Source organism: Syngnathus scovelli, chromosome 9, assembly GCF_024217435.2.
Source record: "Syngnathus scovelli strain Florida chromosome 9, RoL_Ssco_1.2, whole genome shotgun sequence".
Lineage (NCBI taxonomy): Eukaryota > Metazoa > Chordata > Actinopteri > Syngnathiformes > Syngnathidae > Syngnathus > Syngnathus scovelli.
The window spans coordinates 10,137,139-10,260,141 of NC_090855.1; the positions used below are offsets into that span (position 1 = coordinate 10,137,139).

A 123,003-nucleotide genomic window follows, 5' to 3' on the forward strand; every position below is an offset into this window, starting at 1 on the left:
TTGAGTCTCATTATACTGGTGTGGCCTTTGAGTCTTTAATAAACTGGGTATTGCTCTTTTCCAGGTCTCCCTCTAATATTGATAATCCTTTCCTCGTAATATGAACAGCCACAACTATGCTTCTTTTGTTGTTCTGTAGTTGAGTGAGTGGGGCGGGGGCACATTTTGTGCAACAAATGATTTGGTGGAGGCAAATATCATAAAAGACATTCATCAAGGGAAAGATAATTTAAAAGCATTTATGAGTTAGACTGCTGATGGGTAACTAATTGATTGATTAATTGATAATTCTGATTAAATTAAAATTCTATGTGATTAATGTGCACTAAATGTCTGCATATTTTCCAGTTGCTGAAATTGATTTGGAATCATTTGTTGTACCGTGTTTTGTACATTTCGCATAATGAGGGGAGTTGAAGGTGCAATGATTAAAAGTGGTGGTTTAAATGTATTGACATTTTAAGCATCATTTAAAAGCTACATTACTTTATATATGTCAAGGAATTTTAAATGCACTTTTGTATTAGTGTCCCATTTACCATTATTATTTAAGCCACATTGGCCTTGTCCTCATGGGCCACTTCTGCCTAAGCTCTCAGAGAGATCTGAGTTCGATCTTCCCTTTTGATTGTAGTTGCCCATCAGTGTTTTACAACTTGAGAAACTTTCTTAGTGTATTAGAGAAAATAAAGGTCAATTTTAGATCTACAATGACTGATAGTAAATACTTATACGTAGCGCTAAAAAAAAAAAATCAAGAGATCGCTTCTCGAGAGCAGAATGGTCGTGTGAAAATGGAATTAAATCGGAGAAATGGCTCATATCTTGAACTGTCGTGTTGAATCAGATCACAACAGCTCCATATTGATTCAAAATACAACAATCATGATTTAAAAAAAGAAAAACACACAATAATATACAACCAAGAAGCGAAAATAGTACACTCACTGTCTGCAACGTGATCGGGACGATGATCCAATATTGTATCAAAAAGTTGGATTGTCTGACGTTCCCATTTAACAAAATATTTGTTGATGAATTCCAATTGTCACAGTAGATTAGGGGCTCATCAAACAGACTCAATTAATCAAGAGATGGGTATAATTGGCAAACTTTCTCCTAAATACATCCAGAAATGTTTCTAGTACTGTACTGGATGCCCTCACTTGGGTAAAAAGAGTTCCACTTTCGAATACATCTCAAGGTAAAGATTCAATTGACGGGCGGAGTGAAACAAAGGCACTAAATGACCCACTCCAGATGAGGTACATGCAACCTGGCAATAGAAAAGAGAGCAAGGAAAAAGGTCAAGGTAAAAGTGACCAGAGATTTAAAATGTTCATCACAATCACAGCTTGCCATCAGCTATTAAGCGTCGGGCAGCAGACAGCCACACAAATCCTGCTCTGACTGCCTCTCACAAAACCTCCTTATCTCACCTGTCCACCTGTCCCGCTCACTCGTCCATCTTCTCCAGCGGCAACTATGATTGCATCTTTAGTGTTACTACCCAAGTGACAGCTCTGCTGCAAAAGCAACATAAAGCCAACCATTAAAAAAGTGTATTTATTATTTCTGAGACACAAGGAGACAGCAAAGAGGATTGCCTCTTGCTTTGGCCACGCAAGGATACAATGATGGAGATGATGGTGAAATCAGCACTTCTGGGAAGAAATATTGAAAGAGAGGGGGGCCAATGCAATGGGAGTTTTTTCACCGTTTTTTAAGTTAGCCTATGGGTTTTATACAATGTTTTACTGTATATAGCAATTTAGGTCATCAAAGTTCGGGAGGTGGGGGGGAAAGTAACCCAAAAGTAAAAAAATAAAATAATAATAATAATAATTGAAAAATTATCGTTCATGTTCGGAACAATTTTTTAATTAATTCATTTATTTGAAATTGCAGTAACTTTTCATCACCAACAGGAGGTTTATAGTGGCGGACCACTACACTGTACATTTTCATTCTACTCTCTGATGATCTTGCAATACTCTTTTCCCTTCTTAGGGGATGCATAGATAATAAATACGTTCCCAAAAATAGAATGATGATATGAATAAATGCTCGCTTGCAAATAGATTTTTCATATTAAGAGTATAAATGTATGAATACAAAGACTTATTTTTAATTCACCACTAATTATCCTTGCGTGCAGTGATGTCCACATATTGCATTATGTACGTAAATATTTGTGTCATTCCCGCAAAATATTTGGGAGAAATCCGGTACGAATTAAAAATGTGATCCAAGAATTTAAAAAAAAAAAAAAAAAAAACATTAAATGAATGCTTTGAGGTTGCTCAAGCACAGTGCAGGCACGAGTGCAAACCAGTTTAAGAAATTATATAAAATGCTCTCCACGTTAATGTCTATTGTTATTGGTCATCACATGATTTTCTGTGAAAAGGCTGCCTCCTCCTCAGAACAATAGTTCAGAGCGGCTGCAAAGCCCTAAAGCGTGTTTCTCCTCTGCTACTAGTGATGCTATTTGTGTTGTCTTGTTTGGTGCCAGCGGCGTAAAGGACTCTCAAGTCAACGGGTGTCGCGTTATTTCCACCAGGCAGCCACCCGTTTCGGAGGCCAACATGCGTCACGCTTATTGACGGACAAAGTTCCACGTGTTCCTGCCGACAAGCCTGTCTACTTGCACCTCCCCTTTGCCATGCTAAGATGCATGCCTACAGAATCAGGTCAAGCCTGCATAATGACCCAAACGAGTCAAGATTCTCTGGATTAGATTATTTCAAACAGTTTTCCCTGCTACCGTTTTGACAACAAATATCCCCGAGCCAGGCAGTGATGGTCATTCTCTGGCTGCTTCTGACACTGTAAAAACAATGTGTTGATTTGGATTTCACGTTAAAGCGCTCGTCGCGTCCACACGGCTTACGCGGAAAGATATGTCATTCCGGGGGTTAGGCTAATTCCAGCCGGGCCATTTTAGTTGATGTCAGCGGGCGCAGGAGAAAACGGAGCTGACCTCCGATGTCCTGTGCTGCTAGGCTGAGTTAGACTTGAATGCTCACCAAATTTGCTAAATTTGACTTATTTATTCCCTCCAACGTCGACTTCCTTATGGCGTGTCTCGGAGACGGGGTGCACCGTCCCGTGACAGATGAGCCGGCCTCCTTTCCTCCCTCACTAGCAAAGCGTTGCTTTGGTGCTGTTTTGATGCAAAACGATGGGAGGCAATGCGAGCGTTTGGCTCAACAATAAAACACATTGCCTCCCCTGTCAGTCTCCTCTTCAGGAAGCATTTGGTGTAAATGTTGTCCTAATCTGCCTTGTCTGTGGCCGCAATTATCAACCCTACACTATAGCCAGGCCTCCGCTTCCCTCTTCTTACATTGTTTTCTCCTTTGTCCTCCGTCTTTTTGTTCTCCTTTCTGTCTCGCGATTCTAGCGGATTGAAGAAGAACAGGCCCGATTGTCTTGCCTGAGGTGAGATTTCATAGGTTTACATATCAAAGTCTATAAACAGATAAGAGCTTTTGAAAGAGAAAGTGAGCGCGGCAAAGGAAGCGCTTGCGCGTGTGGATGCGAGCGCACGCGCGTCTTGATTTGTGCCCGGGAGTTTATTTGCACGGCCCGATGTGAATGCACGCGCATGCATGTGTGCTAAGACAGAGCGGCTTCCCCCACTTGCATACACAGCGAAAAGAACCTCGACCAAAACAAAAGGGATTATGGCGTTTCAAGGGTGTTGTGTTTGCTGTGTTTATTCACATAGCTCATGGGGCTCTGCAGGACCCGCAATGAATGTCAATGTCAGAGAGTGAAAAGGCTGCAACACAAGATAAATATGATGAACAATAAACACAGATTAAGGCTGAATATGTCACGCTACATCACGGGCCCGTTCTCATGAGTCTCATGACATTAAGTAACCCTCGCAAGTGTTGACATGATCACGTTAAAAAACGATGATGGTTGCTTGCCTGCAGTGCGCTGCCAGAGACAAGACGTTATTTATATGGATAGTTTGGCCAATTCCGGTGTCACACCTGTTTAATCCAGTAGCGGTGGTAGTATGACCACACGAGGCGGAGGAGGAGAGCAGAGATGAATCTCTGATGTTGTTGAATAAACTAATTAGTATTCCGTAGCAGGTGCAACCTCAATTGCAGGTGCAGCAATACTCACTATTTATGTGGTGAAAGTACAATAACTATGTAATGATGCCTCAGCAAACTTTCCTTCTCTGCATTTTGCCACGAAGAAGGGAAAAAAAAAGTCCAAGCCTAACGTGCACCGATATTACAAAGCGTTAGTTAACAATTGTGGCCTTAACTTTAACTTAACCGATTGCTTTTCCTTCCCCCCTTTTTTGTATTTCCACATCTAATTACACTTTCATTCATCAATGTTGATTAATAGGTCCTGTGGCATGCCTGCCTCATTTTACTCTCAATTAAGCTGCTTGATGCATGTTCTCATCAAGCAAGATGCATTGGCCTGGTTTACTTGAGGCGCTATTAGTGGACACTGTAATTAGTATCCCAGCGCATAGAACTTCCCCCACCTCCTGAGCCCCTCTCCCAAAGCTGCCATCCTTGGCCTCTTTTAATGCCTTCCAAATAACGAAGATAACAGAATAGATGAGGGACGAGTAGTCCGGCCCACGTTAATCATCTTCTTCTCGTGTTTTTTCCACTTCTCCCCTTTTAGCTGTGGCATTATGTCTTGTACAATCACCAAACTTCCGATGTCTTGACAGACTTCTTTTGTGCGCCAAACATTCCAACTCCTCCTTGCTTATCCCTTATCAGTGGGGAGCTATATGTCTTTATCACATTTCACACTCAAAGGGGAATTGGCAGCCAGATAGATTTGCCAGTTACTAAATGTGGAGCTTTATCAAAAATATCAGTCTAAGTTGCGCACATTAGCCCTCACGCTCCTCGAGAAGCCACTGTAAAAAGAGGACCGATTACACGCTTGTTGCTGTTGTAATACTGTTTTCAGCCCTCCCTTTTTTCTCACTCAGCCAGCGTTCCCTGAGCGCTCTTCTGCCTCTGATTCCCCACACTTCAAGAGATCTCTCAAGGAGGGCTCTGGGGATGTCAGTAAAGAGCCCGACTGGGCAGAAGGACAAAAGATGGGTAAAAGAAGGAATGCAATGGAAGGATAGACAACGGGGGTTTAAAAAAAAAAAAAAAAAAAAAAAAAAAAGCCAAAAGGGCAACACGGCTATGCGTGGCTGCTGCTGCCGCGTGGCTGCTGCTGCCGCGTGGCTGCTTTGTGCTTCAGACGCTGCAGCTGTGGCCGCGACTCATCCCCACATCTGCGTAGACAGCTCCCATGGGCCCCTGCGCCGAGCTTGTAAGTGCTAATTGGGACTGTTAGGGTCAGCAATTAGCCGGCTGCTATTGAAGGCCCGCGACAGGCCGGCTTTCACAAAGCCGTCATTGTTTTAAGACAGAAAGGGAAGGAGCAGAACATAGCATGGACAAGTCGGACGCTCAAACAAGCAGCAGGGGGAGGCACACCAACACATCACACAATGCTCTGAGGATAAGGGTGCAGGATGAGGAAAGATCTCGGGTCAGAACTTAATTGACTGATGCAACACTGTCCGAAAATAAATAACACTTGTTTTCCTTTGCAAAATAAAAGTTTAGAACTGAAAATTGTTTGTTGTGAGATAAAAGTGCTGCCCCACTGTTTGCTTCACAGCTGCTCACTTCAATCCATTGCATGCTTATTTTCTAAATAATGCAAGTTTTATGAGGGAACAAAAATGTTTGTAATGTACACTAAAGTGGAGTTTCTGAAACCAAACATAAGAATGTTCAAACTTTGCTGGCATCAGCTTATCAAGACATTTGGGAAAATTCATCATTGGACTTTTAACTTTGTGGGATCAGTCTGGAGAAGACACTGCACAAACAAAGGTCCATGTTGGTCGAATAAATTTGCCGTGGAGCAACTTAGGAACCACAGCTTTAATTCTGCCAAACATCTTTGGCATGGCTGAACTACAATAGAGGTTGTGAGCTAGGTCCTTTCATCTATGCAGTGACCTCCCTGACCTATCAATTGCTCTTTTGGGAGAATGCAAATATTCCTACAGATTCCCTGAACAGGATATAGTGGTAGAAAATAAATGAGTGCACAACTCAACATCAAAGGAGTGGCTAGCAGTTAAATACTTGTAGCTGCAAAGGGAGACTAAAGTCACTCACCCAACATATCGTTCTCTATTTCCTTGTACATTGAGTCCTTTAGGATCTTTAAAGGGATGTTTATGTTTGAGAGGGTGGCTATTCAATTTCCCACCACAACTTGATGCATGTATTGCAAGGTCTAGTTTACTGTGTTGGGAATTTTGTCTGTCTTTGTGTTGAAAGTACACAGACTTGCCATTTCTTAAATCCCTTTATTCTAAAACCAACAGTCTCATCTCGAGGAATCGAAATATATAACTGGTTCATGTAGCAATTTTGAGGCTTCATTTTTCTATCACCATCCGCTAGACATACGCTGGACGTGAAAATAGGGCCCAACGTGTCAACTCTCTCAGTTTTTAATTGTAATACATCCTCAACATGTTCTGTAAGTTTCTTATGCACGGACCACTGCAACTTATTGCTATTTTAAAGTTAGCATTGTTAAATAGCATCAAAGCTTCTGTACCACTGAAGAAGAGCATAAAGTGACAGCATTAGTTAAAGCTTTAAGCCAAGTGACTGCAGTGATTTGCCGTGATTTTCAGCTTGGATGGTTTAATTCTGCTTGCCATCATATCTTAAGAGTGTATCTCTGCTGTTCTAAAGCACTTATAGATCACATCACTCATAGCTAACATCGGAGTGAACCTTTTTAATTCACTCCTTCAGTCAAATGAGAAGCAATATGGAGTGCTCAATGCATAAAAGGTAGTAAAACTATCATATATCCCTCAAGAGGCTCTTAACTTGTGTCTGCTGCATGTATTTTATGTTATACTGCATTACGCATTTGTGTTAAAGAGCAGGGGGAGATTATGAAGGTTAGTCTAAAGTTGTCACAGCAACAGTCATTTTCCTCACGCCTTTCTAGTTTTTCCAATAGGTGTGTGCTTGTATGTGTGCGTGTGTGTGTGTGTGTGTGCACGTAGTATGCCATGAAAGAGGGAGGGCAAGATGACAGACTGGCACAAGGGGCAGGCAGCAAAGAGACCGAACATATTTGGATGTGGGGAGCAGTGTCAGTCCAGCAGCCAGTGAAGCAGAAACACACAGGGACATTTAGGAATGATACAGAGAGGAGGAAACCAACACATTTTGCCCATCACATATGGCTAGCAATTTTTGGATTCTATCAAGTGTTAATTAATGAAAATTACTACACACAATATTGTTTTTAGTATATATGCATCCACTGTTTTGTAAATCTAGCTGTCTCTCACTTCGTTTCTATTTTTTTTCACTTTTTTAGAGTGTGTATTTTTTTAGTCAGTACAAAAACACTTCAAGATTTTGAGCTCTCCTGAGAACAATGGTGACCTTGTTTTCACAGATTTTCACTTTTGTGCGTGTGTAATTTTTTTTTTTGTCAGTACAAAAGCACTTTTTTTATGGAAAACAACACGAGGTTTTAAAGAGAGATGCTCCAATTGTAGTCTCTCTCAGTCATGGCTAACGAGCAATTTCGCTTAGGCTTCATCGTTTACGTAAAGCAAGGGGGGAAATTAATCAAAGACGAGAGGTATTTTTTTTTTCCCACACGGCTCCCTCTGAGAATAAACATCAATAAGCATTACTTAATACTCTACAACACAACCCCACAGGGTCCCATTTAATTTGCCTGGTAGAGAATGCCTAAAGTGCGACTGTTTTACACAAAATTACATACTCTGAAAGTTTGAAGGGGCAGAGAGTTTTCACACCCTTGAGAATGAAATTAAATTAGCTCAAATAAAATGGTAACAGGGAATAATGGCATGCACTAAATGCAGCTATTTGTCCTTAAAAGTTAAAATCAACACCACATGTTGGTTTAGGTTCCCTTTGCTATTGTGTTCTCAAAAAAAAAGTGTAAATAAATCTGGGTTATAATTGCATATTTAGCAATCAAGTTATGACATTTACAACCCAGAGATCCTTTTAAGCAATTGCTCACATCAGTCAAATTCCACAACATCATGTGTATTGATAATTGTATAATCAGCTAGCTCCTGCTGGGGGCAGTGTTCCTAAAAAATGTAATAACCAATGGCTCATTTGAAAGCCTATCAAACTTCATTACCATCTTGTCGGTATGCCATATAATGTGTCAATTTGGAAAACATATTCACTCATGTTGTTGATGGCTCTCATTTGAAACTGATTAATTTGATGTCAAACATGAGGTCATCATGTTTCATTGTCTTCATCCAAGACAAAGAAATTTGCAGACTAGTTGGCATATTGACTTATCAAAAGAAATCATCAAACATTTCTTCTTCATGCTAGCACATCCCTGTTGAAAACTGTCAATCACAGCTGTCAGAATCTATTAAATAAGCTGTTATGAAGAGGTTTATTGTGCAAGGATGATTTCTTGACAGTTTATTGATAGAATTTATTAATAATAGTGACAGAAAACAGGTGCTATATCGAAGGAGCCTGTTCTCATCATTGGGTTAGCATCTGAAGAAATAAGCAAAAGAACAATTTGTAGAGATCTTAGATTGTGAAAAAAAAAAACTATTTTGTTTTTTATTGATGGAACCTGTTATTGAATGCTTTTGAAACTGGAACACTCGCTGACGATCAACCCAACATGATTTCTCCAACATGCTTCTCCCAAATATACACACACAGAAAGTGGGAATTATAATATCATTGACGAAATGTCTACTGATACATTGATGACTTAAAACACAGCCAATATGTACGCTCTGTAAAACTTACAATTCGCGTGCAGTATTTTCAGGCCACTTGGCCCTCTTCCCTCCTCCGTGAAGGAAATAAAAATGTTGCTAACATTAGGACCATTGTTGTCATAGTCTCTTTTGGGGAGGAAAATAGTTGCTTTCTCCAAAAAGTCACTGTATATAACAAAAACATCACTAAATTGGTCACAGCGCAGACAAAAGTCACAAAGAAGCCAAAACTCACTACCCTGCTTGTACCAAAGCCCACATATGCACATAAATTAAAAGGACAACTTCCAAATAAAACAAAAGCACTACATATTTTAGATTTTATTTTGACTTCAACATCATTATGAAGGCTAGTGAGAGACTGTGGTCAGACTGGATGTGGGCCCCTAAGTCGTATTTTGCTCAAATCTGCCTTAAACCGAATCCTCAGATTGCTAACTTTATAGGTGGGGAAAAAAAATGCATGAACATCGAGACTGTGTGAGTTTCCCTGGAGGGTATTGTAAAGTTGTGTTCTCAATAAGGTCCATTAGAACAGAAGACAAGATTGCAATGGTGTAATGAGTAGCATTTCCTAACACGGTGAACATATACAATTGAGTAACTGCCCATGCTGTGAGAATGTTTTTTCCCATCATAAGAGAGATGGTAGCAAAAAATTTAGATCCAGATTTGCCAGAAAACTGCTGGAATGTGGTTCTGAGAGAAAATAACAAGGCTGTCAAAAAGATTCACACTACAGGTCAATCCTGACATGTATCCGTTTTTTTTTGTTTTGTTTTATGAAAAGTGAATAGCACAATTATTATTATTTTTTTCTTCAAATATAACAGATGCTTTTCACGAGCGTACACAAATTGGATGTATCTAATGTGACTGCAGGATGGACACTCAAATTTCTTGTTGATTTTTACAGATCAATGTAGACATGCAGTATTTGTATGAATATATCAATTTGTAACATACAACGGAACCTCTGCATTTGAAAGCTTTTCAGGTGTATACAAACTTAACCTTTTTTTAATTGCTTTTGTTTGCTTTATTCTTTAGATTTTACAAGTGGAAAATCTTTTTGCCTTTGCACGAGTTTGCCCTTTCTCAGCTTGTATATATATATATATATATATATATACAAGCTAGTCACTGAGCTAGTCACTTACTGACTAGCTCAATCAGTAAGTGACATGACTTACAAACGGAAGACCCGGGTTCGATTCCCGGCAGGGGCACAATATGAGCAATGAGCGATTACCTTACCATCAGTCAGTGTGGGTCCTTAGGCAAGACCCTTAACGATACCGCCTACCTCAGAGATAATGAGAGTACAAGAAACGAAAGACATGCCGGCTCAGACGTCGCCCGGACAAACAAGGTCTGCGTCAGGTGCTGGGGAACCAGAGCACCCTGATGAAAAATGGGCTACTGGAACAAGACACAAATGGGCGAGATGCGAGAATAAGGATCTGTTGGAATGCTACTACTCCAGCAACCCGAGCGAGAGGGGTTACATGCGGAGAATGCGGGAACAATGGCAACTTCAATACCCACAGTCAACACTATCGGCCAAGCAACTAGTAGCTCAATGTTCCAATATCCATAAACGGCACCTGCTATCACACCTCGAGATTGATGAGATACAACACAAATGCCATAGCGAAGGCCAACCAGAGCACCAGGTCAGAGACGAGTTAAATCCATGTAAAAGCCCAGAGGTTGGGTACCAAACCCCAATAAGCACAATCAAGCTGAACGAGGCAGCAACTGACCTGAAGAACAAGATCACGGTGAGAATGAATGCTCGGGAACCTAGATACACACTGCAGAGGCTAAGTGAAGTACCCTCAGAAAGTCTCCTAGAAGATGTGAATGCAGCATTGACAACAATTCCTACGGCTACCATCACTGAAACCAATGAGCTGATATACACCTCAGCAGCAGTGATCCTAGAAATCCTTGGCTACAAGAAGAATGACCATGTGCGACCACAACAGTGCCCACCATGGAAGAGAAGGCTGGAGGCCAAAATCAAGATAGCACGGAGAGAAGTGAGCCAAATGACAGAGGCCCAGAAAGGTGCAATGAAAAAGCAAGTTCCCAAGAAATACAGCCATATGCCCATACCTGAAGCACTCGAAACTGCCAAACAAAGACTCCAAGCCTTGGCCAGCCGCCTAAAGAGGTACACAAGAGAGAATGAAGCCAGACGAATAAACAGGTTGTTCACAACACAACCAGCGAAAGTGTACGCTCAGTGGCAGGGGAATAATAGCAGAGCAGACCCACCAAGGCTGGAAACTGAACAGTACTGGAAGGATATATGGGAGCGGGAGGCATCACATAAGAAGGATGCACAGTGGCTGGTGGCTCTGAGAAAGGACCACAGCAAGCTCCCTGAACAGAACCCAGTAACCATCACAGTGGCAGACATCCAGGGAAGAGTCTCAGGAATGAAAAACTGGACAGCACCAGGCCCTGACATGATCCACAGCTACTGGCTCAAGAAACTTACAACTCTCCATGAGCGCCTGGCAGCACAAATGAACCAGCTGCTAAGGGATGGGACTCACCCTGAATGGCTAACCCAAGGGCGTACGATCCTGATCCAGAAGGATCCATCAAAGGGTACAGTCCCATCCAACTACCGGCCAATCACCTGCCTCTCCACAACATGGAAGCTGATGTCGGGCATAATATCAGATAAGATCAGCGGGCACATGGATCAATACATGAGCACTGCTCAGAAAGGGATTGGTAAAAATACCAGAGGAGCAAAACATCAACTCCTGGTGGATAGAACAGTCACCCAAGACTGCAGAACTAGACGTACCAACCTGAGCACTGCCTGGATTGATTACAAGAAAGCATATGACTCAATGCCACATACTTGGATCACTGAATGCTTGAGGCTGTACAACATCAATGGGACTCTGAGAACCTTCATCGCCAACTCGATGAAACAGTGGAAAACCACACTTGAAGCCAATGGCAAGCCACTTGCACACGTGACCATCAAATGTGGTATATACCAAGGAGACGCTCTGTCCCCAATGCTGTTCTGTATAGGACTGAACCCCCTCAGCCAAATAATCAACAAGACGGGCTATGGATACCAACTCAGGAATGGGGCCACCATCAGCCACCTCCTCTACATGGATGACATAAAGCTGTACGCTAAGAACGAGCGGGACATTGACTCCCTGATCCACACTACCAGGATCTACAGCTCTGACATCGGAATGTCATTCGGACTTGAGAAATGTGGCCGCATGGTGACTAAAAGAGGAAAGGTAATCCACACAGAGGGGGTCTCACTCCCAGAAGGAACAATAGCAGACATTGAGGACAGCTACAAATACCTTGGAATTCCACAGGCAAATGGCAACCTTGACGAGGAAACAAGGAAAGCAGCCACAGCCAAATACCTCCATCGAGTAAGGCAAGTCCTAAGAAGTCAGCTCAATGGCAAGAACAAGTCCCTAGCCATTAACAGCTACGCCCTACCAGTAATCAGGTACCCTGCAGGAATCATACGGTGGCCAAAGGAAGATATACAGACCACAGATATCAAGACACGGAAGCTCCTAACCATGCATGGAGGGTTCCATCCCAAGTCCAGCACCCTGAGACTGTACACTAGCCGTAAAGAAGGAGGCCGAGGACTAGCGAGCGTGAGAGCCACGATCCAAGATGAAACATCCAAGATCCATAAGTACATCAGGGATAAGGCCCCAACGGATGACGTGCTCAGTGAATGTCTCAGACAATGGGCATCAAAGGAAGATGAGGTGCTGGAGGGACCATCATGGGAGGACAAGCCCCTACATGGGATGTACCACCGAAACATAGCTGAAGTAGCTGATATCCAGAAATCCTACCAATGGCTAGAAAGAGCTGGTCTGAAGGACAGCACAGAGGCACTGATCCTGGCTGCACAAGAACAGGCCTTGAGCACCAGAGCAATAGAGGCCCAAATCTACCACACCAGACAAGACCCCAGGTGTAGATTGTGCAAAGAAGGTCCTGAGACAATCCAGCACATAACTGCAGGGTGTAAGATGCTGGCAGGTAAAGCATACATGGAGCGCCATAACCAAGTAGCTGGAATAGTGTACAGGAACATCTGTGCAGAGTATGGACTGGAAGTCCCAAGATCCAAGTGGGAAACACCTCCAAAGGTGGTAGAGAATGACCAAGCCAAGATCCTCTGGGACTTCCAGATCCAGACAGACAGAATGGTAATGGCGAACCAACCGGACATTGTGGTGGTGGACAAAGAGCAGAGGAAAGCCGTTGTGGTTGACATAGCCATCCCAAATGATGGTAACATTAGGAAAAAGGAACATGAGAAACTTGAGAAATATCAAGGGCTCAGAGAAGAGCTGGAGAAGACCTGGAGAGTTAAGACTTCAGTGGTACCTGTGGTCATTGGAGCACTAGGGGCAGTAACCCCCAAACTGGAGGAGTGGCTGAAACAGATCCCAGGAAAAACATCTGACATCTCAGTCCAGAAAAGTGCAGTACTAGGAACAGCAAAGATACTGCGTAGAACCCTCAAGCTCCCAGGCCTCTGGTAGAGGACCCGAGCTTGAAGGGAAAAAAAAGAGACCACCCACGGGGGGTGAGGAAAAGGTTTTTTATATATATATATATATATATATATATATATATATATATATATATATATATATATATATATATATATAATCTCACTGTATGTGTTGTTGCTTAGCCAATGTCAGAAATACAAGAAAAATAAGACATAAATAAATATTGGTTATGAAAGTGAAGTCAAGTGTTTCTCTATGCTAAATATGTTTACAGAGTGTGTCCTTCAGTCGCATCAAAGCAGCTATGTCAGCACACTTCCTGCCTGCAGAGGAGACTTTGATCATCACACAGCATGCAGTCTTCACAAGCTTCTCAGTCACTCACCCTGACCTATGACCTGTCTATGACTGAACCTACTTGTGCTCCTTTTTTGCTCGTATTTATTATGCTCAAACACAGTTAAGTTATCAAAAAAAACAATATTTCTGTTCATAGGAGATGCTTAGTGTACACTCAAATGAAACTACTCATAATTTAACTACCGGTGGGTGACCTTACTACTTACTCATTAAAGATGATGTGTGAACAATTTTGCCTCCCGGTCTTGCATGTTTGCTGAATGTTGTGCTGCAGCACAGGCACATGCACAGCTGCATGCAACAACAACACGCACACACAGACACACACACACACACACACACACACACACACACACACACGCACACACACGCACACACACAAACTAATTCCATGAAAAGCACATGTTTCTTTGTGGATGCTATTCTAGCATTTACAACAAATTTCAATTACGCAAGTTCCCGTCATTAGCAGAGAGTAACATTGTTCACAAGAAACACACACACAAACACACACACTTTCCCTCTCTCACACATAATCGCACAGAAGCCACACATCACAGTGACAGAGACACACCTCGTCTCTACCTCTCGGTATCGATCTCCTTTCCAATCTAAATGACCCTGTTAACCATCCCCTTAGCCCTCCCCACCTTTCCTTTTTACCGCTTTGAGCCCTACTTAGCAGCCACACGAACCCCCACACATACCCATCCACCTTACTCCTCTCAGTTTAAAATGGCCCGGTACGAAATAACTCACATCAGTACAAGAGGGATGAGGTCATTAGAACACGTGACGCCCTCTTGAAACAGCGAGCATGATTGAAAAATCAATTTTGATGTCTTTTTTTTCTCCCCTCTCTTCTCCTCTCATCTTGTCGCTGTTTGCATTTCTCTTTGTAATGCTACCAATAACACATTTCCTGCATGGAAACCTATATCAAAAGACAAAACTATGAGAATGACATTCACTGTACTTCACACAGATTTTCTACCAATTCTTCTTCCAGGTCTGAAGTCTTCTTAACAAACATTTACAAAGAATAAATTCCACCAAACTCTAAAGTCAAACGCTGGAGTACAAACTCGGGTGTTGCACTCAAGTGATATTGTGTGAACATGTTCTCATACGCAATACATAAAACGGTCTTTTCAGTCATATTTTAGTCAGGCTCATTACTTGGAGCTCATGGATAGGACTGCAGTCTTTTGGGAGAGCAGCAGGGGCTTTGACTGATTTTTGAGTGTTTTTGATCTTTTTAGCGGATCGCTCCAGGTTAGCTCCTCCACTCACCTCACATCTCCCATCCATTAAAGTAGAGTCATTTCCAAGCGTGTTCTTATTAAACGGCTCCTGTGTTTTTTAGGTTGAATATTTTCTCGTTCGAAACCCAAGGACAGGGCCTGCCTCCGGCAAGAAGGGAGAGAGTGGGAGAGAGAGAGCGAGAGAGAGATAGGGAAAGCGAGAGATAGAGAAAGCGAGAGAGAGAAAGCGAGAGAGAGAGAGAGAGAGAGAGAGAGAGAGAGAGAGAGAGAGAGAGAGAGAGAGAGAGAGAGAGAGAGAGAAAGAGAGAGAGAGAGAGAGAGAGAGAGAGCAGTTTTCTTCTCTTTACCAGCCGACAACCTTGTTGGATTCCGTGTAACTTTCATTAGAGAGGGAGATTTAGTGCACTTGAAAAGACAGATGAAAGAGTTAGAGGCTAATTATCAGGAAATTGAAAAAAGATAGATGTACTGCAGCGACTACAATTAGTGAAGCACGGAATATCAAAGACTTATCAAGAGCAAGTGAAAAAGCTGCCTTGAAGAGCAAGCACAATTAAGGCATCTGCACCCCGTGTGAAATAGAAGCGGAAGAAAATGAGGAATGAAAATATGCAGTTTTCAATGGAGGATCTTTTTCTCCCAACAATTCATCTTTTCAGATGACACAAAATTGATGAGCTTCAGGCCTTGTGTGATCCCTTTCCTCATCGTATTCTTTCTCAATCATAGTGTTTGCTCACTTCTTTACATCTGTTTTGTTTGCACGCATCTTAACCACACAAATACAAAGAAAACACACAGCAGCAGAAAAAGGGGATGGGGGTGATGCCTGGCCTCGACTCTGATGGGACTGTCTAGAATGCACCACACATTTGCACTGATAGACACTTGCAGGTCACACATTATCACAAAGAGGTCACTTTACAAGGTTGTGTGTATGTGTGTGTATGTTTCTCTAGTTTCTCAACGGCCATTAATGCTGACTTAATGCTCAAATAAAACAACATGCTCATCTTTTGTTGTATTTGTTTCAGAACTAAAAATGTTCCAATTTCTATCTATTGCTGCATCAATTTATAGTCTTCAGTCAGGTTACATGTTTTTTGCAATGTGGGAGGAATCCAAAATCCTAACCAATACTCCATCCTGCTGCCCACAAGTGGTAAGAAAAGATAAAGGAAGTAACCAATACAATAAAAGCTTGTAATGTCATGAGCGCAGTCTCAATGTGCAATGTTGCTGGGTTCTTGGTCCATCCAGACACACTTTACATTAAAGGGGAAGGAAGTGAAAACAATACAGTAACATGTTTCTATGCACCCCCACTCATTTAAACACAGTATTTTGTTTAGTGTTGCATTTGTGGAATTTAAATTAACTACAAAAATACGCTAAATTTTGACCATCTGAGGGGTTGGCAATTATGCCACTTGCTGTCGACCAACAATGACATTACAATTCCTGAGCGGTCAGGTAATGAGCGTCTCAGCACAATTGTTTTCTGGACATGGTCATGTGATGTTTGTAAACTGAGCCCTTCATCACTGTGATGTCATTTAAAATCGACAGCAAGTGGCAAAATGGCCGCCGTCCCTGAGGTTGATGAAAACTTTTTGCTGCTTAATTCATATTCCACAAACACGATATTAATCTGAATTCTGGGGCCGCATAGAAAAAAATAGACTTGACTTCCGCTTTAAGTGCATGGTGGAGGCCTTGCCAAATCTACCATCTGTTGGTTCTCTCCCTTACTAAAATATCTCTCGTCTATTCTGTTTTTACAATGTGACCATTGGCCTCTCACTTGAAACAATAGCGTTTAATTACTTAAACTGGGGTTTCAGTTAAGGCAAGTCATCTTTTTTGTTTTTTTTTCCACAGCATATTTGCTACCAGAGATCTTTAGGGATAGAGCAATCTTTTGTCGAGGGGGCTGCCTTTTTGCCATTAGTAGAATGATATAAAACATGACAAAACATTGTCTCTGTGAAGCCGGGTGTTAGACGGGGCTATTCTCTCCGGGACTGATATGTAGGGCAAGAGAAGAGCAGGAGGAGGAGGGGGAAACAAATGAATGAGCCTCAGCAGCGTGCTAGGGGGCGCACTAGTACGTACACGGCACACTGGCATGCGTTCCCTCAAACAAACCTGAGTTCCCCATTGACATGCCGATACACTTGCCAAAGATACGAGTCTTCTATTTGTAACATTTCATCATGAATAATATTCATGAGATCACAGTACAGTTTTTCCACAACAAATTATTCTGAACATATCTGTTGCTACATTGTGTGTTTTCTATGTATCAGCACAAGCACATTCTGTGTCCGTTCACACTTGCACATACTGGGAGATGACAAACTGGGAGGGACTGGTGTCTCTTTTGACTGCTTTGCCCAAGGCTCTCACACATGGGAAGAGGGAAAGGGTGGGTGCGGGGTAAAACAAATGCTGGAGTCTCTCAGCCAAGAAACACACATGTCGAACAGGGGGAGTGGGAGAGACTGAGAGATAGATTGGCATCTGTCTATTAACATTGAAATCTGCAGTGGAGTGCCCCCCCCCCTCCCCCCTACTCATTGTTTCATTTGCCTTGCAAGCTCTCACAACTGAGGTGCCAGGAAATTAATTACTCTCTTTGGGAAAATTCTCTTGTTGTCAGTCGCACATTGAACACTTTGAATCATATCAAATGCAGAAGTGTGCATGGAATATTGGCACTTATAACATACTGGGAACAATCTGTGTATGCTCACTGTTGAATGATGAGACAACTGGAAAATGTTTGATCTACATTTGCCTTTTTTTTTAAAGTTGAATGGTGGCAAGCTAAAATTCAACAATCAGTGAATATCTTTGAGCGCATCCTTTAGTAGAGAAATATGTTTTGAATAAAATTTATGTTAAGCACTCATGCATTCATGCGCACATTAATTCTTCTGTGTAGGTGCACATGTGCGAATGTGTAAACCCAGAGCTACTATTTGCTGTTTCCTCATTCATCCCTGCCACCTGATCTCCATCTGAATTGACAGCTGTAATTCCAGCTCTTTTCATCCATGCAAGCTGAAAAGCGAAGCCAGCAGCCACTCATAGTGTGTGTGTGTGTGTGTGTGTGTGTGTGTGTGTGTGTGTGTGTGTGTGTGTGTGCGTGTGCGTGTGTGTGTGTGTGTGTGGATATATAGAACATTTACTTGCTATGTAGTTTTAACTCTACCATCACAGCCACAATCTTGCAAATTAAAGCTACAAATTGTTATAATTTCTCCCCCAACGTGCAACTGTGTCAAAGAAACATGACCTATTGCTTTTTTTGATAAATGCATCCTTCCTCTTTCATGATGTTTTTGTATCTCTGCACCTCACTCTTTACAATTTTTTTGTTGGTTACTTCTCATCTGCTCGTTTATATTAAAGTGAAATGTACAACCAAAGTCAGATACTATATTGTTACATTGTGACAATCATTAAACGAAGAGACAATTTGACATATAAGTCGACTGTCTCGATTAGGCTGCTGGAGCCCCGAATGGCAATAAAAAAAAAATCGTGAACACTTTTCAGTCAAAATTTTTTACAATATTACATTATTACATAGCTGATGCTACAGATGAGGCAGTTTCATTAAACGCATCCCAAGAATTGGAAGATTTTAAGTGGGCCACAGACTATCTTATCTAACTTCAGCCATGGATTTGGTAAGGAAGATCATGTTTCATTTTGCTGCAGATCTGGTAAAAGGTGTCGAGTCAATATGCAATCAGTAGTAACCTTTCCAACACAATGTTACTAAAAATAATGGCTTATATTATTTAGCAAGGAAAAAAAAAAATACTTGAAATATCATCTTGTAGTTCATGTTATGATAACAAACAATCGTTTATCTTTGTTTTGTATGTTTTTTTAAAATCAATTGAAATTCCTGGGGAGTGGCAGAAGGTTCATCAGTTCAGGTTGGTTCAATGTCTAATTTTCTGCATTTTCATCGTGAAAAGCTACAAAAGACACCACAATAACTAATACTCACAGTACCAAACTGTGGCACTTTTCCCCAGGGATAACACCATGGTGGAAAGTACCATGGAAAGATCTTTTTCTTATTTTAACATGAGACATGGTGTTTTTAATCGGAATTATAAGACATGTTAGGACGTCTTCTTTTTTTCACAGAAAGCCCAAGCATATGCAGGAGCGCAGTACCATTTAGTCGGGTGTTCAATTTAATTTTGATCTAAACTAAAATTGTTCAAACTTTGATTTTTATTCCTGCTTCCTCCATTCTACCTCTTTCATTCCTTACCCCCTGTAGGCCTCATTATAGCTGGTCTTTCTCAGTGGTCCCTCTTTTTGCCCCCCTTAGGTCTTTCACTCTTTTCTCTGATTACAGGATTATGGGGTGTTGGGTTAGAGTCGGTGTGTGGTGGACGATGAGGCAGAGATTAGTCTCGAAAGTTCCTGCCCAGGACAGTTTAAAAAAGGAAGAGATGAAGGGGATATGTGCATCAGAAAGGGGATTAGAATGTGGTAGACTGAGTTTCCAAGCAAATCACAGCATCACTAAACACCCCCCTAAAAATGGGACAAACCTGCATTTTGGTAGGCATCAGCCACTCACAATTACCAAAAAATGACAACAACACCTTGATTTTTTTGGAGGCATAGAACAGCAATTTATGTTGGAAAATTTTAAAACTGTAAATTATTGATATTTATGGTAATGTTAGCTAGCGTAACAAAGCAAGCAACTGGTGTTTAACTTATACCTTTGAATTGGGGCTCAGTTATATTTATTTATTTATTTATTTATTTATTTATTTATTTATTTATTTATTTATTTATAGTATGGGAGAGCGTTGAAGTGGGGTAGCAATTGTCAAGCTCTCCAAATTTTTATGGTTCCCACACATGAAAAAAGGAAAAGTTTATCAAGCGAGGACATAGCATACAACACATGCACAGTATGTTATACCGACCAATAGTCTTTTGTATCTTTTGCTGTACCAACAACGGCATTGTGCCACAGGGCATACAGACTTCCGAAAGTACAAAGAAGACGACAAGTAGCTTATCTGGTCGGGTTTGTGGTTGTCATCTTCTCCTAATTGTTATTGTAGTGAATGACTTGTAAGACACGTTATACAAACACTGAACACAATCAGTGGCTCATCAACCAAGCAAATTGGGGAAGAATAATGTTACAGAGATATGCGATATTTAGTTCATTGGGCGGGGATGCTCAAATTCAGCTATCTTTACAGTATGTGCCTGGCACGGCTTCTCATCTCTCACTTGCCCCCCCCCCCCCCCCCTCCCCACACACACAGTCACGCATGCTTCCATTGTCATAGTTCCTCCACACCAGCCTAGTAATTAAACTCCTACTGATTTATTGAGTGACACCACCAAATCCCTACTCGGCTTGTTTTTATGACAACCATCCCTCCTTGGGAAACAGTATCTTCTCTCAGCACTGTCTGTTCACATTTTTATAGGTTCCTATAGATGGAGCTTGGACACACAAATATTGCTTGTGATGGAAAAAAAAAAACGTTCTCGTACACATAAATTGTTTTTTGTTTATTTTTGTTTTTTAAAGCTCAGTGTTTATATTTAAATCATTGTGTTATTTTTTCCCCCTCATTTCCACTTCAGGTAGAAGACACTACAAATATGTTGTGTGTGTATGAAGTCCATTATAAAAGCTTAGATGCCAAAGCACCCAGCCACTACTCTCCCAGTCCGCCACACGAGTGCATTGTGGGGACTATAATTAGCCATCTCCTGTGACAGGAAGTCTTGTGGGTGTCTGGCTGACCACTCATGAGGCCTCTGTGGGATAATTCACCTTTGTAATTACACTGGATTGGTGATTGACGTGGTCTCTCAGCTTTCATCGCCACCAACGGGAAAAGCTTACAGGTGTCAGTTGATGCCCTCTAACATTATTTGGTGCATTCATTCCCAAACCACAAACAAGACTCATGTTTGTCAACAGGCGCTATCAGTTACTTTGCCTCAGTCAGGCTACATTAGCAAGAGTGAAGGGAGATGAAGAGTGGGTTATGGGGGGGATCTGATTCCTCTGTAATGGCTCTCGGTTGATGCTTTGGTTGGTGTATTTGACTGGTAAGATGTTCGGCAGCTGCCAATCAATCAGCCAGGGTGGCTCTCTAATGCACAATCATCAAATCATCAAACTCCTTGTCAACACAATGCACCTGAGAAGAAAGCATGTCTTATTTATTTAGAAAAATGATTTGCACCAAGAAATACGTGAAACATCAAAATGTGTTCATGATTTATCCTGCAATGCAATCCTTTGATAGTTTCATATTGGTGTAATAAGAAATAATCACAATTTTAAATGTTTTCTTTGGGGGGCGGTTCTGATAGTCGGTGACTCGTCGTTTCTCGATGTATCAGTTGGAAAGTTGCTGATCCTTTATGCTTTTGTCATTTTATTATAAATTCACATGAGGCAATGTATCTTTATGCCAGAGATGTACAGCGACAGGTAAAACTATGAAATTACCTTCCACCACACTGCATTAATTAAACAGTGTATTCACTTTTAATGACATTTTTGTTCAGTGATAAGGCAAGAGAGTTTTAATAATGGCAGATATGTGCCTTGGGTCAATAAAGGTTGGGAAACACTATTCTTTTGTGGCATATACACGTTTTTATTGACTCATTGGAACTGTTTAAATTTTGCATAACAGATGGATATACAGATTTGCTCCAATTCTGTGGCATTGCATTGCAAGCTCATTCAAACATTTTCATTATTTTTTGTAGGCTCCTGTTTGTACACATGCTGTTCATGCACTCGGAGTAGAAGTGATGTCAAAGTCCCGGGAAAGAGAAAATGTCTTCAAAATATGGCAAAACGTAGAGGAGAGTGTTTTTAACAACCCTACCAAATGTTGAAAAAGTGCCAGGTATATGATACATGAGGCCCCAAAGTCACGAAGAAACAAAACATTCTCTCTGCTTTCAGATGCTATGCGTGTGTCCGCTGAATGTGCTGAAACCACACCCAGCCAGATTGTCAATAATCAAAAAGCACTGCTAAGACCTGGAAAATGGTGGGTGTTTTTCACATACCTAAATATATCCAGACACAAACATATCCACTTGAAGATCCATCCGCATGTAATGTATCCCACCCGGTCATTGCAGGGCTTTTCCACACCGTTACAACGGGGCGCTCTAAAATATATTTGTCAGTGCGAAGCACTGCACGCTGGCTATCAGATTGGAGTATACCTGCACATTTTTTACTGTCAGCCATGGCACAATATTGGGCCCTGATAAAAGCATACAATTTACACCAAAAAGAAAATGTTTCACTCCTTCCGGTTAATTTTAAAATAACAAGACATGTGTATAGTTTATTTACTTTGCCTTACCACAGAATTTCACCACTTGGTGGAAACATAGCTGTAAGGTGTGTCACTGGGGAAGGCAAGAGGGTGGAGAGGTGCTGGATGTGGTTGACAGCTCAACACATGGAGCGACCCCAGTTCCCTTATGACAACGGCAGCATACTTAATGCTAACCTGGAGCTGCTACAGATGGAGAAGTCAAAGATGGAGGATCCTTTACAAGGCATTTTGGAAGACAGCATCAATATTTCATCTAAACTTCATTTAAACACGCAAACAAACAAAAACGGAAAGGTGTCACCTTGTTCTGCCCTGCAGTAATTCACTCACATACACCTCCGCAAAAGAAAGCCTGTTCTTGAAGTATTTCAGAAACCAATACATAAACCATACCAGTATAAAAACACTAGCTTGCACGTCAAACAACAACAACGTATACTGAAAGGTGTTTGTCATATACTTAGATCCTCCATACTTCTCCATACATAATTTTTTTTGCCGCTCTTGTATTGAATCCGGTTAATTTGTGCAAGCTTCCTACTTGTGTTGTGCATATATGTAAATTGTATGTAATGAGTTTTCAGCCGAAGCAATACTGTCGATGGTGAAAATGTTTACACACACAATATTTGTATTATTATTTATTGAAGTCAGGACAAAAAGCCTTCACTAATGTGCAAAAAGCTACTACATTTAAATACAAGCAGGCTTTTGCTTTTACCATTTGAGTAAGTGGCATGGCAGGACGTTTTCAATAAATAATAAAACAAAAAGGAAAAGAAGGAGTGTGGAATTAGCCAGTGCGAATACTAAATTAGCAAAAGTCCCAAAAAACAAGGTTCAATGTTACAAACACAATAGAACAAAGAGAACACATGACTAAGGTAGTTGAGAACAGAGAGTGATTCAGAATACACGAGGAACCGACAAAGACTAAAAGAAATGCAAGCAAAGTGACGAAACAATGAAGAACAAGACCTGAGCTGATTGGAAGACACAAGGTCTCGGTTGACAAGGTAGAGGGAAAAAAAAAGACAAAGAAAAGAACGAGCAGGATCAAGACATGACCCACAAAGAAACAAGACACAACAAGAGAAAAAATCAGATACAAATCATGACAGTATTATGTACGTTTTTTTTTCTCGTTGTGTGTTACATGTGGACTGTCAGCCACGGCACTAGTTTTGTATTTTTGTTTGTTTTGGTGAATTTAACGCAGAAATCAACAGAGAGTCAGTTTGACACTTGCCCGTTAACTGAAGGCGTGGATGTTAAATGGTGAAATTAGGAGAAGCTTGATATCTGTATTGCTTTGAAATCTGACATTTATGCAGTGACGAGTCCAGTCCTGTTCACAGTCAAAAGAAGTGACTTGACCAGGCATTTGTCGTACAGAAGCGTCTCAGTTTGGAGTTAAATGTAACATCACAGACCACATAGTGAGTTAAAGGTACTTTTTGGGTTCAAGTAATGTCAACATACACTTTTGCAGACGTGGCACACATCAACACGTGACGGTGAGAGATAGCAGCAGCTTGCCGTCTTTGCCGCGAGCAGCTATTAAATAAACATGTCAAGTTGCGTGCCTTTTAATGATGATCAGCCGAGCCTGTGAACCGCCATCCAAAAAGGATCGACACGGTGCAACTCCCTAGACCTCCTCTCTCGCCGCCTTTCTTTCTCCGCTTCTGCCTAGCGTCGACACTTCCCTCACGTTGACAGAGACGGCAAAAAGGAAAGAACAAGAGGCAGGCCTTTTTGAATGGGGTTTTGCGGGGGGAAGGAGGGTTGTTTTTATGATGATTTTTCATTTGAAATGAAAGAAAAACATCAGTCAAGCGCATGCTTTTGTGAGGGTTTTAACACAGCTCAATCCCCGGTTGTGTGTGTGTTAGTTCTGAGTGCTATGTGTTTGACATGAGAGTGAATAACAGGCCGACTGGTAAATGCTCTGTTTGTGTGTTTACGACGTTGCGCACCCTTAGGTGAGGCGTCGCTCTCCCTCTCTCACTCGCTTTTCCAACTCGGTCTTTGAAGAGCAGGAGCTCGGCATCTGATTAAAGTTTGTTTGTTTTACGTTTAGCAAGCGAGAAGTGCCATTTCTCTTCACTATTCCCTGCTTGCCTCATGAACACCCGCACTATTGTGCGCACCTCCACTCGAAATCGCACAAACACTTTCTCGCTTACACTCACATACACCCACACGCACGCGCACACATACACACACACCTCAGATCAGAAGTAGTGTAGAGTGCTGAGGCTGCATATGTAAATGCTGAGAGATTGTCAAGTGTCTGGGTGTGCATACATCAGGGTAATCAAGCCAGCACTGATGGGGAGAGCTCGCTCCAGGAGCAGATCCGCAGTACTGGCAGTCACACAGCCGTCACTGAACTGCTGCCAATAATAGGTTTGAGAGGTGCTAGAGGAGGGAGTAGCGAGTGTGTGTGTGTGTACGTGTTTACTTGCACACAAACATGCCCATCTGCAAGATGCCATCTATTTTTAATGGCATGTGTGCATGCATGTATGTTAATGTGACATCCTGATGATAGAAAAGCTGATTGAAAGTGCGAAGGTGAAGCGCAGTTGCAGTTGGAGGTGCTGAGTACAGACAAACTAGCTTGGCTTTACCTTTGTTGACAAAGTGGCTATGTCTAATACAATAATATACTCTCAGTCGCTTTTATATTGTCCCATCACTCATATCACAACACTCTCAAAGTAATCAAGTTGCACAGAGTCCACTTTCACTGTCCACTTTCACAATGCCTCCTGTTATCCTTACAAGGCTGATTGCTAATTGAAACCTTAACGTGTTTAATCATTTAGAGAGTGCAAAAAAAATGGCCTAAAATAAAGTATTACAGAATACGTACATCTAGCAATGTTTCAAGCAACCCAACCACATCCTAATTTTTTGTCACCAATTTATCACCATCAGCTGAGTGCAACCAGCTCATGAAGCAATCGGAATTTTCTCATAAATATATATAATCAATTCAGCCATAAGAGTGTTTCTCTTGAAATAATAGTTTGTGTTGAGCTGAATGTGCATGCGATGCACTCAAGGCTTGTCAGTCATTTGGCCAGCCGTGTGTAGACAGTACACTGCACCCCCACGTCATGTGCACGACCTGAGCGCTTGTGGTGGCATCATCATTCAGGCTCCCATGGTATTTGTCATCCTATATTTGTTGAATCTTCCGTAGTAGGTTGACTCAGGACTGGCCTGTGGTCTAAACAGTTAATTCAGTGGAGCACAGATTGGAGTACAGGAATTAATGTCGACCCCTCCCTATTGGTTATGGCCCAAAACAACTGCATATGCCGCACGATATTTTTTCCTATGCTTTAAGATCAAGAGGTAAACTGCAATGTCTAATTCTCTGTCTGCCATTTTCCAATACTCCGCCTTACAATGCTATTCTACTCAGTATAATCCTTTATCTTATTCGGGTCTGTCACGCCCTGCTCTGCCTTTGTATCATGCACAAGTCTATCCCCATGCCTGGTGAGAGCACTGGCACGACTGATCAACTAAACAGATCCCCCAGCAGGCCTTGGTTCTCCCTGCGGAGAGCCCAGGATTGTACGGAATGTTAACATTGTATGTGAATGTTACAGTACGCCGCCACATACACAATGTCCTCGATGAACAACACAGCTTTATCTGCCTCCCGTGGGATCCGGGCGATGCCTTTTCCTTGCACTGCCTCTCTATTTCAATGATATTCTCACTGTCCTTTGCTCTCACCTCCTCCCTTCTATGCACACATTTGTGATAGACAGAATACCAGGATTACAGTATGAGCTGACATGGTGACACGGTGTTAATCGTCAGAGTCGTGTTTGTTTCCGCCCAGAAACTGTCAGCCTCTAATAACGAGCCCCCAAAACCCAACACAATTGGCATTGGAATGGCAGCAGAAGCACAAAAGGCACAAAACCCAGCAATCTTGTCAACATACTACGTACACAAATGGAAGGCCTGGAAGGAAGCTACACACATCTCCTTATCTCTTTTCATAGAAAACAAGTCTGAGTGTCAGCAAAGGCCTACAATTAATATTGTCATTTCTCTAACCACACACATTAATACATATCCACCCCTACCTCGCCTAATATTTAACTCATCACATCATCATCAACACAATTGAACTTATTCTCAATTCAATTCAGTGTAATTTTCTACAAAAAAAATGCACATTGAAAAAATGCATATTCAAATTAGGCTTATTTGAACAGATGTTTTTTTCCATTCATCAAACTGTAGTAGGCCTAAAATGCGGTTCTTAAATGATAGTGAAAGAAAGGCTTTTTAGTAATAGGAACAAAAACATGCTCAACACAGCCTTCCCGCCTCATGTGTGGAAGGTGTTGGCTGTGGCTTAACACTAGGGTGGGATAAAAATATGAATGAATAGATATTAGACAGTGGCGGTTGGTGGACTTTACACCGTGAGGGTGAGGTGGTGATATACACCCATACTCTGTACACACACAGGGGCTGCAAAAGTAGACCCACACTGGAAATGCTGTCAACCATGCTTGTAGGGTGGGAGCATTATTTGAAATGTATTAGCTGTAGAAGATGGAATATAGGGCCCACTATTCCGTGAGCACGATCAAACTTTTAATGAGAGTCTACGAACGATGTTCTCTGCACCCAAACTGAAAGTTACATCATCGTTTAAGACACCAGAGATTAATGTATCAATTTTCATTCATTCAGCTTCTGAACCTCTTATCCTCACAAGGGTCACGTGCCGTAGCCTATCCCGGCTGGATCATATCACTGAGGCATGATTTGGCATGGATCGTAGAGGCAAATCACAGAACTATATACTATATATTTAAAAAAAATTCAAACAATGACAGTGCAAAGGGACACTCGCCGAAGATTTGAAATAACGTCTGATACTAATGAAAGACTCAGATCAGCTTGATGTGAGTTGTTGTGCCTGCTCGTATTTGTGCTTGCAAAGCAGCATTCCCCCTCGCGCCGCCATAGGGAAAGCATGTGTAGAGCGGCAGCTGCAAAAAGGGCCTCCCAAACGCGCTCTGACGCAAAGTGACAGCTCTGTATATCTCTCACTGGCACTGACAGCTGACAGATGGGTAGCACTCATACACCGCAGGAAAAAAAAGATGGAGGGAATGGGGGTGGGCTGAGGAGGGGAGGCGTGGATGGAGAGAAAGAAAGGAGACAGAGAAAGCCCCCAGGATGATTCGCCGGCTTTGCTCAGTGTGTTCAGAGGGCCGGCGTTTGATTGAGTGCTACAGAGAATAATAAACCCTCTGCAACCTAGTGGTATGCCAAGCCTCTTCTGCTTTCTTATCTCTCGCTTTCTCCATCCTATTCTCACTACCCCCCACCCCCTCCTCGACCTATTATGGGCCCTCCTTTGGTTCTTTACTTTTGCTCCTTTATGCAACCAGCCATACTCCCCGGGCCCATCTTCAACACCTACCTTTATGTTTTCCCTTGTTTATGCTCTCACAACCCCTCTTTCGCCTGTCTGCTATTTGCCTCTATTGGCCATCCCGCTGTATTTGTCTCTATCTGAGCTCTGAGAGACGAGGGTAAGAGGTCCCTGTCAAACAAACCAACAGTACTCACTCACGGTTATCCCCTTGGGTATCTGACAATGTATCTGGAGCTTACAGCCTTCTCTTTTCCTGCTACTATTGATACACAGACCAAACACACAGGGTGAGTGACACACGGCAGCAAAGGATGTACAAATATCAGTGGAACAAATCTCATGATAAACGGAGTAGATCAATACAAAGTCAAGTAAACACTCATGCTTGGTGGTGAACAACAAAGTCATTTTACTAAACAATGCATTTGTGGTAAATGTGGTAAATTTACATTTGTATAATTCATCTTATAGGTACTGAAAATAGTACAGTATAAATTCACTGGCCGTCAAACATAGTACATTATATGGATTTCTTGTATCTTTTTAAATTTTATTAAAGTGCACAAGTTCGTAAATGTCTTAAGTTGTTCAAAATCTTTAAATTACCCGACTTGCACAATTATGTGTTAACTTAAAATGTAAACATGCAAATATTATTATCAGAAACTCTTCACTGGAAACAAACCACACATTTAAATTTAATTCAAACATGTTTTCATCTGGGTCCCAAGGGCTTGCTCTTCTATATTTAGAGTCAATATTAATTTGATTGTATGTGGCATCAGATTAAAAAAAAAAAAAATACTTTGACAGAAATATATATATATTTTTTTAGCCTTTCAGTCAAGACTAAGCAGCTTACCCAGAACAGAAATAATGTACTACGATTTGTTTTGTTTACAAGATGGACAAATATTGGATTTGATTTCTTTAGAATGAACTAATAGAGTAAATCTAATTATTTGGCTGGCAAATGTAACAGCGAGTCACCTCATTGTTTATTCACACATTAATGAAAAGAAAAGAATCAGACCATAATCATGTAACTATGTAACAAATGCATTGTTTCAGGCCTTCCCATAACTACTTTCCCTGTAAAGTAGTGGTAGTTTACTGGACTCTTGAGAGAATTCTCTAAGTTTAACAATACAATCTTGAACTCATTAGTATTAGCTAATTATCTTTTCTCTGAGGTATAGTAGGTGACTATACACTTGCTCTATTAATGCAAACATCAAACATGTAGCCTCTCCTTCAGTCCATGATTTTTTTTTTTTTTTTATGTCTGGTCTCCACATTGCATACACATAATTCACAAACCATCCTCCTTTTTCAAAGGAGGTGCTTAAGGAGATATGTGCCATGTTTGGAAATACAGTAATCCCTCGCCACTTCGCGCGTCACCTTTTGCGAATGCGCTACTTATGCGGGTTTATAAGTAACGGGGAAGCACCGTTTAAATACACACTGATAGCGGTTTGATCAATGTGCGTCACTGCGGACATGACTGAGCCAGTGCAGAATGAGTTGGGACGTGACAATATCACGTGTTTGTTCTTTTATTGACTGTAAAGCTATAATACATGCATAGAACAGTGTGGGAATGGTTATTAAGGGAATGGGAAATGTTTATGTAGTGTAAAAGTATTCGGGAGAGTTTAAAAAGCTTTAATATTGTGTACTGGACCACAATGCAATAGGAGATTCAGTGATTCACTTTGGTTTCGCTATGCCTGATGTCCCATGGGTTAGCATAATGTGGTGTTTCTTAAGGTGGACACTTTGCATTTCTTGGCAAGGAAAACCTCTCTTCTAATTGACCTACAATACACCAATGCCCTTTAGCAGCCAACAAGAAACACTATGTGTTCGAAATTTCAACACAATGGTGTTCAAATTTCTAATAATATATATACCGTTTCTACGTGGTGGATTTTCGTGTTTCACGTCTGGTTCTGGAACGCATCTCCAGCGATAAACAAGGGTTCACTGTAAACAGCTACAGAATGAGCAAATTATTAATGCAAAGGGGAACCATTTTGTTCAATGGGGCCAATATTATCTTGTTCTTTCAAACCATTGTTGAAGCTTTCATTTCAAAGTGCAAAAGAGAGGATTAGCGGTTGTTAGATGGCAAGAAAGAGGGAAGACAGATGGGCAGGGTGGGTAGTGGGCATCACCCAAGAATATAAGGTGTGCATGCATAGCTGAGCTTGCTGTCTTTTTCACCGGCCACACTTTAAAATGGACACTTCTTTTGTAGTGCCCAATCCAACAGAATGACACTTTTCATAATTTCTCTGAACCCCCACACATATTCACACGTTAACACCCACACGAACGTAAGTTCATCTTTTCTCTATTTTTCATCTCCTCTGGAGGGTTAATCTGTGGATGAGTTCCAATGCCCTCCTTCTCCCTTTCCTCCTCTTACTCCCCTTCCTCCTCCTCCATCGTCTCTCATCCCTCCATCCCTCGGGTCTGTAGATGGGTCTTTTTGCTGCATCGCAACATACATGGAGATGCTAAGAAGTTGCTGCTTAGTCAAGCTGGCCGGCATAGAAGATGGATGTTTACAAAATAGCCCTCACATCTGCGTGCCGAATATTTAATAGTCATGACTTATGCTTGTACGTAACAGCAGAATATGAAGGAAACTGCACTCAATGCTTGCTCTTAATTTGTGAAGAGAACCCTGGAGCATAATTTTCACTTCCTGCAACAACTTGATTCATGTTAATTGTAACACACACTCACATGGGAGGATATTCAGCAAAAAGAAGAAAAAAAAACGGCTTTAATATTGCTTACAAAAATAAATGTGCAGTGTATTGTAGCACCTGCAATGTGCTGCCTGAGTGCTTTTTACCCTGCATTCTCTTTAATGACCACCAGGAGTGATTTCAGTTAGCGCACTGTGTGTCCAGGAGTATGAGCCACTTGCTTCATTACCTCACTAAACATGCCCCTAATTAGGTCATAACCTAATTAACTACTTTAAAGTCTTCTTCTAAACACATTCAATTAGTGAATTATTGTGCTATTTGGAGAAAAATAGACACAGGGGTATATTTTGATTACCTTTCACAGACTCCAAATCATATCTTGTTCAGTCTGATTATCTGAGCCCATAATTATCTCAGCCCTGGTTTGAAGCTAGTAAAAATCCAAGAGTGTGGAATGATTTCTGATGTCAGCTTTTTGGTACTGCAATGACATCAAGAAAAATGCTGCAGAGGTAAAAATCAATTTAAAGTAAATATTAGTGAGATGCTTGTGAGCTACCTGAGTACATTCTGCAGAGGAAAAAAGGTGCAGTTACTTTACACTTTGCATGCCTACATTTGTATGGTCTTTGGTGTGCAGCAAAACTATATAGTCCAGCAGGCCCACGGGCCACAGGTTGATGATCAAGGTGCCAGACAGTCGTGATTTGGTACCCACACACCAATATAGTCCACGCTATTTTTTGGGGGCGTTAAGAGGACCAAGCAAGCTCAGATGATAAATCCTGATCATACATAAGTCAGCCAGGCTGATGTCAGGGGGGTATATGATGCTCTGAGATGACTGAGATGACAGGGACACCAATGACACCCATCACATTCTCGTTTTACACAACCAAGACACATGACAAACATGCACAGACACACAGGTCTCTGTCCACAGACACTGGCATTCCTGTTCTTCAAAACATCCTGCCAAGGTCAGAAAAATATGTATACACATTTGACTCAATATAGAATCATTCTTGGCACGAGGAAACATACTTAATAAAAATGTCTCTATTTAAGAAATCTATTCCTCTGTCCTCAGTTATTAGCTCTAACTGACCTTCATAGCAGATTACCAATTATTCTTTCCAATGAATGGTTTACCTAATTAAAAAACTGAAATTTCCATCAGTTAATCTAAATAAATATGTCTATTGATGCAATCTATTGCCTGCCCGTACATAGACAAAGGTGACTTGTGGTTTATTTCTCAGTGATTCGCTGCAAGGCTTTGCAGGCAAATCGCACTCAGAAAGGCAAGAATTGTACAGAGCAGGAGACCCTTTTGCAGCTTGCCACGCACATTTGATATTTTGATAGCTTCCAGTCTCTTTGCATTAGCCCTTGAGGCACACAAACCATTTTAGATGTTTATCGCCAAAGCACTGGGGGTTAATTTCATGTCTCGTCACGAGTGCCGACAAAGAACAGGATCACGCCGTCGCCAATTGCACTAGCAATCGGCTGGCTTATCACAGAGCGTTGTGTTACACTGACTGACACATGACAATGACCCTGGTGACTCTCTGGGCTGATAGCATCGGGTTTGTATTTCCACTACCTCTTCTGCCTCTCTTCTCCTTCTTCTTACCCCATCTCTCCCCCGCATCCGCCTCCCTCGACTTCCTCCGTGACTGGAGGCGATGGAGAAATTGTGACTTTGTCCCAAGGGAGGAGGAAAGAGTAGGAGAGAGACTGTATGTTGTTTTTGTAGTAGTGTATTACTCACACACATAGTGCACTGATAACCACACCACATAGCCTGTGAGCTCAGTGCACGGACACACACATACAGTAGAGCGAAGCCCAGACTAACAGTCGGTGTGAGTGTTTGTGTGCGGGTGTGCGTGATAATATGCATGTCTATCTTGACCCATACAGTTTTTATCAGCCTCAAAAAGGTATCAGTTTCACTCTTTGTTGTGGAACAGCATGAAGCCATAGGGCATGTATACACACACACATATATATATATATATATATATATATATAGTTGTACAGACAAAGGCACATTAAACCACAGCATCAATGTCCACACCACACGTGCCCACACACACAGACAGACACACATACACACACAAATTCAAATACACACCGCACAAATGGAAATACACACCACACAAATGCAAATACACACACACACACACACACACACATTTTTAGACTCAAACAGGATTATCCATGGATATTTTCTTGACCTCTTTGTATTGGCTTGATTTTCATCACAATTACACACGTCCTTTATAGAAATTCTTTTCAAGTAAATATCACAGCTACCAGCATATCAACTAAAAGCCCAATTTCATGCTTTTGTCGTGAAGGTTGTCTTTCAAGTCTCCTTTCATTGTTTAGATGAAAACGGACGTACAGTACACAAACTTGTGGTACCATCTCAGATGACTTCGGGCAGTAGGGGGGGAAACACCTTGAATTGGTTGCCAGCCAATCGCAGGGCACATATGGACGAACAACCATTGACACTCACAGTCACACCCAACGCCAATTTATAGTGGTCAATTAACCTTCCATGCATGTTTTTGTAATGTGGGAGGATATCTTCCATTTTCTATGCCGCTTGTTCCCACGGGGGTCACGGGCGTGCTGGAGCCTATCCCAGCAGTCATCAGGTACAGGGAAAAAAAACTAAGTATTTATACTATAGGTAGGCCATTGGAGTTGTAGGATTTCAGTCAAACTTCCCAACTCTTATACAATAAACCCTTTGAATCTAGAAATTGTGTACCATTTGAAATTTTGCAGCATCAACTCAATTTGTAGGCCCCTAACACTGCAAGATCCTCACTAAACATGAGAATTCAAAAAGTCTTAAGTCACTGCTTTAGTACCCATTCTCTAAACATTATTTGTGGTCAGGGGGTGATTGGGTCCAAAAAAATCTGTCTGATCATTTCTCAAAGAGCACCCCGCATTATTTACAGCTACCAGATTTGCACTGGCGAAGGAGAAATTGTGTGTTCGTGTGTATCAGTTTGTGTTCTTTGGGCAGCCGCCATGTCAATCAGCCCCCTGCAGTGCAACTGCCCTTCACACTTCTGTTTATCTGCTGGTGTTGAGGACTGCAAAGACTGATAAGAGAGCGTCACTCTCTTTCCATCTCTCATTTTCCTCACTCCTTTTCTCTCAAATCTCACACACACAGACACATACACACGCATGCACACGCACACACACACACACACACACACACAAACACACACAATTAGACAAAACAGATTATTAGCTGCCTGATCCCTATCAGCGATGTTCATCGTGGTTCACGGACCTCTATCTTCACAGTTTTTTTTTCTTGTAACATATGAGTACAAATACTTTGTACTGCATGTTGGTAAAATTTTCACTTGTACACCTCAATTCTAAAGCCAAAAGTATATTTTTTACTACAATAAATTTCCCCTAACTAGTTTTGTTACTCGTTACTGCAAAAAAAAAAAAAAAAAAAAAATGTTGGTTGACATACTTCCTTAACTGCGGAGCACCAAGAATAAACATTTTGACTGGCCAATTGAAAGTCTGAACATGAACCTGAGAAAACCAGATCTATTATACTTGTCATCTAAATTTGCATTTCGTATTTGCTTGGGTAATCATTATCCGATATTTACAAGTTTTATGATCTTAAAACTTGTGGGGAAGCTATGCAGAAAAAAACTGACAAGAGGGCAAATACTTTACAGCGCTGTGAACTGGAAAACAAATAAAAACTTTATAACAAGTTTTAAAGTCTTTAAAAGAGATCTCCAAAGGCTGGCTGAACTGTCCTTCATATGTTAAGTCCAGCCACTTTACTTTATACAGGTGACGTTTTCCCGCCTTTTGCGGACAGTATAAAACCTTCTGACCTGGAGAACGGGGCTTGTTGCCGTGTCTCGTGTACTGGCCACCATTAAACAACACAAGATCTTGCCAAGAAAGAACCAACTGTTACTCCACATCTTTGTTTTGCTTGCTCAACTACGGACATCATTCAGAACATGCAACACTCCCTAATTAATTTACTAATAAAGAAAACAAAATACTACACAGATCCACCATGAGCTCAAATCTGTGACCATTGTCCCCGCTGGTTGAGAGTTAAGTAGTAGCTATTTTTTAACCTTGAAGCTTGTGTTAACACTCTAGTGTCCACACAAGCTACATTTCCACAGGTACTTTGTAATCCTAAATGCATCTATTTTGCTTGACATGTCAAGTACTTGACATCTTAGATCATAAAACTCACACATTTAGATCCGATGTCAAAGGGGGGAGAAGATTCCTCATGCCTAGTCTCAGAAGAATATAACGTCCCGGTGTTTTGTATGCAACTCGAAGATTTCCAGCAAGCACACTGTATTTAAAAACAGACATTTAGCAACATCCCAAAGCTAACACAACAATCACGAGCAAAATTCATCACAACTCCGACAATAAACATCAACACCCAACAACATAGTGCTAATTATTGGCAGCAACAGAATAAAATGTGCGCACGAGTGTGCGTGGTTGTGGGTGGTTTTGTGTGTGCGTGCGCGTCCCTGTGTGCGTGTGTGTGCGTGTGTGTGTGTGTGTGTGTGTGTGTGTGTGTGTGTGTGTGTGTGTGTGTGTGTGTGTGTGTGTGTGTGTGTGTGTGTGTGTGTGTGTACATGTCTGTGAGTGAAAGGGATTCAAACAGCAGGAGGTAGGAAAAATGAGAAGGCAGATGAAGCTGAAACGTACAAAACTTTGAGTTATGTTACTCGGCTTATTTGTGCATGTTATTTTCTCTGCAAATTCAAATTTTTGTGGTCTTTTTAAATGATTAATTGAAGTATTTTTCAATGCTTTCCTATGTTCAACATCCTCAAAGTGATTTAACGTTGTGACTCTTCATTCACCAGGAGTAATGTTTGGGTTGAGAGATGACCACTCTACTACGTGAGCCATGCCACCCTTATGAGTAGTATTAATGACATCTACATCTATAGTACTTGTTTCATACAAATGTATTTTTTTTTACAAAAATGTCAAAGAATTTAGAGTTAACCTTCTAAAGCAGGAGAAAAGGGCCACGGCGTAAATGGGTATTCTAAGGGGGAAACATATACTAAACTGAATGGAAAATTGAGAACATGAAACATGTTGGGCTTTGGATGTCACAATGTTGCCTGGGAATTCAAAAATAATAATAAATGCTCCAAAAAGCAATTTGAGTAACAAGGGCTGCAAAATTTGAATGGTGATATAAAACAGGTATCTATATTTGTTTTAGAGATTGTGTTCCTTAATAATCTAATGCATAGCCTATGCACAAAATATAGTGTTTTTTTTTGTACAGTATCATACTGAAGTCTCATGAGAGTACAATGGAGAAGGACAGAAACTCCGTGGTTTGCAGCTTGCTTATTACTGCCTTGCCGCATGCATGAGATGAATCAGTCGTGTGCCCTATATTACAATCAAGGATTCCATTTTCCCTATCAAAGCGGCTGCCAGCGGCAATGTTGATTAGCTCAACCCTCCCAAATGTTTTCTTTTTTTTTTTCCCTCAACCGCCACCTGAAATTTTCCCTTTTCATGTCAGATGGAGGATGACGGCACAGCTCTGCATTTCCCCGGAGACCGGCCATTGTAACCATGGTCGTCACACAATATTGTCGGCTATTGTGTCGCCCATGTCCACCTGTCAATCAGGGATTCATAGGCGACTATGGACTCGCACGGACACACTTCATTGGGGAGTTAACTTGAACGTGTGACTAGAGAGCGGTGGGACTCTAAGCATTCATAGCGAGCGGTGTGCGTGCTTGTGTGTCTTTATGCGTGCACACGTCTTATGTGTGTCCCCACTCAGTCAGCCAGCTGAGTCTGCAGTCAGTTTATGTTTGACTGCAGGGTAAAAGCTCGAGCAAAAAATTAATTCTGACTTTCCGAGGTCCTAAAATAAATTCTTTTTCTCGTATTCGGACAAAAAACAACATATCTACATTGCATTAGCCCAGGGACTGCTTTCTCATTCTGATGATAATTTAGCTATGTTGCAGTCTTCCCATAAACTACCAGGCCTGAGCCAGAGGAAGAAACAGGAAGACTGATAATGGGAAGAAGGCACAAAGATGGGTTAGTATAAGCTTTTTGTGTATTTTGGGGATTCCCTTTTATTTTATTTTTTGAGGAGGGGACATGAAACGTACTAATAAGTGTTTTATCCTGAGGAATATGCCCAAGATTGCTGACAAAGATACATTTTCACAGAACTGCAATAATTCACTAAGTCTGACTGATATGAGGTCAAAATCTCAATCAGTAAAATCTAAAAGTACTGCTTCGATGTCTTTATATTCATTGAAACACTGGCATCATATTGAATAAAAATAGTTTTTTCAGACACAAGAAATAGCTCTCACACACCTACTTGTTCTAATTATTGAGGCACAAAGGGAACAAAATTGACAACGTCAGCTGTAATAATAGAGGCATATGAAGTATGAATATGTACCATTTATTGTACAATGTAAAAAGAACAATTGTCTCAGTTTGGTGGCCTTTTACTCATACGAGTGCCTGTTGTTTGTAAAGGTCATTTTGCATCTTTTATTGTGAAGAGCTTCAAGCTAAATTAAAATCAAATGATGGGGTCTTGGCAGTGGGAGGTTGAAGTTGGGTTCTACAAGAATTGTAGAAGACACAAAGACACAAGGTTTACCTCTCCATTCTTTTATGCATATGTATAGGGTGAACAGAATACAAATACGGTGGACCCTGAATTGCTTCTTTCCTAACACAAATAGAATACATTTAAATCTACAATCAATAAAAGCAAATGCTCTTGCTCTCCAAATCCAACAACTCTGAAGAACATTCTCAGAACAGTCTCACTCAATATTACGCGTTACACGTGGTAGCAAAAAGTGTCTTGTCAAAGTGTCTTGCAGCAGTACTGGAAAGCCAACAGGCAACAGCACCCTTCCTCTCCATCATCACGTTGGCATGTAACAACACATGTGGAAAGGTGACGACAAGGCCAGCCTGACCACCCTGACATACATAGGACAGCTCGGTTGGGCACAGGACTGGAAGCTTCTGGCAGCCTTGAACCAGAAGCGCTTCTTCCCATCTGAAATTGCACCCACCAACTTCTAACCGTTCCGCGGTCAGACTGAGATAGGCTCATCAACAAATAGGCTGGAAAGTGAAAGTACTTGCAGTGATAATCCAGAGGGTTCATAGGCACCTCAACATCAGGGCTACACAGGACGATGGAAGAGGGAAGGAAGGCCGACCAGCAGGCCTACTGCAGGGCTGCTGAAAAGGGGAGCCAGTGGCTGTGGGTCAAGTAAAATGACTCCATATCGGCTTTTAAGTACTAAGTCGATGGCAACAAAAGGGGTGAACCTGAACCCGCTCGATTCTCTGCTGAGGTTAGGATTAGGGTTCGGGTTAGGGTTAGGAGGTGTCATGCACTCAAACAGCAAAGTGAAATTGGCCACCAGTGGATAACCAAGAAGATTCTATCACACTTACTCATTCTATAGACTCAGAGATCTCGTGCATGGGTTAAAGCAGTAATCCAGAACCCTTTTTTTCGGCCAGGGCCACTTCAAGATCAGGTACATCCATCCGTTGTTAATAAACATTCCCAGGCGGGTGATAAATGTATGAAGTTATCATTTTTATTTGGACTTCAGCCCTTTCTGGTGTATATTTGGTCAGAGGAGTGGTTAAAAGCAGCTCGGTAGCAAAAGGCAACATGCAGGTATGAACCTCTCATTACACGTGGCATGTCTTGTCAGTCATCAATTGTTACTGGCCACCTTCACATCTGAGCTCTTTCACATTGCTCATCTGCTGTTAGTCCCGCCTGACCTCACACTAACAGCACACAGACATAAACACACACACACACACCCACACACATACTTGTGCAAACTACCGATGTACAATATTCATGCATTCCAGTTGTTGTGTGCTCAACTTAGAACAGGCAAAATTGTTTTACAAAATACTGCTTATACATAATGTAATCTTCTTTCCTTTGTAAATTGTCCATTGTTTTTTTTTTTTTTTTGTAGCGCCACGTTTGATTTCAAAGATTGAGGAGATTCTTTATGTTAGTGTACATCCCTGTAGACCACTTACAAATACAAAATATTAATTGTAGTGGTAGATGTCTTTTGTGCTCACAAAACAGGAGGTATTCAGGCATTTGAGACTCAGTGTTAGTGCATTAGAGGGGCTGCCTGTCACCACATGGGACAGATTAACCACAGGCAGTTCTTTTTTTGGTGTCCCTCCCAGCTTTTCCCACCAAATTCCTGATGCCAATGAGCGTGTATTCATTTGTCCTCTTTCGGGCACACTAATTACAATTTCAAAAGCCAGACAAATCATTGTTTAGGGCTTTTATTCAATTTAATTTGATATTTCAAAATGTTCATTATACCCAATTTAAATCTAAGAAATAAAACATTGGTTGGATCAGTGGTACAGTGGAAGACACACCGCTGTCCTTGGTTGACAGATTGTCACACCAAAGAGGTGCTCGTAGGCAATAGGTTTCTCCCAGGGACCACATGACCACAAAAGCTCTTGTGGAAAAACAGTACCATGATATAGTATACATGATAAGGCGCATACCATCCGAAGGGCAATTTTTTTTCCACTATATTCCAGTGCACGACTACCACTGTAAACTGTATATACCTCTCCATTTTAGGTAATTGAAAAACTTGCTTTAGTACTTCTACGTTGTATTTACCTGTCTTGCTGTGGTTACACGCTGTTAAGTTTAGACATAAGTGCTCAAGTTTAGTTCAGTTAAAGAGAAAAGGTTAAAAAAAAAATGCAACTGGACCATGGAATTCCCATGAAGGACAGGATGTTGTGAGACAGCCATTTTGAATTGTGCAGACTAATAATGGTCTCATCACCAGAAAAATGACACTAGATGATACTCAGATTTGTCTCAACTGCACATTACCAATAACAAAGTCCCAAAACAGTGAAGGTCCATATGACTACCAGCCCGTAGCTATATTTCAATCAGCACCATTACCCCTACCTCCTACGCTTCCTGTTCATGCACTCTCCTTTTCCATGCAGAGATCAGACCACACATACAGATGCAAAAGCTCCACCCGCCATCCCCCAACCTCCAGTCCCCCGGCCATCTGTGCACGTCCCTCCGCCTGCAAGTCCACAACAACAAGGCCTTGAACCTTTGCCGAGGAGTCAATCCATCACTGGAAAAAGAGAGGAAGAGACACGTGAAGAAAAGACAGAGGGTGGATGTGTGGGTGATGAGGGGGGTTGCATGAAGAAGAGGTGAGGAAAAGCGAAAGTGAGATGGCATGAAACTTAATCACAGAAAGGGTCGTGTCGGGCAGAGGAGGGGAACAGATTAAATTAGCATAGCATTAGATATGGAAAATGATCTCTGTCAAAATCATCCACCGCACAATTATAATATGTTAATTACTTATTTCATTAAGGAAGTTTATTATGGCTGCGCAGATGAAATCATGCAGGCCGAAGACACCTGGAGGAAAAGCAGCGATGCCTGAATAGCTTCCTCTCCCTCTGTCATTCTTCACTCTGATCACACTTCTCTCTTTATTCCTCACAACAGTGAGACACTTTAAAACACAATGTTTAATCACCTCTGAAAATTGCTGTAGAAGCATAATATTCACAAGAGATGTTATTACGTCTGTGTCACCAGTCTCATGCTGGCCCAAGCGCAGAGAAGCAGGGAGGATGAGGAGAGAGTGCTGCCGGGATGTTTGGAAGATTTGTGATCGTTGCATATTTGAAATGAGTATCTTTACAGGCTGTACCATAAAAATACATCCAAAACAATCCAAGTGTTGTAATCATTATGAAGCTTGATTTACTCACAAAGCGCACAATGAAAGTTTTCTTTCTTTTGTGACATTTCCAAAGTTTACTTTCAATTTTCCAGAGATTATGATTCAATGGACGTATCTCCCTGCCTGGCTATGCTGGCCCGCTGCCTTCCTGGCTTGTCATCGATGGTCTGACAGAAAATAGAAAAAAAACAAAAACATGATGATGACAGTCATCAGAGAGGTACCAGCCTTGCGCTGGGTATGAGCTGGAGGAGCAGGTGTGCTACTTGAGAGCAAACAGAAAGGTCGAGTGGCTAGAGGTGAAGACAATTTGGATGAGGACAACAAAGAGAGCTTGCATTATCATGACATTAAAATTTGTCAGAGTTGACTGTTAAACCAAACCCGATTCCACATTGGACAAAAATATATTTGACTAAAGTGGAAATTCCATATCCTCAAATTAGTTCAGAAAAAAAGTAGGACTCATTTTCTGTTATAGTTGTTATTGTCCAATGATTGTTCTTCAGCAGCAGTGGAATATTTTGCAAGAGACTAGTCAGATTTAGTACCATGACTAAATTACCATGACCTGTCACCTCTGCATTATACACATATAATCAATAGTCTACGCATTTTTTTAAATAAAAAAATGGCTTTAATTTTGCCTCCATTTCTTTCACAATTGTCAGAAATGTTGAAGGCTGTCGTAAAGTAAACACGTGGTGCTTTCAGATAGCAATGATATTATAGTCACATAGGAAAACATAAAGTATATATCTCCCTATTGAAAATCAAAGGTCAAATTCTTGTCAACAGCATCCTTGCTGGTGTCAAGTGTCCTCATTAAAATAAATTTGTGGTACCCTACTGAACATACCTCCTAAAACACTCTTTCTTTCGTTCTAATGACATGTGCCCCAAAGCAGCAGCAGTAATTATAACCAGAGCACAAGAAGAAAATCATGCCAAAGGAAAATTGTCAGTTTATGTTTTCAAAGATTCAATCAATTCTTTACTGACAATGAACAATAGCTGACCTTGGGAAAAGTAACTTTAGCTACAATGTTTTTCTCCACACATGTTTTGCGCCTAGACCCCCATAGTGATGACACCTCATAAAACAAACGTTCAAGACTAATCTAAAACAGGTGCATCTGTTTCTCTTTCCAGCGGTACACAGCGCGTTTATTCAAATATGGTTCGAATATGGACAAACCTTTTGAACGTTTTGTCAAGTAGTGTGTGTGTGTATTTATGTGTTTGTGTGTGTTTGTGCGCGTGTTCATCTTCCCCAAACAAAATTTTTTTTTTCAATTTTCAGACTCCTTTCCATTCATTTTTATTCCTCTCAAAAGTATTACTGGGAAATTTTCAAACTTCATGCAAAACCTCACACAGTCCTAGAATGTAGTAAATGAACCGTTTCAAAGGGGATGTATAAATAAATAAAAATATGCATATCACCTTGCCCACTACAGTCTTGATTTATAGATCCGCTTGCTGATTCCACTGCAGGATCCGAAAATGTGATATAAAAAGTCATAGAGAGATGAAAGGAACATGATAAAAGGCTATAACGGCTGATGCATGTACAGTACACAGCTGGGCGCTCAGAAAAACAAATTCAGATGTTCATGTCTCCGGTGATCCCAAGTTTTCATAAAATCTTTGCAGTTTTACATGTTTTGCATTCCAACTCCAAAATCATGTCGTTCCTTTCATATTTGGTGTGAGGCTTCAAGCAAAGATCTCATTGCACGGTATCTTGCAGAAGACACATTTTGAAAAAGGAGATGAGTGGGTTGAGTCAGGGCATTATTATAGCAATTCAAAGTGAAAAAAAAAGAGGGATAGTGGTGAGACAAATAAATCAAGGGTAACCTCCTCTATGGGGGGGTGTTCTGCAAGGAACCCACAATGAGCGGCAAGCAGGAGGAGAAAAAAAAAGGATTGTGAGAATATCTTAGGGAGCATGTACAAAAAGAATGAAAACACGCACAGAACCGCGGGCTGGGGTCACAGTCAGAATGCTGGAGAGGTGCACCAGAGCCAGCGGCTACGCAGGAGTAACGCGCTCTGCTTTTAATACATCCCAGCCCAACTCACAGATCTCAAAACAGACAACAACAAAAAGACGCCCCCAAAAACGCACACAAACAACACACGCACACACCCTTTGCCGTGCACAGAAACTCTGAAGCCCCCATGCAGATGCTGTGTATTCTGGTTCGGTCGAGCTCAGGGGGGGGGGAATGGTTAAATTCAACAATGATAGCCTCAGGGGAATAACACAATACTGCAACACATTATTACTACATTACAATAATAAACACAAGTCTCCACATCATACTCGAGCGATTGCGCAGGAGAAGGATGATGACAGGTAAGTCTTCATGCAGCACCTCCATTTCATATTGAAACATTTTTACCACCAATTGTATTCCTCTTTTTCCTTTACACATGTTCTGGATCCACACGTTTCTATGATGACAAGATAGTGGAGTTGGATTGGGTAACAGCTTGTTTTTCAATCAGGACATTTATGAGAGGTAGAATCATTTATGCGCCCAGCATCCCGGGCGGATGACAGATCCCTTGGAAACACAAATTATCATGTTGACTCGCAACAAACACTGTGTAATTACATCATGGCCTGTCAAGAGGCATTAAGGAATCTTCTCCCTATCACTAAAGTAATGAGACGCTAATGCAGCTACATATGACACAGTAATTGGCAGTTTAAAGATTCTACCAAACACGCTGCCATGGAATAATTATAAAATATTGCCGTTTTATAGGTTATGATATTAAAAGGGTTTCAAGCATGCCAGCTCTATTTCAATAAAAGCTTTCTGTAATAGATTCACTATCAGGGACAAATGTGTCTGTGGCCTGCTGTTACATCTGCCGTATCCCCTGTGTATCAGACCTGCCTCCCATTTCATTTATACATTTCTATTCTTAGGTCGGCAAGAAAACTGCTCTCTCTTGAAGGCCCATTTGAAATCCAGCAGGTCCTTGAATGTAAAAGAGGCAAAAATGGGACAGTCGTACCGCATGTGTTAGCGCTCCACTTATCCACGAGGCATCGATATATTCAAAAGGTCTCTTTAGGAACAGACCGCTAAGGGCTATTTGCCTTCCCGGTGTTAAGTGCGAGAGAAATTGGGAAGGCCGAAGCCCTTAATGGTGTTGCCCCCCTACATCGCACCCGCGGCCCTCCATCCTTAAATCTGTAGGGAATAAAGAGTGCTGTTAAACCAAACTGGAAGACAAATGGTTTTGTTCAATAGAAAGCCGCCTCCATAAATCCCCACTTAATGCAGTGGAGAAAGGCTGAAGCAAAAACAGGTGACTTTTCCACAAAGGGGGAAACCATTCATTACCGCTCAGCAGAGAGGTTGAACTGCACAATGAAGGCCAGCCTGATGGACAAGTGGACATATGAAACAACAAGCACACACTCTATACTCGTTTCATTTTCAAGCTAGATGTTGGAAATGTCTAACTTTATGTCAAAGCCGTTTTCTATACCAGCGTGACTATGCACCTGTACAGAGAATGGTGGGATTAATTTGGCGTGGAAGAACTTGAGGGTAACCCACTAAACCCTTACTTGAAGGGGGGGAGTTGGCAATTGTCAAAAATGAACATTTATGTCATATAAGTAAGTGTGACCCGACAGTAGAATATGATTAAAATCATCTTTTGAAGAATTATTGCTCTCTGGCCCCATTTTATGGTTCTAATCAAATGTTTAATTAAACTTGTTATGCCACGACAAGAACTGCCTATGAGGGATTGTTGTGGAAGAAGGCAGAACTGAAAGGTGTCAATTGTTGTAGTAGTAGTGTTGTGGGTGTGAACACAGCCTACTCCATTCAATTCCAATTAAATCACCTCCTATCATTTGCTTTAAATGTGGCACACTCAAATCTCACATGAAGGGGGAAAAGGCTGAGCTAGCCTCGCACCTACATAAAATTCAGGATAAGCCAGCATTTGCGAATGCGTCGACGATGAAACAAGATCCCTAGAAGCTAGATCCATGTTTGTTGTTTGTAAATAGCTTTCAAGTAGACACGGGTCTTCTAATTTTGGCACTGATGCAACCCAGCCGAACACATATCAGAATTTTTTCTGAGCCAATTCGACAGAGAACATAGGAGGACCCCTACAGGGTGATTTGGGGTGGAATCGGGTCATGGAGGGTTGGTGTTTGCAATAAGCGGCAAGTGAGTTCTATTTAAATCATTAGGCAGCTTATACGCTCAGTGCAAATGAACTCGTATTATCATCACGGTCTCTTCCCTGGAAATCGACTCCCGCTGTAATACCTCAGCAAAGTGGACCGGTCGTGAACTTTTCTCCTCTGCAGTGCCAGCGAACCCCCAAATGGCCGACATAGAAAGCTAGACACACACACATGCATAAGCGTGCACACGGCTTCACTCATACATACAGCCAATACCCTTCCTCTCCCAGGCACCCACCCAAATCAGAGATCAAAGGCTGGATTTGTAAAGCTAATGGCTGCTGCGCTGAGCCAGGAGAAGGGAAGGAGAGAAGAGAACCACAGCAAAACAGACACAAGCATGGAGTCCAAATGACACAGGTGCATGGACCAAGAAAGAGTTTGTATTTACCACACATTGGTTAACACAGTGCTGCATTTTTCCTGCCCACTACAAATGGCAAGTTATTAAAAAAAGAAAGGGTGATACAGAATATAGTGGGTGGCATCTCTGAAACACCCTGACAAATGCCACACTCAGGCTTTCACACTTTAACTTTTATTGCATACACTTTTAGTTGTAGACTAAGTGTTGAGAAACACATCCACAGATGGTGACTATCTCTCACTCATCACTGTGTGGGATTGATGGTGTTGAAACAGACCTTTCTCTTTGTCTCGCACATGGCGCAAGTACGGCTGCAATTCCCACAGTGCACTGAGAGGCCATTGAGATAAATGGCATGCATACAAGAAAGGAGAGAAAAAGAATAATAGGAACGGACACAAAATGTGTCTCTTCCCTGAAAAAGAAGACACAAATATAAACCATGCAGTTTGCCAGTTTGCTTTGTCCAAACATTTATAATGCTTCAAGCTTGTCAGAAGTGTTCAGTCACTCCCACTCATTACATTGAAATCCTTTCTGTCACCAAAAAAAAACACACATTTTCTTCATTTGCTTTGATTTCCTCTTCATATAATCACTGAAGAGCTTAATTTTGAACTGCACAGCATTGATACCAAATTCCATATATTACCATCTCTGTTCTAGGCTTTCTGTTTCTAGATCACCTAATTAGGAGCCGTTTTGATGGCAAGCGGTTGGTTGCTGGAGTGATGAGAGAGGAAAAGTAGCTTTTGAATACATTAGTGGTGGAACAAGGCCAAAATGCTAGATTTCTCCTGGTGACAACAACAGGGTGACTTCATTATCATGACAACAAACAAGCAAAATGAGCAAAAATAAGTGTCAGAGCAGCAGAAATGTGTTGGTAGCTGGTTGATCCCTCCCCCATAATGCCAATACCTTATTCAATGTGTTAATAAAGACAGCTGGTAGTTTTAAATTGAGATTTAATGGTTTTCTTTCTTTTTACAGAGACGATTGTTAAAAAAGGAGGCTCAGTAAGTATATTCCAACCACCCCATTGCCACAAACACACTTGGATGCTTGTCATGGACTTAGCCAATCTGTACTGCCACAAGAAACCATTTCTTTTTCACCCATCACCAAGACTACCATCACTCATCATGATGTGGCGCTAAGGCTCCTTCATATCCCCAAGAGAGAGGATGAGGAAGAGGATGATGCAGAGGGATGAGGGCCAAAGCCAACACAACAATAGTTATCAATCATTCTCCAAGCCTGTCGGATTATGCGGATCACTATACAGAACGGCAGCTGTGCTATGTGGTGTATAGGTGTGTTTTAAGGAGGTAGCGTAGGTTTGTTCATGGTTACAATCCGCTCTGCTAGCAGCAGCAGATCACTATCATTCTGCTTACATATGAAATGATACCAAGAGGAAGACGAGAAGTCTCACTTAGAGGTCAGAGCAATGCTCCGATATGGCATTGTACACTACTTGTGTGTACTTTTGTTCAGGATTGATGGGACAATCTTGATATATATATTTTTTAGTAATCTTTTTAGAGATACAGGACAATGAATACATCATGAATCAGGTACTGTACGTAAATAGTTTACTGCTTATCCGCACTCGGATCACGAGAGAGCTAGAGACTCCTTTCCAGCTGACTGGTCAAGAGGCGGGTTGTAACCTGGAGTGGTTACCAGCCAAGCGCAGATGGGTGATTCTCATAAAGTGACTTTGAGAGTCATTATTTTCTTCTCTTTCGCTATATTTGACTGTTTATAGTACTGCAAACAGACTGCAAGGATAAAGTCAACAACCTGACTGAGATTTGTGCTTTATTTTCAGTGGTGAAAAATGGAAGCATTACAATGCAACGCAATATCCTTTGAGTCCCAAGCTGCCCAAATTGTGGTAATACTAGCCCTGGATACCACGCATAGGTCACGAGAGTGCCTTGTGCCACACTAACACACGTGTGTTCAGCCCAGCGAAGCTTTTTGGGTGTGTCCCTGCGGTTCAATTATTGGAAAAAAAGTCTGTGATGCTCAGTTTCGTGACGGTGTTAAATGAGGCATAAAATGCATATTTTGACTCACAAACTCTAATGTGAAACCACAATATTTTCACAGAACCATGGATGACTTTGTGGCACATCCAGCTCACTGTTCTGTAGTCACTTCAAATCTGGCCCCTTTTCCTATTAGGAGTTTGCAGCTTAATTGAAGTCTCTAAATTGACTATAGCGTGAATAGTTTACCTATGCTGACTAGCTGGGTACCAGTTCAGGGTTCACCCCGTCTCTTGCCCAAAGTCACTTGGGATAGCTTTCAGCACACCCGCAACCCTACTGAAGATAAGCCGTACAGAGACTGGGTGGACGTGTACACATTGAATGCACTTTCAACTTTGGTTCATTGGAGTTGAGGTTACATTTTTGAGGTCAGCAAAGTTTTCTTCAACATAACAATCTTGATTAAAAGAAAAATGTTAGGGATGGGCCAAGTGGGCAGCAAGTTGTCATCTATTTTTGGATGTGTTATTTCCCAACTTGATTCTTGCAGAAAGAAGCATTTTTTTGAACCAGTTCAGATAATGGATAACAAAGCACATTGGCAATGACCTCTATATAAACTCTCACTGAGGTCAAAGTTCAGGGTGAGCACAATGCAAAATGATGCAACTGGATGGTGACTGAGAGTAGGGGGAGTGCTCTTGGCAAAAATCAATGTTTGACCGGTGGATGTTCTCCTTCTCAATCAGCAACCATGACAGCTGCTCCAGATGGCCACTGGGCAAGATGGCTGTCAAGTCATCAGTATCATCATTACCCATAAGGCCCTGCTCAGTCAAAAGGTCAAGTTGTGGCCTCTGCAGATTTGTCAGTCTGAAACACCAGGGAAGCAACAAATATGTAGTATTGTCACTGTGTGTGACATTTATTTTAGTTATGAAAATTACCTATTTTAATAGTCAGCAAACATGGAATACTAAGTAAAACCATGCCATCACCTACATGGGTATGGGAATGGCTAGTTCCTCACAAAAATGTATTTTCTGTAAGGTCGGTGTTAAAAAGGCATTAGCAGGTGTTTTCTTTGAACTTTTCCCAATTATCTATCAATGGGAAGCTTGGACATGAAAACTCATGCAGCAGGACAAGCCTTCAAGGAAGAATCATCTGATGGTGTACATGGCCAGTGGCATCTTTCTGACTCTTTGAAGAGTAGGGAACCCATGTGACCTCTACACAGACATTGCCTTGATCAATCTGGGGGTGCTGGGTCACCCCAAGGCCAGGGGGTCATGCAAGGGGCTTTTGAATGATCTTAATGTGCTTTACTGATGTTGCTGTAGAATGAGGTAAGAAAGTACAATTGAAGTACTTAATTCTCAAACTTCCATTTTTCACTGTAACAAATGACATTTATGCCTACATGTTTAGCAGTACTCATCTGAGTGAAGGCAACATGAATGACCTTTGATTTAAAAAATGGTTTGATCGACCTCAACCACTTCCACCTCCGCTTCAGAGCTCCGAGCAGCGAGCACCGAGCGGTGTGTAATCTCAATCCTTTCATGTAGAGTGAATGTGTCCATGTGACACATTTCTTACCTTCTACTCAATGACAATCAATTATTATATTTAGTAAGCTGCCTTTTGTTTCGCATTTACTGTTTGATCAAATTACCTGGTAGGAGTTATCTGAAGCTTTTATTTTTCAAGCTAGGAATGGTTACAGGGAGTGAAACGGTAGATCTACCACTTTATGATTTGACACCGTTTGCTCTTTATGATTGGAATGAAAGAAAGAAGCATAAGCGATGTGTAGGTGTTAATATCAAAGCCAATAGTGCTGCTACTGTCAAGCCAACTGAGTGCATTTGTGTTTGCAACCGCAAGTCTCCTTCACCCCCTCCACACCCACCCACCGGTCGATGCACAGCAGCCAATGTCATGTAAACAGTTCAATCAGAATAGTCAAGCCGTGTCCGGTCTGTGCATGCTCTGTCTCGACGTGATGTGTAGTGACGCCATCGTATATGCAATTTGAACCAGCGCTGGTCGGCGATGGGATAACTTGTTTTAAAGTATGTTTGAGTTGTTTTTATCAAGATGTCGTTTTAATAACAGTAATAAAACTTTTACAACTACTGTAACCTTGCCTGTGAGCTGAATTCCTGTGGTATTTGTGAGTTTAGAAAACCACAAGAATCCACAGAGCCCCCCGATTTTCTCTCTGCTAGTGGCCAGGCCAGTCACAAAGTACCAATGTTTGGGGGCGGGATATGTGGCTGCGACGAAAACCAACAGTGCTGAGGCGCGTTGTGTATTTTTATCTGGAGAAAAGGTTTGTGCTTCTTTAACTCCTTGATTAGGATTTCCATTGTGTGATTGGTCAAAAAAGACCGCTCGGTGGTGCACTGGTTAGTATGATGTCTTATAGTTCAGAGGTGCAGGGTTTGATTCCGGCTCTGGCCTTCCTGTGTGGAGTTTGCATGTTCTCCCTGTACCTGCGTGATATGTGGATCTGTGATGGATGGATGGATGGATGGATGGATGGATGGATGGATGGATGGATGGATGGATGGATGGATGGATGGATGGATGGATGGATGGATGGATGGATGGATGGATGGATGGATGGATGGATGGATGGATGGATGGATGGATGGATGGATGGATGGATGGATGGATGGATGGATGGATGGATGGATGGATGGATGGATGGATGGATGGATGGAGATGCAAATGCAAGCTCTTTAACAATGAAATGAAATCCTTTTAAAATACAATCCAACTCAAATCATCTATAAAGTCTGATAGTGTTGAAAAAAGAAGAGATGCCACAATAAAACAAAAAGACACTAAAGGCTATTGAATTGCTGCTCTTAGACAGCAGAGATAATCTGCCGAGAACAAGGAAGGGGCAAGCAGATGGAGGGGGCTGTAGTATTGTCCTCTTTGCAATGTTGGAGGGGTGGGAGGGAGCATGTGCTATGTTATTGAAAACACAGAGTCCTGAAGCACTTTGCTGTACTTCTCATTAACCAGAACAAAGTTTGCCGCGTTTCCTCTTTATTATTAAAACTACATTCCCTTATTTGCTTCTTTTTTGCAGACTTAAAGAATGTACTAATTGAATCAACAGGAGCAGGCACAATAACAAAAAATATCATCAACAATATGGCACCATGGCCTCCAGTATGGAGAGGCCAACATGCTTGAAAAGAGCAAAAGTGATGTGTGTATTATTGTGTATGTGTGTGTGTATGTGTGTGTTAGAGATTGCAGAAATGTTAATCTCAGTTCAGCATGTTTAATGATTTTAAAGTGTCACTACCCGTTACAACTGATAAACAGGCAATAATACTGACTCTTGTACTCAAAGCAAGCCACAGTGACCATCACATGACCCTGATTGAACAACCAAGCAACCAAGTATGTTGATAAACTGACTGAATTGACTCACCATTTATTTGGTACACACATTCAAACACACACACACACACTTACACGCACACGCAGAAACACACTCTCCATCACAAACACACACGCACTTGTAGACATCAATGTTTTTAGGATGACTGACCTCAAGCTCACCCCATGATAGTTCATCTGACCTCTTTCTCTCCCATGACCCCTGGATAACCCCGTAGACAACACTATGACAGAAGCCTCTTTTGTACACAGATTACTTCACACACTGTAAATATTCCAAATGTGACTGAGCATACATCTCACTACTTCCCTCAAAGTGACCTCTTGCCAGTTACTGTGATGGAAAACAATATAGTATATTTTGATTACAATGCATGAAAATTTGCAATAATTTAGATAGAGAGGAGACTGTTCAATGATGTTGGGTGAAGGGGTGGAAGGATGCAAAAGAATATAATTCGATTGAGTAATTCAAATTAATTAGTTGAGGGATTTGTTTGTGAGGGGAATAAATGACAGGCTGCAAAAATAAATGTAATTATCCAATCAAATCGTGCATGTGTGCCTGATGTTTATGTTTTTCTATGCCCTGGATATAATGTGTAACTTCAGGACATACTATCGATTTAATACCGTATCACATTTTGCCTGAATGACTTCTGAGGACTTTCCAACAAAATATTTATTTATTGCTAATTAGGGGTTCCTCAAACATACTCGATTATGATCATTCTGGCCATGTTCTGGAATATTGCGCATGAACCAACTAATGTCAAGTCATAGTGAAAAGACAGCATGCATAATTCAAAACGTTATTAAAAACCTTGTTTGTCAGTCAGGTGTAACATGCTCGTTAATAATGGGAAAGCAGGGAAACATTGGAAAAATTTGTGCACAATGCAATAGCTCCATCATATTTGAAATGCAAACTGGCTCTGTTGGTGAGAGACTGGTGGGAGCTGGAGGTGCACTGCAATGGCTTCTGGGAGTAGAAAACAAACAGTGCTGTCAAAACAAATGCTTTAATGCCTGCGGAGGCTGTCCTGCACTCTTCAGTTAGCGAGGCTGGTCCATATACCACCCTGCCTAATGGGCTAATATGGATGAGGCCTATTTTTCCCTGGTGGTTTTGTAAGCCCAACTTTACATCAAAGACCCTTGAGTAATTGCTGATAAGGGGGTTAATAAAACATTAATGTTTTTTTTGTAATTAACTACAACTCAGAGATACAGTACATCCCCATTTGCCAACACCTCTCTCACTCACCCCGAGCCATATCTTGTCTTCATCTTTTCATGTCACATTGTGCTGTTCGTGCCATCTCGCCCTTTTTCTGAGGTTGAAGAGAAATCATTAAAAGAGAGCATAGTATGGGCCAGAAGGGAACAAACACAGGCCTTGCTTTGTTTATCCTGCTCTAGAGAAAGACGGGGTGGCGTGTTTTTAATTAAAGTTTGTGAATATTAATTTGGAAGGGTGATGGAGGCTCCAGCAAGGTCAAGATAAAAAACAAGAGCTTCATCACGCTGACTTTTACAAGAACTGTGCCTCCAGAAAACAAAACACACTCATTAATTGTCTCACGTAGGCCAGAAGAAGGTTCAGGCAAAAGTAATGTTGCATCATCAAAATGAGAATTGTTGTTTTCGTTTACCTGAGACAAGAAAAAGAAAAACAGGTCCCACATTAGGTGCTTTATATGTTGCTTCGGCTCTTTCATATTATGTAACCGCCCTCCAAACATTTAAACAAATTAGTATTTTCATGTTATAAGTGGCAAAACAAAATGTAAAGTTTGAGAACCGCAAACAATCCGTCAAGATTTCTTGTCAAGTCAAAACTTCAAAGTTAAAAAATATTGTATGGTACGGTAAAACTGATTAGAATCAGTAAACCTGACTATTACTACTCTCTTTATTCTTAATGTGAACTAGTGTGATATGTACAGTATGTGTGTATATAAAATCTTCGAAAGATCTTCTAAAAAAGTATGGCAGCTGACATCCGGGTTTCGCTGTGATTGTTTTTTTAACATTATTTTTTGTAAAGAACAATCATTTATCACAACAATACACATTAAATCTAAAAATCAAATAGCTGCTATGTACGAAATACCTCACAAATAAAATCACAATCATATTATTGAATGAAATGAGAAAGTGTAAAAAAAAAAAAAATTGAACCCCATATTTTGTATAGAATAGTCAATAAAAACTTAAAAGTGAAATATTTTTGTTACTGATCATACACATTCATTCTAATTACCCTTAACTGCATAAAAAACGAGAGTTCCTACATAATCACATTTTCCTTGACAGGATTCTCAGCTGTGTCCAACAATGAACTGTTGACTGCTTGATGATGGGATTTAGGGGCTGTGTAGTTGTTAATGCAGTTTGATGTTGAAAAGGACTGTAAGTAAGAGTCATGCACATGCCACACTGACACAAATAGAAACAAGAAATAGCTCTTTTTACTGGGAAAGCACACAGAGACACACAGCCATACAACTAGAAACAGTGGATGAGATAGTGGGAATGTGTGGTTAATATTTAACAAACAGGAACAGAAATAGATGGTTTGTGTGTTCGGTGCTGAATGCGTTTCAGTAGAGTGGCCTCTGTGGTGCATGAAACATTTAACACAGTGCAAACTGTAAATCATAGAAAATAGGAAACTAAAGTTTAGGAGGATAGACTTGTACTAAAAATGGAGTTGATGAGGCATTTACTCAACATTGAGAATAATAAAACTTTGTTTTACTATGTTTATTGACATACACAAATACATATTGTTTTCATCCCAGGGAAATCGTTCCATATCCATCCATATAGTATGTATTCAGATGATAAAGACAGGGTTATTTTAAAGCAGTCAAATCACGATTTTCATTCCAAAGACTGTGTTAACTTTAAGGCAAACAGATAAAAACATGAGAAGGGCAATATTGTGCTGTTTTTCCCTTTTCTCAGCCTTCTCGACCTGGCACATGTGCTACCTGTACGTATGATAAATCTGTTCTTTCTCATAATCTATGTGATTCAAAATGTGATATATGTGAGCATGAACTTTGAATTATGGCCGCAACAGAGCATCGTAAATCTCTCCTCCCAAACTCCAACTGAGTATACAATCTCACACTCTTTGGTTAGGTCCACTCATAAATCTCTCCAAACTGGAGCAGAGGTGCACAATGTTTCTTTCCAAGACTCTTTCTCACAAAAGTTGCAGACTGCAGGTTAGACTAAACAACGCTTCAAAGGCCTGCCAACTTTGGGAAGCACATGTGTGAAAGCAACTAAGTAAGGGACTTAAAGAGGATATGTTTCTCTCAAGTAGGCAGGAGCGAAAAATATCATTGGCATCCTCAGAATAAAGTCAGCAATTCTGTCCATACTAAAATGTATCATTTTGTCTCCTAAAAGGAAGAAATAATTTAAGATGAATTAAATTAAATAAGAACTGTAAAATTAACCAATTGAGATGATGTGTAAAAACAATAAAATGCCGCTCACACCCGCTGATGGGAAAGAGTGGTGTGATTTTCCAGTTGGCTGACAGTTTGTGTCAAACCCAAAATGAAATTGAGAGGAATCACAGCGTCAGCACAAATGACCAAAAATGGTGAGAGGACAAATGCTCATGTGCTAATGTGACCCTGCTCATACTACTGACACTACCCTCAATAATTAGCAGGTTAGCATGAGGTACATCAGCGACACCCTCAAACAAAAACAAATTATTTGGCAACTAATGACATCTATGCGCATGTGATGGTGATCGAAACATTTTGTGGTAAAATGTATTATAATTGATCCTGTTTAAGATTTCACTAACTACATGTTTCATTTATCTATTTATCTATTAATTTATTTACTTATTTCATTGACATTGGGTTTTCTCCTGTTACTTAGGCCTCCCCATATTCCAAAAACATGCATGTTGGGGAAATTGAAGTCTATATTTAAAAAATGTAAGTAAATGTAAGTTTTCATGGTCTGTTTGTGACCTGCGATTGGCTGGACCAAAGTCATTTGGCATAGGCTCCAGCTCCAGATCCCAATGAGGATAAACAGTGTTGAAAATGAATGACTAGTATGGTGCTACATGAAATCTCTGCACCTGTAAACAAGAAATAAGTCCAGGAAATTTGAGTGAAACAAACATCATCAGTTGAGTGTTGCTCATTGAGTTAATAACAACAAATGTGATGTGTTCTCTCATCCCGTGACTTCCAAATCACGGCTGTAGCTAGAGAAAGCAGCCAGATGTTAGCGCAAACCAGTGATTAAAAAAAGGATGCAATCATTGTAAACAAATTGTACTTAAACTATTCAAATTTTTACATTTAATTGTTATGTACTCAATCATATGAGCTGCTTTCAGGTGTAGTTATCGTCAAATCAATGTAATGTCCCAGAAAGTAAATCAGCCTCACTGCTTCTACTTTGTCCTCTCAAATTGCAAATGGTGATTTTTTTTTTTTTTTTTTTTCATATCAAACAGAGCCACAGCTTGCGTTCAGTGAACTGATGCACCTGATATGGTTCATTATGATTGTCATTTCCACTTCTGTTCCTAGTGGTGCCACTGCAGCCATTTGCTGTGGCACTGTATAAAGTAATTAGTGTGAGTGTGTTGCTGTGGCTATATGGGATGCAGCCTTGTCGCCTCCATTTCGACTGACATTCATCGCTCATCAGTCCACTCACAAATGATGATGATCAACATACGGCGCATCATCGCCACTAATGAGATGCGCTTTGCTGATGAAAGCCATTCCTCGAAATTCAAGCGTAAAAAAATAGAAGCAGAGGAACAGAGCCAAAAGGAACGAGAGTTTGAAAAAAAAAACAGGAAGGTGCCTTCGGACAGCGCTCATTTTTCAATTTAATAGCATTAACTAAGATTCATTAACCACCAGCCATCTTTGTCTTGCACAAATGTTTGATGAGTTTGTGTGTTCTCTGTTTCTTTTTCATATCTTGTGTGGCACTTACAATGTTTGAAATGTATTTGTTTTAACGACAATTCCTTTTTGTTGAAAATTCAGCTGTAATAAGGGAAGTCAATTACAACTACCACCAATGACTTGCTCCTGAAAACGTGCCCATGTGTGTAATGATGTGTGTGTCTATTTTGTTTGCATGCACACGCACATGCGCGTGTGTGAGTGTGTGTATGTGGCGTTGCCTGTGCAGACGGGGTGCTCATCATCTCCTGGAAGGATTGATATGAACATTCTGTCACTCATGGACGGCACAGATGGCTAATTTCCGGAAAAGAGCAGATTTGAGCCAGGTTCTAAAGAGAAAAAAATAGAAATGGCTTTTTAAGGTGTGTGTGTGTGTGTGTGCGCGTTTGTTTTAAGTCGCTGCGTGTTTGAGAGTGCCTATAATGTAGCCAGGGTTCAGTCAGGCTTGACCACTGACAGATAAAAGCTTTGTGTTGTTGAGCTGCCAGCCCAACATGGCTGCCTGTCAGAGTGGGGGAGCGCTACGTGTGTGTGTGTGTATTCATGTGTGTGTGTGTGTGTGTGTGTGTGCGTGTGCGTGTGTGTGTATGATTATTCAGTGAAACCTCCGATGTGATCTAGGTGCCCACAGCTGTGGAGCTCTTCCAGAGTACTAACGTTTAGACAAACAAACCGACTCCACACCAACTGACTATTTCAAAAAAACAATGACAAAGAAAAAGCTGGAGACAGAAAATGTCACTTCTCTAACTGTTTAGCTTGTGGTTTTTACCAAAAAACATTGGCCAACAGTGGAACACAGATTCTGGAGGATCTAATGACCAGCAGTTGGCACCAGAATACAGGCCAGCGGCATGGAGAGACAAAGGCACATATTTGAGTGATCTTGAACTTTGATGTGATGGCCAAAGCTAAAAATATTCCTAAAGCAGGGGAAAAGGAAAAAGAAAACACAAGCACATTATTTTTGATTGAAATAGGACCTGTGTCCAAAGTTAGGAGCTACACCTTTGGAGAACCCTGTGTTCGAAAAGTTGAGTCAGTACTTTGCTTGATGACAGGAAATTACCACATTATTAATTTTAATCTAAAATTCATGGTAACAGCATCTATATCCTGAAGGTACCTAGAAAGACGTGCCGGTACTTCTGACACTTGAAATATTTTCAGTTTCTTGAAGGGTGAATGTTACTGTTCACAAATTTTGCATAAACTAGAAAAATGGCAGCAAAAACTAGGTTTTACACATGCTTGTCAATATGTAATTTACGTTTAGTAACTGTTGATATTTGGTAATTTGCCTCAGTTTTTACCTAAATGTCTTGGTATGAAGGTAGTGAAGTAGTTCAAGTGTAAAAATAATTAATTTAAAGGTAATTTGGTACTTGAGTACTCCGTGTTTGGTCTCCATGTGACACCTAAAGCACTAGGTAGACCACGACATTCAACGACAAAGTGTGAACTATCTATTCATATCACACTGCAATAATGTTTTAATATGAACATATTTCACCTTGTTTTGAACAAAAAAAAAAATGTCAGCTGTCACATCACAACTCTGGGCCATACTTCCAGAGAACCAGCCATGTGTGCATATGTTTCTGTTCATGCTAATGGTCAGTGTGTGAGAATATGTGGTCATACGTTGCAGAACCACAAATGTATTCATTTACCACACGAAGATCTGTTGAACAACGCTAAAAACAGAGTCTTGTCCTTGCCCTTGTCAACATGGAACCGTTCGTTATCCCTCACCTAGCAGACAAAGGCAATTCTTAGAGGAAGGCTCATCAGTCGCCTTTGCAACTCGGCAGATTCACTCCATAAATCCTAATTATACCCCGCTAACCCCCACCCCCTTCCTGCGCACACAAATAAATGGTCAGAAAGTGTAAAACATCTGCTGTGCGCATCGTCTCAGTGGTTGTGAAAGTAAATCATCCTTGTCAGGTTCTGTTATAAAGTCAAGCGTGTCAAGAGATGTCAACTACTCCGAAAGTTAAGCACTTCTTGTCTGGTTTGTACTAACGGGTCAATGACCTTAGAGTCACTGACATTAAAAATGATTATTACCTTGTGTTTATTTTTTTCTATGTGTATACAAGGGGAGATGACCTCTGGAGCAAAAATTTGCGTCACGAAATTTTGGAGTTGAAATTGGGTTGTTTTGAAACAACGTTTTTTATACAAAATGACACAACCAATTTTATTTAAATTTTTCTGGGTTGGTCTAAATTTTAACCCTGCAGTTTAAAAGGTTTATATGTACTTATATCAACATTAGAGTGGTCATGATTTAAAAAAGTCATGCCATTAAGCCTTTGCTGCTTTTCACAGCCCTCCACTACCTTGTACTCTTCTCATTTCAAGGAGACATGCATTTTTTTCCTGAATTTAGAATAATAATGAATTTAAAATAATGTGTCAATACATGCTTTCATCAAAATACCACAAGGCTAAATAATTAAAGCAAACATTTAGCCTATTTTTTAGCCTTGTTGAAATTAGCCTCTGTGTCGTGTCTCATGCACACGCAACTGGACCTCACCCCTGTCATAATTGAATGTGCAACACAGGTATGTCCTTGAATTACTGTGATGACCGGGAATGGATGAAGCTTATGGGCAGGGACAAGACAAGTGCATGGCTACTTCCACACAAGTGGTTGTAGCAGTCCCCAAAAAAACGACCATCCATTAAGATGGTAAAAGCATTGATTTTCACTTGTGGAGGCGGCACTTCATCACTAAGTTGGCAAATTACGCTTGCTAATTAGTGTAGTGGAACGCTACATGTGGTGTATGCAACAGATATTGCCCTACAAAAGTACCTTGCTCCCCCAATAAATGAAGATCTATAAAATGAATAGACTGCTTGTACCGACAATACATCATTGAACAAAGACTGCTGAAGAGCTGATTTCAGAACTGAGAAGGTGGTGATCATTGTAGATTTGCATCCAACATGGAAAAATAACCATTGTTTGAAGGTTGCTCGTTTATATTTGGGGCCATCAGAGTACCTGACAACTCTTCCGATATGCATCTAAGACATGCCATAGCTCTTCAGCAACTCATACCATCACGATGAGGTTGGAGTGGGAAAGAGGGTGCCGTTTTGCAAAGTGTGATGAGGTTTTAAAAATAACAGCTGGTGTAAGATCTAAAAGGTGGATGGTAAATGCTTCAGCAGAATGTTTGCTCTTATAAGTGACACCAAAAATCCAAAGGTGTGAAAAGAGATCAAGACCGAACACAAGTTTAAGAAAAAAAAAGTGCTGTTAAATTGATGTTAAAATTACGCAAGACAGAGAAATTGTGCATAGGAGACCTTTAGCTTAAACGAGAACATCTTTTCAACTCTTTTAATATGAAACAAGTGAACTAACCAGGCAGGGCCTGTTGGTATTGATAGTGCATTGTTGTTTACCCGTGTTAAAAACCAGATGGCCCTAAAGTATGTGATGTGGGGGTGAGGGGAGTGTGGCAGCGGGTTCATGCTAGTTTAGTTTTCTATGTGTTTGTCAGTGCAAGCGTCTGGTATTTTCTTCGCCCTCGTCCTTTTCTGCCTGTCTCCTCGCTTCTTTCTCCTTCTCTCCTCAGCAGCCAACCCGCCACGGTGCAGACAGGAGGTCAGGTCACGCCACTCCGTCCTGCTTGCCGTGAGTGCTGGGTCACCAGCCAGATAACACCACCAACTGTTCAATATTTGAAGAAATCAAGCATTCCATTGGTTTGGAATTTCATTATTTGTTTGTATGCAGGCTACCTCCTCTGAGAGGTCTTTTGTGAGCAAAACGAATGTAGCTCAAGGGGAGAAGGTAAAAACGAAAAAGAAGAAAATGTTTGATATAAGAATAGATGGAGATTTCATAGTATGTGTCAGGAATATGTGTTAAATACTGACATTTTTTGAGAATAAAACGTACCCATATGTATTACCTAAAAAAAGGTATTATATGCATGATAATTTCATACACTTAGGCTATTTTTGTGTGTGATGAGAAATTGTATTGCCTTGCAAACAGTTTGGGCTGTCAATATTTGAGCCTCCGTCAGATTGGTCACTGTTTTCGGTTTTGAGACAAAGCCAGTACGCGCGACTTCACAAAACGGAAGAACAGCAGAATATCCCAGATATGCGCTGATGTTTCCCAAATGGTAACAGCATTGTGAAATGGTGATGTCGAGAAAAAAACTTTGGAAAATACTTCTTCCATCTGGGGACTCACTCTTATACAAACGATGACTTCGGTTAAATCATGTTTGTTTTCATTCACGATCATTTCCTTGTTTCTCACCTCGACCTTTTGGGACAAATCCATTTTGGAGGCCATGATTCTTGGTGAGCAGCAATAATTATGGTATTAGATATAGATTTGTGATATTGGACATTAAATATATTGAAATAATACCAAATGTTCCCAAACCTGCTACTTGTTTCTCCACACTTAATATCTGATGCACTTTATTCATGAATTTTTAATGATGAGATTTATGCTGCTAATTGATTTTCCGTTTTGTCATATCTGAACACTGAAATTGGGTAACAAGTAAACCAGGGAAATTATCCAAGTCTCCCTCAAACTGAGTCTTCAAATCTGTCATTTGAAAATTTCAGAGGGAGATTTAGATGATGAAAACCTGTTACCATAACAGGCCTTAAGTGAACAGTGAAACATAACAGTAACAATTACAAGAGTAACTATTGCTGAGGTTTGCCAGGGAAGCCTGACAGTGTGTCAAAATCCACCATTACCAATGAGTTTCCAAAAGCTGCACTGCAGCATGATTAAAAAGACAGCTCCAACTCATTCTCAAATTTGCCTCATGATGTAATTGTCATTGAATACGAACATTTACATTCAGTCAATAACCCTTTAAAAAACAGAATTTGGGCAGTATTCAGCTTTTTAAAAGCCAAGTAAATGCTCACAAACCCCGAATATGCTCTAATCAATTAGAGTCTAATGTGACAACGAATGATATTATGTAACTCAAGGAGTTCCGAGGCTGATAAAGATAGCAATCAATCACGACTGGCTACGGTGTATCGAGCCATGTTTGGCATTGTTTGGAAAGAGTATTTACTGGTGTGACTATTTTTTCTGAACATAGTATCTTATATTATTATATGGACACTAGCGGCTAATAAAGCAAAGTGGCAAATTGCACTTTGTTCTCAGGGAAATTATGGTACTCTATTTTCACAACATCCGGGGACTGGTAAATGTCTATAGAATTTTTGTAATTTTGCACTTATTGGTAATTTTCAGCAAAACAAAATCTAGAAATTAAAGTACCAGGTTTTAAAATCTAAAATAAAATCCTCTAATCAATTTGGCATTTGAACTTCACATGCTCAAGTGAGAAATTTGGCATTTCTCAGTTATAATGAATATTCACAACTGCATTGTTTTCCAAGACTCTAAACACAATTCCTGATATACACCACAAACACAGTGGTTACAGATTGATCAAAACTTTAAATCTCTCTACACCCATATTTATTCTTCAGAGACACACCCAAATAAAGACACTACAGTAAATATATTCCAAGATGACAAGCAAGGGAATGATTTTTGTAAGGAAATAATATAAAAGAGAAATGAGACAATCATTGGAAAAAATCCAAGTGAATGTATTTTGTGAATGGCCGCACAGAAAGCAAGTAAATCCTACAGCATGTAGAGCAAGCATCAAAGGATAAACTTCTCAATTTCCCTTTTCATTGGCTTTTTGTAAAACTTGTTTCAAAAGAAAGTGAATATAGTAAAAGAGGACGTATCAGAAGTTATGAAAGATGTTCCTTTCAAAGCAGTAAGGGTTTAGCCTCAAGGCACACCATCAGCCACATCGATGATGTGGCCCATTGTGAGCAGGATGCCTTCTTTCTGAACAATGTTTCTAACATAGTTATCTGACATCAATCTGGATTGTGCCAATTGATTGGGCAAAATATTCCAAAGGCCAAGGTAAAATAAAAATGTTAAAAATGTTTAGCATTATAAAAAAAAGATGAGACTGTCAAGATTTGGCTATAATGTTGCCATTCTATTCACTTCAAAGTAAAATATTTGTGTGAAGGATAAAGGCTAATTCATTTTCATGATGGTCTGCATTGCGTCTCTTTTGGTGTTTCGATCCAAGCTGCCATGCCCTCGATGCAGATAAAAAGTGGACTGTGCTCGGAATCAAAACCAGCGTATCTCCATTTTCATGTCAGGGCAAGTCTAATTTAGCTTGTTTGTGAAATTAGTATAACGCGCTGCTAAAGAAAAAAAACTCCACCCATGCACAGGCTGCATTTTGCACAAAGTGTGTTCTTGGCACAACAATTGGGCCCCGCATGTTAGTCATACCCCAATTTGTTTCATTTTCCTTTATTTTTGAACACCATACATTTAACTTTCTGTGGCTCCTGATTATTTGCTGCATTAGTTGGAATTATTAATGTGCAGTATTGTTTTATGTTTAGGAGAAGGGCTTATACTGCTTTGTGGTACAATTTCACATCATCTTCTGCTTCATGTGACTCTGCACAGGTTCTTTGCTCATCCTAAATCTCCCTTCCTATAATGTCCTCTCAAGACACCAGTAGACTTGAGGGGTTTAAAGTAATTGCACTCAGGGCTTCATCTTAGCACCGCTCTTCTCACATGTGGAATCATTATCCAGCCTAACAATTACAGCCTGCTCTTGTAATTGATCAGAAACTGTCACGGGGAGGTTAAAAGGTATTAAATATCACCACTTTCTTAATTTACAGCGCCTGTCAAAGAAGAAAAGTCAGAGAAAGAGGAGTGAAAATGAGTCTTCAGCCCACTTCCTCTCCGGGCTTAAATAATGACCCCCAATTAGAGTTCTGCTCTGTTACTATGCACTGCTCTAATGCAGGTGAGTTGGCCCTGTGGCTAATTTTGTGTAAACAGAATCATGGAAATTTTCATTTGTCGTGCGCGCGTGTGTGTGTGTGCGTGTGTGTGTGTGTGTGTGTGCGTGCACTCACATGCGTGCGTGTCTGGTTGCTTTTAAGAACTTCTTTTAGTGTCATGTGTTTATGCAACACGTGAATCTGCATGCATTAATTTGTGTGCCATCTTTACTTTTCCACTTTTGCCAAATTACCAATTCTAATGACTTGCTACTGGTAATTATTGCCCACTTTAACGCTGACCCCAAAAGATGGGGATGTATGCTTTGTATGATTCAAAATGAGGAAGGCAAATTATCAGAAAAATGTAAAACAAACAAGATGTTCATTGTCGTCTAAGTGGTCCGTTATGTCCGCTTACCTCTTTGCGTGCTTTTTTTAAAACACCATTTCGACTCTTAACATTCATCTTTAAAATGGAAGCAACTAGAAACATATCTGGATACCCACATTTAAATTTGAACATGCAGCACATGCCTCATTCAAAAAAATTGTACATTAACATAGCAATGATAGTCCATGTCATTTTTTCATATTTACAAAAAGTACTATGTCAAATTGTGAAAGACTTTGAAGAAAAAAGGATGGGAGCGAAAAAACATGTACAGTACATTTAAGTCCTCATCCTCACACAGCCTCTCAGCCTTCTACCCACTACCGTCAACGAACCCTTATTAACTCTGTGTATGTAGGTGACAATACCATTGGAAGTCAAGTCACTTAAGACAGCCAATTGGAATTTCGTTCATTCCTTGCTGAGAAGTAGGTAACAATAGAAGGTCCCTTGAATCACACTCACGGGGTTCTATTTTCATAGACAGTCCATGCAAAATTGCTGTACCCCGACTTTCATGCAGGCACAAGCCTTGCAGTGCCCGGTTGGGGAATTGGCAAACGGGTTTGCATCACGTTCTGGGGTTGCAAAGGTGTAACCCTTTGACATGGACCCAACGCAGCTGACAATTTGGTGGCAGAGAGATTTTGGTAGCATTTTTAAGAGTGTATACTGTATTTTCCCAAAGCGGCCAAGCGTAGACAATGCTCCATGTTTCCATGCGGGATAGAAGTCATATTTAAAGAGAATGAAAGGAGCCTTCTAAATTGGCAGAATGTCGCCCCCAACACACACATTTATTTATTTATTTATTTATTTATTTATTTATTTATTTTAAATATGCCTACGCACAGATTTAGACCGTACATCATGCCGGATTTGCACTCGTCACAATAATAGAACCCTTGGTGGTCAATTACAAGTAGCACCAGCCGCTCATTTGCATGTTTTTCTGCCAATAATGCTCAATGGCAATGATAGGCAGACAAGGTGAGGTGGATGGGGGTGATGAAAGGGAGACAAGGCAGACATAGCAGGATAGAGGGTAACAGCAGGGGACAGCAGGGCTAGCAGGGTGAGCGACGCTCGATGCTTCTCAAATCAGGTCCATTTTTTCATTAGCTCATATCCTTGCCAGGCTTTACAGCTGGCTGATCAGCAATCAGCAGCCGTTTGTTTCAATCAGGCCGCACCTTCACGACTACGACAGGGCCAGATTACAGAGAGGGGGAACGAGGGAGGGATGAAGAGTGGAGGAGAAGGTATAGACAACGTGATTTGGGGAGGTTGTCGTTATCTCACCATTACCGAGATGAAGAGGTAATATAAAATTTTCAACACAAACTGAAAACATCTTGTAAAAAGAGTGGAAAGTGTTGCGGAAATAAGGAAATGTTTTCTGAGAGCGGAGTAACACTGGACTGTGAGTCATTTTATGTTTTCTCCAGTATGCTGGAAGAAGGACAAAGTGAATAAATGGTAATCTGCGAAAGGTCTTTTAACAAGAAAAAGGACAGGCTGAATGATGAGTAAATTGCAAAAGGTCTTTCAACCAGTTTTTCTCTGCAAAATAAGTGAAGCCAAATTTCCATATCCCCATTTATTAAAGATAATTCAGATCCTCTTAAAAAAACGATGACAGCTAAAACTCTATGACCAACAAAGATGCTGTACAAATTGCCTTTTCGTTTTAGTAAAAAAAAAAAAAAAGGCCTGAAGTTTAGAGATGAGCTTCAAAGATTTCACGCGAAAGACCTCCTTCATATGTCGTGTGACCAAGTGAAATGCATAAAAAAAAAAGTGATTTTTATGTCTCAAGCAGCCAGCGTCTCGGTGTTGAAAGAGGGGAGTGAAAAAAGATGAGTGTGAGGGATGATTTAGAAAAGCAGGAGGGATGATGGGGGGGGCACCATGCCCAGGGAGGCCTTGTGCCTACTGAGCGTGCCCAATGAGTGTCAGAGGCTGAGGCGTGTTGGATATATAAGCAAAGCATTTATCCTGCCACGGATCCTGAGAGATTAGCCTCTGCAATGGTGATTTATACAGACACATGGCCATCCTTTACCTTCTATCCTCTCCATCCAATCTACCTAGCCCACACTTCCCCTTTCCCTTCCATTTCTGTCCCTTTGCTTCGTTCCCTGTGGACCGTGTCTGTCGGGGGGCCCTGATGCCCAGTTAGCCTGCAGCTATGATATTTGATCATAGTAACTACTGTACTCTGTCAGCTCCATTTCTTTTCTGTTCAGATGCATTATAAATAAGCCTGCTATGACTTGGATGTGTGGTGAAAATAGGAAAAATATGGAGATGGATTAAAACAAGTCCAATGAATAGAAAATGATCAACCTTGGACACCGGATGAATTAACTATTATTGTCACAATAAAAACATGTCACTGTGATATAGTAGTGCTTGTCGTTCACTCGCCTGACAGAGCACGAGTTCAGTTCCCACTCTCAGTGTGAATCAGTAAATGCAAGTGGTTTGTCTCTATATTTGACCAGTGATTTGCAGGAGTCAAGAAAAATGTGTAGTCTACATTTCTCCCCATGTCATTGGCATAAGCACCGACTCCCCACTACCCCCGAAAAGGAGAAGTGTCAAACAATATGGAGGAACAGATGGATGGCAAGTTGGATGGATGGACGGGTTGTATGGATAAATAGACAGATGGATGAACAACAGATGGATGGATCAAATGAACAAAAAGTAAATGTTTGGGGGATGCCTCACAGTTCAGAGGTGGTGGGTTCGATTACGGCACTGGCTTTCCTGTATGGGGTTTGCGTGTTCTCCCCGTGCCTGCGTGGGTTTTCCATCGAATACTCCAGTTTCCAAAAACAGGCATGGCAGGCCGATCGACCGCTCCAAATTTGCCCATAGGTGTGGTTGTGAGCGTCAATGGTTGTTTGTCTATGCCTCATGTGAGGAAACGTGTTTTGGTAAGTGTCACTTCCTGTGTCTGTTTATGTCTCCATATAATGTTTTCAGACACTTTTTATATGCATTCATTGTCAGCTTAATGTATTTAACATTTCCATAAAATATATTTACTTGTTCTGATCATATAAAACCACAGACAAAACACTTGAGGTGAGACAGAGAGCATACAATGGTGCTGTTCTTTGACACAAATGTAGATAACAGAAAAATATACGGTATAGTACTAAATCATGGCAGAGTGCTATCACTAGAAGAGTGAAGGCATGTGCAAGCATAGACCCGTGGGGCCAAATACATTTAGTGCCCAAATTCTACTTACATTTAGAGTTTTCGTGTTTAATACACTAACAACAACTTCTACTTGCCATTAGGAGCTCAAATTGTAACTTGCATCATTTTTGAAGTGACATTTTACAGACAAAAATGCATTTTTTCTATGTTAAACTGATTCGCAATGGTTCGGGTGTTATACAAATAAATATCCCCAAGCTATTGGTGACTTTCATTACAATCTGACACTTTGTTGCACTTACAAATATGCATCTCATCGGTGTCACTTTCACTGTTGGTATATAGCTAACGCTATACATTTTCCACCACTTCTAAATGTTAGGCTGCTAATTTAATATAAAATACACCACTCTAACTGGCTCATGAATTTATAAATCTGTATAATGCAAGTGCCTCACCAGTCATTGACCTCACTAGCCGTCAGTGCGACGAATGCATCTTCAAGCAGATTCCAAATACATGGTGACAATCACTTCCAATACAAAAGGTCATGAGCAGTGAGCCTTGGTGGTAAACTTTCTAATCTTGTGGTAACTTCTCACTATCACCTTACCCGCAGTTGACATTCGAGGCTCTGTTTTTGGCGTACTTAGGATGGGTCCTTTGTGCCCCCTACATCTGAAAATTCTCAGGCAGAAATGTTTCTATACTTTATGCCAGCTTCAACTCTAAGTAATGGCGCAGCTAGTATAATGCGGTTCTGGTCAATTTGATCAGGGCACAGGCAGACAGATTCTGAGCTCCTCAGACATGTGTCATGGATGTCATCGTATTTCATTCAGATATATGACAACAGCGTGTATTGAGTGTTAGTATCATGTTAGACAAGTGGTGGGCACATCAATCTGTCAGTCAGCATTCTGTCATTATTTCAGGTCGACCCAGTTCATCTGAGTCGTCGGTGACAGCCAATTGGCATCAAGAACATATGTACTACATCACACGCTGGCACTGCTTTAGCAGATACACAGCCAAATAAAGGAAACATAAAATTAAAAAAAGTAAAGAAAAGACACACACACACAGTGTGGTGATTAGTTAAATTAAACTTAGATTTGGGACAATGTTATTTTTTGGTCAGTGGGACTCAAAGATATTCATCACTACTTAATCATATCTAATTTTAATTTATTTGGCTGTATGTTTGCTTGTGCGACACGTGCGTGTGGAGAAGAGGGAAAGAAAGTTAAAATTAGGCAGCCAAATGGTTACTAAGTTTGTTGAATGATTGATGAAATACCAAGGCATCAATCAGACCACTCAAGTTTCATTAAAGTTCACTGTGAGTGTGTGTGACGACTAATATTAGCATTTGCTGCTGTCTGTCACTTCGAGTCTGTTCAATGCAGGAATACTACCTGGTATGCTGTCACACACAGAGAGTCTACAATTGTGACAGTTACATGTAAACTAGAAGTGCAATAACGTAATTGAGAAGAATGATTGAATTTAAGAAATAATGTTAAATAATTCATAGTTACAAAATAGTGGTTATTTGAATTGTGGAGTGAGTATAAATTAAACAAAGGGAAGAGAGTAAAATATGATCATTAGAAATAAGATGTAGCTTATAAAAGAAACACAAAATATTTCCGTCAAGTGTAAAGCCATTTTCTCATATCCTGAGTCTGGTTATAGTTGATCAAAAATCTGCTTCCTTTCGGCGAATGCTTAAAGTGATATTATCTAAAAATAAATAATATAATAAATAATAAAATATGATTATATTATTAATATCTTCCAATAAAGTTTTGACAAAACCAGTTGTCATTTTTTAAGTTGAGCCAGCGTTTGCAGCTGCTGAATGTAACTGATAAAGCAACTTGTAATCTGAGTTACTTTCAAAATCAAGTCAGTAGTAAACGTTCTTTTTTTTTACTGTGGCAACGTTGTTAATGACTCATAGCATGCACCCATATCAACTAATGAGCCAGAAAAAAACGTGACATTGTGCAAAAGAATTTAAACCTATCCAATTGAAAGTCTGCTATTTGATTTGTATTTTCACAATTTTTTATAATTTTGCTTGTAAAAAGCTTCACATGATTCGCAAGTCTTTTTTTTTTTTTCTTCTAAAGTGAGGTTCTCAGAGGGTTACCATTTGTATTTGATATGCCAGTTTTGGGCACGTAACAAGTATCAAACACGCACACACACACACCTACTACATTTTAGTATGTATGACTATTTTAAGACTGAAAAATTAAAAAAAAAGAAACTCACTAGACTCAAGCAGTGTGGACACATCCGTACAATCACCGACAGCGAGGCTGAAAGCGCGTTTAATGAAAATGTGAAGTGACTTAATTAATGAGACAATTCAATACGTGTCCATGTCCCATTGATAACCACAAGCACAATCAACAATGCAAATTTAAACTTGATGCTTTGTCTAACATTAGCCTCCTTTTGGTGGTAGAAGATAGTGAGATGTGAACCTCCCCATAGCACACCACCCCAACACACTCATTTACACACATCACTTCTGTAATTGGCCATACTCAAACAAATACAGTTTGACAGCCAAAATCAGCAGACAAGTTGGGACATTATGCTAATTATGATGTGTCATTAAATCTTTAAAAGAACGGCTGGCGGGCTCAGAGTGAGGACGGGTGTCGGCGAAAGCCATATCAGCACTAGACCAATTCATTAGATACTACATACCCACAAACCCCTCCCTCGACATGGCGTCCCTCTTTAACATCTCACCCTTTGACACCAGCCCCCTTAAGCCCTGTAATTGTCTAGTCTGACCCAGTTAGGCGCGCACACCATTGCTTTGACATATCATCACAAGGTCTCACCTCAACAAGCAATGACAGAAAAAGACTGCAGAGTGCTACTAATGACGACAAACATCCCACCGACGGATAACTGGCTTGTTATTATATCATTAATGTCAGAGTGAACCAAAAAGTGTAGAACATGAACACTGTGCTATTATGGTAATAAAAAACAAGCAGTTCTTTTTTTACATGGTTTCATACTTCTCATGGTGGTCTGTTGGGGTTCGGTTAGGTCATCTGTAAACAAGCTGGTTTATATTATAGCTGTGCGAGTAGACAAATATGCATTGAATGCGATACTGTTTTTTTGTCCATTTTAACTCACAGCAATGTACTGTAACAATCACAGCAATAATTTCAGTCACATCCCACATTGTAAATGATATATTCAAACACTTTTTGCAATTATTTGTAATAACATTATGATTTTTACCTATTGAGTTTTTATATATAAATTCATACTGCATTCAAGTAAGAATAGATTGCATGTGGATGTTGATATTTTTGTTTGTCATTATGTAATATTTGTCTGAATGTGATACATTTTGAATTCATCTCATTGTATATCAGATAATCAGCGATCTCACTCTGTAACAATCTGCTTTTTTTGTCAATCTGCACGTATATGTTGTGTACATTTATGAAGACATCTTGATTATCGTTTTATTCTTATTCCTGTTGGGTGTTTTTTCTTTTCTTCACCACCTAAGTATTTTGGTATAGCTACAGTATTTTGGTGTAGCTATTAAGGTGAATTTAGTTTATTAATTGCCTTTTTTTTTTTTTTAAGAATGAACCAAACTTTGGTCTGGTCACACATAAGGTTCTGAGATTAATGTATCGTAGTTTTTCAAACAGATCCCTTTGGACTTTATATTATACTATACTATATATATATATATTTTTTTTTTAAATACTTTGCTTTATTTAGATTCAGCCCATTACCCAGAGCATTTAGGTATTTTTCATAAAATGGTTGTCATTCTAAGATTTTATTTTTAGTCAAATTTATTGAACTAGTGAAACATTAACACTATGTTAAAAAACTAATGGGTTATAAAATAAACCAATATGTCCTATTTTGACCTGGCAGTTTGAAAAGGGTGATGCACACTCGTTGAACATTTCTCATACAAATACAATGAATACAAAACTTTCTTTGCAACGAAACTCAGAAAAGATAAGTAAATGTCACCCTTTTTCAGACTACATCTTATCAATTGTGTGAAAAGGAAACAAAATACATGCATTAATCATTCATGTGTGTCGATAGATTGATCAGTGTATAGAATATGAATTTGAATGAATATTGAATCGCTATGAACGTCAACAACTTTCGTGTGTAATACTGTGTGCCTATGAATGAGATTGGATTGAAGTCAAATAAAAAGATGAATCACCAAGCTAATAATAGGATTTCTGTTTGGTATTTGTTTGGCGTGGATGGCGGATTAAGTAGAAAAGCAGGGTTAAACACTAGGATGATGAGCACAGGCCGCATGGTTATCACTGTAGTTAGCAACAGCCACAGACTGCGCTCATTTGCATGAAGAAATAATGCTGGCATTGTTGTACGAGTGTTGCTGCTAATTAGAGGTTGTGAGAATACTGTTATGATGAATTAAAGCCTTCATCATTAACACTGAGAAAACCTACAAATGATTGGATGGGAATGGGGGTTGGGTGAGGTGGACCAAAAACAGGAGCTTGAAAGATTATTTACACGGTGTCATGTTGACTGACAGCCTCACCGCCAAAAAGGTGTCAGGGGTGGGGGGGTTCATTTACAAATGCTATCTAGTACGTCAGAAAAAGCCCATAATGACAAGACTTTAGGTACACGTTTGTGTGTATGCATTGAGTCAACACGGTTGCTAATCGTGCACACTTGTGAGGGATGTGTGCAGTAGATGGAGCGTTCTGCACATACGTGTGTTTGTGTTATCTAAAGTGTCTAATTAAATAGCAGCGTGGAATTGTCATTTAATTTTAATTATGTGCCATAAATGAAGAGAACAGCCAGCTCGCTCTTCCGCTCTCTGTGAACTGGTCCTTCAAAAATATCAGTGACTAAAACCTTAATATATTATATGGTTGAGTTTGGAATTACGCAATCTGATGAGGCATGGGGAGGGTGTTGAGCGGGGGTACAAAGGGAGCCGGTGCTAATTAAAGTCAGCTCTCTGTCAGTTCTAGTGGATAAACACTTGAAGAAGCTTTGCAGATAGACGAGAGATGCCTTTGTGTCATCGAAAGCTCTCTTACGTGAAAACACACTCTGCAAAGGGTGACAGTCCCTGGGGAAAAGCGTCTGATGAGGACCTTGTCTCTGTTTTTAAAAAGACAGAACGGGCCTCATTAAGATCCAAAGTCATATAGATATGCCCTTTGTCTGGTTTTATACTGTAGCTGGCAACAATACTAAAAATGACAGTGGTAAGAAGAAAAATGCATCATATTCCAAACTAACTCTTCACACTATATAATTTGTGGTTTTGAAGTGAATAAAAAGTATTGCTTGCAATGGTGTGACTGTGTTGTAGTAGAATTATTTCTAGAATCTGTATGTAAAAGTATAACTCAATGTATCACATTAATTTGCTGAACATGGACTCTCAATAGCAAAACAATCGTATTCACTGCCAGGTTCAGTTCCCAGACGTCTGCTTTGCTTTGATGATGACACTGTGGAACTTCCTGGTCATGAGAGGCAGTCGAGGCCTCAGTTCTTGTCCATGTTTTTGTGGGTTAAAATGAGCGGCTGCTGTGGCTACAAGGGGGGTAGTGCCTGTAGGCAAAGCTGACCCTGTTGTCCTACTCCAACTGTCTGCTATGAATCGTCAATCCTTGCTTCAGGCTATCAACCTACAATAGGGGAGGATGGGTTTTTGCCCGGGGGGTGTGGAGGTGGTGATCCGGGCAGGCTGCATGGGCCAAATACTTGTTTTTTTTTGCTATGTTTATGAGTGGATACTCTGAAGTGCAACAGTTTACACTGGGTTTAATCCCAGTCAAACAAGGGGTTAATGGGGGTAGGGGGAACAGGCTGAAAGATTTTGGGGGGCGAGGAGGAGTTGTTTTTAAGGTTTTTCTTGAAGTGCTGAGTGCCCTTACTAATTAGTTATTTTGTAAATGTTATTTTTAAAGAATCACTCATTTCTTGTATGTGCTTTCCTTGGGAAAGCATAGGCTGACCATTTCCATTATTTCCATTGTTATTTTTTTCCGATCGGTGGTGTTACGTGACATGATGATGTGGGTGTTTTCAAGACGCAATGTATCATTATCGTCTTCAGAAATGCTGGACAAATACATGCACTAACAATGACAGAACAAAGAGCTGAGAATGGAAGAAAGCATGTACTTCTCCAAACATAATGTGCACTGTTTGATCATAAGTGAAAGACTGATGAGCAGGACGATTATATACTCAGTGAGAGAAGCATGTTTGTCTTCATGAGACTACTACTCAAATGTTTTTTTTTTGTATCTTGCCAAGTCACCCAATGACGGACTATAACCAATGACTCATTGTAGACCAGTTAAATGTCCAGCCAATGATGTGATACAGTCATAATAAAATGGCTGTGGATCAGAATAGTTAATCTTGCTAGATTTGGCTTTTCTTGTCATCTTAAAATCTCAATACCGATGCAAACATGGGACTGCAATGAAAAAAGGCAGTGACGCTCTAGCTTCATCGCAAAAATGTTATTGAATGCCCATTAATGTGTGGGCAACAACTCTATGATAATGAATAACTGTATTCATATCACAACACACAACAACATCAAGAAATTTGCGACACTGTGTCGTCGCATTTGTCACGGTATATCTGGTATTAAAGAGTCCTTGAATGCTCTATTTGGATAAACTTCTGAATAAACTCGAGCTGCAGAGTTGAGACTAAACTAGCTGTAAAAGTATTGGAACTAGGTCTACAAGAATGACATGAAGCATTTGCGTTTGAATACTTTAAAGATATTTACACACCTAATTAACATTAAGCAAATCTTATATAGCTTACATATTAGACATTTACATCAAAACTCTTCCTACTTGCCGCAGTGTACATTTATGACATGTCTCATAATCATGCTGCGCCAATTTATTCAATAAAGTTTATAATATTTTGAGTAATCTGTGTCCAGTGCCCAGGGCTATATGATGTTTCCCGGAGGCTACTTGACTTCAGCTTCCTATAGTTAGTTACTTAAATGTGCAATGACACCACAAACTCTACAGTTCACCTCCCCCTGTATGCACCTCTAATCTTGATTGGTCAACATTATTATGCACTTGTCCAATTTCAAGAAAAGTGAATAAAGTCTTGTTTTTTTTCTCTTCCAAGAATCGTCAAAAAAGCTCTGAAATGTTTGTCTAAAAATCTTTATGTATTCATCCCTTGAAAGAAATTACTCTTGACTCTCTGTAGTCATGTTCATTTTTTTAACATGAATAGCTTTCTTAGAAAATTGTTTCAAATGGTGACACTATTTTTTGCTTTCTGCAATAGTATTTGTTTTATTTTGTTTACCAGTCATAATTTGCTGACTTTTTATTTTGCTTTTTGGCAAATTGTACCAGAACATATTTCCAAAATGGTTCCAAACATCTACCTCAGTTACATGTTTTTTCAAACATTTTTTTTTCCACAATGATCTTTTGTTGTCATTGATTTTTGTTTCGTCATTATCTTATGTCTCACATTTTTGTGGTCTTCGCATTTTCAGTATCAAATTGCATTAGGGTGATTTTGGTTGTTTATGGATCCTTTATCACTGCATCTTGACACATGGGATTATATGGAGGCACGTGCTGAAGACCAATTTAAACTTGGTGTATATTCAGATAAAAATTCACACTGAGATTGTAGATTGAGACTGCAGATTATTTTCTGCAATGTGTCTTGACGTTGATTAATTGGCAGTCACGTGTTTTGGCAGCATCATTGAGGTCTTGCTGAAATCATTAGGTGGCAGATTCAAATAGCAAACAGCTTCTTGCACATGGCGATATTTTACTGAAGATTAGATTGAAAGCACAGCCACTTGCAAAATATGCATGTCTATAGTTTGACAAGCGGCTTTAAATCCTCATGTCCGATGTCAACAAATTTACCAAACACCCTCCAGCAATAGTGAAAATAACATACAATATACTGCACGAATAATCTTTATTATAACTCTTTGTTGTAAAAATGTTGACAGAGAAAACACCCAACTAGGCTTTCGTTCAAATGGGATCCTTAATCTGGTAGACAGTCAATGCATACACCCAATCCACAGTAGTGCCCCCAGATTCACTCATCCATTCACAAATCGAATATGCCTTCAGGGTTTCACAGACTCTTGCAACAATCCCTGTACACAGCTAAAGGTTTGCTAATATACATTATTGTCAAGCATCTCAACCCTGTACTTCAACCCCTTGTAGAAAGTAGCTTGCTATCCAATGAATGGAAAATGAATTAATTATGCATATTCATTTGTAAATTTACAGTAGTGAGTTCTCACAATGACTATTATATTGGGCTGTGTATGGTTTCATCATGGGGGTTGACATATCTGGTATTCTAATTGATAACATTGATTTAAAAATAATGTAAAGTCAATTTCAGGGGTTTGGCATTATGATTATCACAAACACCAGACTGTACATTCATTTTTATTTTATGCCATAACACTAGGGGCTGTTAACACTTGAAAACGCAGACACAAAAGGTAGTTTGCAATAGATTTTTGGAACAACACCACATTTCTCTTTGAGTGACAGCCAGCAGTGTTTTCAAGGCTTTGCTTGCTAGTGAAGCCAGGGCGACAAACCGCACATCACAAGGTGGCCAACATGGCATCCATCGCGCAGCCCTGCCACTGATCTCACTACTGTCGGCCGCCAATCAGACTCATCACATAGATGCCTTCTGCTTGGTGACAGCAGCCAAGGCCAAGAAAGTGAACTATTCCTGCTCCAGCCGGAATTGAAATAGTACAATGGCTTTTTCTGAGTCATTCTTGTTTGTGGCCAGACTCTCTTCAGGATCCGACCAAGGCTTCTCACTGTCAGCAGGATATAGATGCAATGTTTTTTTGTTTTGTTTTTTTAAATAAGGTTAGTGTCCATCCACCGTACTGCGGTAAATAATTGTGTGCATGCGTTTAGATAACATCTCTTACTTAATTGGGAATATTGAAGAGCAGATAATTAGATATTTGATGTGACACGTGGCGTCTAATGGGCTTGATGCAGTGGTCTCATATTGTTCGCATAGCGAGAGAGATTTTTGATATGTTGTCAGGTCCCAGTGTAAAAATAACTGAAGTGACAGCAGTGACTTGGTTGTCAGTGTTGTCGAGGCTGTTGTGGGTTTTTCACAGTCGTGCTTCCTGCGTATCCATGTGAATGTGTGTGTTCCTACATACGTGTGTGTTAGCTTTGCCAGTGTGATTGTGCATTTGTGTGCTTTGGGGAATGTGTGTTTGTGTACTGCAATGTTGTGGGTGACAGTGCTGATCGTTGTGTGATGACAGCCTATCATTGTCGCTGTGCAAGAGTGAGAGTGGCAGGGGGGCCTTTTTGGCTTGTGTTTTCCCCACGCCTTCATCTGTGTCTATGGAACTCGAGCTTGGCTTAACAAAGGATAGGCAGGGTAGTGGGGTGGTGTGCATGTGCACGTGTGTGTGTGTGTGTGTGTGTGTGTGTGTGTGTGTGTGTGTGTGTGTGTGTGTGTGTGTGTGTGTGTGTGTGTGTGTGTGTGTGTGTGTGTGTGTGTGTGTGTGTGTGTGTGTGTGTGTGTGTGTGTGTACATGCACACGTACTGGTATGTGCAATAAAGTTACATTCTTCTATATGAATAATGATTTGATGCAAATATTTGTTGCTCCCAAAAAGTGATTACTGATAATGATTACCTACCTGTAATTATGGTTTCAACTTTAAACAATAAATGTACTTTAAACTAACCCCAAAACACCTTTCAAATTCTATCAAACCAACCACTATAATATGGAATTATTCATTTCATCTTGCAAAGGCCAATCTGCACATGATATTTGACTATTACTTTCATTTATTAAAAAAGAATCTTGTGATTATTTGTCAAAACAAAGCGTTACTGTTAAGAGTCTCAACAACCTCCTTTAACGATGTTCATTAACATTTATAGATGAACAATAGGCCGCTTGTACATCATAAATGTTCAGTCGTATTAAGTAAAAAATATAGATGAATGAATAAATAGGCAAAAATAAGCGCAGTCACCAACTTTAATCAAGACTGTTAGTATGGATGTAAAAATGTGTTTTACAACTGAAAAAAAGGTTGTCGCTACATAGTTTGTGGAAAAGGCCCGTGGGGTTCTCTTTTGCTCACCAGATAGATAACCAACAAAAAATATGTTTTTAATCATTACTTTATTGCCCTCTTTGTGACCAAAGTTTATTACAATTGTAGCTACTCTATGCTCTGTCTTTCATCTTATTATTTTTTGGTTCAATAAGAAAGAGGGACAGGTGACGGGAGAAGGACGGAGGGCATCGTGAACTTTGGGCAGCTATAGCCAAGTGGTCAGGGGGTATGGGGGACTCTGGTTCAACACCCCAACAGAGACACAGCTGTAGTGTCCTTGAGCAAGACACTAATACCACCATACATTACATACATCTTGAAAATAACATTTAGAGCTTTATGGGATCCTAAAGCTCCATTGAAAATCATGAAAGGATTCATTGCAGGTTTTACTGACTATTGAAAGAAAACCAACACATTGGAATTTTTTCAACAGCCACCAACATAACCAGACAGTTACAGTAAGACTACAATACAATATTATTAGCAGGAAAGAAACCACCAATGGACTTGTCTGTTTTGTCCAAATGAATGTCCCAATTCAGAATACTAGAAGCCCTCAGCTTTATTTTCCAAATTCCATTTTCTTATCCAATCATCCTATCCAAAACAGTCGTGCTTTTGTTCAGTCTATTCGGGCTTTTTAAATCAAATGTTATAATCTGTATTTTTCACTGGAATTTAATTGAATTGAATTTATTATATGTAAACTATCAGAGTTGCGTCCAATTTTAAAGGCTCTCGTAGACCTTGTGGCTTTCTTTAACAAGCTTTGTATGTACCTTGGAAGATGAACGGTTGATCATGGTTGGATGGATGGATGGATGGATGGATGGGTGGTAGGGTTAGCGAGCAGGAGTAGCAGGCCAGGTTAGCAGGCAAGATTCCAAGGAAATCAATAATCCAATGAAGTGGCTCTGTATCAGAGTTTTCCTGAGTCGGAATTGGTCTGAAATTTAAACTTTCAAGTAGGTTTCAAAATAGCTACACGTGATTTCTTAATGGTGTCCAGAGGCTTTCCAAAAAGCTTGTATAGAGCTGTGTGACCATAAGAGCCTTCAAACAATTCTACTGCTGAGATTCTAGAGGTGTGACTTGTAAGGTTAAAGGTGACCAGCAGTCATCCTAGCTCTAATATACTTCAAATTAAGAGTCACTGGTGCTTCAAAATAAGAGTCAAAATAAGTCAAAATAATGACAATATCTAAATAAGAATCCAAAAACAACCCTATATAAGATAAATGAACTAAAGCTCAATCAAAGTTTCAAGCGCTCCTATAGCACAATGTCACATGTTTTATAAAATAAAAACAAAAATGGCTCTTTCAGTCAGGGTTACTTATCTATAGTATTTTATTATCGTCATGTGAAGTAAGAGATTGGCATACATTACCTTCATTTATTTATCTTATTCATTTCTTGGGGGGGACAACATTTCTGCATTAACATCCAACATCTTTAGAGGTAAAATAAATTGTTTATTTATTTATTTATTTATTTATTTATTTATTTATTTATTTATTTATTTATTTATTTATTTATTTATTTATTTATTTCATGCAGGGTCAATCAACAATTATCAACAATCTTTTAATAATTCATACATCTATATGCGTACCAGGCCCTTAATTACTCTTTACTTATCAATTTATCAAATAAACTTTTCTGTATTACTTCAGCATAATATTTAGGTGAACTATTAACATGCTAAAAAATGTTCATGTAAAAAATGGCCTTTGAACACTAGACACACGAAATAACAAATCTGGAAATACAAAATCAGAAAAAACAAAAACAAATTACCATATCAATGGAAATAAATCAGTAGAAACATGTCTCATTCTTTAAAACAAATTTTGATAAATATGTTCTAGATTCTATAGATTTTATTAGTGTTTTCTGACTGCAACTGGTTTATGTACACTCAGTCAACAGCTTTAATTGTTTCAAAATATCTTAAAATAATCACTCGATCCACATAAACATTATCATTCCTGTGTTAACAGGTCAGGAATTTTCTTTCTTCATCTTTTCTTTCTTTCTTTCTTTCTTTCTTTCTTTCTTTCTTTCTTTCTTTCTTTCTTTCTTTCTTTCTTTCTTTCTTTCTTTCTTTCTTTCAAATAATATTTAATGGCCAAAGATTCAGTTGAAATGAACATCATATTACCATCAACCAATCAGTCCCATAATAATAGTGGACAATTAAGTGACCTACGGGCCTGTAAAACCTCCGTATCTTTATCCAAGGCTGCCCTGGATGTGGTCTGCCATGAAAAAAGGCCTCAGGGCCCTTACTCTACCTCAGAGTGATGTCTAATCTGGTTACCTCGGCAACAGTCGAGATTAGGAGAATGATGAGGGAGGGGCTTTTCTAACGAGACTGGTCATATGCATAATTCATGTAAACGAGCACAGGAAGGAGGGGCGCAGGAGTAGTTGACGGTTGATGAGCTTTTTTCCAATAGATGAAGGAGCCACACAAACATGTACATGATTCACAACTATCACTAAAACCTAACCATAACCACTTCTCATTACAGTGGTAATTACTTATCTAGACACACCCACATCCATTTAGCATTTTCAATTAAACCTTGACTTTATGGTTATGCAAATTCCGTACTGCTTTTATTCTTCAAAGAAAACATTACAAACACATACTCGTATTTATTGCGAAATGTTTTATTGAATCAGTGGAGCGAAAGTAATGTGGAGCTGATGAGAAGTGGTGGCAGCCGTGTGTTAACGTAGCATTGGAGAACAATCATCCAATAAAATGACAGAGGGTCATTTCAATAGTATTAGTCAGTCACTCATGAGCAGATGAATCACAAGATTACGGCTGCAATTTCGTGACTCAACGTTCAACTCACAAAAGCGTGTATAAACTGACTGTTTGAAAAAAAGTGTCTGTCTGTATTAGTGTATTTGAATTTACTTGCTTATGTAGCTTCTCAGCGGACATGACAAACGTGTCGCCCCTTCAGTGTCTGCTACACGAGGACGCTTCGAGCGCCCCGGCGAAACATACACATACACACATATCCCGCCACCTCTTCACCCTCACCCTCCTCCTCATGCCCTCCACCCACCCCACGCATAATCACACCCACCCTGCCTTTCCTGCCAGAGCACCCATGTCCAAACCAAACACAACAGATCAACAACTCGGCATGCAGATCATGTCACAGATAAATTATGCGCAGTGTGTCAGCCTCATACGTGGGCTCTCGGCTGGCTGTCCGTGACATGTGTCAGGGTGCCCCTGCATCTCTGTCGCACAACGCTAATGACGTGATGCTGGGTTAGCCTCCTATGCACCCCACCCCATCTTCCCGCCTGCCCCAACAACCCCATCGCCCACTCCGCACACCCTCTACCCATCACCCGGCGACAAGACAGCGTGTCACCTCCAGAGAGGTCGGAAGGGGAAAAAATGTTTTATAGAAATCAAGACGGACAACAATAATAGCGAATCCAGTAATGTCACAGATTTTTTTTTCACTACAAATATACCAAGCAGCTTCCAGTATCTTTAATATCTGCAAATTATGACCTCTGTGTAGCACGTAGAACATCCCATTCGTGAGCCTTCTTAAAACAATTTACTTGGCTCCCCGTCCTTCCATCACCATCTCCTGCTCTTAAAAATCTCGCGTCTCGCCCCTCAAGATGGTGTGTTTTATTCATTTCTTTATTTATTTTCCATGTGGTCTTTGTATGCAAATCCTGTCTGACTTGTCTGAATTATGTGTGTCTGTCCGGGAGCCTCTGTGATTCGGAGTGACTGAGGATTGCACACACGGTGATTGCATCCACTGGGCCTACTCTGAGCCTTGCATAAGTAATTGAGATGTCAGTATGTGTTCTCATATTCCCGCAACAAAACTGTAGGAAAACATGCACTGTTGAAGGTCATTTGAATAATTCCTTAATGGAAGGCAGGCTTTGTTTTTCTGAATGCATGAAAAAGCAAATGTCAATGATCAAAATCAAGCTGTGTCATATCTCATAGAGACAGCACTGATTCCTGGAGCACTTCACCCTCCATCTCCTTCTCTTTTGCTCTGAAAAGATAGATAAGGGAGAAGTGTCTTTGTGCATATCAAACACAACACGAGCCACTATTTCTCTAGGGCCTTTTTGAAACACAAATTGGTTTGGAGACATTTTCCATGTTGACCTCTTTGATTTGAAATAGGAAATGACAGGGAAATGCTAGTTCTCGTATTCAAATAGAATCCTGAGCGGTCGGTCACTGATGGAGTAGCATATACAGTATACACACTGAATAATACAAAGAATTTTCAAAATAAAGGTTTCTAGCTATAGACATCTATTTCAATACACGATTGAAAAAGAAACCCTTCATTCGTTAACACCATGTTTTTCCATGCTTGGATGGCAATACGCACCTTAATTCTCACCCACAAATGATCAGAAGTAATGCACCTTAAATGATCTCCGACACCCATAAGCCTGACGCTGTTCAAACAAATTAGTCTCCTTGGACAAGTCTGTCAAAACAGCCCTCCCACTCAAATAACACACCATCGACAAAAACTGCAACCTGTCCATCAAAGAAAAGAAAACATTTTTCATCACACAGGCTGCTGTTATTGTTACATCAGCCTTAGCATCATATTATTGGCTGATGGTTGTTATTAAAGTAAACTGTTCAGTATTAATCAAATTGCTTAGATCTTGCAATGGATGAGTGGCAGCAGAACAGTGACATGGAGAAAGACAAAGGAGCAGAATGGACCGAGGTATGCGTACTGTTACTTTAGAATGATATGACTCCAGCAAAAATAAAAGCTAGTCCTCAGAATAATTAAGTACTCAGTGAAAACAACTGGTTAAGGACTTCTATCAGAGGGGTCATTTCTGACTGACTCTGAAATCAGCATGAATATCAAATAAAAATGAATAAACAAAATATGATCGTGCACAATTTCAGACATTTTAAAGAAAAAGAAAAGAAAGAAAGAAACGTTTGAAGAAAAGGAACAATAAGTAATTTTTAAATAAAATAACTTCAGGCAAATTCAGCCTTGAGAAATGGTATTCAACGATTTTATTTCCATTTCTTAAACAGCACTATTGGCTCACCAACCAGATATTACAAAAACAGGAACAAGGCAGTTTAACAGTGGAAATAAAAAGTCTACTCACCCCAGTTTTAATGTCACATTTTTGTGATGTAAAAAAGGAAACTAATCTGAATAATTTCAGAACTTTCTCTACCATTAATGTGACTCATCAATGAACACAATCGGCATTAACAGAAAGAAAAAAAACTCAGAAAGGGAAGGTAAAAATAACTGGGATATAACTGTTGAGAATTTACCAATCACACCCAAATTCATAATAAATGAGAGTTCAAACACCTGGCACCCTTTAATATACTAGAAGCATTGCTTTCCTTAATCTCTTAAATGGCTGAATGAAAAAGCAGCTTGTCGACCAAGTTTATTGCTCAAGTATGGTATATTTTTTGGTCCTGATTTTCTTCACTTTTGGACCCCCTAGTGGGCCAGTGTGCTGCCCATTCTGGCGTATGCGTCTTGGCACGTGAGGGCAGTATAAAATAGACATGGGTTTATTGATATTAATGTAAATATTTTAAATGTGAATAATCTTAATAATAATCTCAATTTTTTGAACATTCTGTAGTTAATAATATCTCTGCACCTTCTTGCGGTATTGGATGTTAACTCTTGAATTATGACCTGTTTGACTTTAACTTGTATCCTGATTTCAACGTTTAAAGTGAGTTGTTTTGGAAGCATTTATTACAATGACAAAAAAGTATTCAAGCGAATTCAAACACTAAAAACAAGTGTGGTAGATGGGACAAGAACTTTTTTTTGCCTCGAAAACATACAAACGACCCTTTCTAGTGTGCACAAATCTTGCACATTTTACAGACTGAGGTTTGGCAACATAATTGAATGAAGTCCACAAGCTGAGTTGAATCAACATCAAAATAGACTAAGGCAGGTAGAACATGTGAATACTGATAACTTTTCTCTGAATGCAATTTCCGCAATGAAGCATATCACGAGCCAAACAGATTTCCCAGACTTTAGTTTCCGATCCAGAACAAAGTCTCTTACCCGTTGTTGCTTTCTTTGTTGATTCTCTGTCAGACATTGTTTGTTTGGTTTGAAGCATTTTGGAAGGGTATTAAACTGCAACAGGGTTTTGCGCAAACTTGGAGGTTTTATAGACTGCACACACACAGTGAGATGCTCAGTGGAAGCTTTGTCTTTGTTTCATGGTAACAATGATCATCATGCTGCTATCGTATACAGGCCAGAAGCAAGAGCATATGAAACCAAAGAAAAAGACTTTAAAAAACAGAAGGGTATACGTCTGTTTCTCAGAGCAAACGTACATTGGTGATAATGCACACCTTGAAGCTTCAGAGCCGCAGATAAAAGACCCAACACGGATTAACCTCAACGTCTGAGTGACGCAGGAAGGCCGGAGCCGGAATCAGTAGCATTGTATCCAGCTGAGTGTACCTGTTTTTGTTTTTTTTTCTAGAAAGAGTCAGACCTGATTAAAGGGACTACAACTCCCGCCTCATGTTCCCAACCGACTAGGTAGTTTTGTTATTCTGTTTGTGCCCTCTGTCCCCACCCAGTGCTGTCTGCTGTTCATAATGCTTGTGTCCCTGTGAGGAGGCAGGCATTTACTTGAACAAAACCTTGAGGAAAGCCCTACCAATCCTCAGGGCTCACATTCAGCAGCGCCCCAAAACACAAAGGCTATGCAAATCTTCACTGGCTGCGTTATCTACTCTCGGTTTCCGCTAGCACCACGGGAACCTGCATTGTGCCATGCACGGCGATTATCGCATGTAATTTACATAGAATGCGCACAGGAAACACTGCACTGATTTCTAACAAAGCAAAGAAGAGTATCTACTCAGGCGCTATCTGACGCTACAGCAAAATTATAGGTTTAGCTGCGGTGCATTAAACCTACAAAGGTGTTTTTTCTATCACCTACAAATGTTGCTTGTTTATCTGTCTTATTTGTTTTAAAACCCAACTCAAGCGGCACTTTTTTAGGAAGCTGAATCCTTTAGCCAGGCTAATCTGCCCTCTGCCTGTTTCCTTTGTCACCGAATCCCTGTATCAACACAGTGAGGTGAAGCCAGATCAGGGAGGTGTGTAATTGAACAAAGACGCTCATGCTAAAACAGCTGGAGTATTTAGAGTGTTATGTGTGTGCCTGAGCAAACGTAAGACAAGTTGTGAATGTGAGAAATAGAAGTCATAACATTGCAGGTTGCTTTCAATCATATGTATAAAGACTGCCACTATAAGCACTAGCAGAAACAGAGACGTGACAGTGAGACGAGATATCAAATTTCTGATCCCGATGCTTTACTTGCAGGCAGGCAGGAAGAAAAAAAAGCTATGAACTTACATTATCTTTGGAGTCATTGGAAGGTCAGTGTTCCTAAAATTAATTTTTCACTCTCTCTAAAGCTGAATATGAAAGTCACTGCCACATTGAAATGTAAATGCAAAATACAGTAAATGCTGATTTAAGAGAATTATTCTCAGTCAGGGATGGAGGGGGGCCAAGTGCTACTGGGCATCACACATAGGATCACACACTTCCAAACCAGAAATGAGAAAAATGCCATTTTAAAATATGAACTAAATATGTGGAAAAATTATTAGGTGTATTCACATTTTAAATATATAATATAAAATTGACTACTTGCAGGGGGTGAAGGCCCACAAATAGCTCAAATCTGGATATAATTGACGCTCATTGAAATGCATTGCAATTTTTTTGGAGCCCCCCAAAATTCTTATAAAACACTAACATGCATCTTCAACAAAAAAAACAGTAGTTGCCTCTACCCCTCAAAAAACATTAATAAAATAATAGAAAAATATCCCATATATATCCGCAAAAAGTTGAACCCAAGTGCGCTGAACCGTGAGTATGCAGGGTTCACTGTTGTGGAGGAAACCCCCCTCGAAAATGTATTGTTGTTTTCTTTTCTGTTTTTATTACTGTATTCATCAACAGAGCACTCAAGAGTGTCAGTGGGGACCGTACGCGGCCCACAAGTTGCCGATCCCTCTTGTAAATGACAGATTGTAGAAGTTTTCTGTATGAAGGTAAAGGCTTGAGAAATCCTTTCCTCCTGACATGAGAAGCTTGGACTGGTGCAAATTTTAGACTTTGTCTAAAAACTCATTTATCTAAAAAGCAGACTTGATACTACATAATGTATGTACTCTTCATGTGCCATATATAGCATACAGTATATAATATACTACGTATGTATGTTTTTAGTCTTTATAAAGACACCTTCAGGGAGTTATTAATTTGACAATATATCAATTTTCTGTGGCATACAAGTGCTGTTATAAGTGAGAGTAGTTTTTAATGTTAGTTAACCTTGTTAAGCTAGACCTGCTAATAACTATGCATAAAATGAGATAAGCACCTGAACATATTAATGGTAAATGGAAATTTGATTTAGGTTAATTGCAAATCTGCTGCCAAATGCACAATGTTACTTTATTTGATTAAAATATATCCCTAAGTATACCTACTTATGCAGACTTGGGGTTCATATGTCAAAAAAAAACAAAAACATATGAATTAGGTTGCACAATACAAATTAAAACACCAACAGTAAGTGTTTGGTGGTGACTCCATCAGGAATAATTTTTCTCCAATGTTTCTTCAGGACACTTTTTAGTACGTCTTAATACTTTCATGCCTGCCACAAAACCACATTAAAGTGAGCTGAGCAAATTTTGTTTAAATAAAAAAAAAACAACAACAACAACAACCTGTATGTTATAAAATAGATTTTTTTTCTTTGGTTTCGCGTCACCAGTCAAGATGTTGATAATGTCAAGCTAAAGCGATAAAAAGACACCCATCTGATCAGATCACAGGCTAAAATACACTGCTGTCATTAATAAATGTAACAGTGGGTCTTCAGACCAGGGCCTCCCGAAGGCCAGTCACAAGCCGAGCATGAGTTTCTGCAGCACAATCGGCACTCTTACTAGCTTATCATTCTCGTCATCTTCATCATTACTATAGTCGGTGGTGGTATGATGTGGCTTTGCCGTCAGTTATTTTTCTCTTAAATGTCGAAAAGAGAAAAGAGCATTTGTGAAGAATTGTTCAAAATGGGGTGAAAAAATTTATTACACTGGGCTGGGAATGGATTTTGCTGTGATCGCTTTAATGTGCAGCAAAAAGGATGCTACAGAGCATTTTAATATACATTTGATGCACCAGTATGACGAATGAATACACAACCACAAATGTATGACTGTTAACAACTGCTTTGGGGTTTATTTTACAATTGAGAAAGAAAAGAAACAATCTAACCGGTGCTAAAAACATTTCTTTGTTGTTTTTACAATATTGTTGTTAAAACATTGAAATGTATAGTCATTGTGCATCGCTTATTTATTTTCCACATTATTTCATGCATCAAATCGGATGCAAGTAGAATTAAAATCATTTCTGTAAACCAAGCCAAAGAAGCTGAATTTGTATTTTTAAAAAAAAGACACTTTGTAACTCTACAGCATATATCTATATACACAATTTATTTTTTGCTTGTTTTTTTTTTTTTTTTTATCATTTTAGTATAAAATGACAATATAAAAGTTAGAGAATGCACACACTGTAAGATACAAAGACTGCAGGGTCATTTCAAATGATGTCTTATGGGAGTACTGACATTTCACTGGTAATCATTTACAACTGTTTTCTTTACAGCTGAAAGCAACACCGGTAAAAAGAGGCAAATTGGAAAAAAAATCAAAACAACAAAACAAAAACAATCATAGTAAGTAAATTTAACAATTGGTGATACTTCACAATAAGGACTTTTTTTTATTTCAGCAAACTTGCATAAAATGGCGACCTTTGACTCACTGGAAGCAGCATTTCAGTTGTTCCAAGTGTTCATATAATCTTTTTTAATACAATAAAGCAGGCCATCTTCAAAACATTTCAATAACAGGAAACCATAATTACTTTTCTTTTTTACAAACGCAAAATTCAAACGTCTAAGGTGCTACTTCAGTCTTTCGGGGTGTCCTTAATTATTTTTGGTGTATACAATTAATTTTCATCTTCATGTCAAGTATAGTACAGATTTCCATTCTTCCAATGCATTTTTACTTTTCACCATTGACACAGTAGTTGTATTTTTGCCATAAGAATATTAAAATCATTTTGTTTAACCTTGATTCACTAAAGTACATGCACAGATCAGACAAACAGCATATAAATATCTTATGAAATACGTAAGTGTTAAAAAAAGTAAAGTTTGGCAAAACAAAAACAAATCAACATGGTCCAGTCAGGCAATCATTACAACAGAAAATAAGACTTTTTTTTTTTTTTTTTTCTGTTGGCTCATTTCGGCCCAGTGCAGTTAACTGTGAACAATGTTGTTTTAGTGCAATGAAATTCTGGTCAGTTCTACAGCTGTCAATGTCTCTTGTCATTGACACCCTTCTTAAACTGACTCCATTTTGTCTAGTTTCTCTAGTTTATCCAAAGCTGTAACAAACACCAGGTGGTCCTCGGGAGACTTGCCATGGGTTTTACTGAGGTGCAACTTGACTGCGTGTTTGCTGACGAATGTCCGATTACAAAGTCTGCACTGGTACACGGAGCCAGTGTCGTCCTCTGGCGTAGTCAAGGCTGACAGGGAACTGCCGAATGTCATTTTGTCCGTGATCACCTTCGAGGCAGCCTGCTGCTCCCGTAGGTGTTCAGTTGACAGTTTGGACAGGTCCTTCAAGCTGAATCCCAAGTGAGACTCCAGGTGGCTGATATAGGAGGAGGGAGTTCTGAACTGGGAAGCGCAGTCACCACAGAGGAACACCGGCTGGCAAGAGTCCATGTTTTTGAGAAACTTGGTGCCACCGGTCCGTCTCAGCTGGTACTTGACATTGGCTAGCCAGTGGGATATGGTCGTCATCGAGAGGCCTGTGAACTTACAGATGTGGACCCTTTCCTGAGGGCCCAAGTCAGTCATAGCGTAGCGGCCTTCTGGGGTCTCCCGCAAGCTGGAGGCAAACTGTGCCTGCAGGATAAGGAGGTGCTGGGGATTCCAGTTGGACTGCCTCCCTTTTCTCTTCTGCACTGGGGAGAGATCCTCCAGAGCATCCTCAAATGCACTGCCGTCGGCATCTGATTTCTCTGAGATGGAGGACGGTGTTGACGATTTGGGAGTCAATCTTCCGGTGAGGTTCTTTACCATATCAGAGATGTCCATGAGAGCGTTCTCTCTCAAAGGAGAGGAAACTGTTTCCGGCATGCTAATAATAGGTTTGTTACCATTTAAAACATTGTTGACCGTACTACTGCTGTTGTTATTGTTAGTATTACTGTTACTGTTAGCGCTTGACTTGCTTCTACTCAGGTCTATGGGTTGGTCGTTGTTTTCATACAAAGCAAAGTGGTTGATGGGCTCAGCGGTTTTGCCCTGAGGTGTTGGGTTGAAGGCTGGCTTTTTATCCATCATGCTGTTACTGATTTTGTAAAGCATGGACAGTGGGTCTGCTGCTGGGCTTACTGCTTTGGAGGCCTTACCCAGGTGTGTGTTCATGATTGACTGGAGTGCACTGAGAGGATTGACAAAAGGACTTTCTGGTGAGTGATCGGTAATGATGCCGAGACTGTTGCCGTTAGTGACCGGCGACTGGCATGCCTCGAGGCCGTTCTTTGAGTTGTTGTAGACATCCACAAGGCTTTCTTTAGGCTCCTTCTTGCAGATCAGCTCGGATTCGACACTGCCTGGGCTGGTACTTCTCACACCAGATGCTTTACCTGCAACTAGGTCATTTGGAGAGGCCAGTTGCTCTCTCTGCTCCCTCAGTACGGGAGAGGGGGACTTAACCAACGAAGGAGGTCGGGCTCGCTCCGCGCTGACCATCTTCTCCTCCTTTTCTTTCTTTACAGCAGCAGCTTTCCCTGTCACTTTCTCCACCAGCTCCTCCATGGCAGTGACGTTGCTCCTGAGTAGAGTAGGAGACGTAGGGCTCCGCGGCGAGTGGATGACTGAATTGGGATCACTGGCGAGCCCTCGAAGCCCACTGTTAAACATTGGCTGCATCTGGACACTCTGGATAGTGGGGGGCAGAACAGTCGTCGAGCTCTTCATGGCACCTTGCAACTGATAAGCTGCATGAATGCTCGGATATCCACCCCAAGTGGGAGTGCCTGTCTGAGCCTTGCTAATAGCGCTTGACACCGTGTTTTCAAGGGATTTAAGAATATCTAGACCTTCTTTCGGAGTTTCCTCTAGATCTTCTTCTCTAAGATATTTATATGATGTGGTGTCAGTCTCAACTTTCTCACCCGAGTCATCTCTCTCCTCCTTGATTTTTTTCTCAACTGGCTCCCCACTTTCAAATTTCTCATCCTCACTCACTTCCTTCTTTTCCTCTGAGCCCGAGGAGAGGGCAGGGGAAACCGGCTGAGACTTAATACTACCAGGTACAGGGAGTCTGGTGGTAGTAGGCGGCAGTGGGATGGACTGAATCTTTTCTTCAACCACAGGATCAAACACCAGCTGTTTGCCTTTCTTGGATGCAGAATTTGTGACCTTCAAAAAGTGACCTGTGACCATCATGTGAGCAGTAAGCTGTTGCAGTGTATCATGCGAGCTACCACACTCCATGCATTTCAGGATCTGAGCTTTTCGTGCTTCAAACTGCCACGTATAGCTGGCCCCATTCTGGTAGCCATATCGGTTGTTTGCTGTTACATAAGGATTGGCTACTGATTTTGCATCTTTGCTAATGTCACCAAGTGATAAACCTCCTCCCCCACTACCGGCATGGACAGACTCTGGAGAGCAAGGGGAAATTATCGTATCTTGCATTGCTCGTTTTTTAGTGGAGGAGGGAACCAGTTTAGTGGCCAAGGCTGGCACTGGTTCTTTGAGAGGCACTTTTTGGTAATGCTTGGTCTTGATCATATGAACGCTGAGGTCCTGCAGAGATTCAAAGGAGTGGCCACAGTACATGCATTTGAGTACCTTTTGAGCGTCCTCTTTGCCTTCCATTTCCATCAGGGAGCGTTTGCGGGGTTTGGACCAGCGCTTTCCCTGATCCTCCTCTTTGTCCTTGTTGTCATCTCGATAGTGGCCAGTCTCATTCATGTGGACTGTCAAACCAACCAGGGTGTCATAGGCCGCGCTGCAATCTTTACAGCGGAATTTGCTTGCACCAGTGAAGACAGAGCCGTACAGCTTATTGTTTTGACGATATAGCTGCACTGTGCTGAAAAGGCTAGGTTCGGGTAAAAGATGGTAGGGGGTCTGCTGAAGAGTCTTGGCAAGTGCTGCTTGGTGCCAGTCATAGGCCACACCACTGCCATTATTAGTCCCGCCACTACTGCTCCCGCTACTGCTGGTTGCATTGTGGATGCTAACCGAGCTAGCTGCTGTGCCATTCGTGTTAACGGTTGTGGTGCTTGTGTGGGTAACAGTGGTGCTGGACCCCCTGCCGTTGTGAGGACTGGTGACTATGTTGACCCCATTGCTCTTGTTTGTGGTCGTTGTTGTTGTTGCTGTAGAAACCGGGGCAGAAGAGGCAGCTTCTGAATTGTTGAGGGTGCTGTTTATACTGCTAGCTGCAGCAGACTTGGATTTCATTAAATCCATTGTAATGCTGGACCAAGAGGCATCTGAAATGAGGTTTGCATAGACGGCTTTCATCTGAGCCAAACTATCTTGGAAAGATAGGCCATTGCTGGGCGAGAAGGGCAAGGTTGTACCTTCTTTCTCGTGACCATCCCGAGAGGAGGTACTTTTGAAATCTGTTAGTCTGTCACTGGCGTCACTCAGCGGGGACCCATAGCCAGCATCAGGGTTGGTGCCATTGCTGAGGGGAGAGTCTCTATAACTAGGTGGTTGGCCTCCTTCCACATCTTCCTCTTCCTCGTTGCACAAAAATTCAGTGTCCTGGCCGTCTAATGAGAGGCCGTCATCTTGGAGGTGCTCTTCCTCCTCTTGAGTGGGCGCCTTAAGTTCATCTTCGGGCATGTACGCTGTAGCACCGACAGAAGACAAAAATGGGGGAAAATTAATAAATATATAAATCAATTATATAATTGATATATAGTATAAACCATTCACAGTCCATTAACACTAACAGTGAAAATAAAATTACACAAATCTAACACATTGAAAAATGTAGCCTTTCTATTCTGGAATTGTACATCTGTGTCTATATATATGCATGCGTGACTTTATATTTTACACACATGTGGTTGTGAAAGCGTGTGGTGGAATAAGCCTCCGAGGGAAATATAAATCACTGCGCTTCTGACAGTTGTCCTTTTCCTACCCAACTCCCTATTCCTTCACACATGCCTCATGTTTCCCGGGAAATGACTGGCTGTTTGGCCTTGTTAGTCAGCTGCATGCTTGAATGTCCAACTCCCTTTTTTACTCTTTGTTTTTCTATTCTCTAAGCTTTATTGCCTCTCAATCATCCCGTGCTTGAAGTTCAACTCCTCAAATGTTAAGATTATGCAACTGATCTGGTGAGGGAAAAAAAAACACTAATTGGAAGGGTTTGCAGCTTTTCCTAACCAAGTCAACCAAGCTAAAGGTCACTCCCATTTGAGATAATAAGCACAGAAACTGACAAAACATTGTTATTTGGAATCAAACTGCTTGTGATTGTTAAGAAGACGAGTATGGGGTAGATAGACAATGCATTGTAAAAATGAACAAATATCGGAGCTCGAGGGCATGGGCAAGTGTGTGTCCGTATCCGCATACACACTGGGTAGAGAACACACTCCAAGCAAGCATACGCAAGAAAGACATTAGGTGGTTAGAGAACAATGTGAATGAAAAGTAGACACGGGGAATGAAGAACAAGTAAGGATGAGATGTTGGGTTTTCTCGGCGAGAAGGGGGGAGTAAGTAGAAACGTGAGGAAAAAAAAATAGAGAGAGTGAGAGAGGCAGGGTGACAGGAAAGACAGCCCCCTAGCTTCTTCCTTTATCTCCTTCCTGCATGGTGAGATGTGTGTCCTAGATGCCAGTATCAATCTTTCCTGATGAAACAGATGTGCTGTCAGCTTCAAACGGCACGCTAACCTGTCATATCATAATCTAAGTGGACATAATACCTGATATATATACACTGGCACCATTTACTGCTGCCTGAGAGGAGATGGGTGGATGAGGTGGGGGAAGTGAGCAGCTGCACCGTGCACTGTGACTATGCGATGATGTGCATTTGAGCGCATCGGTTTGGGAATGCACGTTAGCCCGCACGCTCACCTTCACAATGCAGCGCACACTTAGCTGCTCTTACAGTGCAAACGCGACTCCGTCTAACCATTATATTGTCTATAAATCGAGAGTGTGCTGCGTGCTGCTGATACACCCTTCTCCAAATGAGCAACTTACCTCCCCCCCCTCTCCCCACCCCAATGCCTGACAGGATTTCAGTGAAATGAGAGCACTACAGGAGAACCTGGCTGCGCTTCAATCCCACTGACAGACTGAGACCGAGACAGTTTCTAAAACTCCTGAAAATCCCTAACACAGCAGATTAGCATTATGTGATGTACTCTCTACAACACATCTGCAGAGTGTCTCCGGTTAGGGTGACTTCCCGCACCAACCTGCTTCCAGGATGTCAATGCATATCAGCCATTTAATATACAATGCATCCTGCAGAATGGCTAGCCATTCATCACCAGCCCCATTGTACAGTAGGAATAACCTAGCTGAGTCACTCACGTCAGCTGCAGTCCAAAAATAGCTAAAACCCCAATAGTTGGAGATATAGAAATCACATTGTAGGAAAGAGAAAGAGGAAAATATGTGGATGAGTGACAAAACACAGACTGCAGTAAGGAGGGGCTTCGAGCGATGAGCAGGTCGCCAGGGAACCCTTTGACGATCCCTGTCAATCAATTTCTGTCCTGCCATGTTGTCATGGAAACAACAAAGAGGGAGCTATCAAAAGCACAGAGACAAAAGGGTGGCAGAGAGAGACATCTGTAAAAATCATAGGCAGTATCCAGATTGTTTTGCAAACCATAAATGTACATTAGTGATGAAACGCAGTTAAAGTTAGCCTGAAATAAATGATCTCTGCCACGCCTTTGAAATACTCATCTGGCAGGATGCTGAAATCTGAATTGGCAATGAGGAGGTAAAAATATTAAGAGCTACACATCAAACATGTACACATCAATCACTGCTACTCGAAGATGTGTGAATGTAACATGAGATCGTATTAACCTCCTTCCTTTGCCCGCAACACCATCACCGTGAGTTTGTGTCCTGGACGCACATGCGTGATGTCACAGCAGTAGGAAAGGGCGGGCTACGGGTGGGCTAGGGCTGGCATCCCTTGCGGTTTAGGTTGCAGAGAGGGTGATAGCTGTGAGCAGGGCCATCTGCACGGGCACCAAAGCGCTTGTCACTTTTGCTTGGGAACGCGCCGCATTCAAGGAGACAGGCGGCAGCGTGGCCAGGAGAGTGCCACGACTCACTGTCACAAACTGCCGTCGTCAAGCCCCGCCACCAGCCACTCTCGCAACAACGGCAATATATTAGCATCTCGGTGTATCACTCATCTACAGTGGGTAGTACGTGGCTAATAAGTGTAAAAGTGCAATATTAAAGATGGTAGATTCTAAGAAAGGTTGCGTAGCACCTTTAGATATTATAAAGGTGAAAAAAAAATTGATTGACACACTATGAAGCTTTAAATAGGTTCTCCCATCTCACACTACAAAATATTGGACAAAAGGTTAAACATGAGTAAGAGGCTACAAGAACAAAGTGTGACTTTCCTCAACTACCTCATAAATTGTTACTTGAACTAAAATGGAAGAAAATTCTTCCCTTATATGTTACAATATGATGTATCAAAATTAAATGTGCCCTTGAAGTATGTGCTCTGCTATGTAAAAAAAAAAAAAAGTTATTCTTATTTCTTAAAGAGCAGACCAGAGGAGATGCGGTCCAGCCGCACAGAGAGGACAGAGACACACAGTTGATTATTTTTGGCAGTGAACGCCCTTCATCTCGTGTCAATACAAAATTGGGCTTCAGTGTGACAACATGGTTGACCAAAGAAGAGATCATCTTTAAAACATTCTTCTCCATACACAGTGACTTTTTTTTTTTTTTTTTTATATAACTTGATTTCTGTAAACGATACCAGATTGAATGCAAGCAGAGTACACGTCTGCAATTTGGCAAGGAGTGGAGCGGCAACACATCACTCCTTTTCAAAACTTTTCTATCTCTTTCCCACCCATCTGTTTTTTTTCCCCTCTGCTTTTTCTCTTCTTTGCAGCGAGTCGGCTTGGTTGTTAAATCAATAACACTCTCTGTCAGGCTCGCAGAGCTTCACCATTTGGCCGCTGTCAAAGCCAAACAAACCAGATAAGAAAGGCAGAAAGAGTGAAACAAGAGTGAAAAGAAAGAGATGAAACCAGTCAGCTTCTCCTCACTGGCCCCTTTTCTCCAACACCCCTTCTTCTATTTATTTGCACACATTTCTTTATTTATTTGATGTGCGTTTGGGAAGAGGGGGCAATCACAGCAGTCATTTGCAGCACTAATGTCCAATCACAGGCCCCTTCACTCATGTGATTTAGGCAGTGCAAGAGTGGGTTTGCGGAGAACAAGGCTGGCGGAGGTGGTTTGTCGTGTGGCGGCATGGGGGGGCGGGGGTGCAGGCCAGGGCCGTTTAGGCTGGCCCCTAATAGGAAACTGGCAGTCTTATTCCTTCCCCAGATTCTGTTTGTCACCCTGCTCTCCATTACGTGCCTCTCAACACTGATGGCTTTGGACAGGAGCTGATCAAAATGCCATCGCTTGACCTACACGCTGTGGCAGAATGAGACGCACACAGCGCGGAGAGAGTAGGGGGAGAGGGGGAGATGGGATGAGATATATAAAAAAAAAAAGGAGGAGGAGTTTTGTATGGTAGATAGAAGGGAGAGTGCAGCGGTGGGGAGGGTTGGAGGGGAGGGGTGATTGCTCTCGGACCTGGACAAGAGGGCTGTAAATAAAATGACATTATTATTTCCTCTGTCCCGTCATGTAGAAAAGCCAATTATGGTAATGCTGCTGCCGGCGTGTCAGAGGGAATGTTGGGATGTGCTTCCCGTGAAGCGGCTAACATGAGAGCCATGGCCTGCTTGAAGAACACAAGACTAATTTTGACAGGCGATTGCAAAGAACCGGCAGAGGACAGAAAGACAAGGGGACCGGGATATGCAGAACATAACAAAGCCCGAACCGAAACTTTTGTATGATTCCCCACCACTGTTTGTGTGGTATGACAGATGATCAGGTGTATTCAATTTCATATAATCTGGTCGAAAATGTCCTCTTTTTGTACCCCAAATTATGTAGCTTTGTTTACTTATCTATGCCAGTGACATGTAGTTGACGGGCAAAACTCTTTCTTTAGCAGAAGATACACTTCACAAGTACACCCACTTGTCATTTGTATACCAGAATGATTTCACGTTGAGTTAATAAATTGAGTCAAACATGATTATCAATCATTATTATTTTTGTTTGTGGTGTGCGTACGATTTTGTTTTTATTTAAAATAATGACAAAAGCTCCCCTAAAGTGACCAATATTATAAAATTATACTAAGTGTAAGGATGCAGAATTGTAAATAATTTCCAAAATGGTGTTAACTGCTATGCATACCACACAAAAATGGTATCGTGAAAAGAATCAATGATGTGCACTTTGGTGATATGGATATGATATACGTAGCTACACCAACATCAGAGCAGCTTTCCAGCTAAAAGTTCACCTGAACATCTGATGGGTTGAATTATGCAAAGATGACAGCGAAAGAGCCGGATTTTAAGGATGAAGGCGATCATTTACTGATTCGTTCTCATCTGATTGTAGGCTTCTCCGTGTATCCCATGCCTCCAGTGTGCCATAGGGGGGCTCACCTTCAAGTAACACCTCTGGTACATTTCCCCTTTGACTCTCAACACCCCCCTCCTTTCTTGTTTAATACCATCAAGCTCTTCCGCTCCCCCAGACGTGCTCACATGCTCACATGAGCCTCCCCCCAAGTGGAATAATAGGAGCATATGGTCTAGGCAGCACCTACAGGGCCTTAAATAACTGCTGCAGCATTCCAACTCGATGTACCAATTTATCTCTCACCCCTCTCTCCAGCCCATTTCAAAACACCTCTAGCCTGAGTTGAGCTCAGCAGATAGTAGCAGATGGGACATGTTATTCTGCAGATACATAGGGCTGCATAATGGACCTAAGCAGAAAGTGGTGGGCGAATGCGAATAAGCGCTGTACAAACAGGACGACTGCAGAAATTCTGCATTACTTGCAGATATTTAGTCAAGCACCGGTAACAACAGTTTGCAACGGTAACAACAGTTTGCTAATAGAACTGCGTGAAAGTCTCTTTCAGAAAGCGACAAAAGAAAAGCTTAAATGAAAAAATCTCCCTGGGTGGCTCAGGTTCAATGTCTTCACCAGCTGCCATAATAGTGCTATGGGAAAGTCCTCCATCAGCTACTTGCTCACCTTGAATAAACGCATCATGCCTAAATGTATCCATTGGAGCTTAATGTCGGGAATACATGACTGTAGGTCAAGCAGAAGAGGTCAGAGGTTAGACAGGTAGTCAGTGCTAAGCTTGTAGAGGTCACACTCTCATGTAAATACATCAATATGTCCCACAGACGCCCTTCCACCTGACCTCTAAAAAGTATGCTATGGATTAACGGTAGCTCTGTCTTTGTACATATGATTGTGTGTGTATATACAGGTGTAGAATCCGTGTGAGCCTGGTTAGCATGTGTGTTTATGTGTGTGAGAGAGAGGGAGTCAAGAAAAAAGAAGTGTGAAAGGTACTGCTGTTTTATTTATAGAGTAAGCACTATTTATACCCAACTAAAAGATCGGTTTAGAGAAGCGGCTCTCAATTACAGAGGGCGCGTGCACACCAACACACATTCATTGCTAGGAGTTGAATGAGGTAAGATTTTTCTTTTTCAAGTTTGTGATAAAAGTCGATTAACGTTATTGATACCCAGTCTGCAGCCATGTTTTCCTCAAAAATAAAATTAAGTAAGTTCTTGTGAACACACATTTGTTGTACAAATACTATGACATAACAAGCGGCGATTGGAATGACCGAAGTGTGCGAGGCTAACTATTATTGTAGTCTCATTACCAACCATCTTTTTTTATACTCTTGACGCTGACGTTTGTAGATCGAATTGTCTATTTAACCAGACATTTTGATGCTGTATAGGACAAGACCGACAGAAGACGGAAAACTCAAAAATCCTGCTCACTTAAAAGGCAAGATGCCAAAACGCATGATCGTTGATTAGTTAAATTCAAGCTTTTAACGTGGAGTAGTAAAGGTTGACTAATCGGTTCAACCACTAAAACACACACAGACACACACACACAAACACACACGCACACACAGGTATGGCTGCAAGAAACATCGGGTCTTTTTTTTTTTTTTTTACAAGCATACCATAACAACACATTCAGATATTGGCAATACATATACTAAACAGCTGTATGTCAGTTGTGCAAGAGTTGTTGTTTTTTTTTCTTCAGCCCACACTGACTGAGTGTTCTTCACGGAGTACGGGAGGGTTTAACATGCTGGGGATCAATACTGTGAACCAGCAGCAATCAATAGTAATTCATCTGGCTTTTTTTTACATGTTCATTCTCACTCACACTCACCATGTACAGAACCACAGGAGCGCAATACATAAATAAACACACCGGCATACCCATAACCACAGAAACGCAGTAACACACACCTGAATGTCTGAAACGATTGCAGTCTCAATGCAAACACAGGTTCAATAAACCCGGGAGGAATTTATTTATTTTTATTGAGCATATCAGCCCATCCTGGTCTCTGCATAACAAGGCTTGTATAATTAAACCATAAATTTAAGGGTGCTCCTTTAATTACCACAGACAATGTCAGGAGGCAGCAGAGTAAACAAATGGCGTTGAAGTGAACTAAGAAAAAAAAAAAAAAACACGACGACAGACCAATGGAGATATTCGATTCGGTGGGCTTGTTGTTGCACTTGAAAAGAATTAAGTGACTCTACTGTAAGTGTAAAAGGAGCATGATATGTATGTCCTCCTTCTTATTCCAAGACAGCTTTTGAGTAATGCAGGCTTTCTGCAAAGTGAAAGGAAGAATAACCAGTGAAATCTTATCACTGAGCGCATGCCTAAGCGCAAATCTGTATATCTGCATGGAGAGGGTGGGAGAATGTTTAAATGTGTGTATTCATCTCTCTTACAGATAATACCGTTAGTAGTATAATGTATTTGTGTGAGGTGCATGAATGGATGGATTTGCGTGTGTGTGTGTGCGCGTGCACAAAGGCACATTTCAGGTCAATGTCAACATGCAGGCCTGCTTCCCAGCAGCTCAGCTAATTACACAAGAGCCCCGAAGGCCACTTAGAACAGGTTAGCTAATTAACAAACAGACTGATTGCAGATTAATTGAGAGGTGTTCCTAATCTCTCCCCCCCTAAACACAATGACAAATGCTAACTGGTGCTAATTAGGTCGGTATGGAAGAGTGGATGTTGTATTTACAGTTGCAGTGGCTCATACGACTTGTAGCTTTAATACAGATACCTTTCAAATCCATTCATCCATCTTCCATCTGTGACTAAGGTCAAGGGTCTTGCAGCCTACCCCCAGCTGATTAGGAGGCCTGAGGCAGTGAACACCCTAAACTGGTCAGCAGCCAATCGCAGGTCACAATTAGACAAACAGCCATTCACAACTACGTCAATTTGTAGTGTTCAATTAACCGACCACAAATGCTACCTGGAGAAAACCCATGCAGACAAGGGGGAGAACATGCAAACCCCACACACAAACCCAGAGCCCGGATTTAAACCCACAACCTTCACATATCGAATACATTGTGACAAATATAGAATAATTTATGATAATTTATTCACTGAGTAACGTATTACCTTCAATCAGGAAATCAGGGTAATACAGTAACACAACCCCAAAACTTCCTTGCTCACGAAGGTGTGCCAGTGACCTTTTGGTGTCCAATATGCCTGAGTTCATGTCTACTTCCTTGTATAGGTCATGAAATCTGAAACAGCCTCAACACAATGGGCTATGGCAGATTTCCGCAGCAAATGGAAGCCAATAGGTCCCTCAGGGGACCTGATCCAGCACCCATCTGTGTGATGACTGCCAGTGGGAAATACACACTGCTTTAACCCCCCCAACACACACACTCTGTCTCGCTCTCTTTCTGACTCACTTTCTTTCTCTCTCTCGGTGGTCGGCTGGTTAGCACATCTGCCTCGGAGTGTGGAGGTTGTGGGTTCGATTGCAGCCCCAGCCTTCCGACGTGGAGTTTCCCCAGGAACTCCGGCTTCCTCCAACATCCCCAAAACATGCATGGTAGGCCAATTGAGCACTCCAAATTGCTCATAGGTGTGTGTGAATGGTTTTTCTATGCGCGCCCTGTGATTGGCTGGCAACCCTATTCAGGGTGTCTCCCTGCCTAATGCCCGAAGTCAGCTGGGATAGGCTCCAGCACGCCCGTGACCCTCATGAGAAGCAGTTCAAAAAAATGAATGGATAAAAGGATTGATTGATTGGTTGGTTGATTGATTGATATCACTCTCACATATGCAGTGCACATGCAAAGACAGACACACGTGTATTTTAAGCTGCCCCACAAAATATACACACTTTCACCTTTCAACCTCTGACCTCTATCAGCACCAAAGTCAATAATCTTTGTCTATGCATTCCTTTCTCACTACCACCTGCATCTTTTGAAATCCTGCATCACCTGATTACACACACGGACAAGAAACCAAACAGTACATAGTACAAACACATTCGCTAAGTACGCACGCACGCACACACGCACACACACACAATCCATGACAAGACAACAGCCAGCAGCAGCTGCTTCCATCTCCTAGCAACGGCCAGCCTGATACATGACCCAATGATGGATAATTACCGTAAATCACCACAGCTCACACACTAACAGGGAGCTAGAGGTAGGAGAGCTGGGGAAAGAATGGAAAACAAGGACATAGGAGGGAGGGAGGAGAGCAAACGGGCAGGGGGGGAGATCAGAAAGAGTGGGTCCAGACTGGTCGTGTGTGCACTAATGCATCTTGAATAGCTCAAATTCATTTGCTTTTTGAAGCACACATTCATTCTGTCTTTGGTGTGCTAATGCACTCCGTCATAAACAGTTTTAACACACACTCTAGCAAAGGGCCACACAAAATAAATCCATGCATGACCACTACTGAAAACACATCAATACTGAGCAAAATGGGGAGGAAAAAAAAGGTCCACCTGCCGCTGCTCTAAGGGCATTATCACTGTAATCTGAACCTGTAGGCCACGCCTCCTACTGAAGCTCAGTCGGAAGATTCAGCTCTTTCATAAGCAGGCGCCAATCAAAAAGGCAGACGGTACTGGATGGTGGCTTGTGATGACAAGAGAAACAGCTGCATTGATACAAAATAAATTACCACAATTTGTTTTTTTCTTTTGTGTAATTGGTCTCCTTTTAAAAAAAGTATTTACTTGATACACTTGATAGTTTTCTTTAATGTAACTATTTATATTTTCTAAACCAGATCATGCCTTTTTTTGTAAATAGTGTTACTCTAAAGTTGCAAACTTTGATTTAAAAGAATGCACGTGTTGTTTACTTCATTATCGCTCTTTGCCTCATTGCTTTGTCACTGTTTGCCATGTCCTCTTCTTTCCTCCCCCTCCCTCCCTGTACGAGTCCTGGCTTCTGCAGACATTTGATCTGGCTGCCTTGTGATAGATTGACAGGTAATGAGGAGGTTGAAGGAGCGACAGAGACAGGAGCAGGTGTTCAGCACAGTCTTTTTGGCCAGCGCTAAGCTGCCATGTCCTTCACTGCTACACCTCACGCGCCACTCTTCTTCCTTGCTCACTTACTGAATTCTTCCTCTCTTTTCCTGCCTTCTCCTCCCTTTCGCCATCCCCCTTTCTCTTCGTGAGCAAAGAGGACTATGCAATCCATCACACAATGACACGCTCGGACATGGACTGTCTTTATATGAAGGGAAAAAAAGAACAGCGATGTGGAAATAAATAGATAAATGAGCACTGAGTCCCATGGCAGAGAGAAAGTAGGACTTCAACTGGTTCATTCAGACCGCTTCAAGGAGAGACTGATTTGTAGCATCCAGTGCAGAGGAAACTTTTTTTTTTAATTGGTTGAATGAAAAAAAAATCATCCGTTGTGCCTAATATTGTAGAAGAAATGACCAATGCAATATGAAAGGCAAGAATCCATGTTTCGCTTAATATCTTAATCCCTGAACACACAACTGTGCAACTGAGGTCAGCAAGTTGACATTCATTTTCATCTTTTAATATTATGTAGTTGTTATATATAGTAATGGTGCTTTGATCGATTGGCCAGTGATCACGAACAGATAATATCCGTGGAAAGGTATATAATTGTCATCTGATGTTTTTATAGTTCTGAGAGAATGGCAGACATGAACCAAAAATCAGCATTCTTCTCTTTGAAATGATCTCAAACAATTTTTTGCGTACAGCTCTTGTATTGGATCTCGAGCGATTGTACATAATCAAGTGTTGTCTCAGTCGGAGCCCCCTCTACATCTGACCTGTTTCGGTCCTGCTGACTCTGCATTGCTTCGTGTCATAGCTCACCAACTAAGCATGCAGGTGGAGTACAGAAGACTATTTAGTGAGAGCAGATTTCTGACAAAAAAAGAAAGGGAAGGATAGATGGCATTGAAAAGGTCAAGCAAGGGAAAAATGTCATTCCAAAGAGTAATTTCCTTCAACTTTGCTGCTCTGTATTTAAGTTTGCTTTAATTACAAGTAAAATAGCTAACTAGCTACCACTGTAGCATGAATATACGTATCTTGAAGGCAGGAAAGGCGGCGCTTGTTCAGCTGTCAAAAGTGCAGAGACAGTAGAATAAAAACAGCAACTCTTGGGCCTATAAATCCATCTCTCTGCTTTACAACTAGCACTAAAGGGCGAGTCACCCTCCTAAATCAGCAGGCCAGAGGAGACGCCATGGTTAAAATGGGAAGCATTTGCATGTTTCTTCAAGCATTCCTGAGAGGTGAACAAGTTAGCAGTTATATCAACATTATAGTTCAAACACTTCAGATTGATGAAGAATGTTGATTACACTCAACGCGATGGATGCCGTGGACTCGCTGTCATAAAAGACTCTTCTAAAGTTAAGTGGGAGTTTGTATATAACTGAAGATTTTATCGACATTTTCCTTTGAATCTGCATAACCACAAATGGATTTACTGTTGAAATCCAGCACCTGAGCAGCTCTCTTTCTTATTCATAGTTACATAAAAGTTGCATCACATGGACAGTCTTACAGACACTTTAATTATTAAAAAGAAAGCCAGATAAAAGTGTGTAGAATTAAAGAGGAAGCCACCAAGCTTAAAATGAGCCTTCCCCAATTGTCACTGTTCTCAAAGTGAACTTGCCAAAAAATGTCACCGATGGTATTCAAACACACTTTGCCGTCATTTAATAACTCCAATAGCCACACATATGTGCACAAACCTGCACGCGGGCACACACACACGGCCCAAACACACAGACACCCACAAATACGCACTTTTTAAGCCCTCGCTTGGCATCAGCTGTCACGCAACCTGTCTCGGAAAACTAAGCAGAGACAGACGCTGTCAACTTAGAGTGCCTCAAATGCCCACACTGAGAAAGGCAGAGGAGAAATCAGGCCTGTCTCCCGGTATAATTTGCACTAATCCTTCATGGGAGATAGTAAAGTCTATGGCATATCTGCCTAATAGCATCAGTCAGCGGCAGGTTCTAATCTCATATTTAGACCCGTTTCCATCACGGACTGACGACAAAAGCACCAGCACAGTGTGATTACCTTCTTCTTCTGCTTCTTCTTCTTTTACATTTCTGCATGACTTGACTTCTGATAATGGTGGAGGTGTGACAAAATATAAGACGCAAAACTTCATCTCTTAGCGGAGGTGGGAAGAAAGTCATTCCAGGCAACTATAAAAACAGGTAGATTGAGGAAAAGGGAATCAAGTAGCTGGCTATCCACTGAGTATAAACCTGCTGGAGTCTGCACACACAATCACGCGAGTGCACATTTACATTCACAAAACACGAGCGTATTTGCGTGCAAGCGCCAACACACAGCGCACACACACCTTTTCAGAGCATTTACAACCTGTGGTGTTTGTCCTGTTCTGCTGGCTCCTTTACCACGTGCATTTGAATGCGGACTGGAGTGCATCCCTCTCTTTCAGACAGCACCATAAAAGAAGACACACACAATGAGGGCTCCTTTGAGTCGAGTGGGGCTGCCTGGGGGTAGGCAAGCACCTCCAAAACTGCCACAGTGCTTTAACTTGCGTCGCAATGAGGTGCTAAGCCTTTCTGAATAATACGAGATTACTCATAAAGATGACAAACAGAATAGAAACAAACTACACAAATGCCCTTTAGTAGCAGTTTTTTCTACAACTGCGTGCTAGTGTGTGTGTGCGTTTGTGTGTTTGTGTGTGTGTGTGTGTGTGTGGTGTGTGTGTGCGTCCGTGCGTGCGTGCGTCAGTCAGTCGAGAGAAGGGAGACAAAAGTAGGGGCAGTAGTGCAAGGATCCTAATGAAGCCGTAAATCAGAGTCCGATGAGAACAGACTCTGAAGGGAGATCACATCACTGGAGATCAATGCAGACAGCCGCACGCACACGCACGCACGCACAAACACACACACACCAGGATGAAGATGAGAAGCAGCCAGACGCAAACACATGCCAGAATTCCCTAGCGAGGCCGACTTACGGACGTACAAGCGAGTACGTGTGCATAAATGCACGGAGACCAAAGCACACGCTGTCATCTCCAAGCTATTAAACTGTGTCCATGCTGTCCCACTAGAACCCACCCATGGGTTGAGGAGTCCCACCTTTTTTGTTCAATCCAGCTCGTCGAAATCACATCGGCTGTGATATATGGTGCCATAACTCTGATAGCCACAATCAATCTCCGCTTTAAAGACTCATCCATCTTCAGGAATGCTGATGGTGTGGGGAGGGATAGGAGGAGGAGAAGCAGGGGGGAAAAGGTGTGCTGCTCCGACCTTGTTGTTTTGGGTTTTGGGGTCTTTATAGGTCATGTGGGATCCACTGAGTGATATCTGTCAGCTCACATTTGCCTTCAAGAATAAGGCTCATGAAAATAAATGACAACAGTATCTTCCAAAACCCAAACTGTTCCACCAACATACAAAAAACCTCCAAAAGTAATAAAAAGTAAAAATCTTCATAGAAAAGCGCAAGCTGGTATAATCGCAAATACTGTTAGCTTCCATAATTGTTATGGCAAGTTCCCATAATAGCTACGTACATATATATAAGTTGAGCACAGTACAGTACATCGAGTTTTGCATATTGCTGGCGCTTGGTGGAATCCTTGCGGCTTCAAAACCATCACTTGTCAGGAGGCCCCCCAAAAATGTTTAGATTGGTCAGTAATTGGTAAAAAGACCATCCACACATGAGGATTGACCAACGACCAGTGATACAATGTCAAATACTTTAAGTCTCTCGTTTCACTAGTAAACGCAACACTTTCTTCTGCTCTGGACCAAAAGCTTTTCTTGGCCATTGTACGACTGAAACACTCAGCATTGGAACTCCCACACGACACACTACCTTGGGCTGTGTGTACAGAGGAGGGGGTGGGAAGGATTTAGTAGACTGAGATGGGAGAGTTGAAAGGGATGAACTATTCATGACCTCCAGGAAGGGTCACCACTCTGTGATACCGCCACTGAATATTGGCCACAGTGACATATAACGGCTTTTAACCCTCTTAGACAAAGAAAGGAAACATTTAGACTGTCAGGAAGGCTCCCTTCTGTTTTCTTCTTTTGGGGTTTTGCTTCCCTTCACTGGCTCCTTTTCTTCTTTTCTTACCACCTCATGCTACCGAAAGTTGGATTTTTAATTATTGAACAAAGACTCTCACTGAATTTCTGCAGAAGCTCTTCAGGCTTTCTGTCCTGTCTGTCAAGTATCAATCGATAGAAGAGTTACTGTTGCGTTCTCATGCTATGTAGTTTTGTTGTTTTATGATTTCGATCTAAACTTACTATAAGAAATATGTGAATTCTGACCCAAGTGACACGAAGAACCCGGAAGAGTGAAGTAATATCAGGTACAGTGGATATAAAAAGTCTACACACCACTGTTCAAATCGCAGGTTTTTGTGATTTAAAAATGAGTCCAAACTAAATTTAAATCTAAAAGAAATACGGGTTAAACCTGTACAACTTAAAATTAAACACGTGTGGATGTTTTTTTTTTTTTTTTTAACCAATTAGTGACCTAGTTAATGCCTTTGAAATTATTTTTCCACACTTGATACCTTAAAAACAATAAGATGCTGTGGAAGTACTCTACAAGACATGGCTTTAAGATGTGATGACATTTGAACTTTATTTGGACTTAATCAGAGGCACTTCAAATGGTAGCAAGTCTGTGCTGACTCCCATTTAAAATGAGTTTAAATGTGATTGAAGCCACATCCCCAGTTATGATGGTGTGCGAACTTGAATAACAACATTTACTGTTTATTTTTACTTCTTCTCTAGAAATATTTCTTCCCAATTGAGTTGCAAAGTTTATTGTTCATAATAATGGTGGTGACAGTGTTGAAATGATTCACCTAGATCTCATTTTTATATGATCAAAAAATACCATTTGACTTGGCTTTTTATATTCACGATATACTTGAATAATCTCATGAGATCCAAAACGTGTTTTAACACACACATTTGGTTCAGTTTTGATATTGTGAGATTAAATTAAAAAAAACAAAAAAACAATGCTAATTCTTGTTGCTGGAGTTTCCAGTGGTGTGGAACTGAATTGCATTCATCATTGGTAAAATGAATTCCAAGACATTTTGCAGCATCTTTTTGACAATTGTAGCTCAAAGAGGATGGCTGATGCAACAAGACAACAATCCAAAGGACAAAATTAAATCAACAGGAAAATGGCTTCAGCAGAAGAAAATAACACCTTTTTGAGAAACCAGAGTCCTGATATCAACGTGATTAAGATACTGTAGCATCGTATCATGAGAGTGATTCACAAGGGATATTCCAAGAATATTGTGAAACTACAGCAGTTTTGAAAGGGGAATGCCCGATATTCCAAAACTCAAAATTCCAACATTAAAGTGAGATGCTTTAATGGTTCTGGAACTGGCTCCGATGAAGTTTACCCTGGCAAGCAATGACAATGTGGATGGATGAAGGGTGCGGATGAAAGGTGAGCCGGTGATGGATGGGAGGAAGTTCGAAAAAGTGCAAATGCACGGTGCTGAGACATTAACTCAAAAAGTTGTAGAGAGCATGCCGTGACTTTACAGAACTAACTTGCTATTATAACTCTTGCTTTCAGGCCCCTTTAGACCTCCAACGGCGGTCCGACCAGGCAGGAAAGCAGAAATCTCCTTGTCAAACGACACTTTTGTGGCAGCTATGCAGAATGTCAATGTAAGCAAAGAATGTTAGAGGGAGAGTGTAACCAGAAGGCAGCCAATAAAAATGTCTTCAAGCCGACTCCTTGATTTAACTCCAACAATAAAGTATGTAATGTATGTTATTGGGAGTAAATTATCAAATTGTTGCTGAAAAATCTAAACTGGTTTTCCAAAGTTAAATTATCCTCAATGTTTTGGGGTTTGGACTGACAGGCAATTTCTTATATAATTGTGGACTCACAGTGTAGTCAATCAGGTACACCCAGTTGTAATGAATACAGAGCGGACGGAACCATAACAGGGCCTTTTTTTAGCACCAGTCAAAGTGAACAGGGAGGGTTGAGGTAGTCGGTGGGAAGGGGGGAGAAAATGGGGAGAGTGAACGGCGGGGGTGGGCTGAGGGTGTAGAGATGAGGGAGGAAGGGAACAAGGGAGAGAGGGAGGGTTGAGTGTTGGAATGAACTCTCTCAGGCTTTGTGGTGCGCGTTTCCCAAGGCCCCTGCCTGGCCCCTTTGATAAATGACACATGTCATTCTGTCAGCTTGTGACACTGCAGCTGGGAGGCCCTGTGATGTATGGCTCTGCTGAAAAAGGAAATCAACTTTTTTCCCCCACTCGCTCTCTCCTTATCCCAATGTCTGTCTGCCTCTCTCGTCCCTTCTCCCTCTGCTCTCTCCCTCCTCCCCTCAGCCTGGGCTGAGTGCATGGCCTTTTTATATGAGGATTTAGGTTTCCCCTGGTCTAGTGAGCTCCCACCTCCTCTTTCTTCCTACTGCAATAAAGAGGCATACGCAAAGCCAGGTTGAGGTTAGTTCATTCTCAAAGCCACGCATGCACACACTGTGTTATTATCATCTTGTGCAAGGCTGAAACTTCAGGAAAGGACACTGTATTGGAGTTGAACGCAGGAGTACACCGTTTCTTTCTTTCTTTCCGTGTGTGTGTGTGTGTGTGTGTGCGTGCATGCGTGTATGTTTGTGTGTGTGTGAGGGGTGGGGGGCACAGAATTCCAGTTAAGCAGGATGACTGGTGTCTCCCACTGGGTCATCTGTCATCCATGTGTTTGACTGGAGGATGAGCACATGCAGCTTAACTGTACACACACACACAAACACACGCACACATGCACACACATGCAGTCCCACAGGAACTGGGAATGAACTTTGAAAAGTAAGCCACGCACACACACATGCAAGTATAAACATAAGCCCTTGAAAAGCAAGAAAAAGCAAGGAGCCTGCACCATCAATCTTCAAACGGTGAAAACACTTATGATGTAGAGATGTTATTTTGTAGTGCAAAAGGATCCAGCCAATGAACCGTTCCCATGAGGCCAACCCTCAGCCGCCCTCATGGCAGGCAGCCTATCACAGCAAACAACTGACCCCACCTCTCCAAGCACCGCCCACGCAATGGGTGGGCTTAAGTAGAGTATCTGAAATAAATAATTACTTTAATTACTGTATGAAGGCATAGTCAAGAAAAAAAAAAAAGAAAATCACCTCATAGTATTTTTGTGTCAATAGTACATATACGATAAACTGAGCTGAGGAGAAGGATGAAACTGAGACAAAAGGAGAAAGAGAGCAAACAAAACATTGAAGGGAATTCACAGATTGTCCGTACTGCGGCTACCTGGAGGTCATGACCTGTTCACGACCCCATCAGATGTCTTCTCTGGTTGGGGGGTAGGTCAAGGGAGGAGGGGGGATGTGGGGGGGAGGCATCATTAGGACTGAATGATGAGTGGTGCGAATGTCAGACGACTGTAGAGCAGTACTACCACTGCATTTATACGTGCCAGAAGGCCCTCACAACACTGTAAACAGCAGTGTGTGTTTGTCTGTGCACATGCTTACTTACTTGGGGGGAGGGGGGGTCACCACTACTGGTATGCACCCCGTTAACAAGCTGCCTCTGTGATCCATGGGGCAGTGACATACCCAAGGAAACAACAAACAATGAATTTGTGCATTGTCATAATGTACAAATATTACATTGTGAATCAACTTTTTTTTTTTTTTGCTGAATGTTTTGATTTCTCTGACAATCACAGCGAAAAAAGAAGAAAGTCATATAAGTAAATGAGGGAAGTGACTTGACAAGAGGGGCAGTATGCTGTTGTTTGCAAAGCCAAAGGGAGCCGTGTAGGACCTCAAGGTCAGCTGATTAACAACACATTCACAAGCCAAAGTGGCGAGCAGGCGAAGAACTTGCTACATCGAGTCTGCCCCATTCCTGTGCTCCCAGTTGCGTGCATGCACCTCAATTAATCACTGCAATCGTTACACCATGGTAATACCAAAAACAATCTTGATGATCACAGGCACAAACAAAATTTCAAATTGCTATCATCCATCTCACCTGCCCCTACAGAATGAGGAAGGGGGTTCGAGGTGGATGAGTGATCCGCTCATTGCTCTCCCTTTCTGTTTTCTAAAGGCCTCGCCAGCACCATGATAGTGAAAAATTAACAACAGGCAGCCAAATGGGTGAAGGCGCCAAGGAGATGGAATCAATGCACGGCATCTGCGGCAGGAGCAGCTATGTAAAACACTTGCCTTAAGTCAGCCGCATCCGGTTAATATTTAATCCCTCCATCTATCTCCACAAAGAGCATTTCCCTTTTAGCTTTAGCTGCCGTTTACTTTGATTACACACAAGCGTTTAGGGTGAGCGGGGGCAAAGTAAGAATGATAAGAGAGCATGCATGCTAAGTGATTTGCATGGGGATGGGAATATTTTCAGGTCTGATAATCACTCCGAAACAGGCCATTGCCGGTTTCAGGCGAAAGAGAAGATATAGGCCGGAAGAAATAAAAATAAATAAATAATTTAAAAAAATGATGCATAATAATGTAACTCTAAAAACATCCTGGATTCACTCAGCGGGCTTCTTTTACTATAAAACACGAGATGCAATTAGAGTGGGAGTAGCAAAATAACAGCAATATCTGTGTGAGTAAATCCAAAACTCACAACATGAACATACAAATAAATATTTTTGTATCTCTGGGCAACCTTCTGTACTAGCATTTATTTTTATTTTCGTTTTTGCTTCCTGCTTCTACAAAGCAGCCTCGTGCTTATTCTGTATGGGAACTGAAAACAGTGTGAGCAGTGTGCCAAAAGGTCAATAAAATTTTGAAATACACCAAACACATGTGATATGCTCTATAATTAGAAAAGGTTACTTAAACTAATTTGTATCTGTTTCACACATACCGAAACTGCTATGGCCAAGCGTCTGCCGGTCTTTTACTCACTGCACTTGGACGAAACATCACATCATAAAACCTAGTGCCACATCAGAAATAACATTGGAAAATGTAGAATGGCATAATGAAGAATGTAGAATATTGGCAGCTATGTGTTAAACCAACATAGTGGATAACTGGTGAGAAACATGTTAGTTACTCTGAAGCTGCAATTCGGAAATATTCAACACATGACAACAGTACGACCGCTGATAGAAATTAAGCTCTCAGTATGATGCAACGCAGTTCTAAAGCCACAGCAAATTACAACCATATAATTGTTACTTGAATTTCTCCCTGAGACAGTCAATAAAACAGAACATTATGAAATCAGCAAAAGCATTTGTTTATACTGTTCTCGTGTTGTACCTCATCAAATACTTTGAGCTGCCAACCTATAGAAATTCCCTTCCAGAACATTTCATCTGAATGTGAGGAACATAAATTAATCATACATAGAGTAAAATATTTACTAAGATGATGATGAAGTTCAATTGTATCACTGCCCTTGTTTCTCATCGCGAGCACCAAACGGGGTTAGCCTCGAGTCATTAGCTTTTGGCTATCACCAAATGTGTCTGGCACGTAGCGTTCACTGCGAGCACTACTTTTAGTGGAACAATGATAATCTAAAATGGGTTTGTTGTCAAACATTTATCTTGCAACTATTTACCAAGTATTTTCAGGATAATTTTTTTCAAATATTTAAATAATCATAATCCGTGTTACGGTCCTAATGAGCTAGCATTCAATGATTTCCACAACAAAATACGAACAATCCGAAACAGTTAGCAACTCTGTATATTGCAGGTCATAATGTTGTTGTGTTCATCTTATGTCACTGCCATGCCTGCATTTTTTCATTGTTTTTGGCTAAATAAGCAGGAGAGGGCACGTGGAAAAAAAAAAAAGGTCACTCTCACACCTTCAGTGACACACAACGATCATCATGATCAAGCACGATCAAGCACGCCGAGTTATTGATCAGCAAGCATCTGCTGCTGGCTGCTGCCTCGAAGAGGAAGAGGAGTGAGGCTGCAACATCTATGACGACTGACAAGGGTAAAATGTTACCTTTCTCGCACCTATATCGACAGCTGGACGTGTGTGTGTGTGTGCGCGTGTGTGTGCATGTGTGTGTGCGTGCGTGTGTGTGTGTGTGTGTGTTTGTGTGCGCACCCGTATATCAGGGGAGGAGCTGGGAAGAATACAACTAAATGTGTGTGAGGAAGAAAATGGTGGGGGTGGGGGCATTTGGCCTGCAATAATTCTTAATTGACACCTGTCAGGATAATGGCGGCGGGCACAGCTGTTGGGGGAGAATTTGTCCATCGTCTCATTCTTCTGTCAGCTCTAATACACATCCTAAAAGCGGCACGTCCACCCTTTTCCCTGCCTGCCGACCTTAAGCCCCTACGTATCTCACTGAGCAGCGAACAATTGCGAGTTTTTTTGAGGGCAGCGTTCTCGTCAGGGTTCGTTCAAGGTCGCAAATGTTCACCAACAACAGCTTGCACTTTTTTGTTCCAAGAAATTTCCTTACGACAAGAAAACGGGGAAACCTACTGTAAGTGCAAGGATAAAAAAGGAAATAGGAAGTGCAGGGGTAAAAGGCGAGATGAGAGGTCCTTAAAAGAGGTGGGGGAGCGAGCGAGCGAGCGAGAGAGAGAGAGAGAGAGAGAGAGAGAGAGAGGGAGAGAGGAGAAGGGGGGGTATTACATGATGCAGAGGAGCATGCCGGGTTTGGGTGTCCCTGGATAGGACTCTTGTGAAGTGGGCCCATCTTGTTTGTCTTGTTTGTTTGTTGGCATCAAAGCTGTGCCTCTCTCACTCCCCCTGCTTACTGATGTAATGAGTGGGTAAGCTCCATGTTGTTGTTGTTTTTTGCTTGCACTGAGGAATTCAAATACTTATTAGACAAAATATTCTGTAATTGCTCATCTTTTATTGATAGAAGCAACATGTTAAATTTGGCTCGAACACTCTTACGCATTGCCTCTTGAGCAGCCAAGGCACTGATCAAGAGAGCAAATGTACCCTGCCTACAAAAATGTAACACTTTAGTTAAGAAAATTTTAGATGTCAATTTTTGCGCCTTAAATCTTGCATGACTACTTCCTTCCAGCGATTCCCTGCTTGTCTTCCTCATGTCTTTGAATAATGCGCCACAATGTTTCAATAAACCTGCCCTTAAATCTCACATTTCCTCTACTAAAAGAAATTTGAAGAAGTCACCCTCAAAGCGCTGATAACAGCATGCATGCATTTATCAGAAGTTTTGATCCAATCTTAATGTCACGAAACAAAAATACTTCACTGCTACTGCTTTCTGCTGCGACATTATAAAATTACCAATCAATACTAATTATTCAGAAATTAAAAAAAAAAATTCCACGGAAATCAGGAAAAAGACTTCATGTCAGCTTAGTCCCGGAAGGCAGCTTTTAAAGTTCTTTTTCGGATCCCATGACTTGTTGCTGTTTTTATGCACTGCGAGAAAAGCAACAAAGCACATCTGGCTACTTTAATGATATGATTTCCCATCATACTAAGCCACCTGCATGGTGACCTCCCATGGAGCTAGCTTCACTTTAACCATTAGGTTAAAGTTAGTTGTGTATGTGTGCGTGCGGGTCTGTGCGCATGCATCTATTTCTGTGTGCGTAAAGTGCAGCAAGGACAACACAACCACCCGTTCTGATGGGAGAGTGCCTTCGGGGCATGTCTGGTTAAGGATGCCCTGAAACAAGGTGGTTTCTGCATATCTGGTCTTTTTTACTTCCTTATCTATGAAAGTACACAATGTTTAAACGTCCCTAATAGCGGCTATTAGTCACTCGTAATCAATACCATACTGTTGCAGCAGGTATTGAGGCCACTCATCTCTAACAGTGCACAGTTGCGAGCACAGATGAGACACAAACCAACAGAGTCTTAGTGACATGAAAGTAGCCTTTAAATGGACCAAATTAAACAATTTGTGAGATGGCGCGGGAGGAAGAATTGCTATTGATACATCCAATCAATGCCACATGCTAACAGAAATTCTGCCCTAACTATAGTAACCTTGAGCGGAGTCACACACACATACACACACACACACACATACGCACACGCTGACTACGAGGGAATGCCTCAAACACACACAGTAAAACTAAAACAGGGAAATAGAAGGGGTTACTGTGGATCAATGTGTTTTCCAGGTCCCCTTTTGATTGTGGGGGGTGAACAGATTTGACAGACTGAGGTGTTAAATGTGAGAGCTACTTTTCTAAGGTTGTTTTTGTGCTCCAGTAGGGAAAAAAAAAAAAAGGAAAAAAAAAAGAGATGAGGTGTGTGTAGTGTCTTTGAAAATGGGTCCTCCTGCAGAGGATGACTAACATGGTATGGTTACAATTACACCCGTTCAAGTTATTCATTCCAGGAAAACTAACACCGGTACGTGGTCAGATACACTCTCTCTAACACTGTTACACTCTTGAAATGGATTCGTTTACACTCTCAATTTCACATACAAGTAATTTTTATCTTTGATTTTGACACAATTGTTTTTTTAAAATGCGGAGTCATCATTAGAACGACATTTGACAATTTTGGAGGTGGGGTGAAAAATAATGCCAGTTCTTTTGCTTAAACACATTTTTTTTTAAAAAACTGGGGAACGAGCACACCTCGAGATGACACACTCCGTGGGACAGCGGTTTAGACAGAAAGGCGGTGGGGCACATAAATCCGGGCATACTGTTGATTTCAGGGGGAGAATATCGCATAACAGTATCATCAAGTAAGAGCACAAAGGTCGCTGTGTAATCTTAGCTACCCCGAGCATGCAAAATCATTAATCCCTGGGCACAGCAAGCCTCCAGCTGGGAATAAACTGGAGGCCTTCAGCGAGGCAGCGACAGAACTGAGGCGGGACGCCGGGTTTTTTTTTTTTTTTTTTGGGGGGGGGGGGGGTGTTTCCCCCTCCAACTTTCACACAGCCAAAATATTATGATGTGGCTGTGATTTAATCCGAAGAGCGCAACATGCGCTAAAGTGTAAACACGTCTACGGAATGCCTTATTTTAAGAGGGTTCACAAGAGGCTTATACACGAAGATGCTGGAAGTGGTCATTAATACAAAAATGAAAACTTCTGCAACAGTTGGGAATGCTCCATCCGCTCCCTTTTTTTTTTTTTTTTAAGAAAAACGTTTCATTCCACTTTTAATTACAGAAATGCATTTGAAGTGAAATAATGTGAAGGAAAAGAAGTCGAAAGAAAATGTGGTTCGCCGTCGCTGCTTCAACATGCTTATTACTAGGTTATAAGAGGGGTTGGCGGTGAGGGTGGCGAGGGCTTACTAAAGGTCATTAACTGGCATTGTCTCCTGACGTGATTAGTCAGGTAGCAAAGTCCATTTGTCACCTGCACAAGCAAATTGAGTTGGTGCTGCACTAGGGGCTATGGGGACTGTATAATATCAGCTTGATTACATCAAGGCAGCTGCGGACTTGACACCTTACTGAATTTGTCAGCATTAATCGTTAGGGCCTGTCACAAATCCATCAGCAGCACAGATAATTAGGGCTCTCTCTAATGAAGCCGACGGGTATAGCAACCTTTCCCCCCTCTGAATGTGCACACACACACACACACACACACACGTTTATAATTACCATCAGAAGCCACATAAATAAAAAAAATTAAAAAATCTATTTCTCTTACTCATCGGCACGCTCTTAAGCTGAATGTTACCCTTTGTAAAAGACAGCATCAATCTTTTTGTTATCCTACTTTCTTTCCTTTCAGTAAAGTCGCTCAATGATACAGGTCTATAAATTTGATAAGAGCGCACACAGAAGTAAGGAAATTATTACTGTCGCCAGACTTTTTAATGGGAAAAATATTCTTTGTATACGAGTTATTTTCAAATAAAACAGAAATAATACTGAGAGCGTAGTATCGCCTATTTATGGCCAGTTTGAGTGGATTTACAAAAATGACCCATTTTAAAAAAGTATGTATCCGGTATTTTAAATTTTAACAAATGTGTTTCATATGAATTTTTAGAAATCAATAAAAAATATTAACTGTAAAATAGGATGAATATTAATAGAGTCTATAAAACACCAAGTTTTACTAGAGTGTCACAATAATATTCTGCAATAATAATTTGATCACCTTGGAAACTATCATAAAAAACAAAATGCTGATAATAAACATTAAAAACTTCAAGAAAACACATTTGAGAGTTCTTACATTGTAATATATACACTGATATTTGTTTTTAACTGTTTTGGCTCTGATTTATGTCTAAATTTAAGCGCTCTCCTTGTTGTACTAAGTGGTAGCCATAGGCCACTATTTGGCCTCACATTAGTGTGGTGTGTGTGATGTGTGTGTGTGCGTCTGCATGAGTGTGCGTGTGTGTGTGTGCGCGCGTGTGTGTGTATCGTATATTAGTTATATGATGCGATTTGGATCATGGCAGAGTGAGCGGGTGCTATTTTGTACGACTGTAGAGTTGATGGGAGAATAGAAAACATCCTATATGCCAAGTTGTGATGGACCATTACAACAGATGATGGCACTCAGTGGACAATGTGATGGATCAATGGGGTGTGTGATATGAGCGGGAGGGAGCGCGGGGAATGGAGGGGTCAAAGAGATGTCATGTTTTCATGCAGAGGGCTAATGAGAGTCACTCTGATTCCAACAAGGCTGACCTTTTCCAGAGGGGGTATTTTATTGAAATAACCAAACCTCCGACACACACACGTGCACTCGAGAGAGAAAAAGTCTGCCTGAAAATCTTGATCTGAGTATTTTCCACAGAGTCTGGGCTTGAATTCACGCGAACGCGGCTTTGCTCGAAAGGCAGAGAGAAATAAGTCGACTGTGAGCACCGGTTGCACGTTCTCGACTCCTCCACATCCTCCTCCTCAACATCACCAGCAGCAGCGGCTCTACGCTTAAAAAGATAAAACCTGCCGAGTTCAAAGTCTTCGGCGGCTGGCCCTCCTCTTCGACCCGCTTTGCACCTCATATTTCAAAATCTCTTTAAAATTCTGTAACTGTCTTTTGTTCACTCCAGTTGTTAATGCCTAACTTCAAAGAGTCAGCCTCATTAGCACAGAGGTAGAAACCCCTGTCACTCATTTACATTTGTTTAAAGGCTGCAGGGAGACGAGAGGGGAAAAGGGGGGAGTCCAGATCCAAACCACTAGAAGTCAATGGTGTCAGCCCTCTGCCAACACCTGGGTTTATCAGCTGGCCACACAGTAAATATTAGACTCCCCTTCAGCGCTGGATATCGATTCCGATACCACACTGAGTCTTGGCGAGGATGTAAGGTGAATTTGGATGGGAATTAAAAAAAAAAGAAAAACCACAACATTTCTTAGTGACAAAAAGACTGCTTGATGTGACACAAATGTTTTTGTTTACGTGCATTTTTACAATTAACCATGCTGCATGCACACCAGACTTCCTTTTCATTTGACTTCGCTCCCTCAATTTTCCCAGGGTGAATCAAAACTTTTTCTGATCCTTGCTGAGACAACAGAGGGGTTGAACGTTAAACCTGACAGTGTGCCTGTCTTTACAGAGGAATTTGTTGAAGTTTATCAGGTATGAACAGATCAGAGAGAGCCATGTGACAGGCGATCAATCACCAGTCAAATGAAGGATGGCAATCCTCTAATAAATTTAAAAAAAAAAGAAAAAAAACAGAAACGTCACTTGCCAGTTTCCCCCTTTCATTCCCACTCATCATTACTCACTCTCGGACCTCAAAAGCTTCCTTTTATTCCCCCAAAACAGGGACATTCTGTTCAATTTTTCCATCTCTAACACGTCCCTGTCAATGAATAATCGAAATGGATTAACGTACAGAAACGCGTGTCATCTCTGAAATTATACACAAATAACAAAAGTAGGGGTCTGGATAGGGGAAGGGACATTATGAAAATAAATGTAAATAAAGAGTTAAATCGTGTGATTTTAGCATGCAGCACAATTAAAATAATGCAATGTTAAATAGACTACATGAGTGAATATAAAAGAAGTACAGTATTTCGCTAGGGGGGAGAAAGGGGCGGGTGATACCTGCTGATCGGCGCGGCTCTTGCTGCTTTCTCCTCGGCATAGTGACCGTCAGCCTCCACGATGTTTCTCATGCAGAAATTACAAAGAACTCGAGACTGTCAGTGGTGAAGAATCATCCCTTTTTGGTGGGAGAGCGTTTTGATCTCGGAGCTGAAAATGTCAGTCTTCTTTTTCACACTGGCAGATATTTTTAGACGTAATAGCTGGATCGGCTCCAGCGACGTGGAGCTCAAAAATTACGAACGGATTGGAGCAGCTCGGGAGACCTTCATGTCCATCAAATATCATCTTCCTTCATCTCCTTCGTGGCTGGGTCGGAAAGAGCTCGAAAGCCAAAGTTTGCAGTTCGCTTCGGCTTGATTTAAAAAAAAAAAAAAATCCACAATCTTCAATGTCTTTGTATGGAGCGAGTTTGCTGCACTTTTTACACACGACAAAACTAAAATAATAAATAAACAAAACAAATAAATCCGACGTGTAAGTCACGCACACTTCTTGATAACAAAACGAACCCCTGCAGTTTCGTCCGAAGCCAGAACCCTAAAAAAGAGGGAGATAAAAGACACACAGGCATTAGATGGGTTAATGTCAGTTCCGTCACCACTACGCCAGTTCAGCCCGCCCGGATCCAGCCTCACGCGTCCGGCGGAGACTTTTCCTCCCTCTCGTTCAAACCACTTTCTTTCGGCGTGAGGAGAGAGAAAAAAAAAAAGAAAACACCGATTGTCTTGCGCTCTTACCTACACTCTAGGAGTGGCGCAAACGATCGCTCGTTGCATCTCGAGGACAGAGTCGCATTTTGGGGGGCGGCTGTTTGATGCGGCGAGAAGGAAAGAATCACTTGAGAGGCGAACAAGACGCATCCAAAGCTTTCGCCGACAACACATCAGATCGACATGGACTACTAACACGTTTGTCTCTTAAAAGAACGAGGGGACAAACGAGGGAGGGGGCTACTCCGGCGACAGATCCGAGCTCTTTTCCCCTCTTAAAAAAGTCAAAATTGAAACACGACGGATCCAGAAGCTGTTTCAGACATTCTCAACTGATAGACAGACGCATCGAGTGGCTTTTCCTGCTACATTTTTACTCCTCCCCTTCTCCACAAGCGTCACCCCTGACAGAGGAGGCTACCTGTCAATCTTTTTAATTGTCTTGTCCCCTTACCCAACCAACTCTCTCTCTCTCTCGCTCTCTCTCTCTCTCTCTCTCTCTCTCTCTCTCTCTCTCTCTCTCTCTCTCTCTCTCTCTCTCTCTCTCTCTCTCTCTCTCTCGCTCGCTCGCCCTCCCTATCCGCTTTGCTGTAAAAAGGAAACCCGACAATAGCAACCCATCAGATTCTCATGAAGCCATGAAAAGCACACAAACAAGAACCTTGAAGCACACAGAAATATTAAAACTACGTCCGCGTCATACTTAAAGAAAATTAAAGTACAAAAGCGACGCAGACTGAGTTGGCAATCCAGTGCCTGAAATGTGTCATCAAAACAGATTTAACACCCTCCCCCCCTCAAAAAAAAACCCCACAAAAAAAACATCTGCCTATTCAATTAGCTGTCCAAGCTAAGGTTACAGGTGTACTACTCTGCATGCAACCACGTCTTTTTCAACACGTCGCTTGACCTATAAACGCGCTATGTTCTATTTTTAATATTATTCGAGTGTTGAATGTGAACACGGGCGTCACGCCGTTATTATTTTTACCGAGGAAACGGAGGTTAGGATGTGTTGGGAACCGGGGACTGATTTGTTTCACCTTACTAGGAAGTGAGTGTCGCGTCCGGGAAGAAGAGGAAAGGGGAGGGACTCCAGCGACGCCGACTAGCGTGTGTGGGTCGCTGCTGTGCTTCTCTTCTCCGAGCTAAACGTTTTGTGTTAAATACTCCACATATGGACGGAGACGCTTTGCGTAAGCAAACGAGAGTCGCGCTACGCGGTACCGTTATGTTTGTGCACGGTTCAAAGCAACAGAATGGGCTCGTTTGAGCGGGGCTGGGCCTCTGTGTAGTACGCGGGTAGGGCGAGCTTTTAGCAGGCTAACGCCACCTCAAGTTGCCCGTGAACTTTGTCACATTTAGGGGGCAATGTCCATCCCGATGTGGACGAAAAGTGCTCGGAAGGCGTTTTTGTTTTCACTCGTCGGTTCGAGAAGAAGAGGCAGCGACTTACTTTCTGGACTTCTTCCGGTTCCGAGGCGCCCCATCATCGATATGTCCTACTCGGCTCACTTTATTGATTTTAAAGGATCCTCCATAGCGAGCAGTATGAAAAAGGTGGTCGTAAACAAGCTGAGCCCAAATTTTAGAGAGGCCGCCTCGGTGCAAACTGTTCCGGTTCCGACACCCGCAGACGCAGACTTGCTCGTCAGAAATCGGTAAGTTGTCATTTTCTGAACGTTTTCAAACCAGACCACAATCGTGTTCTCTCACTATGTGTGTGTTATTCTGATGTGTTTGCAAGTTGTAAATAAAAGAGTCGGCTTTAGCCCTACTTGCCTCATTTCATGCAGCCATGTCCACCAGAAGCAGCAATCATCCACATCATAAAATGGCAAAATACGTGAGGAATAAGAGCTGTACTGTAATTCCAAGTTCCGCCCTCTCTGCATTTGTCTATCAATCCATCTCGGCATCTCCCCCTCTCTTTCTCCCTCTCCCTCCCTCTCTGTCTTCATGTTTGTCTACGTCACCAACCTGCGAATACAAAGTCATGGGGGTCCACTGGTACCAGCACATGTGATGATGGAGGAGACGTGCAGCACTGTCTTTTCAACTATTCAAAGGAGCAGAATACGGGCCACTGTACTTCTAGGCGATTTAATCGCAATTCCTAACTATCTGGTTATTAAGAGGTTAGGATTAAACGTAAGAGTTTTAAGTTACTATAAATCCTACTGAAAGCAATATTTCAAAATACAATATGCTTTTTATTCGATATGCATGCTTGACCAGAGGTTTTATGTTAAACACACCTTTCATAGTCCGCTTAGGTTTTATATTGTGGCATTTACGGCCCAGAAAATTGTAGTTTTGCACCAGTCCGAGTGATATTATAGCCTACAGGATCGTGATTATTTGCTTGTAAACTAAGACCTTTGACCATCAGATACTTTGCGGTTGTTGATCACGTCGCCGTTACAGTTCTGTATCGCAGATGTTTTAATTTCAGCAAACGGAGTAAAAAGCACATCAAGGCTTTTTCAGCAAATATTAATACACTGGTCTTATCCGCCACAAATATGAATCTGGCAGAAATACGACTTGTCCAATAATTACTATGTAATACACATTGAGAATATTTGCACACAAATAAAAACTTGCATAGCAGCAATCTGAGGCAATAATGGAAGTGTATCATTTCTCAGATTTCATTTTTACATTTCCACCTTTATCAGGATGATTGCCTACAATTTAGTATGAAATCAAAACAAGATGTTTAATTTCACTTTCAAAGTGAAGTATTTTAAGAAGGACTATCCAAAATCTAGCTGCGAGAGACATGATTAAGGCTGTACAATTGAGCTTACTTTTAAATAGATTAGAAAGTCAGTACCACACGTATTTATTTGACCCCTTGTCCCCTCTGTATTTTCCTTTTTGTCTGTGGTACTAGTTTTATTTTGAATTTGCAATCAAGTTATTCAATCACTTTGACCCATCCCTAGCCTGAGGAAGTATTATCAGCATACTTTCCATGCACTGTAATGAGACCTAAATGCTGATCTAAAAGACAGTAAGACCGTTTATTTATTCAACTCCTCCATCTCACATGTTTCTTTCCATCATGTTGCAGATGATGAAGCGTCATCTTTGTGTTGACCCAACTATGTATGGTTTTGAAAATACAGTCTGTTATGGGTGTCTGAAGGCAATGATTCATGATATCAAGCATTGTGTTGTGTCATACAAGAATTTCCTGTCAGTGGAGATTGCAGCTATTTTCAAAATATTGTTTCTAGAACAAATCCAAGTGCAGAAGTATCCAGACGGATTAACGTATTGACCGTTTTGTCTCATCTTTCATCCTAAATGTGTTTGTTTTTTTCCCCCATTGTCTTTCAGCTTTGTGGGGATCAACGCCTCTGATATTAATTATTCAGCAGGCCGTTATGACCCGACTGTGCAACCTCCCTTCGATGCCGGATTTGAGGGTATCGGTGAGGTTGTCGGCCTCGGTCTCAGCGCCAGCTCCCGCTGCACTGTCGGGGACACAGTGGCCTACTTCAGCAGCGGCGCCTTCGCTGAGTACACCGTGGTTCCCGCCAAGGAAAGCGTGCCTGTCCCTTCGGCAAAGCCCGAGTTCCTCACCCTGCTCGTCAGCGGCGCTACCGCCTACATTGCCTTGAAGCGTCTAGGGGACCTGGCCAAGGGCGAGACAGTTCTCGTCACTGCGGCTGCGGGAGGAACGGGACAGTTTGCGGTGCAGTTTGCCAAACAGGCCGGCTGTCATGTGATCGGGACCTGCTCGTCCAATGAGAAAGCAGGTTTCCTTAGGTCTATTGGGTGCGACAGGCCAATTAACTACAAAGCGGAGGATTTGGCCAAGACCTTGAAGACAGAGTACCCACAAGGCATTGACGTGGTTTATGAATCAGTCGGGGGCAGCACTTTTGAACTGGCAATTAACTGTTTGGCTAAAAAAGGCCGACTAATAGTCATTGGCTTCATCTCAGGTTACCAGTCTGCGTCAGGAATTCCCCAATTCAGAGGGTCAACTCTACCCGTCAAGCTTCTCCAGAAGTCAGCAAGCATTCGAGGATTCTTCCTTCCTCATTTCATCAGCGACTACAGGGAGGCTCTGACTCGTATGATGCAGATGTTTGCTATGGGCAAGCTCACGTGCGAGGTGGATTATGGGGATTTGGCCCAAGAAGGGAGGTTTGTCGGCCTGGAGTCAGTCTTCCGAGCAGTGGACTACATGTATGCAGGAAAGAACCTCGGGAAGGTGGTGGTCGAAGTGGCACCTCCCTGTAATTCAAATAGTAAACTGTAAATGTTTTTAGCCAGAAAAATTCTACTTTCACTTTAAAATCATCCACAATGCAAATATGGCCTGTAATGAGCAAAACTGGCAATGGCTTTTTTGCCAAATTAATAAATCAGCTATGCAAAACACGTGTGATACATATGTATGCATAATTTTGTAATGCCAAATAAAAAAAAACTTATTGCAATTTGAAGTGTTTGGTCAGTTGCAACAATCAGAATCCAACATCAGAAAAAAAAAAGAAATGAATTTGCATTTAAAAATCTTGCCTAAACTTATAAATCTAACTTCTATTTCAGGTGCCGCTGCAAAATGATCCCAGTGTTTAATGTTCAAACCCGCTTTCACTCATTTCAGACCAGATGCCTTCACTCCGCTACCTTTTAGCACTCTCCAGCACTTCATCCACCATAAATGTTTTATAGACTTCATTGTTTGTCTTTTAGGGGCTTACGTGGATATGTCAAAAGTGAATACTGCTCCAGGTGTGCCTGATATTTTATTGCCCGTGTAGCTGACAGAAACACAATCCAAACAATCAATCTTTGCCTTCACATGCCCCAAAGCTGCACGTAATAATAAAAAAGTGTCAATTTAACTAGTAGTCAAACTTGAAATTGCTGTTTGTACTGCAAAAATGACTGCCCCCCCCCCCCCCCCCTGCAAAAAAAAAAAAAAAGAATGTTACTGTGCCCTACTTACACTTTGATATTTGTCATTTGTATTCTTTATGGCAATAAAGCAAATATTCCGGGTGCTAATTCTGCCTACCTATTCTGCCTACTTGGAGACTTTTAAAAAGTTTTAGAGCCTTTTTCTAAAGAATTTAAAAATAAAAGGAAATGAAACGACATAAGATGACTGTAGCCTTAATATACCACCGACATGTTATTTCCTCATCCAGGTGGCCGCCACAGTCCAACCCAGTGTGATATACTATACAGGTGTGACCCAGCACGCACGGTGGCTAACTTCACCAGATGGGACAGGAAATCACAAACACACCCAGCCAAACTCTGTGGAGTAAATCGGGGGGAAACATTCAAATTAGGCATTGCAATTGTTGCTTCCTGGAACTCTAAGAACATTTACAGGTACGTGCATAATTATCAATTCAAAGTTGATCTCTTCTTACTGGGGTAAAGTGTATAATTAAGGTGAGAGTACAACCGAATAAGTTGATCAAAAACAAGCGGGTGATCGTTTGATTATCACACTCACCTCAGCAACACACCTGTTGTTTCAGCATTATGGAATAGAAAAAAAAAACTGCGACAAAAGGTGAGAGGGGAGATGCTGGCGATGCACATGGATGTTTCGATAAATTTAGCATGCTTGGCTGCTGTTTGCATCTATGTTGCATGGCAATGAGGAGGCCAGGTTTAGCAACTCTTCAATTAACAGGAGAAGCCTTGTCTTTGCGTCCTCCAGGGCCCACCTGTACCTCGGCTGATTAGTGAGCAGTCACAGCCCCAATTAGAGAACACAGGAACCTGGAGAGACAACACTCTTTATTTAATTGGATTGTGTTGCAGAAAGAGGTTTCTTACTGGCTACATCGGGAAGTAACCTGGAACTGCTGGGAGTAAACAAGACATTAAAGACTGCAATAATCTTTTTAAGAGAGTTTTGGTACAATGGTGAAGCTGTGTTTATTGATTCCATGAGTTGTCTCACTTATAAATTTTGTACTACCCATAGAAGAATTAAGTTTATTATAGCTAATGAAAATTCACAAAAACACTAATTGAAAGAGTCGTTAGAATAAAATAAGTGTTTAAAAAATATAGCTAACATTACTTTTTTTTAAAAACAAAGTATAATTATAGTGAAAATGTCCTTATAGTTTATTACGCAACATTTTGTGAATTTTTTTACATTTATTTTGCACTTGAC

The 123,003-nt window shown here is 41.0% G+C and overlaps 2 protein-coding genes and 1 long non-coding RNA gene across 5 annotated transcripts; 2 read left to right on the forward strand and 1 right to left on the reverse strand.

Moving 5' to 3' along the window:
- The first annotated feature begins 61,310 nt into the window (after positions 1–61,310).
- Positions 61,311–105,851, forward strand: LOC125975327 (uncharacterized). Its single transcript, XR_007483931.1, has 3 exons — positions 61,311–61,447; positions 62,242–62,369; positions 105,691–105,851. It is a non-coding gene; the product is annotated as an uncharacterized lncRNA (long non-coding RNA).
- tshz1 (teashirt zinc finger homeobox 1) lies at positions 85,334–119,475 on the reverse strand. 3 transcript variants are annotated; one of them, XM_068652009.1, is made up of 3 exons: positions 118,617–119,475; positions 116,122–116,661; positions 85,334–90,192 (listed from the first exon to the last, which is right to left on the reverse strand). In XM_068652009.1, exons 2-3 carry the CDS (start codon positions 116,159–116,161, stop codon positions 86,648–86,650), a joined length of 3,585 nt encoding a protein of 1,194 aa, XP_068508110.1. In that variant the 5' UTR covers positions 116,162–116,661; positions 118,617–119,475; the 3' UTR covers positions 85,334–86,647. The 3 variants fall into 3 exon arrangements, with proteins under 3 accessions (XP_068508110.1, XP_068508111.1, XP_049586649.1); XM_068652010.1 differs by lacking the exon at positions 118,617–119,475 and adding an exon at positions 116,866–117,579; XM_049730692.2 differs by lacking the exon at positions 118,617–119,475 and adding an exon at positions 116,862–117,579.
- Positions 117,816–121,300, forward strand: LOC125975326 (prostaglandin reductase 3). Its single transcript, XM_049730696.2, has 2 exons — positions 117,816–118,495; positions 120,183–121,300. The coding sequence occupies exons 1-2, from the start codon at positions 118,206–118,208 to the stop codon at positions 121,111–121,113; spliced, it is 1,221 nt and encodes a 406-aa protein (XP_049586653.1). The 5' UTR covers positions 117,816–118,205; the 3' UTR covers positions 121,114–121,300.
- The last annotated feature ends 1,703 nt before the right edge of the window (positions 121,301–123,003 follow it).

What these genes read in the sequence shown, in the direction of transcription:
- tshz1 (XM_068652009.1), bottom strand. Translation starts at nt 116,161, where the DNA reads ATGCCGAGGAGAAAGCAGCAAGAGCCGCGCCGATCAGCAG. An exon ending in AGAGCCGCGCCGATCAGCAG is followed by an intron (nt 90,193 to 116,121) that starts GTATCACCCGCC and finishes TCGGTGCTACAG; the next exon opens with CGTACATGCCCGAAGATGAA.
- LOC125975326 (XM_049730696.2), top strand. Translation starts at nt 118,206, where the DNA reads ATGTCCATCCCGATGTGGACGAAAAGTGCTCGGAAGGCGTTTTTGTTT. An exon ending in GACTTGCTCGTCAGAAATCG is followed by an intron (nt 118,496 to 120,182) that starts GTAAGTTGTCAT and finishes ATTGTCTTTCAG; the next exon opens with CTTTGTGGGGATCAACGCCT.